The sequence below is a fragment of the Mustela lutreola genome, chromosome 13 (assembly GCF_030435805.1).
Source record: "Mustela lutreola isolate mMusLut2 chromosome 13, mMusLut2.pri, whole genome shotgun sequence".
NCBI classification, from domain to species: domain Eukaryota; kingdom Metazoa; phylum Chordata; class Mammalia; order Carnivora; family Mustelidae; genus Mustela; species Mustela lutreola.
In genome coordinates this window covers 53,245,895-53,374,178 of record NC_081302.1, presented here as the reverse complement: position 1 = coordinate 53,374,178, position 128,284 = coordinate 53,245,895, and the positions used below count along the sequence as shown (strand labels likewise).

The 128,284-nt window shown below is 39.6% G+C and overlaps 2 protein-coding genes and 1 pseudogene across 6 annotated transcripts; all 3 read left to right on the top strand.

Moving 5' to 3' along the window:
• Positions 1 to 19,153: 19,153 nt before the first annotated feature.
• Positions 19,154 to 69,502, top strand: MTRF1 (mitochondrial translation release factor 1). Of its 5 annotated transcripts, XR_009346879.1 has the most exons (11): positions 19,154 to 19,491; positions 21,777 to 22,199; positions 26,966 to 27,057; positions 28,479 to 28,560; positions 28,761 to 28,868; positions 38,708 to 38,880; positions 44,865 to 44,982; positions 59,319 to 59,455; positions 62,529 to 62,627; positions 66,533 to 66,661; positions 67,648 to 67,764. XR_009346879.1 is itself a non-coding variant. In XM_059143967.1 (10 exons), the coding sequence occupies exons 2-10, from the start codon at positions 21,785 to 21,787 to the stop codon at positions 67,756 to 67,758; spliced, it is 1,335 nt and encodes a 444-aa protein (XP_058999950.1). In that variant the 5' UTR covers positions 19,154 to 19,491; positions 21,756 to 21,784; the 3' UTR covers positions 67,759 to 69,502. The 5 variants fall into 5 exon arrangements, 4 of the variants coding, with proteins under 4 accessions (XP_058999950.1, XP_058999953.1, XP_058999952.1 ...); XM_059143967.1 differs by lacking the exon at positions 66,533 to 66,661 and having other exon boundaries at positions 21,756 to 22,199; positions 67,648 to 69,502; XM_059143970.1 differs by lacking the exon at positions 66,533 to 66,661 and having other exon boundaries at positions 19,155 to 19,491; positions 21,872 to 22,199; positions 67,648 to 69,502.
• Positions 69,503 to 69,651: 149 nt separating this feature from the next.
• On the top strand, positions 69,652 to 75,908 carry LOC131813578 (mortality factor 4-like protein 1; annotated as a pseudogene).
• Positions 75,909 to 79,492: 3,584 nt separating this feature from the next.
• KBTBD7 (kelch repeat and BTB domain containing 7) lies at positions 79,493 to 82,505 on the top strand. The gene has a single exon (XM_059143965.1). It carries the CDS (start codon positions 79,821 to 79,823, stop codon positions 81,858 to 81,860), a length of 2,040 nt encoding a protein of 679 aa, XP_058999948.1. The 5' UTR covers positions 79,493 to 79,820; the 3' UTR covers positions 81,861 to 82,505.
• The last annotated feature ends 45,779 nt before the right edge of the window (positions 82,506 to 128,284 follow it).

Here is a 128,284-nt window from a genome sequence, read left to right as displayed (position 1 = left end):
GATCTTCCAATTCTGGGACACTGTCATACCTAAAAAGCAGCCTGGTGATAGAAATGTGTGAGTCTCGAAAGACACGCATATACATCGATGGCAAGCATAGCCATGCATATGAGGTAGGCATATTATCAAGAAATATGTAAATATTTGATGCATAAACTTATTTATGCGTGTTCCGGATCTTCATTTGTGCCTGTTTGTGTGACTACTAAGCGGTTGATGCGCAATTGCACTGAACGGGCTGTAATCCTAGCTGGGGTGGGGCTTCCTTGAATTTCCCTCTAGCCTGAGTTTGGAGATGGAAGAAGGTATCACAAGGGTCTTTTTTTTAGTGAAGAGCTGGCTCAGTTGGTGGACCGTATAGCTCTTGATCTCCCGGTTGTGAGTTCGAGCCCCACATTGGATGCAGAGATTACATAATAATAAATATATATGTATATATATTTAAATTAGAAAAATAAAATAGAGACAGGACTGTTATTAAAAGAGGGTTAGGTTCAGAGGGACCTAAGTGTTCTGGACAGATCCTAGGCTCCTCAAATGACTAGAGAGGAATTGGCAAGGACAGCTTCATGGGAATTTAGCTGAGCTGTACCTGAACTGGTTGGGTAGTCTTCTAGACAGTGGGGCAGGACAGAGGGTGTTCTCAGCACCCTTATACCCAATCACTTCCATAGTCCTTACCCACTGTTTGCTCAGCATGCTTTACTGAATCCTGAAAATTCTTTGGCTCCCAATTTATCTACATTCTCAGGAGCAAAGGGTTAATTGTGGCAAGAGCTGAAGATCCAGTACTCTGCTCACGCCATCCTTTTACTCTCATCGGACATGGGCTTTTCTGGAATGTACCTCATTCAGCCGGCTCAAGCTGTTCGGCCACACCTCGAGGCCGATTTCAAAAGGCCAAGTTGAAAAGAAAAAAAAAAGTGGAAAAAAGCATCGTGCCAACTGTAAATATTTTGGAGGCACGTAATGTTTATCTTTTATGGAAGTTTCCATGGGCCTAGTACAGCCTGACTCATTACGAATCACTAACTGTCCCCATTCTCTGCGGTAGCTGCTGGATCTTCACCATGGCCTCACCCTTAAATCAGGCACCCCTCACTGGTTCTTCATTTGCACTCAGCAGCTTCCCACCCATTGCCAGCTTCTCCTCTTCCCATAGCCTCTCCAGCATCTCCCAGCAGTGCAAAGGAAACCTGCAATCTCAAACACAGAGAAGTGAGTAGTTATGAACCCTCATATTTAATATTTTCCTCATCTGCCTTATACGCACCATAGCATGTGATACATATATACCTATATTGTCTACATTTAGGGTGGGAGTGAGGGGAGAGGTGAATACTTGAAAAGAATGCCAATAGTGGGCCCCTGGGTGGTTCAGTCCATTAAGTGTCTGACTCTTGATTTTGGCTCAGGTTATGATCTCGGGGTGGTGAAATCGAGCCCTGCATCCGGCTCCATGCTCAACAGGGAGTCGGCTTGGGTATCTCTCTCCCTCTCCCTCTACCCTCCCTACTGTGCACTTACACTCTCTCTCAAATAAGGAAATCTTTAAAGAAAAAAAAAAAAAAAGAATGCCAATAGCGTTGCTGGTTGTTGTCAGCATAAGTCTTAGAGTGTGTAAAGGATATAATGCATGCACAGTCAGAAAGCCTGCATTAGCCAGTGGTTATAATTTTATTAGTAACTTCCTGTTTAGTCTGGAGCAAATCTTATTTCTACCTTTCAACAGAAAATGAGGTTATAATAACATTATTATAATCTTTCACAGCAAGGTTGTGTGAATATAATGCTTTATCATTTCTAAGCCCACAGAGGGGAAAAGAAAAAAAGCACACGCATTGTAAATCTGAGTTTGCTGACTCTCAGGAAGAATGCTGAAGCCCGGCTAGGGCCATCATTGGCCTCCACCAGATGTCGCTTCCTGGTGCTTCAGACAGGTTGTACCTTCTTCAGAATTATGCACACGGTACATTAATAGCAACAACATCTATGAAGACCTTTTTGCATATATGATACGTGCCAGTGATTCTCTTGCTAAGCTTAGTAGACCCAAGGGAAAAATAATCTAGAAAAGGATGTCCTCCACCCCATATGCAGAGCATGTCTTACAGAACTAGCTGACATGGTTAGCTGCTAGTCCTACAACCAACGGAACCATGTAATTAAAGGCTGATGGGAAAAGATTTCATCAGGTTGCGTAGTGCATTATACCCTCAATTCCCTAATGTGTCTACTCTTGTCTTCCTTCCTTGCTCTTGTTTTGGAGAAAGCAAGCATACTTCATTCCTCCCTGGAACTCTTTTTTTTTTTTTTTTAAGATTTTATTTGTTTATTTAACAGAGATCACAAGCAGGCAGAGAAGCAGGCAGGGGGTGGGGGTGAGAAGCAGGCTCCCCACCAAGCAGAGAGCCCAATGTGGGGCTCGATCCCAGGACCCTGAGATCATGACCCAAGTGGAAGGCAGAGGCTTTAACCCACCACCTGAGCCATCCGGGGCCCCTGGAACTCTTGATCCCCTTGCCCTTGGCATTTCCTAAACTTTTATTCATCAGTTGCTCCCACAATGTTTGCATATTCTCCCTCCATATACAGCCTGTATTCTAATGGGAGGAGACAGACAGAAAACACAACTATCAACAAGATCCTCCCAGACTGGGAAGTCCTAGGGAGGGAATAAAGCAAGGTCCTGTGAGGGCAGAGGGGATTGAGGGAAGGACTACTTTAAACCAAGTACTCAGGGATGATCTTTGGGATGGGGCAGTGATAACATGTGCACAGACCTAAAGAATGGGAAGTGAGTTAACAAGGAAAAAGCTGGGACGGCATATTCTAGCTGAAGGGAACCTCAGGCAAGTGCCCTAATACAGGTGCAAGATGAACATGGTCAAGGCCTAAAAGGGACAGGTAAGAACTTCAGTTTCAAGGAGGTGACTGGAGGGTGGTGTGTGAGATGAAAAGCAGTTCAGTTGAAAATGTAGACCAGCTTATAAGGATGGCCATCTCAGGCAGTGTGGTTTGGTTTGGTCCTAAGTTCAGCAGGAAGCCATTGAAGCACTTTAAGCAGGAAAGTGGCATGATCTGATTTTTTTAAAAGATCACTCTTTGGGCACCTGGGTGGCCCAGTCAGTTAAGTGTCTGACTCTTGGTTTCTGTTCATGTCATGATATCAGGGTCAGGAGATACAGCCCAATTTCCAGCTCTGTGCTCAGCATGGAGTCTTCTTGAGATTCTCTCTCTCCCTCTTTCTCTACCCCTTCCTCCCACCCCCAATGTTACTTTAAAAAATGTTATTTAAAAAAATAAAATAAATAAAAGGGTGACTCACCGGCTCAGTCCATACATGCAACTCTTGATCTTCAGGTCATGAGTTCAAGCCCCAAATTGGGCACAAAACCTACTTAAACCCACACACAATTAAAAAGTCATTCTGGAGGTAACTGGCTGGCTCAGTCATTAGGTGTCTGCCTTCAGCCCAGGTCATGATCCCAGGGTCCTGGGATCGAGCCCCACATCGGGCTGCCTGTTCAGCAGAGAGCCTGCTTCTCCCTCTCCAGTCCCCCTGCTTGTATTCCCTCTCTCACTGTGTCTCTCTGTCAAATAAATAAATAAAATATTAAAAACAAATAGAAGGTCATTCTGACTACTTATGGGAAATGGCCAAGAAAAAATAATGATGTTTGTTCTGGCTAAGTGGTAACTCTTATTTGCTCTTTAAGATTTGGTTTCTGGGGTGCCTGGGTGGCTCAGAGAAGAATCCTGGGTTTTCTCTTCCCAGTTACTCTGCTGGTCCTCCATCAACTCTTCTTCCTTCTCTTTAATGTTGGTTGTCTAGACAACACTGTTTTCTTTTTCAATATCAGCAATAAAATGGGTTCATTGAGCACCTGCTACTCACCAGGAAAACCAGCAGAATTAATAAATCCTCCCACTCCCATTGCTTCTATTATTAGCACCAAGCTGATCTGAAATCTGCCTCTAGCTTCAGGCCTTCTTTCGATGGCCTGGCCTTTATTCCCACTTGTTTGTGAAAGAGCTCCATCTAAGGCCTGCCAAGGATTTTCCATTTGGACGTAAAGAAAAAACTTAACCTTCCCATCAAACCAGTCCAAGTCCTGACTTCCCTATTTTTGTTGATGGTCATACTCTTGTAGTTAAAATTTTCTGATCCCCTCTGACTCTTCTTCATTAATCCCCACACCCAGTTGCCTTGTCATTAGGTGCTAGATCTGTCACGTTTCTTCCTTTCCTTCCCTGCTTTCCTGTCCCTCTCCACCTTAGAACTAAATACTGCAAAAACCTCGTAACCAGTGCCTCACTTTCAGTATCTTCTCTCCATTTCATTTTGCACGTTGCTTGTAGGTGTGTCACTATGTTGTTTCTACCCAAAAACCTAAATGAGTCTGTCAGTTTATCAAAACTTTCAGTGGCTCCTATGGTCTAGAACTAGTCTGTTCTAGATTTTTCTTTGCCCCTACAATTACCTTATGTAGGAGGGGAACCAATGGCTATAACTGGTCCAGTATTTTCTAAACTTCATACTCTTGCTCAACCTGATAACTAGATATTGTTTTTTCACTGCCTGATTTTTTTTTTTAAATCCTTCATCTCAAATGTCATGACTTTCATAAAATCTTTCCAAGTCTTTCCAGTGGATCTGATCTCGCTTTTCCATGAATTTACATAGCATTTTGTCCTTCTTTCATGCTTTTGTCTTACTATTTTATGTTTTATAAATTATAAGTTGTCTGAAGGCGATTGTCAACCTTGCTGCACTTTTGTATTGCATTAAGAAGTTTCAAAGGGGGTGCCTGGCTCAGTTGTTAAGCATCCGTGTTCAGCTCAAGGCCCCAGGGTTCTGGGATCTAGCTGAGCCCCGCATTGTGGGCTCCCTGCTAAGCAGGAAGTCTGCCTCTCCCTCTCTTACTCCCCCTGCTTGTGTTCCCTCTCTCACTGTGTCTCTCTCTGTCAAGTAAATAAATAAAGTCTTAAAAAAAGTTTTCACCTCTTAAAAAAAAAAAAAGACGTTTCAAAAGCTGATGCCTGAGTCCTACCTCCAGAAATAATGACTCAGTTAGAGTGGGGTGGCAGTTGGGTTTTTAAAAAATCTTTCCAGATGATCGTAATGTACAACCAGAGTTGAGAACCACTGCTTCAACGCATTCTGTCCTAACCCAGGTTTAAACATGCCTCCCATGCATCTTGAGGTTAAATTTAGGTAAGGCACAAAAACAAGCAAAAAACCCTCATCACAAATTCAATTTGGAACCCTAGGTAGAAGCCACAAATTGCTGATAGGCCCACAAATAGTAGATGTGGTCTAGATCTGGCATCATTTAAAGTCTCAGGGTCAACACAGAAACATTATGCTCAAAACCATCATCAGAGGCACCTGGGTGGCTCAGTGGGTTAAGCCTCTGCCTTCGGCTCAGGTCATGATCTCAGGGTCCTAGAATCGATTCCTGCATCGGGCTCTCTTCTTGGCAGGGAGCCTGCTTCCTCCCCTCTCTCTCTGCCTCCCTCTCTGCCTACTTGTGATCTCTCTCTATCAAATAAACAAATAAAAAAAATCTTTAAAAAAAAAATCATCAGATTTACACCCCACCAGGCATCTCCCTTCTGCTGTATGCATGTTTGTTTGGCTCTCTGCTTTATCTGCAAACTCCCTTTCCTCCTGTTCTCTGTGCCATACTTTCCACTGGGCTTCATCCTCAACCCCTTTGCTGAATACTCTCTTCCTCCTTGTTTGAACTGCTACCCAACCCTTCTCCTAGGACCTTGTCTCTCATTTTGAATCTTCCTGTCCTCACATACCGTAGGTGTTGGTGGGGGAGAATCAGCATTTTTTTCCCATCCCACTGCCTCTCCCAAATCATAAAACTTCATCTGTTTTTATTTTGAGTTATACCCACCAGCTCTATCATTCTCTTTTCCTTTTCATCTTGGTCACTTTCCTTCATTTGTTCATTTGCCAACTGAGAGTCCTTTCAACTTCACTCATAATACCCATTTACAATATCCATGTGGATGATTCAGAATGCTAGCCTTTGGGGGCACCTGGGTGGCTCAGTCGGTTAAACATCTGCCTTTGGCTTAGGTCATGATCCCAGGGTCCTGGGATCGAGCCCCACATCAGGCTCTTTGCTCAGCAGGAGAGTCTGCTTCTCTCTCTCCCTCTTCCTCTGCCCCTGCTCATGTTCTTACTCTCTCAAATAAATAAATAAAATATTTTTTTAAAAGATCTATTTATTTATTTGCCAGACGAGATCACAAGTAGGCAGAGAGAAAGAGGGAAGCAGGCTTCCTGCTGAGCAGAAAGCCCGGTGCAGGGCTCGATCCCAGGACCCTGAGACCATGACTTGAGCTGAAAGCAGAGGCTTAGCCCATTGAGCCACCCAGGTGCCCCTAAATAAAATCTTTTAGAAAATGATTTTTTTAATATTTTTATATTTTTATAAAATCTTTTTTTAAAAGATTTTATTTATTTATTTAGGAGAGAGAGTGTAGGGGAAGCAGGTTCCCTGCTGAGCGGAGAGCCCAATACGGGCCCCAATCCCAGGACCCTGAGATCATGACCTGAGCCGAAGCAGAGACTTTAACCCACTGAGCCACCCAGGCACCCCAAATAAATAAAATCTTTAAAAAATCCTACCCTTTGATAAACTATGGTACATCCAGACAATGGAATATTATTGTTTACTAAAAAAGAAATGAGGGCGCCTGAGTGGCTCAGTGGATTAAAGCCTCTGCCTTCAGCTCAGGTCATGATCCCAGGGTGCTGGGATCAAGCCCCACATTGGGCTCTCTGCTCAGCAGGGAGCCTGCTTCCCCGTCCTGTCTCTCTGCCTGCCTCTCTGGCTACTTGTGATCTCTGTCAAATAAATAAATAAAATTTTAAAAAGAAAATAAGAAATGAGCCATCAAGCCATGAAAGACATGGAAGAGTCTTAAACACATATTGCTAAGTGAAAGAAGCCAATCTGTAAAGGCCATCTACTACATTATTCCAACTATATGATGTTCCAGAAAAGATGAAACTATTGAAACAGTAAAAAGATCTGTGATTGCCAGGGGTTGGGGGAGGGAGGGATAAATAGAAAAAATCCTATATGGAGGATTTTCAGGACAGTGAAAATATTCTTTGTGATACTATAATGATAGATACATGTCATTACACATTTTTTAAAACCTAGAGGGTTTGGGCCAATTTTGAATCAGCAACACTTGCCCTACGTCTCAAATCAGAAATTCCAGGAACCAACTCTTACTTTTCTAATTATTTTTAAATTACAATAGATTTGTCAATGTTCGCTTAACTCTAAGGAGACCTCCTACAGTAGGCCTGACATTCCTGTTAATGGAGATGAGATCCCAGCTTGTGGGATTAGTAGTCTGTCAGTATGACACTGAAAAAAGTCTTCATTTACTTATTTACTTATTTGGGAGAGAGAGGAACAAGCAGACTTTGTGCTGAGTGGGGAGCCCAATGCAGGGCTCGATCCCAGGACCCTGAGATCATGAACTGAGCCGAAATCAAAAGGTGCTTAACCGACTGAGCCACCCAGGCGCCCCTTGAGAGAAGTCTTTCTGCCATTGCACTGAAACTCCAGCATCCTGCCTTCAGCATGAAACCAAGAGCCATACCCCTCAGACTGTTGTTCTATATACATCTATAATTTCTGATGATAGTGACTCAAAGCAGATTCTTTTTGGGACAGTCCATGTTCTGAGGACAATCTCCTATTGCTCTTTGAACAAACATTTGTTGGTTCCCTTGTCGGTGCCATCCATTCTTCAAGATGCGGGGGGTCTAGGCTCACTCACTCACTCACTCTTCTGTCCTCCATGCACCTGTTCTTCAGTGGCCTCTCCCTTACCAGTGTCTGGATTTTCGCCATTATCTCCCTGTCTGTTCATTCAATCAGCCCACAGTGGTTGAATACCCACCTGCACCCATTATTTTCTTCTCTCTTCTTTTCTCAGCAAAAACAGTGCCTTCTGGCCTATGCAGAATTAATTCCTCCATCTGTGCTTAGAAGAGAATACATTTTTACCTTCTTCAGAGATTTTACTGCTCCCTCCTTGTTCTCTCTTCTCTTCTCTTCTTAATGACTGTAATCATTTAGGGGCACCTGACTGGCTCAGTGGGTAGAGCATATGACTCTTGATTTGGAGTTGTGAGTTCAAGGCCCACGATGGGGGGGAGAGATTGCTTAAATAAATTACTGTAATCATTTCATAATAACTATTACTGAACGCTTACCCTGTGCCAGGCATTATATGTAACGGGCTGTTTTGTATTTCATCCTCATGGGAACCCTATGACAAAAATACTGTTATTGTACTTTCACAAATGAGAACTGAAGCTGTTGTTGTTGTTGTTTAAGTAAATTTGCACTAAATTACAAAATTGCAAAACAAGGGCCACCTTGCTGAAGCTCTTGCACTCAGCTACTATGCTAAACTGCCTCCCTTGACCAGCCTCCTTCAGTTCATTTTCTGCATAGCTGCCAAGGGAGTCTGTATTCAGGCCATATTGCTTCTATATGTGTAGAAATCACTACACATTTAGTGGCTTAAAGCAATACAGATTTATTCTCTTAAAGGTCTGGAGGTCAGATGTCTGAAATGTGTCTGCAGGACTATCTTCCTTCTGGAGGCTCTAGCAGAGAATTCCATTCCTTACCTTCGAAGCTTCTCAAGGCCACCTATACTCCAGGGCCTGTGGCCCTTTTTTTTTGTTTTCAAAGCCAGCACTGTAGGTTCTCTCTCCTCTGTCCTCTGCTTCCTTTGCATATCTTTCCGCTGACTCTTAACTCCACCGTCTCTGTCATAAGGACTCTTGGGATTATATCTGCCAAGATAAGGCAGGGAAGTCTCCCCATCTCGAGATCCTTAACTTAATCACAGAGGCAGAGTCCCTTTTGGCCAGGTAAAGTGACACATTCCCAGATTCCAGGGATTAGGATATGAACATTTTGCCAGGAAGTGGGGCTTCATTCAGCCTACCAGGTGATCTTGGTAAACGATAACTCTCACACTTATGGCTTAAAATCCTTCCACAGATTTTAGGAGAAAGTGGAACCTCTTTCCCTAGGTATATGAAGCCATTTATGATTTGGCACCTTCCTGATTTTATAACCTCATGTCTCACTCAGCCAGACTGCACTGGCCATTTCTCAAGTCCTCAATGTATATCTGTGTTGTCCTCCTTCTCTGTGCCTAGCTAACTCCAACCTGTCCGCCAAAACTCAGATTAAACATCATCTCCCAGAAGCCATCCCTGCCCCCCCCCCCCACTCCAGTGTGGCCGGGCCTCCTCCACATTCTCAGAACACTCATTACCCACCTCTGGTATAGCATTCTTCACACCATGTTGATTTGTTAACTTACTTGTCCATTTCCTCCGTTAGGCTAAAGTGCCTCTGGATTGGACACAATGTCTTATTTGACTGTGTTTCAGAGTTGGTCCTCAAAAGCTTCTTTGTTGAATAAATCATCTTCCTCTAGCACATAGCATCACATCTTACAGACAGCAGAGAGTCAAAAACATACCAGTTAAAATAAACTGCGGTTACTTTTACCTCCTTGAGAATAGAGAGATAATGTATTATCCTACACAAAAGATATTCAGAATTTGGGACCTGTGTCCTGTTCCCCGAGAACTATAACAGCGAACAGTACATTGCTAAGTATAATACAAGGAAAGATTTAGCAACATCGCAAGAGATGTAATTGAGATTATATAGGAGCTCAAAGGGAGACAGAACTAGCAGATTAGATTGGTGAGCCGATCTATAAAAGACAGTGATAGCAGGAAGGACATCTATTCTCATCACTGAACACGTAGCACTTAGCATGCCTGGCACGTAGTATGAATTGCGCACCCGACAGAGAAATATATGTGGTGAAGAAAAAGCATGAGGCTTTGAAATGGGCAGAAAGAATATGGGACAATCCTGCTGAGTGAACGGTTTTCCCTTGCCTTTGAGCTATTTTATAACTCTTTTAAGTTGTAGAAAACTGCTAATACAAATGGTTCTTATCCCTAGAGATGCAAATTCTGTATAATGGCAATGTGAATTATTATTGCCTCATATATATTGACCAGCTTTTCATCTTTTTTTTTTTAGATTTAGATTTTATATTTAGAGCCTGGGCTGCTCATTCGGTTAAGCACCTATCTTTGTCTCAGGTCACGAAATTAGGGTCCTGGGATCGAGCCCTGCATCGGGCTCTCTGCTTAGTGGGGAATCTGCCTCACTTTCTCTCACTCTTTCTTGCTCTCTATAGAATAAATTAATAAAATATTTTAAAAATTTTATTTTTAAGTAATCTCTACAGTCAATGTGGGGTTCGACCTTACAACCCCAAGATCAAGAGTCATAGGCTCTACTGACTGAGCCAGCCAGGTGCCCCAAGTTCTTCATCTTTTAAACAAATTCATGTTAGCACTCCTCATGGCATATTTATGTCTTCTCTTGGGATTTTTCTTTAGTTATAACATCCTTCACTCATTCATACCTAATTAAAATTCTTTTTTTTTTTTTAAAGATTTTATTTGTTTATTTGACAGAGAGAGACAGAGAGGTCACAAGTAGGCAGAGAGGCAGGCAGAGAGAGAGAGAGGGAGAAGCAGGCTCCCCGCCAAGGAGAGAGCCCGATGTGGGGCTCGATCCCAGGACCCCGGGATCATGACCGGGGCCGAAGGCAGAGGCCCAACCCTCTGAGCCACCCAGGCGCCCCCCTAATTAAAATTCTTAACAGGTGTACATCTCATATCTCTACAAGGATCATAGTCTTACCTTTAAAAAAAACATGAGGTTCTTGGAGGAGATCATGATGGAAGAAAGGCTAGATTGGGGCCAGATGATGCAGAGCTGGGGGGGATGATGCATGATTAAGTGAGACGGAAAATCGAGAGCAGAAGCAAGGTCACAGTGCAGCCCAGCCGATGTGGTTCAGCTCCCTTTGGCCAAGATACTGTCCCTTGGGCACAACTTAGAGCAAGTCATCTAACCATATGCTGTGCCTGTTTCCTAAACTGGGCTTTGCACCTCAATCTACTATCTAAGGGTGTTATGAAGATTGAGTGAGTTAGTTCAAGGAAAGACATTTAGAGCATTACCCAGTAAAGAATAAGTACTCAGAGAGTATTAACCACTGTACTATTGTTACAGTTCTCTGTCTGAAGTAATGGGTGCACATGTTTTCAAACTTGGGAGTATTTTGGATTTAGAAAGGAAAATGTGTACACCGTATGTGGCATAGGACTCTCAGTGGGATCTGGGGTAGCAACCTGTAATCCAGTACATAAATATTTCTTCAATAAAATATATGAATGTTTATTCCAAGTGAGATACACACAGATATAAATAGCCTCATAGCAGCCCAAGTCAGGATTGCTTGCCAAAGTGGTTCAGGTTACAGGAGATTTGCCCATCAAGTGATTTACCAAAACTGCAGTTTTCAGGAATTTTTGAATTGAAAATAAGGGTTTTCAGAGCTTTTGGGACTTGGGAATTGCGGACAACTGTTACATCATTGAAGCAAGAAAAGACCAAATTGAAATAGGATTTGGAAATCCTGGAAATTATTCAGAAAGCAAGCTTTTTTAAAAAAAATTATTTTTAAAGATTTTATTTATTAGACAGAGAGAGAGTGCTCGCATGCACAAGCAAGGGGATCAGCAGGCAGAGGAAGAGGGAGAAGCGGGCTCCCCCGCTGAGCAGGGAGCCTGATGCAGGGCTGGATCCCAGGACCCTGGAATCACGACCTGATTTGATCGCCTCTCCACTTTGGCAGTTTTCATTTTCCCTTTTAAAAATTTCAAAGCAAGGGAGACCAGTAGTTGAGAAGGGCAAGTTTTGTAACCAAACTCAAAGGAGTTCACCCTTGAGGAGCATTAAATTGACCACCGCCCAAACAAGTGTCAAAAGCAAAGAAGTTTTTATTACTTGTTACAAGTCAGGAGGCAGGGAGATAGTTCCCAAAGCCCTGTGTCCCCATGGGGTTAGTACAGGCAGCTTTGATTCAGTATATGGGGGGCGGGGGCAGGGGACTTGCTGGGCTACTCTAGTTTAGTCGCGCCATGTCAACACACTAGGCATATACTTTTTTGCTCAAAAAAGGGCAACAAACCCCCATGGGAGATCTTAGTATTATAATGAGCTGAATGTACCCTCAGGACAACTCAAGGTCATCTGCATAGGTCCTCAACCCTGGTCTAGCTCTAGCAAGCTCAGGTAAGGGGCTGTCAGCTGAAACAACTAACTGGGTATCTCCTTGGCTGAAACTGGTGGTCCTGCAAAATGAAATCCATTCCGTCCCTGCTTTTGTCCCATCCTCGTCCTCCCTTCTGCTTGTGGCTTTCTGCCTTCAGCTTTTAGTGACAGCCCACTGCCTCCTAGCCAATGTTTTCTCTTTATAATGAATGAAGAAGGGATGGTAAAATATCACCATTTTGCAACCTCAAGGGAAATAATGGATCTAGGCAATGAAGAGCTTCTAGTATCATTTTAAATACTCACAACTAAGTATTTTGCACCTCCCTTTGGAAGTTTCTAACCCACCTATAAAGTACTTTTGCCTCCAAAATTTGAATCTGAATCTGATCAAGCCAGGTTATAGGAAATACAGGTCACCAAGGAATAAACGTCTCAAACACAATACTAGGAAAATCCAGACTGTGTGACACTCCTCAAGGCAAAAGATCTGATTTCTTCAACAAATATGTTGCAAGGAGGATTAAAAGGGGGCAGGGTGAGACCTAGATTAAAACAAACCAAAAATATAGGAAGAAATTACAATATATGGGGGTCCTGGGTGGCTCAGTTAGGTATCTGCCTTCAGCTCAGGTCATGTTCCCAGGCTCCCTGCTGAGCAGGAGGTCTGCTTCTCTCTCTCTCTCTCCTTCTCCTTCTCTGTGTGCTCTTTCTCTAGCTCTCACTCTCTCTCAAATAAATAAGTAAAATCTTAAAAGAAAAAAAAAGAATTGATATATATAGACCTTATTTGAATATCAATATGTACAAACTGCCAAGGAGAAAAAGAAAAAAATCTGCTAAAGTGAGAGAAATTTGAAAATGAAGTAGGTATTTGATATTATTAGGAAGCTATTTTTAGTTTTGGGAGGTGATTATATTTCTCAGAAGTCTTTATCTTTTGGAGCTACCAGCTAAAATATTTACAGATGAAAAGATACGATGTTTTGTATTTGCTTCAAGGTAATCTGGTGAGGATGGGGAGATGGCAGAGGGAGGAGGGCTGGTGAAACCCAGCATCGATAACTTTTAAGGCTTTGTGACTGGTGTATGGGGGTCACTATATGGTTCTCTCTATTTTTGAACACGTTTGAAAATTGTAATAAGAAGGGGAGAAATGGAAAGATATGGGGTGCCTGGGTGGCTCAGTGGGTTAAGCCTCTGCCTTTGGCTCAGGTCATGATCTCAGAGTTCTGGGATCGAGCCCTGCATCTGGCTCTCTGCTCAGCTCAGCGGGGAGCCTGCTTCCTCCTCTCTATCTCTGCCTCCCTTTCTGCCTACTTGTGATCTCTGTCTGTCAAATAAATAAATAAAATCTTTTAAAAAAAGGAAAGATATATATCTACCTATACACACACCATATATAGATTTCCTCCATGCACATCACTTTGGATCTAAGTTGGAAAAGATTTTTGGGGCACCTGGGTGGCTGAGTCGGTAAAGTGTCTGCCTTCTGCTCACGTCATGATCCTGGAGTTTTGGGATTGAGCCCCACTTCAGGCTCTCTGCTTAGCAGGGAGTCTCTCCACCCCCCACCCCAACTCTTATTCCCTCTCCCTCACCTGCTCTCTTTCTCAAACAAATAAAAATTAAAAAAAAAATAGTTTGATGCTTATAAAGGCTGTTCGCATACTACTGTCAGGAGCAAAAGATGGGAAGATAAAATTTACTGAAACAAAGATCTGAAAATATGCAGTTTGAAACCAAAGTAAATAATCAAAGAAAAATATTTAGCCTGAAATTTAGGATGATCTATGGAAGAGATGAAATAGGAGAGCTTGTCAAAGCTGACTTCAGCCTAGGCTATGACCAGTTGGGGTCGAATAAAAGTTTTCAGGATCAGTTTGTCTTTGACCTGCCTTTGCTTTTTTTCTTTTTCTCTCTCTTTTTTTTAAATTTTGGCATAATATATTTTTTAAATTTATTTTTTATCTATTTTCAGCATAACAGTATTCATTATTTTTGCACCACACCCAGTGCTCCATGCAATCCGTGCCCTCTATAATACTCACCACCTGGTACCCCAACTTCCCACCCTCCACCGCTATCCCCCCACCCCCGCCCCTTTAAAATCCTCAGATTAAAAAAGTAAGTTGACTTCTCTCACACTCTCTCTGAAAATAATGAGTGCTCTAGTTTCCGTAATGCCAGCAGGTGGCGCATTTTTTGCATTTTTATTACCCCCTCTCCCAAGCTAAGAAAAATTTGAGAACCGGTATGAATATATGAAAAGAACAAACGCTGCCTATTCATACTTCCTACTCTGCTTCTCTCAGGGGAAATACTTTACAAGAATACAAGTAGAATCTGCTTCCCCCTCTCTCTGCCTGCCTTTTTGCCTACTTGTGATCTCTGTCTGTTCAATGAATAAATAAAATCTTAAAAGAAAAAAACAGGGGGGTGCCTGAGTGGCTCAGTGGGTTAAGCCTCTGCCTTCGGCTCAGGTTATGATCTCAGGGTCCTGGGATCGAGCCCCATATCGAACTCTCTGCTCAGCAGGGAGCCTGCTTCCTCCTCTCTCTTTGCCTGCCTCTCTGCCTACTTGTGATCTCTGTCAAATGAATAAATAAAATCTTAAAAAAAAAAAAAGAATACAAGTAGAATCATCTTTGTTTTGCTGTTTCTTTTCCACCTTAGCGAGGGCTTGAATTTTGTATTAAATTGTCAAATTCCTAGTTCCACGTTTTCCTGTGATAAAATATAGCTGATTGGAATCCCAAGTGGCCGCCAGCCTTCACACTGCGGGATGCCTCAGGATGTGACCAAGACCCTAAACTCCGGTGAACCGAAAGCCAAGGTGCATTGCACGGGGCGCTCTGCCCCATCCTGTTTTACGGCTTGCATCCTGGGTTTCATGCTGGTTTCAGTGCCTCCGAAAGTTTCCCGGGTGAGACCGAAGGTTTCAACGTAGCCTGGAACAATCTCTCCAGCCACCCGGGTGCAGCTAGCTCCCTGAAGAGCGTCCAGGGCTGAGGAAGACAGACAAAGATCACAAGTAGGCAGAGAAAGGTCACAAAGATCACAAGTAGGCAGAGAAGCAGGCTCCCTGCTGAGCAGAGAGCCCAATGCGGGGCTCGATCCCAGGACTGTGAGATCATGACCTGAGCCATGCTCTGCTTCTCTCAGGGTAAGCCCTAAGTGGGCGCTTTCTGATGGGGAATCCCCGCAGCAGGATGCAAGTCAGCCTTCAGGTCATGAGCACAAGGACACAAGGGTATCCTCAGCCTCTTTGAAGCGATCTGGAAGTCGCTGAGAAGAAGCGAAGTCAAAGTCCCCATTCTCCACCCACTTTGGACTTTGGGCTAAGTTTGCTGTAAATGAATCTGAAAAACAGCTGCAAGTATTTTGTTGTTAGCTCCAAGGCAGAGGAAAGGGACCCAGGTCATTTCGCTTCTCAAGGAATACCCAACTGTCGGTGCCCATTATGCATACTTTCATAATAGAAAGGTTTATGAGATCAACTTTATTGTGAGAAGTATCTCAGACAGAGAAGCTCTTGGCGCTAATTTGATCGAATGTTGTAACTTTCACGGAATCAACCTTTTTATTACCACCTCTAGAAGAATGTTTCCTGTAATGTATCAGACTCTTTGGAAGTAGAAGTTAGCTTCATAAAATGATTCAATGGTAAAAACTCACATAAGGCTTTTTTTTTTTTTTTAAAGATTTTATTTATTTATTTTACAGACAGAGAACACAAGTAGGCAGAGAGGCAGGCAGAGAGAGAGGGGAAGGTAGGGTCCCTGCTGAGCAGAGAGCCCAATGCAGGGCTCGATCCCAGGACCCTGGGATCATGACCTGAGCTGAAGGCAGAGGCTTTAACCCACTGAGCTACCTAGGCGTCCCACATAAGGCTTTTTCAAACAAACATTAAAGAATGTCCTTTTGGGGGTGCCTGGGTGGCTCAGTCCTTTGAGCATCTGACTCTTGATTTTGGCTCAGGTCATGATCTCAGGGTCAGTGAGATGAAGCCCTGTGTTGGGCTCATGCCCAGTGGGGAGTTTGCTTGTCTTTCTCCTTCTCCCCTCCCTCCACTCCCCTTGTGCTCTCTCGCTCTCTCTCTCAAATAAATAAATAAAATACATTTTTTCCTTTTATAACTGTCTTATTTACAATAATACTCATCATGAAACTTTAGGAAATCCAGACTACTACAAAGAAGAAAATAAGGATTACCTGTAATTCCACTGGACTTTTAAATATATATGCTTCGCATATATTTGTTTTTGTTTTTGTCTTTATATAGTCTCCACACCCAGCATGGAGCCCAGTATGAGGCTTCAACTCATGACCCTGAGGTCAAGACCTAGACTGAGAACAAGAATCAGATGCTTTGCCAACTCAGCCACCCAGGTGTCCCATGCATCACATGTTTCTAAATGGAACTCAGTTTGCTGAGTTGTTGTTGGTTTTTGTTTTTGTTTTTGTTTTGTACCCCCACCCCCACTGCCTCCCTTCTTATTTTTTTGTTTGTTTGCTGTGTTGTTGTTTTTTAAACAATGTCTTTCATTTAATGATGAATTGTGGACATCATTGCATATTCATAAATATAGGTATACCATATTATATTCTTTTTTAAAAGGCATGGAGGATGAAGGAGTATTTATAGTACCAAGCATAAATGTCTTTAGGGATTTTTTTTTTAAAGATTTTATTTATTTGTCAGAGAGAGCACAAACAGGGAAACCAGCAGGCAGAGGAAGAAGCAGGCTGCCTCCTGAGCAAGGAGCCCAGCACAGGACTCAATCCCAGGACACCGGGATCACCACCCGAGCCAAAGGCAGACCCTTAACCAACTGAGTCACCCAGGCAGGCAGACATCCCTTTAGGGACTTTTTTTTTTTTAATTGAGAAATAAAATACATAAAATATGTGAAGTTTCATGTATATCATAAAGTTTCATGTATATCCCCATAAATTTTTACATACATGTAACATTTACATAAATGTTAGGTGCTTGGGCTGCCATAATAAAATAACACTTTGGGAGGCTGGAGGACTGGGAAGTCCAAGATCAAGGTGTCAGCAAGGTAGGTTTCACCCTGGGGCCTGTCTTGGAGAAAAAGAGAGAAGAGAGAGCTTGCACTCACAAGCTCTCTGATATCTCTTATAAGGGCACAAGTATCACCAGATCAGGTCTTCTTCACCTTTATGACTCATTTAACCCTGTCCCCTGTGCAGTCACACTGGGGGTTACCTTCAACATCTTAAATTGGGGGGGGGGCACACAATTCAGTCCATAGCAGTAAGGTTATTTTTAAAGGAGAATAAAGCTTTATATACTATATTACTTAAGTTATATATCTGCATACACAAATAAAAATAAAGAATTAAATGATTTCATTGGATAATTCAGGAGAATGATTTTTATGGATCCTTTGGAATTTGTTCCTTACTGTGAGCAAATGTTTGTGTCTTTTCTTTTCATTGCTAAATTCTCATGTCCAGAGCACAGTGAGTAGCATGTAACTGGTGCTCATTGTTGAATGAACAATGGAATGTTTTCTTTATTTCTTTTCTTTTTTCTTTCTTTCTTTCTTCTTCTTTTTTTTTTTTTTTTTTTTTTTTGTGGGAGGGGCAGGAGAGAGGGAGTACAGAGCTTAGGAGCCACAGAACATTAGCACAGACTGCCTTGATTGAATCTCAGTTCTATTACTTACCAGTTCTTTTACCTGGACAAGTTACTTAAGCTCTCTGTGCCTCAGTTTTCTCTTCTGCAAAATGGGTATTTTAGGGTCGTTGTAGTAAGGATTAAAGTAATTAATAGGTTTAAACCATTTGATATAGGATTTAATATATACTAGGTAAAAGTAAATACCCTGAAGTAGGGTAATGTTAGGTATTTACATTGGGAGTTAATTGTTCCTTTTATATGCAGTCCCAACCCAACAAAACATCCTGTGAAGTCAGTTATATGGGATGATGTTTGCCTTGGCTTTTGATGAAGAAATATTGAGACACGGCAGTGATGTGACTTGTGGTATTCAAAGTAAGGCAGTATGTTTGCATTTTCCTGGAACTGTTTATTAGTTGGATTTTTATAATTATTTAATCAGTAGTTTACAACCTATGAACCTAGTTTGAGCCCCTACATTCAATATATGCATGCAACACCTATAAAGCCGTTAATTTGTGAATATATATAGTCTCCTATCTTTTGGATCCTGTTACGATTTTTAGAAATATAAGTTTATATCCTCCTTTAGTTATTAGGTATTTTCTCGAACCGTGGAAGCTGAAAGTACAACTACTAACGTGCAGAATCCCATAAAGAGTAAAAATAGAAAACGAAAAAGAAAATAACAACAACAACAAACCACGTAGAATCCCTAAATCTGGGGATGATGAAAAGGGAGTCCTCAAAAAATAAATAAATAAAAATCAAAGAACCACTGCTTTAAAAACAAAACAAAAATTAAAAAAAAAAAAAAAGAAAGAAAGAAACTCCACTGCTTTAGTGACACCGTTATATAACTTCTACATATAAAAAATTCTTGTAGGGGCGCCTGGGTGGGTCAGTGGGTTGGGGTCTCTGCCTTCGGCTCAGATCATGACCTCAGGGTCCTGGGATCGCGCCCTGCATCAGGCTCTCTGCTCAGCAGGGAGCCTGCTTCTTCCTCTCTCTCTCTGCCTGCCTCTCTGCCTACTTGTGATCTCTGCCTGTCAATAAATAAATAAGAAATCTTTTTAAAAAATTCTTGTAATTTCCTATTAATATATTGTAAATCTTGATCTCCTCATCAGAATCATAGAGCTCTCTCTCCTGTGTTTGCCTCTGTGAAACCAGAAGTCCGCTTTTGTCCCAGAGCTTGGCGGCCAGCCTGTGCACAAAATACAACTCCCAGGATTCCCGGGGAGGAGCTCCCGGAACTTGTAGTTCCTTCTACTTTCCGCTACCGCCCACCCTACCTAGCTAGTGGGAACCCGCGCCCTGGGCTCCGGCTCCGGATGAGTACCGCCCGTAGTCATCTCTTGGGATTTCCTTTATTGCCTTGTCTTTTTATTTATTTTTCTTTCTCGATTTGTCATTTTTTCTCTCGGGTTTCCCCTGTTCGCTGTTACGCACGCCCAAGGACGCCTGTTTAAGAGAAGCTGAGAGCAAGCGTTAACCCGGAAGGAGTGACCCGGATGTGAAAGGGAGTCAGTGTGTGTCGGGCTGAAATGTAGCAGGTCCCAGAAGGTTCCGGCTTCAGAAAGGAAAGCTGTCGTCCTTCCTTCTTTTTCTTAGGTACTCACAATTATTTTTTTCCTCTTTTTTTGATCCCCAAAAGTATTTTTTCCACCTCCTTTCCCCCCCATGTTGTCTCGATAGGATCACTCCTTATACTGAGTGACAAAGTGTGGCTTACACGTGTTGTTCTGGCGTGTAAGAACAGTGTCCCTTCTGACCTGCCGACCTGAGAATTGTTACTAGAGTACTCGAGTAATGCTGCTCCTGGGGTGGGTGATGGAGGGACGGGCCGTGCTCAGGTTTAGGGAACCCTAGCGAGTAAACGTCTTGGTTTAAGGGGAGGGGGGTGTGTTCTCTCAGAACATTGAGGTTCAAGACCTTAAGAGTTACTCATTCTGCTGTTTCGAGGGTGGACTTTTTAGCTAAAAGTATTGTAACATAAATTTGTCATCCTTTTGTCCATTTTTTTCTGATGGACACACTTCTCTGATCGGCTTGAGACTAGATGTAAAGACGCGGGAACTTCTGAAGGACAGTAACGTGTGGCTGCTGGGCATTGGCGCATTCTTCCACAGTCTTTTTCCAAATGTGCTTCAGATATTAAAGTTCATTAGCAGAATCCTGCAAAATCTGAATGTTTGGGAGACCACACTGAATATTTTAGTTTCTAGGACATTATGATATTCAAGTTAGCTGATTTAGAATGATCAAATGAGTTGCTACATGAATGCACCTCCTAGCATTGTAGGAACACTGGAGACAATAAAGGTTGATTATCATAAAATTTTGACCCTCACTTCAACTTGGAACCTCAGAATTTCAGGAGTCAAGTGTTTTTACTAAAATACTTTATCATCCCCCCCTTTCTTAATAAAGCTGCTTTTGTTAGCTTTTGATTATGTCTGTTAGAGAGGTGAAGAGCAGGAAATTAGTGTACACAGCCGGTTTCACCTAAGTTGTAATTTTTTTTTTAAGATTTTATTTATTTATTCGTCAGAAACAGACAGAGCGAGCGAGCGCACAGGCAGACAGAATGGAAGAGGGAGAAGCAGGCTCCCTGCGGAGCAAGGAGCCAGATGTGGGACTCAATCCCAGGACGCTGGGATCATGACCTGAGCTGAAGGCAGCCTCTTAACCAACTGAGCCATCCAGGCGTCCCTAAGTTGTCATTTTTTTTTTAAAGATTTTATTTATTTATTTGACAGAGAGAAATCACAAGTAGATAGAGAGGCAGGCAGAGAGAGAGAGAGAGAGAGAGAGAAGCAGGCTCCCTGCTGAGCAGAGAGCCCGATGCGGGACTCAATCCCAGGACTCTGAGATCATGACCCGAGCCGAAGGCAGCGGCTCAACCCACTGAGCCACCCAGGCGCCCTAAGTTGTCATTTTTTAAAGTAACTATTTTTTCCTGATTGTGACAGTAATGCATGCTGTGTGAGTAGAAAAATTAAAAACGCTAAAACATAGAAAAAACAGAAAGCAAGCAAAAGTTATCCACAACTAGAGATCATCTTTTTAACATTTTGGTATGTTTCTTTTTTAGGTCCCCCCCCCCCCCAAAATATTGTTTACTTACTTTCCTTGTATATCATATATCATAGAAAATTTTGAAAACCCAATTAAGATTAGGTTATATTGTTTTCCATTCTGCTTTTTTCACTTAATACAAATATTGCCACTGTCCCCTCTTAACCAGACCTACTTTCTTTATCGGTTAATATCTGAAGTTTTCCTCCTTGAGGATCTTAGCTGAAAGGGAAGCACCGGACTGCAGAATTGAAAATGGAAAACACTGAGCTCTGAACAGGCAGACCGCATTCTAGTCTAAACTCTGCCTCTGTCTGGCTAAGTAAATAATCATGATTAAGTTACTTGATTTCCTTGGACATCTGGATACTTAAAATTAAAGAATTAGACAAGAAAACAGTTAATATTTCCTTCGAGCTTTAGAAATCTATGTATATGTGAACCACCTAAAACTTGCACGATTATTTCATACCTCTCAAGTGCTTGTTCACATCCTTAATTCCAGATCCTGGATACCTCCTAGAAAGTAGCTCATTTAACCCAGCCTGTTGATGTATTTATTAATTATGCTCCTACTCATTTGCCATCGTTAATTATATACATTGAGTGAATAGAAAACTGTGTTATCTTCATTTATTTTAATATGTTATACTCAGAGGTACAAAGAATTATTTTCCTTTTATTGGTTACTTGAATTTTCAGATTGTGTTTAGAGCTGGCTGTGCCCATAAACTGAACAAGATTTCTTGAGCCTCCTTCCAGTTTTCGTATTTGTAGAGCTGATTTTTTTTTTTCAGATTGTGTTTATTATATTTCAGATGCTGAGATGAATCGTCACCTGTGTGCTTGGCTTTTTAGACATTCATCTCTTAATGGTCCCCACCAGTACCACCTCCATTCCCAATCTTATCAGTTTATGCAGATCCATCTTGATACAAGGCTGTGGATTTTTAGACAAAGCAGGAATCCCATTCTCCACCTTCTGTTAAATAAGAATTGTCCCAGGAGATACTGTCATCAGTCCAAGATGCTGTGGAAGCATAAAGGACTACAGAAATATATGGAGGACCTGAACGAGGAGTACAGGACGCTTGACGACTGTTTGCAGCGTGTGTCTGTGAATGAAGGGGACCGGAAGTCCCTGAATCGAAGGCATGCTGAGTTGGCGCCACTTACAGCCATTTACCGAGAAATTCAGGAGGCTGAGCAAGCAATTGAAGAATTAGATTCAATGTGTAAAAGTAGGTAAAAAATATGTGTGTGTAAACAATGTGATTGATTTTATAGGTTAAACCTTTATTGAACACAGTCTTTTAAAAAGGCTAGAATGGCTGCACTCTGTACTTGGAGAAGACAGAATTCTACTCAGTGTGTTTGATGTATTTTGGCTACTGAAAATCAACTATTAGGAGACTGAGCTCCTCATGGTGCTTGCCAAGAAGTTTTTAGGGTCTGGGCGACTGAATATTAACCTTTACAGAAGCTTTAATTTATTGAGCAGGACTTTCCTGAGCACGGTCCTGCGTATGTAGCAGAGACACAAAAATGCAGTTCCCACCCCAGCAAAGGGCATGTAGGGTCCAAGTATTATTTCATCATCCCAGAAAGAACCCTACACCTTGTGGCCACTTGTCCCAATTCCCCCTTCCCTGCCAACCCGAGGCAAGAGCTGATCTATTTTCTAGATTTCCTTATTTCAGGCATTGTATTGTAAGTGGAGTCATATAATATGTCATTTGTGATTGGCTTCTTTCATTTAGCATAATATTTTCAAGTTTCATCTATGTTGTAGTATGTATTTGTACTTAATGTCTTTTTATTGTGGAACTGCATTCCATTGTATGGATCTACCACATTTTATTTTTATTTTTATTCTATTTTATTTTATTTTTATTTTTATTTATCCATTCATCACTTACTGGATATTGAGTTGTTTCCACTTGTGGGTTGTAATGAACAGTGGCGCTACAATTGCCTATCATAACTCTGCATTCAACCTTTTGAGAAGTTATCAGACTGTTTTCCAAAGTGGCTCCACTATTTTTACCCCACACTTTTTTGATTCTAGCCATCCTAGTGGGTATAATGATACCTGATTGTGGCTTTGATTTGCATTTCCCTGATTAATGATGTTGAACATCTTCTCATATGCCTGTTGGCCTTTTGTATCTCATCTTTGGATAAATGACTGTTCAGATCCTTTGTTCATTTTTAAAATGAGTTATTTGTCCTGTTATTGAATTGTGAGACTTCTTTATATTATAGCCACAAATTCCTTATCAGATATATGATATGCAAAACTTTTCTTCAATTCTATGGGTTATCTTTTGAAGCAGCATATATTTTTTTTTTTTTTAAAGATCCTGTCCATTTATTTGACACAGAGAGAGGGAACACAAGCAGAGGGAGTGGGAGGGGGAGAGGCAAGACTTCCTGCCAAGCAGGGAGCCCGATGCAGGGCTCTGTCCTAGGACCCTGGGATCATGACCCGAGCCGAAGGCAGACACTTAACTGACTGAGCCACCCAGGCACCCCTAAGTGGCACAATTTTTAAATTTTGATGATGTCAAATTTATCTTTTTTTCTCTTGTTGCTCGTGGTTTTGGTGTCATAGCTAAGAAATTGTTGTGTAACCCAAGGTTACAAAGAGTACATCTGTGTTTTCTTCTGAGAGTTCAATTTTTTAACTTTACCTTTAATTTTTTGATCTATGTGAGAGATGTTTATTTTTAGTTTTGGTATTTTTTTTTTAAGATTATTTATTTATTTATTTGACAGACAGAGATCACAAGTAGGCAGAGAGGCAGGCAGAGAGAGAGGAGGAAGCAGGCTCCCCGCGGAGCAGAGAGCCTGATGTGGGACTCGATCCCAGGACCCTGACTTGAGCCAAAGGCAGAGGCGTTAACCCACTGAGCCACCCAGGTGCCCCTTTGGTATTCTTAATATTGCTTATTACCTTAACATTTTTTCTCATACAAAAATTATCAAAATGTACTGAAGTTGAGAGAAAGGCACAGTGGACTAAGCTGGGATTCAGCATTTATCCAGATAGTACTACAGGCACTTAGTTTCTAAACTTCTGTGCTCCATCCTGTTCCATTAAGTGTTAGAGATGTTAAACGATGTCAAGGCCAGTCACAGTTATAACTGTGAAGTCCTGGATTTTCTGCCATCTCTTCGTGGTACCATGAGTCTCTCACTATGTTTATGAGGATTTTTTTTTTTTTTCTCTTTGCATTATGCCACTCAAATTTGTAATCCATTAGTTTGGGGAAGGTTCTTTGCATATAATAGGAGTTTACTAAATGTTTTTAAATTAAATTGACATAATCTCTTTCAGCCTTGATTGTATCACCATTATACAGTGGTGTATACATTGTATCACCAGTATTATTGAGATTGGATTGGATTGTTTCCGAAGTCTCTCCTAGGTCTAAAGTCCTGCTATTCTGTAATAACAGTGATAAAAGTGACATTTACTGTCCTACCATGTGCCAGACACTAAGCTAAGTATTTAAAATATTATCTCATTTGAGTATTTACAATAATTTATGAGATAGGAATTATTATTAATGTCCCCATTTTATAGATGAAGAAACTGAGAGCTTAAAATGTCAGAAGTCACTCAGCCAATCAGGCAAGGAACAAGGATTTGGACTTAGTGAGATTCCACAGGCTGTCTTATGCACTGCATGAGTCCAGTTCCAATAGAGTCTGCCTCTGCCTCTGTAGTGTACCCTTCATGAGTTCCCTTCTATTCTTTCTGCTAATTTATATCTTTTTTTAAAAAGATTTTATTTATTTATTTGACAGAGAGAGATCACAGTAGACAGAGGCAGGCAGAGAGAGAGAGAGGGAAGCAGGCTCCCTGCTGAGCAGGGAGCCCGATGCTGGACTCGATCCCAGGACCCTGAGATCATGACCTGAGCCGAAGGCAGCGGCTTAACCCACTGAGCCACCCAGGTGCCCCTATATCTTTATTATAGCTCATCCTGGATAATTATGATACATTCCTAACTTTTTGTGCCACTTCCAGGCTTTCCCAGTCCAAGGACAACCTTAATCAGATTACTCCCCTGCTCAAAATTTTCAGTAGCTCCCGTTGCCTATAAATATAAATTTCTCGATTTGGTATTTAAGAGCCTTTGCAGAAAGGCCCCTGGGTGGCTTAGTCAGTTAAGCATCTGCCTTCAGATCAGGTCATGATCCCGGGGTCCTGGGATGGAGTCTGGTTCGCTCTCTCCCTGGTGCTCCTCTCCAAACCCCACTTGTGCTGTCTCTCTCTCTCTCTCTCATAAATAAAAAAAATATATTAAAAAAAAAGGAGTTTCTGAAAACTGACACCAGCCTCTCTGTATAATGTATTAATTCTCTTTGCATATGCAAACCTTTCAAGAAAAATAGATAACTTGCTGTTCCCTGAATATACACATCATCCCATTTCTGTCTTTAACAAATCGTTACCCACCAATTTTACCTTGTTAAAATTCATTTCACTTATAAAGTATGGCTTGGAAGTCATACTTTGGCTTCAGTCCCCTCTGTAAAACAAAAATGTTATCTTTTTCTGTTTTGAATTTTGAACCTTTATGTAATTGTCTTAATTTCTGCCACTTCCCTCATTATCTGTTTCTCAAAGACAGAGCCTGTGTCTTACTCATTTTTATATTTCCTGCAACACTGAACATAGGATATAATAGACTCTCAAATCTTTCTTGATATAATGAAACTGAATTAGGTTAGATTTCAGACATCAGAAAATAATAAGAGGCCACAAAAATAATTTTATGTGACTGCATATCAGGTTTTTCTGATATCTTTGACACAGTAGGTACCTATATGGAGTAATGTCTGCCTAGTGTCCATTTGTGGCATAAGTACATGATATGGGGCCACGAGTGATATTACAATTCTGCAACAGATGATCTGTAATTAGAATTTAGTTCAGAGGACATCTATCCAGGAAGCCTTCCTCAAGTGCTAAGGTCTGGGTTAGACCCCCTCCTTTGTGCCTCCATGGCACTGTCCTATCCCATACTGTACTCATGTGTACATGTCCTATTTCCCACCAGACTGAGTGACTTAAGGCCTGGAACCACATTTTATTCATCCCTATGTCTCCAACAACTAGCAGAGTATCTGGTGCATAATAAGTGTTAGATGTTGAAGGTATGAATGAGGAATAGAGTCCCACCAGGTGTTAATGACTTCCATGACCAGGGAAGAAGTTTCAGGAGCCTTCCCTGTTTTATAATTAGGACTTTTTATTTCTGTTTTCTTCTTTGCTATTAAGAATCAAACATTTCTACATCAGCTGGCAAGCATCACCACTAACAAATGAAGTCTAGGTATCCAGAGCAATGGAGTCAAAGGTCGTAAGATCTATTATCTCTCATTGTTAGCTTTTTTGTTGGGAGTTCCAGGATTTTAACTTTCTCTCTTGAAATGATGTGAAAAGGACAATTGTTTCCATAAAACAGAGGTTACAGAGTTGTTTCATTTGACTTACATGGTGCTTTTAAAAAGTGTTCACTAGGTATAAATATTTCAAGAGATTTCAAAATTCTAAGAGTTCTTATTTCTGACTTTGAGGGGAAGAAAATGGAGGCTTCAGCCCTCCCGGATTACACCACGGTGTGCTGAGTAATGGCTGCTACCTTTAAGACAAGATGTGGTCACTCCAGTTTACTCCAAAACTTACCTTATTTGGGTCTATATTTAATTAACCAGTCCTTTTTCAGACTTGTTTTATTAATCATTGATTTCTGTAATTAGTTTTAGATATTCAAATCATAAACTTTTGGGCAATGATCATACATACTTCCTTACACACTGAGTTTTTTTAGACATGCTTCACAAGTACTTATTAATTTAATATTCTCCAACTATTCTGACCTTTTGTATAATCCCTCCTTCACAACTGAAATAAAATTTATAAACAGAAATTAGCTAGCTATATAAGAGTTTTCCTGTATTTAAAAACATAATTTTTGTTGATGGTTTGTAGGTCTAAATAAACAAGATGAAAAGCAGTTACAAGAACTTGCATTGGAAGAGAGGGAAACTATCGCTCAAAAAATCCATGTGTTATACAGTGAGGTATGTTTTAGGAGGTAAACTGCTCAATCGTGTTACTATAAAAGAATACTGTTTTACGAGGCTATACTTTGGTGTTCAAAGTCCTTTCCAAACACCAGTTTATTAAACCTTTGTTAATGGTGAATGAGTTAGCTGGGTTTAGTACTGTAATTTGCTACAGAATGAGGTTGAACCGACTGGGATGACAGAAAATAAAACATCATCTCCCCCCTCACCTCCACGAGGAATTATGTTCCAAAGCTGTTAACTTGCCAGTCAAGGCGGCAGATGCTGGTAAAGAAATTTAGTTCACCTAAAGAATCACCTAACAAGAGGAAGAATTTAGTTTTTAAGCCTTAGAAAAGGGGAGTGGTACATAGTGATTGTGTTAATTAAGGATCGAAAATTGCTTTCTGTATAGAGTGGAGTGAATCCAAAGGTACAGACACAGTTGGTTCATACCAAGTCTTTAGCTCCTTGTAGTTCAATGGATGATTTGTCTAAAAGGCAGTGAAAACCACAGGGCTGTATAGCATCTGTAGTTTCTTCCCTTCTGTCCTGTTTGCCCTTGTCCTGCCTTCGGGCCCCCTACTCTGGGACTCCATACAGGGGCTCGTTGAGAGGAATGAGGTAGAGGTATCAGTTACTGTTATCACTGATATAACCAGCAAGTCAAAGGCAGAAAGACTGTCGCTCTTGGTCTGATATTCCCTCTCACAGATTACCATTTCTAACAGAGATAGAGTATTTCAAAAATTGGCAGTAGGGAGAGTCATGGCCGGTAGGTAGTTTGATTTGAAAAACGTTTCACTAATAAATAAAAAATAAAATTGCCTCCCTTTTCTTCTTTAGAAGGAAGCTAGTTACTTTATTAGGAAGCCCCTTGTTTTTTTGTCACAACTCGGAAACCATTTCAGCCTTATCCTGGGAGTCCTCAATATATTCTTTAAGCAGAACAGCTCTACTGAGAACAGAGGGCACGACCTGGGGCCAACTGTCATCTGTGGCAGGAGAAAATACGCAGTCATATGTGAAGAGGCCTCATTTTCTCTAAGTGAAGACTTTTCAAAGCTTCACATCGTCATTAGATGAAAGAAGCTGCTGTTTAGAGCTAATAAGAGGCAAAATCTGAAAAAAATTGAATGGAACGCTCTGGACTTTGATCTAAACTTGGGCATTTTAGAAAATTAAGATAATCTGATAGCATTGTGGAGAATACCCTGACAAGTAACTCCATTGTTAGCATGAATTGATCACTTATTTTAGTTCTAATGCAGTCTACTTATTGTAGCATTTAATGACTAGATCTCATTGGGATACTATATAATTTTGTTAATCACTGACTTTTTTTTTAATGTTTGGAGGTCTTTTGTCTAAAATCAAGCAATAGTATAATCATGGAAAATATACATACAAATGCTGATCTTTTTTTCCTTTTTCAGCTTTTCCAAAGTCTGGTGCCAAAGGAGAAATATGACAAAAATGATGTTATTTTAGAGGTGACATCTGGAAGAACTACTGGAGGTCAGTTAAATAATTTTATCTTAAATGATCTAAAAAAACACTTAAATTTTACCTTGGTTTGATACTGTATAACTTTAACAGTCCAGTAGTTATGTTTCACTGTGGAAGCAATTACTCCTTATTTCCCAGGGGGCCTGTACCTAAGAAGGGCTTTCTTTAAAACAATCTGTGCTGACTGAATATTTTTTGTATTTTTTTAGGTGATATCTGCCAACAGTTTACTCGGGAAATATTTGATATGTACCAGAATTATTCAAGCTATAAAAACTGGAAATTTGAACTCCTGAATTATACACCAGCTGATTATGGTAGGAATATTTGAGGGTTTAGCCCATAGATGATGCTGAGAATTATTTTATCTCTGATCTTGATTAGAACTATGTTGTCCTATTTTTTTTAAAAGATTCTATTTATCTGTTTTTGCAAGAGAGAGAGCACACATGAGTTGGGGGCGGGCAGAGGGAGAAGCAAACTCCCCGCTGAGCAGGCAGCCCAATGTGGGACGCAATCCCAGGAACTTGGTATCATGATATGAGCTGAAACCAAGAGTAGGACACTAAAGTGAGTCACCTACGCACCTGAAGTCCTTAAACTTCTAAATACTCAGTTATGTTAAATCAGAACATCTGATAGTATCTTTGTTCCTTATTCTTTTTTTTTTTTTTTTTTAAAGATTTTATTTATTTATTTGACAGAGAGAAATCACAAGTAGGCAGAGAGGCAGGCAGAGAGAGAGGAAGGGAAGCAGGCCCCCTGCTGAGCAGAGAACCCGATGTGGGACTCGATCCCAGGACCCTGGAATCATGACCTGAGCCGAAGGCAGCGGCTTAACCCACTGAGCCACCCAGGGGTCCCTGTTCCTTATTCTTTTAAGCCATATGAAAGTTTGTTTCTTCTTGCTTATACATTGAAACCCAATAATAAAGTAGGGAAAGGGGATTAAAGTAAGTTAAACAATAGAGAAAAATGAAAGCTACTATCTAGAATAAGTAAGTTGTGCTTGGTACAGGTTTTATTTTATTAGTCCCCCTGCAGGGGGAGCAGCAGGCAGAGGGAGAGGAAGAAGCAGGCTCCCCACTGAGCAGAGAGCCTGATGTAGGACTTGATCCCCGGACCCTGAGATTACAACCTGAGCCAAAGGCAGATGCTTAACCAATCGAGCCACCCAGGCATCCCTTGGTACAGGTTTTAAATACGGTCACTGGTCAAGGAGAGGGAATTGAGAGAAGAGGGAAGAAAAAACCAGAGCAACCACATGGTGGTGGGAGAGATCTTGGTGTGTATAGGGCAATGTTAGGAAGCCAGTCTACCCAGAGCATATCTGTGACAGGAAGACATAGTAAAAGGTGAAAGATACATATGATCAGAAGAGAAACGAGAGTATGTGATGGGAAGACATAGGAAATGAGTTCCAGGGGGTATAGTTTGAACAGCCTTAAAAGCAGAACAGGCTTTGATTGTTAGAGAGTAACGACCTATTGAAGATTTTATCAGTAAGCGTATGATCTGGGGGCACCTGGTTGCTGCCGTCCATTAAGCCTCCAGCTCTTGGTTTCAGCTCAGATCATGACCTCCGGGTTGTGAGCTGGAGCTCCATGTCCAGCTCTGTGCTCAGTGTGGAGTTCGCTTCAGACTCTCCCTCTGCTTTCCTACGCCCTGCTCCCTTGCTCTCTCTCAAATAAATAAATTAATTAATTTTTTAAAAAGGCACATGATTTGGTAAATACATATCTTAGGGAGATTATTAGATAGCATTGTGCGGGATGGACCAAGAGGTTCGATTTAAGGCGAAGTGCAGAGCGGTTGCTAGAGCAATCCAGGTGTGACTAAGACTTAGACCTGGCATAGACCTTGGCAGACCTTCACAGGAAGAGCAGACGAAAGACGGGCCCGCGCTTGCTCCTGTGTCCTGCATACAGTGTAGGTGATCTGATCCTCACGGCCCTATGAGATAGGTACTATCAGTCCCATTTTACAAATGAGGAGCTGGGTTTAGAGAATAAGTGACTGATCCAAGACCACACAGTACGTAATGGCAGTCCCGAGATTGAACTTAGATTTGTCAGATCCAGTACCACACTACATCCTAGTAGTCTGTTCTAACGCAAACAAGATGAGCCATGGGGATCCTGATCTTTCTAGCCAGAAAGACTGTGATATTCTTTCAAGTTGGAGAGAGAGCCCATACGGGAAGAAAAAATGATAAGTTGTTTTTGAATGACTAACTCTGTGGTTATTGTGAACACCCATTTAGAAATATCCAGTAAAGGCTGAAGTTGTGTCAGCAGAGCTTTGGTGAGAGAACAGAATGAAGGAGAGAGATTCAGTAGCCCTTACCCAAAGATGGTATCTGACACTGAGAGATTATGTGAGGGAGAGGCTAGGGAGAAGGAATATTCAGGGCGCCAAAACCTACATTGTAGGTTACCTACATGTAATTACCTACATGTGATGGCCACATTGAGAAAGATTGACTCTTGGCAAAAGAAAGAGAGGAGTGAGATAAGCAGGAAAAGGATGAGTAAGGTATAATATTATGGAAGCTAGAGATGAGAGAGTTTCAACTTTCAGGAAGCTTTCAGGAACAGCAGCATTTTGGGACATCTGGATGGCCCAGCTGGTGGAGAATGTGTCTCTTCATCTTGGGGTTGTAGGTTTGAGCCCCACTTTGGGTGTGGAGCTTACTTAAAAAAAAAAAAAAGTCTTTAGAAGTACAGCATTATGAAAGAGAGAATGGTGGCAAATGTCAGCAGTGACCTCTCTCAGATATTTTGAATCCAGCTTTTAAGAATGAAGGATGAGCTCAGTAATAACAGGAAGAGTTTCTGGTTCCAGGGATGCAGAGCAGCCTGAACAATCCCTAGACAGTGGTTGGGAAACCTTTCTTTTAGATAGACTGGCCTAGTGGCAAAATAAAATAAAGGCACTTTAAGAAGTGAAAAGAGCAGGAGACACACCAGATGGCTGGGTTGGTTGAGCATCCGATTCTCAGTCTCAGCTCAGGTCTTGATCTCAGGGTTGGGAGTTCAGGCCCTGCATTGGGCTATACAAACTGGGCATGGAGTCTACTTAAAAAATTAAAAAAACCTTTTTTAATAAAAAAAAAAATTTAAAGGACTATTTTTTTTAAAGAAGGGAAACTTTAAATATTTTACTCTAAAGACTAGGAGGGACACCTGGATGGCTGGGTCAGTTTAGCATCTGCCTTTGGCTCACGCCCTGAGCTCAGGACATGATCCCTGGGTCCTGGGATTGAGTCCCGTATCTGGTCCCTGCTCATCGGGGAGCCTGCTTCTCCTTCCACCTGTTGCTCCCCGTATTTGTGCTTATGCTTTCTCTCTCTCTCTCTGATAAATAAAGAAAGAAAGATAGGGAGTAAACCTCTACTCATTAAAAGTAGAAAATAATATATAAAAATTGATCTATTTGTAATCAGGAGAAGAAAAATATGTGAATAGAAGGTCTAACATAGAGAAGAGGTGAAAAACACCTATCTTATAAAATATGCTTACTAAATAATAGGTGTATATATTTTAATGTTTAATTGAAATGGAGAAGAACTCAGATTCATACAGCACTAAAAGCTAAGGTTGAAAAGAAACATACTTTCAGGCAAAAATTCACGCATCAGGTGACTTAGAGCCTTGTAGTTTTGCGGTTGGAGGTACAGATAGGGACAGTATTCAAGTATTCCATGAATAGTCCAAGCTAAATGATTACAGGATGGTTTTTGTGGCAGCAGGGGAGGGCGATAGCTCTGGGTATGTAACGTAGGTCTGACGCTTTGTTATTCTGTGTACCTGGCATCTGACAAATTGAAATCTCTTCCAAGTTAAAGGGATTCTATGAAATGCTCTGGTATCTCTTCCCTCCCAACAGATTGATGTTTATAATTGCATTTTGTTATCTTCTGCTTGCTAGTTAAATTCAGGGAAAGGTACTTCAGGTAACATGATGGTTAGTTCTATGTGTCCAGAAGACGTACTTCTTACCATGAGTGTGAGAAATAAATTTGTAAGGGGAACCCTGGCATCCTTGAAGGGCTCTGTGATGGCTCTTCTCTATGGGACAGACTCAACAGTAGGAGCTCTGGTAACTAAACTGGGAAACCTAAGTGTACTGGAAGTCATTGGATTTTAGGGTGGCAGGGATCAAGGGTAGCAGTCCACAGCCAAAGGCCAGATGAGTGTAGTTACTGTCACGGATGGCAGAACCAAGGCAGCAATCGGAGTTGTCTGACTTTTGCAGCCTGAGGCATTTGCTAGTTGATTGTGGTGCCCCTAGAAGTAAAAGAGGTAGGAAGACTAGTACATTCTCACTTACCTGTATGAGCAGAAAAGTTTTAGATCAAGTGAACAAAAATGTAACTTTAATCATAAAAATAAGCCATGGCCCCTCAGTCAGTTCTCAGACTTGAGCCAGTGGTTAGGCCCAAACCCCTTGAATAAAGAGGGGGTGGGGTCCCCTTGAGGAAGGACCCCCATATATTGCCAAGTATTTATGCTGTTGACCCTTTTCCCAGCCTCCTCCCAAAAGGGGTCTGTCACCTTTTCCCAGGGTAACTATGCCTTAGAGAAATGGAAATAACCAGACTTTGCGGGGACTACTGGACACTGGCTCTGAACTGATGCTAATTCCGGGAAACCCAGAGCATCTCTATGGCCATCAATTAGAGAAGGAGCTTGTAGAGTCACGTGATGAATAGACTTTTAGCTCAGGTCCTGCTCTCAGTGGGCCCAGCAGGCTCCCAAACCCATCCTGTGGTGTTTTTCCCAGTTCTGGGTACATAATTGGCAGATACACTGAGCAGCTAGCAGAATTCCCATCTTCTTTCCTGACCTGTGGAAGGAGAACTGTTAATGGTGGTAAAGGCCAAGTAGAAGCCACTAGAACTGCCTCTACCTGGGAAAATAGTAAACCAGAAGCAACATTGCCTTTCCAGAGAGGTTGCAGAGATAAATGCCACCATCAGGGACTTGGAAAATGCAAAGTTAGTGATTCCTGCCACATCCCCATTCAGCTTGTTTCTTTGGCCTAGAAAGACAGTAGATGGAGCTCAGTGAATGACAGTGGGTTACTATTAGCTCAGCCAACCGGTGATTCTCATTACAGCTGCTGTACCAGATGTGGTTTTATTGCTTGAGCTATTCATACCTCCTGGCACCCGGTGTGCAGCTGTTGATCTGACAAATGCTTTTTTCCTCCATACCCATCCATGAGGACCACCAAAGGCGGTTTTCTCTGAGCCGGCAAGGCCAGCAGTGCACCTCGCTGTCCTCTACCTCAGAGGTCTATCAACTTTCCTGCCCTACATCATAATTTCCATTTACAGGGATCTTGATTGTCATTCTCTCCCACATTGTCTTGAACTGGTCCAGGAGAGCCAATGATACAGTTCCAGTCACTACTGAAACTTACTGACGGTAAATATCAACACTGCTACGTATGCTGCGAGTGTTTATCTCAGTTATTCCTCACAACAGCCCCTTCGAGGGAGGGAGGTTGAGTTCAGGCTGTGTCATATGCTTACACAGGACTTTAAGTACGACTCACGTGATCTGCAGTATGAATGGCCTCTCATTCAGGTGTGCAGTACTGTTATGCGAACTGTAATTACCATTTACAGAAAAGGAAACTGAGGCATGAACAAATGAAGTAACTTGCCTGAGGACACACAACTAGGAGGAAGAGCTTAAATTTGAACCTAGGCGACCCAAGATTGGCTCTGGTGATCTGTACAGTAAAGCAGCCCTCTCCTTTCAGGTCATATAAATTTAAATATGTGCCCTGGACATGAAGTAGGTAAAGGAGGTGAGGGGAATAATTTTAAAAGTACAGAATGAGGGGTGCCTGGGTGGTTCAGTGGATTGGGCCTCTGCTTTTGGCTCAGGTCATGGTCTCATGGTCCCAGGGTCCTGGGATCGAGCCCTGTATCGGGCTCCCTGCTCAGTGGGGAGCCTGCTTCCCCCTCTCTGTCTACCTGCCTCTCTGCCTACTTGTGATCTATCTCTCTGTGTCAAATAGATAAATTTTTAAAATCTTTTTTTTTTTTTTAAGATTTTATTTATTTATTTGACAGGCAGAGATCACAAGTAGGCAGAGAGGCAGGCAGAGAAAGAGAGGGGGAAGCAAGCTTCCTGCTCAGCAGAGAGCCTGATGCGGGTCTCAATCCCGGGACCCTGGGATCATGACCTGAGCTGAAGACGGGTTTTTGCCCACTGAGCCACTCAGGTGCCCCTAAATAAAATCTTAAAAAAAAAAAAAAATACAGAATGATTTCGAGGTGGAAAATTTTTATTGTTGTGGCCTCACTCTGTCTCAGTGTTGAGGTATTTTTCAGAATTGACCATCTTGACTATACTGAGTGTGAATGGTAAACATTACATTTTTCCTATCACCTGACCCCTAAATGCTTGTCATCTTCTTTATCTGGTGTTCAAAAAGATAAACATTAACCTGTTTTACCGCTGGAGGACTGGCTATTTTGGACTTACTTTTTTTTTAAGATTTTATTATTTGACAGAGAGGGAGAAAGCACAAGCGGGGATGGGGGGAGGTGTAGAGATAGAGGGAGAATAAGGCTCTACTGAGCAGGGATCCTGGCATGGGGCTCGATCCCAGGACGCTGGGAACTTGACCTGAGCTGAAGGCAGATGCTTAACCAACTGAGCCACCCAGGCACCGCTGTGTGGGACTTACTAAGAGACAGGTCAGTCTCTGATAAGGTACCTTCCTTTGGCATTTTGTACAGTAATTTAAAACTATGCCTAATTTTGGGCGCCTGGGTGGCTCAGCGGGTTAAGCTGCTGCCTTCGGCTCAGGTCATGATCTCAGGGTCCTGGGATCGAGTCCCGCATCGGGCTCTCTGCTTGGCAGGGAGCCTGCTTCCTCGTCTCTCTCTGCCTGCCTTTCTACCTACTTGTGATGTCTATCTGTCAAATAAATAAAATAAAAAATCTTTAAAAAAAAAAAAAAAACTATGCCTAATTTTTATCCATCATGCTGACTTTATTTTTTTTTTCCTCAAAGATGGATTTATTGAGAGGGAGAGAGAACAAGTGTATGTGAGTGAGAGGCGGGGCAGGGAGAGAGAGAGAGAGAAGCAGACTCCCCGCTGAGCTCAGGGCCAGAGCTCATGATCCATGAGATCATAACCTGAGTAGAAACCAAGAGTCAGACACCCAACTGTCTGAGCCATCCTGGTGCCCCATCATGCTGACTTTAGAAACTGAGTGGGTTAAATCTGATGTTGTAGCACTGAGTCTTCATTAGAAGCATATTAGGAACGTGGCAGCAGCAGTAGTGGCATAGTTAAGGAAATTTGAGTTAAGGATTTTATAAGCAACGAAACTAACTTACAAGTATAAGGGTACAAACTTAACAATATGCAAGAACTCAAGAAACACTTTCCCCATGGTCCCTTTCTGAGGAATCTGTTAGAAAACAGGACTTTAGACAGCTAAAATATGAAGTTTTGGCATAGGGATGGGGTGAGCATCAAATATGTGGCTACCTGTAGAACTAAGTCTGTATGGGTGCATGGGTGGCTTAGGCAGTTAAGTGTCTGACTTTGGCTCAGGTCATGATCCCGGGGTCCTGCGATTAAATCCCACATTGGGCTCCTTGCTCAGCAGGGAGTTTCTTTTCCTTCTGCCTCACCCTTCCACCCATGCTTAGGTGCTCTCTCTCTCTCTAATGAACAAACAAAATCTTAAAAAAAAAAAAAAAGACCTAGGTCTATTTGAGGAGAAGCAGGGAAGAATACACTATATAACCACTGTAAGATCTGACAGTATTGAGTACACCCATTTGAAAAATGGGGGAAGAACACAAAGAGCATATTCAAAAAAGTTGTAATGTTTTTAGTAATCGTGTTGTGGCAGAACTTGCATTGTTACTCTGAGACTGTTGTATGTGTACTGCGGAATAAAGTAGATGAGTAGTTAGGAGATATTCTAATTGTAGTATCTTCTCTATCGTTGAGAACCAGATTCTTGGTATAGAAGACAGAGTGATAGAGAAGAGGCTGTCATCTTGAATTTACTCTGGAAATATCAGTAGTCAAGAACTCCAAATGGTCTGAGATTTTACCCCACTTGCAAGCTAACAAGTTAGCATGCCACACTTTCATGGGTCAGAGGTGGAGGATGGTTTATTACTCACAGAAACAGTAACCAGAATATCAACATTTTTGTGCTGATTCCATGAGCCCCAGGTCCTACAAGGTTACTTGAAGGCCAGATGATACCTGCCTGTGCAGTAGGTTTCATTATATGAGAGGAATTCCGAGCTAAGTGATCTCAAATTTTTTTTCTTCAAGAAAAATTAAAGAAAGAGAGCACATGAGCCGGGGAAGAGGCAAAAAAAAGAAAAAGAAATAAGTATTATTTCTGAAAGGAACCAAGACTTCTTGGGGAGATCACTGATTTCTGGTCTGGGGCAAGAATAGTTCAGGATAATCCTGGAATAATACCGTAATAAGAGGTGTATCAAAAAGAACTCAGAAATTAACTTGAAGAGGCTCCTGCAGGCCAAAGATGGATACGTTGAACTTTAATCATAATAATTGCAATTGGTTTAAGCATGCTAGATGTGTTCAGATCCTTGAATTCATAATGATATTTTAAAAATAGTCATCTGCAGATGATTAATCCTAACTCATATTGCAAAACACAGATACTGGTAAAATGGGTAAAGGAACAAAATCAAGCATTTATCCTGCCTTTCTTGTATAACTCTAGCACAGGGTAATCAACCAGTAGACAAGGGGAAATGTCCTTTATCAATGTATTTTAGCTACTAAAACCTGACAAACTACAGAATTAGACTATCACTATTTTATAACCCATGATACATTAAACATCAAAGGCTGCCAAGACCATAAAAAGAAAGAAAACAGTCATTATGTGCCTCCTGTAGTCCTGCCAAGGAGCTCAAGCTGGTGTCTGATCCGGTCTCTGGATCCATCTGCCAAATTGTAGCCAGAACAGAGGGCGGAAGATAGGTGAATTAATTGTACCAAGAGTATGCAGTGGGCAAATGCATTCTGTGGGAAATTTTACAGGTCAACGTCCAGGTTCCTCAGGAGATAAGTTGGAAAGAACAAAAGAAGTAGGTGATGAACATGTATAGATGAAGAGCTTTAAAAGGCATCAGACTAGGGGGCACCTGGTTGACTCTTGATATTGAGGTCATAAGTTAGAGCCCCACACTGGATATAGAGATTACTACACAAAAATAAATAAATAAATTTAAAGAGGACGTGAAACTTTTTTAAATGGACAAGACTAGACTGTAGCACATTTAGGTAATAAAATTGTAGCAGGAATAAGTCAGGTTCATAGTTACTTGTGAGAAAGGAAGGGATTGTAACTGGGAAGGGACACATGAGAGAGCTTTTGGGTGACTGACAAAGTTCTTTTTCTTGATCTTGTGGTCACTAAACCATTTGATTCATGTGATTTTTTTATGTCTGTATTTTATAATAAAAGAGTTATTTTATAATATTTATAATATATAATTTATATTAGAAATATATATAATATCTATATTATATATATTATAATATGATTTATAATATAATATTTATAATAAAAGTTATTTTATAATAAAAGAGTTTTTAAAAAATATATGTCCAATAAGAAACTAGCTTAGGCATTAAGATTTGGTGGGGGGAGGAGCTTATTGTCACACCACAGATGAGCAAGAGCTAAATTTCAATAGACTCTTGAGAACTTGGGAGGACCTATAGAGTTTTCCATCATTATTAAATTGTTATGTTTTTGAGCGTTCTTATATATAGATACCATATCAGCCTAAGGTTGCAGAGGGCAGTTCAATGCAGAAAATGTCCCAGTATTTTTTTTCTAGTAATACTTTTATTAAAAAAACTTGGCTGATTATAGAAAATTTAGAAACAAAGTATAAAAAGTAAAACAAAAAAATATATTGTTGTTCTGTTACCCAGAGGTAAGCATAAATAATGTTTTGGTATATTTCCTTTTCTATATGACTACATTGACATTGGGAAAATATCATTTTGTACCTATTTTATGTTCTCGTCTTTGGCTCTGTACTTGCATTCAGGCCTGAGTTTAAAGGTATTTAAGATCCAGATCCCTTTCATTTTTGGATTTTCTGTTCCTAGGTGGGCTGCATCACGCAGCTGCCCGAATTTCTGGTGAGAGTGTCTACAAGCATCTGAAGTATGAAGGTGGCATTCACCGAGTTCAGCGAATCCCTGAGGTGGGCCTGTCGTCAAGGATGCAGCGCATTCACACAGGAACCATGTCTGTTATCATCCTCCCTCAGCCAGATGAGGTAACTTCTTGCACACATTGAAAACTTACTCTCAAGTAGTAGGTATTGTGCTGAGGAAGCTTAACTTCTAGCAAACTGATTTTTGGGGTTTCACATTGAACTTTGCAGTCTCTACTGGGAAATCCTTAACTCTTCCCCACATAAAGTTGCCCTTCTTACGCCTGACCAAGATATTTTGTTTTCTTTAATTAGAAGCCGGTTCTCTTCATAAAATAGAATTCACAAACCTTTTCAGATCTTCTTGCTTAAGTATTATCTTAAGAAAAATATGATTTCGGGCACCTGGGTGGCTCAGTGGGTTAAGCCGCTGCCTTCGGCTCAGGTCATGATCTCAGGGTCCTGGGATCGAGTCCCATATCAGGCTCTCTGCTCAGCAGGGAGCCTGCTTCCTTCTCTCACTCTCTGTCTGCCTCTCTGCCTACTTGTGATCTCTGTCTGTCAAATAAATAAAAATCTTTAAAAAAAAATATATGATTTCCACAGGTAATATGTTGAAATCAGTGCTAGAATATCTGTATGGGGTCAGTGTCTTATTGAAGCCAGCCATATTGCCTCTATCTTTTTTCCTAACTTTTTAAAATTTAATTTTAAACATACATAAAATTGGAAAAATACCACTCTAAAAACTTATATAACCTTCACTTGGAGTCAACACCTGTTTATATTTTGCCACATTTGCTAGATTCCTATATGTGTGTGTATGTATCCTTTTTAAAAAATAACTATGAATAATATAGCAATCACTGTGAGACTTCATCCCTCAAATCTTCAACTTAACATCTCCTAAGAATAGGACATGTTCTTAGGAGAAGATGAACGGATGAAGTTGTGCATATACTCAATGGAATATTATTCAGCCATCAAAAAGAATGAAATCTTGCCATTTGTAGCAACGTGAATGGAGCTAGAGGGAATTATGATAAGTGAAATATGTCAGTCAGAGAAAGACAAATACCATGTGATTTCACTTATATGTGGAATTTAAGAAACAAAACATAAACATAGGAAGAAAGAAAGAGAGGGCAAACTGTAAAAGAGGCTATAGAGAACCAAACTGAGGGTTGTTGGAGGGGAAGTAGGTGGGCTACTTAGCGTGGGCTAAGTGGGTGATGAGCACTAGGGAGGGCACTTTTGTGATGAGCACTGGGTAACATATGTAAGTGATGAGTCCCAAAATTCTGAAACTAATACTACACTGTATGTTAACTGGAACTTAAAAATTTAAGAAATAAATAAATAAGTAAATTGGGTAAAATAGCTCAACCCCATAATTTTTCTTTTTTGGGGTGGGGGAAAGACAGAGGGAGAGAGAGAATCTTAAGCCGGTTCTATGCCCAGCACAGAACCCAACTCGAGGCTCAATCTCACGTTGCTGAGATCATGACCTGAGCCAAAATGAGGAGTTGGACACTTAACCAGCTAAGCCACCCAGGCGTCCCAACCCCATAATTCTTCTGTAGGGATTAAATGAGACACTAAGGATTATCCACTTGTCCCCAGGAACCAATAGATTGGAGACCTTTGTATAACATCAATAATAAAATTGGATCAGTTATTAGAAAAATACTATTAGCTATGAAAATCAAACACAAGTCTGTAATATTTCTATGAAAAACTCCTATGCATGTCTCCTCACAGAATACTTCTTTACTATAAATGTGTCAAGTTTTTTCTCTCACCAGGCAATTTCTTCAATTCTGTGTGGACACCAAGTTAGGTATCCTACAAGTCAGTTCAGTTCTGACAGCGTCTACTGGGGAATAGCTAAGAGTTCAGCCTCACAACACTTTCTTCCCTCCTACTTCAGAGGCTAGTCACAAGTCCAGCTTGTCACCTGTGCTTTCCTCCAAGTCACTATGAATTGAGAGGTTTCCACAACCTCTTCTTTGGGTTCAGTAATTTACTAGAGTGGCTTATAGAACTCAGACTTCCCACTGAGCATGGAGCCCTGTGTGGGGTTCACTCCCATGACCTTGAGATCATGACCTGAGCCAAAATCAAGAGTCGGACACTCAGCTGACAGAGCCATCCAATGCCCTCAACTTTTTTTTTTTTTTTAATGCCGTTATTTTTTTGAAGAGTCTGGAGCCTTCGTCTTGTAGGGTGTCCCACATTCTGGATCTGTTTGATTCCTCTTGGTCCTCGTCAACTTGTCCTTTTATCCCATTGCATTCAGGTCACAGGTTATGAGCAGGAATACTTTACAGGTGTATATTCATGTTGCGTCTTACCAGAAGGCACATAATCTGAAATTGTCCGATTTTCAGTGAAGATGACCACAAAATCAGCTCCATTGTAAAAGTGTATTTTTTTCTCTTTGCAGTTACTGAGTAATGCCTGCGATACATAATAGCCTATTTCCAACTTTTCTTCCACAATCGTAACATCCATTAGTGATCTTTTTTGCCTGAATCAGTTATTTCATTTGGGGTGGAAGATGGCGATTTTGTAACTCTGTCATTTCTTCTATATTTGTTACCTGGCATTCTTTTCTGTCAACAACTTTCCTCCCTACTACCTTCTCTCCTTCCTTCTTGCTTGCTTTCTCTTATTTTACTTCATCATAAACTCAGTATTATTTCATCTGTTGGCTTCATTGTAGACTTACATATTTGTTTTTTAAATTGTGTGAGTTATAATTACTATGGCTTTTGATGTTCAAACTTGTCCCTGATTTGGCCAGTAGTAGCCTTTTTAGGGGAGTCCCTTTTGCAGTGACCCCATCAATTTTTAAGCATACCCTTGTTTTCTGGTATAATTAGATATCCTAAGCCCACCTTCTGCCTTTCTGCCCTCAGACTTGGGAGTCAGATCTCATTTTTTTGGTGAGAAATGTACCCAAAAATCAAGGTCTAGGTACTAGGTATGCTCATTATTACTAAAGTCTGCTTATGTTTAGATTTCACAGTGGACAGAGCTAGGAGATACATAGGAGTTTAACACCAGTTCAAGTTATTATTACCAACTCAAATTTAACATTACAGGGAGTTTTCCCCCCTCACCATCTTGTATTTATATCTCTTCCCACTTAGAGTAAAAAGTTTTATTTCTTAATCACTTAATGTGTTTACTTTTTTCCTTATTATATAGCATATATAAAAACTTAAAAAATTACTTCATAAACTACTGAGCAATGTTTAAGATTTCTGTCCTTAGAATATAGTCCACCAAGAAAGCATAGTCAGAACGCAGTGTTCAAAGACCAACAGAAATAATGTGTTTCTGTTTGGTTATGATATCATTATGGTAATTATTTTGAATATTAGGATTTGATTTTTCCTTCCTCTTTTATCTAATTTAATTTTTGTTGTATGGAAGCGTTTATGTCTCTCAGAAATCAAAACTATTAAGTTGTCTTTCTTTTTTTTTAAAAGATTTTTTTTTTTTTAATTTATTTGACAGAGATCACAAGTAGGCAGAGAGGCAGGCAGATGGGGGCGGTGGGGGGGGGAAGCAGGCTCCCCGCTGAGCAGAGCACCTGATGCGGGGCTCAATCCCAGGACCCTGGGATCATGACCTGAGCCAAAGGCAGAGGCTTTAACCCACTGAGCCACCCAGGTGCCCCTTAAGTTGTCTTTCTTAACTCCTTATTCCTTCCACTGTTCTCACCCATCCCCTTATTCTTTTCATATTCTTTTTTTTTTTTTTCTTTTCATATTCTTGGAAATTAAATCCATGTGGTAGAGTTTGCTTTTCATAAAAGAGCAAAGTCTTATTCTCTTAATTGACATTTAAAATTCTTTGTATATTATTAAGTCACTGGCTCTTTGTTCAGAATTTCCCAACAGTCATTAGGTAGTTTCTGTAACACTTGGGAGAATATGACATATAATATATTTGCCATATAACTACTTAATATACTGTAACCACAAAAAATGGGAAATTGCTGTTCATCTCTTTAGTGTTTATTGAAATTTTAAGGTAGTCTTAAATACTGGCATATTTTTAAAAAGCTGAATACTTTTTTTTTTCCCCACAGTAGAGTATTAATTTTAGAGGAAACAAAAGAATAACCACGCTGTATAGTAGATTGTAAAATTGACCCCGTTACTACTGTGCTTTACAAAGAGTCACACTTGCTGTCATTCATACAAATGAATGGTAAATGTGAAATAAGATGTTAGTTCTCTCATGAAAAACAGCATATTTTGTACTGTTTTTCTGTGTGTGTGTGTGTGTGTGTGTGTGTGTGTGTGTGTGACAAATAGGGGCTTAAAACAATAAAAATTTATTGTCTAACAGTTCTAGAGGCCAGGAGTGTAAACTCAAGGTATCTCCAGGGCTGTGCTCCCTCCAAAGCTTCTGGGTGGGGGAGGGATGCTCCCTTGCCTCCCCCAGTTTCTGGTATCTCCAGGTGGCCATTGGCTTGAAGCTGTATAACTCTGAATGCACATGTTCCTCTCATCCTTTCTCCTTACCTGTCTGAGGGCACTTCTCATTGGATTTAGGATGTGTCTGAATAACCCAGGATGATCTCATTTGAACTCAATTACAGCTGCAAAAACTCTTTTTCCAAGTAAGGGTCTAGTGTTAGAATGTGAACGTATCTTTTTGGATGCCTCCATTCAGTCCACTAATCACTGCACACACACAGTTGGTTCTCATTGTTCACGGTGGTTATGTTCTGTAAAGTCTCAGCAAATGCTGATTTAGCAAATACTGAACCATCATTTCCCCTAGGGAAAATTGTGTGTGTGTGTGTGTGTGTGTGTGCGCACGCGCACGTGTGTGCACATGCAGGTGTACATATGTTTATATACCTATATATAGATTTCTATATCTATGAGTCTGCGTTGATTATAATCTTAAAAGTTACCCATCCAAATAAATACATAAATGAAATTTTTTTTAAAGATTTCATTTATTTATTGAACAGAGAGAGAGATCACAAGTAGGCAGAGAGGCAGGCAGAGAGAGAGGGGGAAGCAGGCTCCCCGCTGAGCAGAGAGCCCGATGTGGGGCTCCATCCCAGGACCCTGGGATCATGACCTGAGCCGAAGGCAAAGGCTTAACCCACTGAGCCACCCAGGTGCCCCAATACATAAATGAAATTTTAAAACCGAGGAAAGTAACCCACCTGGTTACTTAGAATAGATTCTATTTTCTTTATTTTAGAAAGAGAAAATGAGGTTCAGAAGTGTTAGGTGACTTGCCTGAGGCCACTACCAGATAGATGCCAGAATTGGGTTTCACACCCTGTCCAACTGACCCGAGAGCCAGAGCTTCTTGTATTATCTTCTCTGCCCCCTCCTGTCTTCATTCTCTGGTCAGACTGAAAAAAGAAAGCAAACTGTCACTTTGTTGGGCTTCAGTTGGGCATGTGCCTGTATAGGACAGCTTGGATTTTTTGCTGCCCTGCACAAGTTCTCTGGCAACTTTGAAAATGCTATAGTAATTGATTTGGGGAACAAATGAAGAAGGTGAATTTGCAAGTACAGAATCAGGGAATAATGAAGATCATAGTTACATACACACATATGTACATACATATATTTATATGTATGTATATAGGGAGAGAGAGTATGTTTTCTATCCTCTGGCTTTGTGGGATGATGGATGCTGAAACTTGAAAGTTTGCATAAACTCAGTGATCTCATGGCATCAAAAGTCAGTGTCAAATATAGGGAATTTATGGTTCTTTCATTGTTATACGCTATTTTTTAGTCTAATGGCTGTGACTTAGAACAACAACATAGTTTATTTGAAGAATCTTCAGATAAATTTAGTATTAAAGTATTTGTTGGTACGCCTGGGTGGTTCAGTTAAGTGTCTGCCTTTGGCTCAGGTCATGATCTTGACCTGGGATCGAACCCCACATTGGGTCCCCTGCTTGGCAGGGGGTCTGCTTCTCCCTCTACCTGCTGCACCCCTGCTTGTATGCCATCTCTCTCTCTCTCTCTGACAAATAAATTTTAAAAATCTTTTAAAAAAAGCTAAGTGTTTGTTGAGTGTAGAATTGACTTCCATATTCCCTTTTGTTCTAGGTAGATGTGAAGGTGGACCCGAAGGATTTGCGGATAGATACATTTCGAGCCAAAGGAGCAGGAGGACAGCATGTTAATACAACAGATAGTGCTGTCAGACTTGTCCATATCCCCACAGGTAATCAAGTCTGTTTGCTTTTGTACTTTTGATCTGTTTTTATGTCTTACAAAACTACTCAACATTGAGAAGAAAATAGTTTTGTGTTAGCGTCTTATTTCTTGCACAAACCCTTTAAAGGTGATACTGGGTCATGGGTTTTAGGTCCCCAGTGTTCATATCCCACTTCTGTTTGGAAAAGGCACCTCTTGTAAAGGATGCAGACACTGAGTGTTCCTATTCCAAGAAGCTGCCCAGGTGTACCAGATGGCGATAAGCAACCAGAGGTGTCCAGCCTAAAAAAACCCACAAAAGTGGTTCTGGACATGCCCCTGCAATGGAGCTTTTGTTATCCTCCTGTTCTAGACTGACCACTACCTCCGCTGGTCTGTGTTGCCTTAATGCTGTTATTTTGAATATTGGTAATTTTGGTATACTGTGAAGTAGTTTTGCAGCCCTTACTGTGATTTAAAATATTTCTGTCATTTTTCACTTCTGTCCACTTCTATCACTTTACTTCCTTCAATTTCAAGCTTTTAAAATTTCCTTTTTAAAATTAATTTTTATGTTAGATGTTAAATGGTTTTAAAGGCCACTGGGAAAATCCTTTAACAAAAACCAGCAGCTCCTAACATGTCTTTTTTCTCCCCCTCCCTCCTGCCTTGACCCTAACGTCCCATTAACCACAGGCAACCAGTTTAAAACTCTTAGTTATTTTTTCCTGGTAATTACCTCATTCTAAATAGTAGGCAGATCGTGCTCTTCTGATAGATTAAATGTAAGATTACGTACATATTGACTTCTTAATGTAGTAGATAAAGATTAGGCTCTCATAATAGCCTATTTTCCTCTTCCTAAAATATTTATATTTTGGCAAAATTAATCTTCACTACTTTCATGTAAAGAACAAGTATATAGTGTTCACTGCCGAGCCAGGAAGCATACAGGTATCTCCCTGCTTTTCAAAAATTCACATGAAGCTGCTTTACTTTTATGAAAGACCTACATTATACTTGTTCTTACCAACCAAAAGAAATCTATAAAAGATTTTCACTTTTATAAAAAGTGAAAAGCAGAAATAGTGTTCAGTATTTTTTTGCAGCTAACAGTTGTAGAAGATTTGCACACTCTGGGTGGTGAGAGCAGCCCCCGCCAGCTCCTTCCCCAGAACTATATTCAGCATCTCAGCATCAGGCTATCACAGCTATGAACTCTGTGAGCATCTGTGTATCTCAGTTTATTTTCTCAGTTTACTTTCTCAATTTATTTTGCATGTCCATGAGCAAGATGTGTTTTAATAACAGATTTTGCGGGGTGGGGGGGTCTTGGAATGCACAAAAAATTCTCTATATAACTTAATGGTAAGTGCTCTTCACTTTACAACATTTCGGCCTATGAAAGATATCATAGGATTGTTCTACTTTCTGTTAGCAGGGGAGACATACTGTGATTTCATTTCATAGAGTTAATGATTACTTCATTGCTTTTCTAGTTGCTTCTCTTTGACTCTGAGTCTTTGATCTTCTAAAAACTCTGTAGAATGAAATTAACCAGATTTTCTAGAGGGCTGACACATGGAAGAAACACCTCTGGCAGCGCTCTCTAGAACGGTTGCTCACCACGGCTACAACACAGAGGTGGTTCTGAACACCAACGGGGAATTCTCTTCAACCCTACTGTGTGTTGGATCCTCCTGTATCTTGGATCCTGTCTCATCTCTCTTAGTGTACTCCTTCATTTTAGTGAAGTCCTTTTTCAAGTGGTTTCCTGAGAAAAGATGCATGTGCATATTCTGAAAACAGCTTTATTCTAAGCTCATACTCCGCTGACCATGAATACTTGATTGGAAATCGTTTCCACTTAGAACATGTAAGATTTTCATCATTCATTATTTCTTCTTTTTTTGTTGTTGTTGTTTCATGTAAGTACGCTCGTGGAGCCTAACACAGGGCTTAAACTCATGACCCTGAGATCAAGACCTGAACTGAGGTCAAGAGTTGGACATTTAACTGACTGAGCCACCCATGTGTCCCTATCATTCATTGTATTTGTATCTGAAGTATTTTCTTCAATAATTTCTCATTTACTGTTTTCTTTTTCTTCCTGGAATTTCTGAGTCAGAAGTTAGACATCTTGGATTTATTGTTTGTCTTCTTTTTTTTTTTCCTTTCACATTGTCTACCACTTTGTGTTTTAGGTTTTTTCCCCAACCCTTTTACTGAATTTTAAAAATTTTTTGTTCTTTTTTAAAAATTTCACAAGCTCGGGACACCTGGGTGGCTCAGTTGGTTAAGCCGCTGCCTTTAGCTCAGGTCATGATCCCAGCGTCCTGGGATCGAGTCCCACATCGGGCTCCTTGCTCCACAGGGAGCCTGCTTCTCCCTCTGACTCTGCCTTCCACTCTGTCTGCCTGTGCTCGCTCTCGCTCGCTCTCTCTCTGACAAATAAATAAATAAAATCTTAAAAAAAAAAAAAAAGTGGCAATTGGAGCACCACTAGCGAAAAAAAAAAAATTCTCAAGCTCTTTTATTCTCAGAATTGTCCCATTTTTATAGCATCCTTTTATTATTATTGATGCATTTTTCCTTTTTTATTCAAATATATTAATTTTAATTTCCCTGAAAATTTTTTCTGCTACCTGCAATGTCTCTCTTTCCTTCAAGTTTATTTTTTCTGTTTCACTCTTACTTTCTGTTTAGAAAGGTCTGGGAATTCTTTGTTGTCTTCGTATATACATAAAAACTCTGAGTGTTTGGGTGCCACTTACCCACTAATAAGTTTCATTGTGGGACAGTTAGATTATTAATTAGCTTTTTTATTAGGGACTCCCAAATGTCAGTGTTTGTACAACTTTTTACTTGGGTAGTTTGTTTTCTCCTTAGTAGGATCCTCCAAGATACATTTAAGAGTAAGGTCAAGGTCTCACCATTCAATAAGCAAACTAAATCCTCTTACTTTCAGTACCATGTCTCATATTTATTCTTCTTTGTACCAAGTCCCAAGGCAGACTTCCCTTATTTAATTCTCTAAAGACTGTACCTTCCACCTCCTACAGATCAAGGAAGGGGACTTAAAGATCTACTTTAAGACTTTCTGTTTTTAGTCCCTAGCTTTTGAGGTACCTGATACCTCAATTCCTGAGCCCTTCTGGTACTCCGCACGGCAAAGAGGCTTGTTTCTTGCCAGCTCTCCCACTAGAGGGAGTTATGCTTCACCTTTCTCCCCACTGCTGAGTCACTTACCATTCTTCCATATCCTTTCTGCCTTTATATATTGTGCTTGTGGCTATGTGCATCACCTGTTTCTATTTTGTATTTCCATTTCTTGTTCTTGTTGTTTTAGTGGGATTTTTTAAAAGAAAGAGGAGGCCATCTTGAGATCAGATGTCACCTTTAAATTTTAAATTCATTTTCAGCCTATTGTTTTTGCTTGTACTTTTATAATAGCAAAAGTTAATATAACCTAAATATCCAGCAACAGCATAATTTTATAATCTCTCTCAAGTTGATTTTTATTCCATAAGAAACTGTAAAAACTGAGAATATATACATAAGCAAAAAACCAGAAAACATCTATAACCATTCCCAATAACCACTGTTTGGTATATTTCTTTGGTGTATATCCTTTTGAATTCTTTTTTATGTATATAGAAACATATCCTTTTTTTACCAAAAATGAGGTGATAATTTTTGTAACTTACCATAATTTACCTAAGAAATCCACAAACTTTTAGATACTCATTGTCTTTTACTTCAACCTTGTATTACGGGATAGTATTCTATATTATAAACTGTCCAGAATAATAATAATGAGCTGAAGCTGAAATAAAAATTAAAATGAGAAAAAGTCAGGTAAATGTAATAAAAATTCTGACAAAAATGAATCAGAATATTTTAAAACATATATCCTTGTGCAGCCAGAAATTACTGACTTGACAAAAAGTGACCAATGTTTTTGTTTCCAAGTTTAGCTTGGGCCAAATTAGTTTTTAGCTACTTAGATCTAGTTCTTTGATTTAAAAGAGGCCTTATGGCTTACCCTCGAGCCTCCCCTTTAGCAGTGTATCACAAGGCCTGCTGACTTTTTTGAGTTCATGTTGTTATGATCAAGTGATTTCTTGAGTCAATGGTATGCTTGGAAGCTTACCATGATTTCAGCATCTGTTGCAAAGAAAACTCAGTCTGTCTTCTATTCTGGCCACTCCACAACCCTTAGAATGGGAACTATGTCCGTGCTAGACTTGAAAGTGAGAGCTGTAGGTCATTCTTCTGTTTCCCTCTTGCACATGGGCTTTTGAAGACTCGTATTATTTTCTAACCTACTGCTTTTACAGAATTTCATTTTTCAGCCATTGGAAGAATGGTACCATAGGGGTATGGTTAAATGATTGTTCAGGGAAAAGTTAAAATTTTTTGGTAGAATTTATCAAATCAAGATGAAGACATTAATATTTTGTGCTTTAAAGCAAGCTTTTTAGTTTCTTACCAGTTAGTGAAAGTGGGCCTCTGTAATTCTTAACACTGTATCCCTTCATCATCATAGATTATGGCTAATACCTAGTTCTTCCAAATCAGATTTAATTTTTTACTTCATTTTGTATTTTTAAGATTATAGGATTTTTATTTAACCTTTGATTATGTATAATTTATTTCATCTAACCTAAGAACTCATCAACTGAAAGATATATCACTATTTTGTTACTATGAAGAAATATAAAAAACACTGCCAATTAAACTATCATATGCCAATGAGTGTGATGCATCTCAAGTTCAGAGATGTTCATTTTTTTAAGTGGGCTGTTTAGAATAAAATATGGTGTATTTGTTCTCACTTATAATTGAAAATATTTTAAATAATAAATGTAGTTATTTAACAAATATATATTAGATACCCACTTACAACTACTGCTGCCTGGAATTTTGGAATCTCCTGTAGAGTATTGAAACAACACAAGAGTTTTTTGGTGGTTTTTTTGTTTTTTTCAAAGGCATTTTACAGTTTTTTTAAACAACTCCAGCATCTTTAACAGCTCTTCTGTTATTCAGCTTACCTCCCTCTACTCTAATCCTCTATTCCTGAGGGAGAATTTAGGATTAGCTACTCTTCTACAGAAAGTGTAGTAAAATACATGATCAGGTGATTCCCTTGGGAATTACTGAGCTGGTAAGTAAGAGTTGTAGGCTAAAAATTCTGACCTGAGCCTCTGGATAGGAATAGTGCTGATGTGTAAGCAAAGCTTACTGCCGGTCAGCTGAGACGAGGAGGAATTTGAAGGAAAGCTTATGAATATCTTGAAATGACTATTTTCCTATCCTTTTGGGTGGTGAAAAAAGAAGAGCAGATCCCAGACAGCTGCAGGCGAATGCCTGAAGACGAAAGCAAGTCAGTGCCGCAGCCCAAACTCGTGACTGCAGTAAAGCAGTCAAGAGCAAACTAACAGGGGCACTTGGGTGGCTCAGTGGGTTAAAGCCTCTGCCTTTGGCTCAGGTCATGATCCCAAGGTCCTGGGATCGGGACCCACATCGTGCTCTCTGCTCAGCGGGGACCCTGCTTCCCCTCTCTTTCTGCCTGCCACTCCGCCTACTTGTGATCTCTCTCTCTGTCAGATAAATAAATAAAATCTTAAAAAAAAATTAAAAACTAACTAACAGACTCACGAATCACAGAACTGTACCCCTGAAACTAATAACATCTTATATGTTAATAATAATGATCTGTGTAAAACATCACTAATTATATCCTGGAGGGTTAAAATAAAAAGATACCAAAATTTAAAAAACAAAGAATAAACTAATAGAGGTGAAACCTGGGTGTTCCTACTGAAAGTGTTAGCAGGTGTATGTTGTAGCTTATTTAGATAGGGGAAAACGCACTTGGGAGAGGAGAATTTTGTCTTGTTTAGGGACAGTAGAATTTTATAGGAATTTTAAAAATCTCCACCCAAAGAATTGCCAGTCTTTCAGTTCAGCTGGCCTAGCTAATACGGTTTTTGGGTTCTGTGGTTCAGAAAGAAAAATAATTTCACCTCTAATGTACCAGAGAATGGGATTGGACACAGGCCTTCAGACTGGTAGCTGCAAAGTTAAGGACAGCACAGCCTGAAGTCTTAAGGGTCACTCTTCAGGTCGAGATTTGGGCTAGTAACTGGGCTACACTGGCAAAATCCACCCAAATCCAGAAGTTGGCTAATGAAAACATGTATGATTAGATGTGGGATTAGCTGAATTTAGAGCCAGGACAACTGAGAAATATTTGCTCTAAACTCTTCCTTGTAAAGAGTTTAGTTTCTTCTTTGGTTTCTATATATAACATCTATATATTGACCCTTGAACAACGTGGAAATTAGGGATACTAACCCACTCAACCCCTTGCAGTCCAAAATACACACACAACTTTTGATTACCTCAAAACTTAACTACTAGTAGCCTACTGTTGACCAGAAGGAAGACTTACCAGTATCATAAATAGTGATTAACATGGGTTTTGTGTTGTATGTATCATATATTACATTCTTTTTTTTTAAAGATTTTTTTTTAGTATTTTTTTTATTTATTAGAGAGAGAGAGATACAGGCAGAGAGAGAAGCAGGCTCCCCGCTGAGCAAGGAGCCCAATGCAGGACTTGATCCCAGGACACTGGGATCATGAACTGAGCCAAAGGCAGGCACTTAACCAACTGAGCCACCCAGGTGCCCCTATATACTGCATTCTTACAATAAATTAGGCTAGAGAAAAGAAAATGTTATTAAGAAAATCAAAAAGAAGGAAAAATACATTTATAATACTATATTTAAAAAGAAAGAAGGCATAAGTGAATTTGTGTGGTTCAAACCTATGTTGTTCAAGGGTAAACTATATAAAGTCGTTTTTATTTTTTTCCCTTTTTTAATTTTTTAATTCTTACAGTTAACTTACAGTGTTATGTTAGTTTCAAATATATAGCATATATATAATACGTATGCAACAATTTAACAATTTTATACATTATTCAGTGCTCGTCACAATAACTGTACTTTTTTTTTTTTTTGAAAGATTTTATTTATTTATTTGACAGGCAGAGATTACAAGTAGGCAGAGAGGCAGGCAGAGAGAGAGAGGAGGAAGCAGGCTCCTCGCAGAGCAGAGAGCCCGATGCGGGGCTCAATCCCAGGACTCTGGGACTATGACCCGAGCCGAAGGCAGAGGCTTTAACCCACTGAGCCTCCCAGGTGCCCCATATACTCTTAATTCCCATCATCTACCTCCCTTTGGTAACGGCCCATTTTGTTCTATATATAAGATCTGTTTTGTTGTCTCCATTTTTCTTTGTGTGTTTTGTTTCTTAAATTCCACATATGAATGAAATCATTGGTATTTGTCTTTCTTTAGCTGACATTTCACTACCATTATGTCCTCTATATCCATGTTGTTGCAAATGGCAAGATTTTGTTCTTTTTTAAAATTCTTTTTTATGTCTGAGTAATATGCCATTATGGATATATTATATATATAAATATCTTTTTTTCTTTTTTGAATATGTATTTAAATTCTAGTTAACATATAGTATAATATTGGTTTCAGGTGTAGAATTCAGTGATTTGTCACTTACATACAACACTCAGCACTCATCACAATTGCCTTCCTAAATGCCCATCATCCATTTGGACCATCCCCGACCCACCTTCCCTTCATCAACTCTCAGTTTGTTCTCTGTCATTAAGAGTCTCTTATGCTTTGTATCCCTCTCTTTTTTTTACCTTTCTGTATGTTCATCTCTTTTGTGTCTTAAATTCCACACGAGTGAAATCATCTGGTGTTTATTTTTCTCTGACTTATTTTGCTTAGCATAATACTCTAGTTCCATCCATATTGTTGCAAATGGCAAGATTTCATTCTTTTTGATGGCTGAATAATAATATTCCATTACATAGATCTATGGATATAGATATATAAAGATGTAGATATAGATAGATACATATATGCCACAAGGCCACATCTTTATCCATTCATCGGTCGATGGACATTTGGGTTCTTTCCATAGTTTGCCTATTGTGGATATTGCTGCTAAAGCATTGCGTGCATGTAACCCTTGCCACTCTGTATTTTTATATCCTGTGGATAAGTATCTAGTAGTGTAATTGCTGGCTGTTAGGATAGTTCCATTTTTAACTTTTTTGAAGAACCTTGGTACTGTTTTCCAGAGTGGCTGCACCAGCTTGCATTCCCAGTGGTGTCTTCACATCCTGTATTATTAGCCATTGTTGTTTCCTGTGTTTAATTTTAGCCATTCTCACAAGTGTGAGGTGGTATCTAATGGTTTTTATTAGTATTTTCCTGATGCTGAGTGATGTGGAGCATCTTCTCATGTGTCTGTTGGCCATCTGGATGTCTTTGGAGAAATGTCTGTTCACGTCCTTTGCCCATTTCTTAACTGGATTATTTGTTTTTTGGGTGTTGAGTTTGATAAGTTCTTTATAGATTTTGGGTGCTAACCTTTTATCAGATATGTCATTTGCAAATATCCTCTCCCATTCCATAGGCTGCCTTTTAGTTCTGCTGACTGTTTCTTTTGCCATACAGAAGCTTTTTATCCTTGATGAAGTCCCAGTAGTTCATTTAAGCTTTTGTTTCCCTTGCCTTTGGAGATGTGTCTTTAAGAAGTTGCTGTGGCTCAGTCCGTTGAGCCACTGCCTTTGGCTCAGGTCATGAACCAAGGGGCCTGGGATTGAGTCCTGCATTGGGCTCCTTCCTCAGTAGAGAGCCTGCTTCTCTCCGCTTCTGCCTGCCACTCTGCCTGCTTGTGTGCTCTCTTTCTCTCTCTCTCTCTGACAAATAAATAATCTTAAAAAAACAAAAAAAAGGTTGCTGTGGCTGAGGTCAAGGAGAATGCTGCCTATGTTCTTCTCTCGGATTTTGATGGTTTTCTGTCTCACATTGAGGTCTTTCATCCATTTTGAAGTTGTTTTTGTGTGTGGTGTAATAAAGTGGTCCAGTTTCATTCTTCTGCATGTTAGTATTCACAACACTGTTTTTGAAGAGATTGTCTTTTTTCCATTGGACGTTCTTTCCTGCTTTGTCGAAGATTAGTTGACCACAGAGTTGAGGGTCCATTTTTGGGTTACATATACTGTTCCACTGATCTTTATGTCAGATTTTGTGCCAGTACCATACTGTCTTCATGATGACAGCTTTGTAATATAGCTTGAAGTCTGGAATCATGATGCTTCCAGCTTTGCTTTTCTTTTTAGGATTGCTTTGGCTATTTAGGGTTTTTCTGGTTCCATACAAATTTTAAGATTGTTCTGGTTCTGTAAAAAATGTTGGTGTTATTTTGATAGAGATTGCATTGAATATGTGGGTTGCTTTGGGTAGCACAGACATTTTAACGATATTTGTTCTTCCAATTCATGAGCATGGAATGTTTTCCCATTTCTTTGTGTCCTTTTCAGTTACTTTCATAAGTGTTCTGTATTTTCAGAGTACAGATCTTTTACCTCTTTGGTTAGGTTTTGGGTGCAGTTGTGAATTTTTTTTATTTTTTTTGAAATCTTCCTTGATTTCTTTTTCTGATGCTTCATTATTGGTGTATAGAAATGAAGCAGACTCTGCATTGATTTTTATTGCTGTGACTTTGCTGAATTTTCCTGTATCAGTTCTAAATTTTTTGTAGTCTTTCAGGTTTTCTACGTAAAAGTATAACATTGTCTGCAAATAGTAAAAGTTTAACTTCTTTCTTGCTGTTTGGATACCTTTTATTTCTTTTTGTTGTCTGATTGTGGTGGCTAAGATTTCCAGTACTATGTTAAATAGTAATGGTGAGAGTGGACATCCTTGTCTTGTTTCTGACCATAGATGAAAACCTCTCAGTTTTTCCCCATTGAGGATGATACTAGCTGTGGGTCTTTCATATATGTTCCTTCTATACCTACTTTGTTGAGGGTTTTTTATCAAGAATGGATGCTGTATTTGTCACATACCTTTTTTCTGCATCTGTTGAAGGGATCATATGGTTCTTATCCTTTCTTTTATTAATGTGTATCACATTGATGATTTGTGGATATTTACCCACCCCTGCAGCCCAGGAATAAATCCCATTTGGTCATGGTGAATAAGCCTTTTAATGTACTGTTGGATTCAATTTGCTAGTATCTTGTTGAGAATTTTCATCCGTGTTCATCAGGGATATTGACCTGTAGTTGTCGTTTTTAGTGGGTACTCTGTCTGGTTTTGGGATTAAGGTAGTGCTGGTCTCATAAAATGAGTTTGAAAGTTTTCCTTCCATTTCTATTTTTTGGAACACTTTCAGAAGAATAGGTATTAATTCTTCTTTAAATGCCTAGTAGAAAGCCCCTGGGAAGCCATCTGTCCCTGGACTCCTGTTTGTTGGGAGATTTTTTTTTTTTTAAGATTTTTATTTGTTTGAGAGTGAGAGAGAGAGAGAGAAAGAGAGAGAGCATGAGTGAGGAGAAGGGCAGAAGGAGAGGGAGAGGCAGGCTCCCCACTGAGCAGGGACACCCCTTCGGGCTCGATCCCAGGATGCTGGGATCACAGCTGAGCTGAAGGCAGACGCTTGTACCCAGGCGCCCCTTGTTCTGATTACTGATTCAGTTTAGTTACTGGTTATAGATCTGTTCAAATTTCCTATTTCCTCTTATTTCAGTTTTGGTAGTTTGTATGTTCCTAGGAATTTGTCCATTTCTTCCAGATTGCCCAGTTCTTTGGCATATAATTTTTCATAATATTCTCCTATAATTGTTTGTGTTTCTGTGATGTTGTTTGTGATCTCTTTCATTCAAGATTTTATTTGGGATCATTCTCTTTTCTTTTTGTTAAGTCTAAGTGGGGGCTTATCAATTTTATTAACTCTTCAAAGAACCAGTTTCCTTCATCTATTCTGCAGGTTTTTTTTGTTTGTTTCTTTGTTTGCTTCAATATTGACTATTCTCTAATTTTATTATTTCCTTTCTTCTGTCGGCTTTAGGTTTTATTTGCTGTTCCTTTTGTAAGGTTAGGTTGTGTATTTGAGACTTCTCTTGCTTTTTGAAACAGGCCTGTATTGCAGTATATTTCCCTCTTAGAACCTCCCTTGCTGCATTTCAAAGGTTTTGGACTGTCATGTTTTCATTTTCATTTGCTTCCATGTATTTTTTTTTAAAGATTTCATTTATTTATTTGACAGAGAGAGACACAGCGAGAGAGGGAACACAGTCAGGGGGAGTGGGAGAGGGAGAAGCAGGCTTCCTACCGAGCAGGGAGCCCAATGCAGTGCTCGACCCCAGGACCCTGGGATCATGACCTGAGCCGAAGGCAGACGCTCGATGACCAAGCCACCGAGGCACCCCTGCTTCCATGTATTTTTTAAAATACCTTCTTTAATTTCCTAGTTAATCCATTCATTCTTTAGTAGGATGTTCTTTAACCTACATGTATTTGTGGTCGGTCCAAATTTTTTCTTGTGGTTGACTTCAAGTTTCATAACATTGTGGTCAGAAACGATGCATGGTATGATCTCAATCTTCTTGTACTGATTGAGGCCTGATTTATGACCCAGTGTGTGATCTGTCTTGGAGAATGTTCCATATGCACTCAAAAAGAATGTGTATTCTGCTGCTTTAGGATGGAATGTTCTGAATGTATCTGTTAAGTCCATCTGGTCCAGTGTGTCATTTGAATCATTCAAAGCCCTTGTTTCCTTGTTGATCTTCTGCTTAGATGATCTATCCATTCCTGTGAGTGGGGTGTTAAAATGTCTCTTACTATTACTTATTATTATCAATGAGTTTCTTTATGTTTGTTATTCACTGATTTATATTTGGGTACTCCCAAGTGGGGGGCATAAACATTTATAGTTGTTAGATCTTCTTGTTGGATAGACATCTTTGTTGATACAGTGCCTTCCTTCAACTTTTGTTACAGTCTTTGGTTTAAACTTTAGTTTGTACTCTGGCTTCCTTTTGATGTCCATTAACATGGTAGATAGTTCTCTATCCCCTCACTTTCAATGTGCGGGTGTCTTTAGATCTAAAATGAGTTTCTTCTCCCTCTCACTCATTCTCTCTCTCAAATAAGTAAATAAAATCATTTAAAAAGGGGGGGGGGGGCACCTGGATGGCTCAGTTGGTTAAGCATCTGCCTTCAGTTCAGGTCATTATCCCAGGGTCTTAGGATCACGTCCACACCAGGCTCAGCCGGGGAGTCTGCTTCTCCCTCTGCCCCTCCTCCCTGCTTGTGGTCTCTCACTCACTAACTGTCTCTCTTTTTTAAATAGATAAATAAAATCTTTTTAAAAATATATAAATAAATTAAACGATTCTCTTACAGGTAGCATATGGATGGGTCTTATTTTTTTATTCATATCTATTACTCCTGTTAAATAAATAAATCTTTTTTTATAAAAAGGTAGATCCTGTTTTCCCTAAAGCTGAAGCTTTGCAGCACTATGTGATGAGTAGACTTGGTGCCTGTAAGGGGTCCATGTTGGTCTTCTGGAGTGGGACCTGCTGTGCTGATTCTCAGTCCAACTTGCCCTAGTGGAGATGCACTGGCAGGGCCGTGAGGCGGTGGGGGAGCGTGGTGTAAGCTGCTTTAGTCGCCACTGGGTGGCACTGTGTTGCTCACTGAAGTGAGTCAGCGCTAATGGGCAGGAGAGAAAATCACTGTGCCAGGCTCTCTCTCCTGGAGCAGGGAGTTCGCACCAGCACTCTTGAGGAAGTGCTCATGAGCACATGATGAGCAAACCATCACCCCTCTTGTGTCCCCCGCTTCTGTCAGATCCCTGCCTTCACCCTATTTGTGTCTAAGCTGTCTGCATACTGGGCAGCACAGTACTCCTGTGTTTTATCTCAGGCACACGGCTCTGTTTCAGAACTCCAAATTTTAGGGATCCACATGGCACAGACCCACGCTGATCCTCTTGGGGAAGGTCTCACCTCGCTGGCTGGTGCTGGTTTGTCCCAGAAAAGTAGTCACACACCGCACGGTGGTTTATGGTAAAGTGCAGCTAAAAGCCAGCACCAAGGCTTGTTGCCCTCAGCCGGTGTCTCTGTTTCTATTAGGGAACATGGACACACATCGCTGACAGTACTTCTTCTGTCTCCAGAAAGGCTCTGCCACCATTCCCAGATGCAATCCAAAAAGAGGAGTTCTTTCTACCCACGTGACCCAGCGGATGCTCAGACCACTCTGCCCACTCCCAGGTCTCCACCCTCCTTTCCTACCAGAGCAGCACTAAACCCCCCCAGGCACAGCCCCATCCATGGCACAGTCTTCTAAAACTTCAGACTTGGTGCTCTGCTGATTATAAAAACTAGCAATAGTCATCCCCTCTCCTTTTCCCAATCACTGATTTTGGGCAATAGTATTTTTTGTGCAGTCCCCTGCCTGCTGCTTCTCTCACTCTCTCTTCTCACTCCTCTCCCCATGATCAGGACTCCCCCCTCCCCTCTGTAGCACCCCCAGCTTTTCTCTCTCCCAAATCAACTCTCCACAGCCCTTACCTTCTGTGAAGTGGCTGTTTTTCTACCTGTAGATGTGCATTTTGTGCTCTCAGTCCTCAGATCAATTTCTTGGGCACTCAGAATGATCGGATATTTTTCTAGCCGTGTTCGAGGGATGAGGCAAGCTCAGGGTCCCCCAATCCTCCACCATTTTAACTCCTAAATATATGCATTTATAAATATCTATACACACACACACCCCATATCTTCTTTATCCATTCATCTAGTTTTTAAAAGATTTTATTTATTTGAGATAGAACAGAGAGAGAGTGAGAGAAAGTGAGGCAGGCTCCCCTCTGTGTGGGGCACCCTGTGCGCCTGGGATCATGCCCTGAGCCATTTCACCGACTGAGCCACCACGCGCCCCTATCCATTCATCTGTTGACAGACGCTTGGGTTTTAGAAAGTCATCTTTAAAACATCAGCTCTGTGCGAATTTGTGGTTAAGGAACAAAGCTGAGTTCTCCTTGACTAAAACAGAGAATGGAGCAGCTCTGTGTGGGGGTGAGACTCTGTGTTGGGCTGTCTGTCCGAATGAGCTGAGAGGGAGAGGCAGAGCTGTGGAAATGAAAGTATGTGTAACCATCTGTAGATGCAGCTGCTTCCTGTCTTCTCATCTGAAATATCTCCTTCAGATCTCAGAATCAAAATAGCCATCTACTGCTTTTATCAGCATGGCTCAGGTATAGTTTCTAAAGTATGCTAAGTCTGAGTTGTTTTTAATCCTTTGTGATCTTTTCCTGATTAGCCTTTCCCCCTTTAAAATGTTCCTGAGGCTTATCTTTTTTTCCCCAGTTTTATTGAGATATCATTGACATCTCAGTTCTGTCTTAATCTGGCTTCTGGAAGCTTCAGTTTACCTCTGATCCTTGTTCTTTTTCAGGGCTTGTAGTAGAATGCCAACAAGAACGATCACAGATTAAAAATAAAGAAATAGCTTTGCGTGTGTTGAGAGCTAGACTCTACCAGCAGATTATTGAGAAAGACAAATGTCAGCAACAAAGTACTAGAAAACTGCAGGTAAGGCTTACACAGTGTGGTACCTCTGTGGGACACCTGGTTGGTTCAGTGAGAAGAGCATGTGACTCTTGATTCCAGGATTGGGAATTCGAGTCCCATGTTGGGTGTAGAGATTTCTTAAAATAAAAATAATAATACCTCTGCACAAAAGCCATCATTTTCTGTAGAAAATGTAGCATTTGTTCTTGATCAAATGGGACTATCTTATAGCATAGAGAAACACACTTATTTGTAAATAACCAGTAATTTCATGCAGGTAGACTGATTATAGCTAAATTTGGATGTGCCAGTTTGCAAATGAATCAATGAGATATGCATAAACTCAGGATTATCTCCCAGCTTTTCCCTTCAATGTTTATCATGCCTGTTTTGAGAGGAGGTTAGGTTAAAAGATAAAATAATTCCCTGGAAATTAAGGGACTTTGAGATTTTTTTATTTAAAAACCTATACTCTTTTATTAAAACCCTATGGGATCAAAAGTAAGTGGCACTGTAAAAAACTGGTAATCATGATCGTTACTGATAGGATGTGGGGACAGGAGTAGAAGAGAGATTTATGTCCGCTATATACTTTTATACTTTCTGAATTTTGTACTTCATAAATGTGTAGTATTATTTATTCAAATATGTAGGTACATGTTAAGCAAAATGAATAAATGTCACTGTTTTAAGTAAACAGATTATAGGATTTTAAATCCTAAAAAATGTAAAGTTGGTCTTTGAGAAAGGTTGGAAGAGAAAGTGGAATAACTGCTTTTGTGTTGTTCGCTGGTGGGTATGCTACACAAAATTTGCAAGACTTTGTGGCCTTTCAGGACAATGAATTATATAAACTTAACCATTAATTATTCTTTTAGGCAAGATGTCCTGCTCTCACACTTTTGCCCTTCAGGCTCTCCTTACCCACTTTCTAACTTCCAAGTAGCAAAAGTGATGGGATTAATGGACTATTAATCCTTTTGTAATCCTAGATTGTTGTCCTGCATCAGTATATACATTTGCAGAGAGGAATGCCCATTAACAAACCATTGCTTCTTAGCACATAAGTGGTAACATAAACACTAAGAATTCCCCATCAGTGACATTTGAATTAATAAAAGACATTGGGATTCACTTGCTATTTGGCATTTTAGTACCAGATGTTTCACACAGTAATTTTAAAAATAAGTAATTCAGGATTGGCCTGGTGTAAGTTGTGTGTGTTTCTGTGTCCTCTTCAGAAATTTCTGGTTTCAAGCACCAGAAAAGACCTCCATGTCTCCCAATTATCTTATCCATCTGTGTGAAACTTTTTAGTAGGTATTCCTAATGCTTAGAGAAGTTTTTGCTTCAACTAATATATATAGTAGCTTTTATAAGGAAGGCATTATGTCAGGTTCTCAACCCTGGTTCCATTTATCTCCTGAAGAGCTTTGATATCCCCTAGGCCCCAGTGCCCAAGAGTCTGACATAATTGATTTGGGTGGGAGCCTGGGCATTAATACGGTACTTTGGGGTAGTAGTTTCTATACCTGGCTGGTTGCAGAATGGATGGCCTGAAGAATGTTCTAAAAATCCATAATCCCTGCTTTGTTATATCTGAGATTAGACTTTAAAGTCTTTAATTTTAAAAAATTCTCCTGATGGTCAGCCATATTTAATTTAGTGTCATATCATTTGCCTGAGGAGCAAAGAAAGTTAAGTTACACAAATGTCTTTTTTTAGTCTTAAAAAGTGAAAGTGAGGGACGCCTCACTGTTGGTTAAGCATCTGCCTTTGGCTTAGGTCAGGATCCTAGGGTACCGGGATAGAGTCCCACATCAGGCTCCTTGCTCAGTGGGGAGCCTGCTTTTCTCCCTCTCCTGTTCCCCTTGCTTGTGTGCATGCTCTCTCTCTCTCTCTCTCTGACAAATTAATAAATCTTTTTTTTTCTTTTATGTGAAAGTGAGTGAGAGAAGGTGTGCTGGGGATGTAGTAGAGATGAGATTGAAATACAAATAACCATAGCCTAAGGCAGACTGTAGTGTGCTCTGAAGAAAATCAAGTGTAAGGGGTTTCAAAGGAGCACATTAATCTATCTCGGGTGTTGCTAGCTGGAAAGGGGGATGATAGAGTGTGTGGGAAGGACATCCCTTGAGATGATATTTTAGCTGAGTAAACAGGCATGCCCATAATTTTGATATGGTATAGTAAGTGGCATGATAGTGGTTCACATAATTTTCAGAAATAATGTTGGGAAAAGTTGGCTACATTGTGAAGTGCCTTGAATGCTGAGTTGAATTGTCTCTGCTTAGTAGACAGGAAGAAATGAAAGAAGAAAACTAATCAGAAAGCTGTTTTAGGCAGACTAAGCAGGGCAGTACTTGTAAGCAGAGACTTAGAAGATTCATCAGGTGATTTTTACAGGAAGGAAGGTGAAAAATCATGAGTCCTTGAATGATAGAAATGAAAAGGGCAGATTATAACAGGAGACTCTTAAAATCAGCGGGAATGGGCAGGTAGAGAATATGATGAATTGAAAATGGTTTCTCCCCCAAGCGTCTGTGTCAAAGCTTGGCATGTAGTAAGTGCCTGTGAAATGTTACGTAAGTTGAGGGATGTCAGAGTTTCCCACTGGGAACCAAGGACATGTGGTGGTGCCATTTATAGAAGCCAGGAGGAAGAACTGATTGGGGTGCAAAGATAATTTCGTTTTAAATATTTGGAGTTTAAAGTACTGAAGAAATACTCATTCTTATTCCATAACCTTACAAAGCTGTAGTCTTTAAGTTCTACCCATTCTTGTTCCTTGTCACTTTGTATAGATGACCTAAAAAAACAAACTGGGTGGCTCAGTCAGTTAAGGGTCTGCCTTCGACTCAGGTCGAAGGGTCCTGGGATCGAGCCCTGCATCAGCTCCCTGCTTAGCAAGATGTCTGTTTCTCCTTCTGTCTCTCTCCCCACCCAGGGCACTCTCACTGTCTCTAATAAAAAATAAAATCTTAAAAAAAAACTGAAGCTGTTATAATAGAAAAGGCATTTATAAGTATGTTTCCCATTGTAATAAAGGCAATTATAAAGTTAAAACATGAATTACTTTTTTGTTGTGGCACAGGTGGGAACAAGAGCCCAGTCAGAGAGAATTCGGACATATAATTTCACCCAGGATAGAGTAACTGACCACAGAATAGCATACGAAGTTCGTGATATTAAGGTAATACAACTTAATATGTTTTATGTACCTTTGCTTTTCAAAGAATGTGTACTCATATTCTAGAGAGTTCTATCTAAAATATTATCAAGTAACTTAAAATCATGAAGCCAGTTTAAGGTTGTATCCCCAAGTAGGCAAACATTCATATTAGTTTCTTGGTCAGAAATGGGGTCTTAGTGTCAGTTTGAAACAGGTCTCTTTGAACTCCAGATTCTTTGCTGTGCAATCACAGTGTATTAAGGTATATTCAGTATGCATATATTCATTGTATCAGATTCCTATTGCTGTGTTACAAATTACCACAAAGTTTTTGGCTTAAAGTAATATTTCTTATCTTATGGTTAGCAGGCAGAGCAGAGTTCTCTGCCCTCGGGCCCTAAAGACCACTAGCAGGTTGCTTGCTAAGTGGCCCCTCTGTACGCTTTCTCCCACTTTGAACCTCTTGCAGGAATGGCATAAGCCTTTTTAAGGGCTCACTTGTTTAGGTCAGGCCCACGCTGGTAATATGTTGAATGACTCAACATCAACTGATTAATATCCCTTGAGTGATATTCCATCATATTCACAGCTTCTGCTTCCATGTAAGGGAGGGAATTCTGCAAGGTGTGTACACCAGGGGGCATCTTAGAGTTCTGCCTAGCACGATGAATTGTTCATGAGTTTCAGGAGTTATGATTATGCTGTTGGGGAAAGACCCTGTTAACATGGTTTGAACATTAACCTAACTAAATCCCATTTAGCCAGACCATTGGCATTAATACATTAATGATGAAGTACAGGAAAATTCCCCTTTTGTTTCCCCTGAAGGGGAAAATGAACTGGTTCTCATAAAGGACTATGTACAAAAGGCAAGAGGTAGAAGGTTCTGATATTTTTTTTTCCTTGATGTCATGTGATACCTAGGGCTTCTTTCAGTTGATTCTGTCCCATTCTATACTCAAAAGTAAAGTCCTAATTTTATAAGAGCAATGTCTGTGTTTTTAAAATGTTTAGAAATTTCTGTGTATCTTACACCACTTCCTCTGTCTTTTTAGCAATTTAAGACTGTCTCAAATAGGAAAATAATAGCCTTGTCAAAAAGGAGAAAATATTTGTTAACTTCCCTTTCCTCAGGAAACACACAGTAATAACCAAACATGTTTGGCCATATTGTTCAGATTACACCATATTCTTTCAGTTGTTTTTTCTGGTAGTGGTGATGGTTTTCCCTGAGACGACTGCATTCTTATGACCGGTAATATTTTTTAGACTAGCCCTTAGGTCCTGAGTTAATATTCAGTCTTGAAACAGTGGCAGGTTAAGTGGCTTTTCTAGTTATAAAATATCTGACTTTGGCGTGCATGCTAACATATTATTACTAACTAAACTAACATGCCAGATTTAGAAATAATTAGGGAAATTATATTTGTGTGCTCTCATAATGACTAAGCAGCCCATTGAAAGGGGGAAAAAATCCCCTATTAGTGAAATGGAAAAGTTTGGTAATGTCATAAAAAAAAATGTAGTAAAACATTAAAATCTGTATGAAGGACAATAAAGAGACTCGTTGGAGTGAATAACTTTGGAACAGAATAGTTATAGATGAGGCAGGAAAAGGGATAAGGGCCTTAACCCCAGAGGCAACAGCCACAGGTCAGAGTGGAAGGAGTGGACAGGGAAGAAAGTGGATGTCTGTGGGACTCCGCTCAGCTCAGCTGAGGTCTTAGAGCCTGAGGTCTCCCTACTCCATTTACATAGTTCGTGATGAAGCTGCTCTGCTCTTACAGGATCATGATCCTGACTCAAGACAATAATTGGTTTGTTTGGGGAGGAAATCTGAAAGAGCCCCCACCAATGAGTTAGTTCCTTCCGAGCATTTTTAAACCGGAGACAAAGAGAGCCATTCTCGGCTGAAACTGAAATATGTAAAACGGATAAGAGGTTAGAAGCCACATTTCCAAGCCATGAGGAGAAGGCAGTGTTCAGGGGGAGATGAAGCTGATATTGAAAGGATCAAAAATAGAACTGAATGGAAAGAATCTTGTTGATATCAGTCCTCACATTCATTTATTCCTGTGGCCAGCTTCATTCCCAGGGCGGTGGCAGTAGCCTTTCCATTTCTATCCTTGGGTTCTATGAGATCACCTCATATTCTTAGTGTGGGTTCTGTTGTAGGTAATTTTATTTTTATTTTTACTCATCTAGATCGTAAGTGCAGACTACCCTGTAATCTGTTGTTTTATGTTTTTAGTCTGTTTTTTAAGTCTTTGTGCAGATTCCATAACATCAGCCTATCTGCCCTCTATCCCTCCCTGAACTGAAAATCTCCCCTTGCCCTTTATGCTTGCACATTGTCTCTGTGCCTTACTTCGTCCTCATTCTTTTGACTGAAATGCTCTGCTTATCTCTATTTGGAGAAAAAAAAACCTATTCTGTTTTTAAGATCTAATGCAAACTTGTTCTTCCTTCCTAAACTCTTTCCTGATGCTACCTTCTTAAAATTAACCTTGCAGCCCTCACTTGCTTCTTTTTTTTTTTTAAGATTTTGTAATTTATTTGACAGAGAGGTCACAAGTAGGCAGAGAGGCAGGCAGAGAGAGAGGGGGGGAAACAGGTTCCCCGCTGAGCAGAGAGCCGGATGCAGGCCTCCATCCCAGGACCCTGAAATCCTGACCCGAGCTGAAGGCAGAGGCTTAACCCACTGAGCCACCCAGGCTTCCACTTGCTTCTTTTTTAATTTCTTGTGCTGGTTGTGGTGCCTAGCTCTGTCACTAGAAAATGAGCTTCCCCAAGTCCTTCATCTTTGGTCTTTGTATCTCTGGCACTCTGATTATTCCAATCAAACTCTAAATGTGGTTTGATTGTCAGTTAAGAGTGATAATCCTTTTAACATAATTTCCAAATGATGAAATCACCTTGGCAACACCATGATAATTTGAGCTCTGGGCATACTGATTTTATAAGCAGTTCCCCATATTATGCTCAAAATGGTATAAATTTTAATTTTAAAACTTCATCATAGGGCTTTTGCTTTACTTTTAAAGTTTAGTTGAGGTTTTAATATATGCTGGTGTTTTGTAGGATACAAAGATAGTAAGGCATCTTTTCCCCTACAGTTGAACTTGAAAGCTGAATGTATATTCTTAACCTAAAATTCAACTGTAAGAGGGCGCCTCAGTGGCTCAGCCCATTAAGTGTCTACCTTCTGCTCCGGTCATGGTGCCAAGGTTTTGGAATTGAGCCCCGAGTCAAGCTTTTTGCTCAGTGGGAGTGTGCTTCTCCTTCTCCCTCTGCTGCTCCCCCTGCTTCTGTGCTCTGTTTCTTTCTCTCTCTGGCAAATGAATAAATAAAATCTTTCAAAAAATAAAATAAAATTCAACCTTAAGACCGTTCAAGAAAGACCATATATATGTTTAGTTCACACGAGGGCACCTGGGTGTTGCAGTCGGTTGTGCTCCTGGCTCTTGGTTTCCGTTTGGATTGGGATCCTAGGGTCCTGGGATGGAGCCTTGCATCAGGCTCCACACTGAGTACAGAGTCTGCTCAAGACTCTTTCTCCCTCTCACTCTGCCCCTCCTCCTTGCTTTCTCTCTAAAATAAAATCTTTAAAAAAAAAAAAAAAAAAAGTTCATGCCTATATCAAAATTTTAAATGTTCTGTGTTCCAGATGCTGACATGGAAATATTTCCATTAAGCCAATGTCTAGATTTTGAACATTTCTAAAATATGAGACTGTGCTAATTCACTGTTCCCAACAACTGTTACTCAGAACTTCCATGACACAGGAAAGGTACTCAATGTTATTTTAGTGACTTGCAGAGAAGAACTGTAGGGAAGACTAAGGGGAAGTCTAACAACACTTTTCACCCAGTGGACTTATTTGGGGTAAACATAAGAGCTTTTATTTTTCTGAACTTTCTATTTAGAAAATTTCAAGTATATATGTCTAAAGACTGGTTCAGTATACACCCTATGCGTAGATGCAGCCGCTGTGAACATTTGCCTTCTCTTCCTCTTCTATCTCCTGTGCTGTTGGTGAACCATTTGGGAGCAAGGTATACACTCAAAATGCTTGTCCCCTAAATATTTTGGCATGTGTCTTCTTTTGGTCACACAGGGCTTCTAGATTTTAAAACTGCCATATTTCCAATTTAAGAAGAAACACAACTAGTATAACCCACTTAGAGATTAAATAAAATCTAAATTTGAAGGTTGAGATGAGAAGTGTAACAGGAATGGTCCCAGGAATGGTGAGCAGAGATTAGCAGGGCTCAGGTGTGCGGGTTCAAGTGGCAGCAAGGTGCCTGGGGCTTTGAGTGAGGCATTGCAGGTTTTTTGCCCTTGGGAAATAATGTTTGAATGACAAGGGTGAAATTTTCAGGACAAAAGTGAAAAAGCCTTATCTTTTCTAGGGAACAAAAGGAGAAGGGATTCAGCAAACATATCATCCCAAAGATGGTTTGAGATCCTAGAACCCTGTTGTCAGGAACATCAAGCAAAGGAATTTTAAAGAGAGATTCAGATCTTTGTTTTGTTGTCTCCAGAGTTGTTGAAAAAATCCAACTCCCAGAAGATTGATTTTTAAACAAAATGATAATGTAAACAAAGAAAGAGTAGAATTCTATTTACTCTTTTGGATTCACTTTTTATGAGAAGCCAGTATAACTGGGGATCCTCCCAAGTTAGCAAAGTTGCCCATTATGTTACAGAGCCATTTTAGTAATCCGTTGTTGCTATTAAATAGTGACTGTAGGCGCGCCTAGGTGGCTCAGTGGGTTAAGCCTCTGCCTTCGGCTCAGGTCATGATCTCATGGTCCTGGGATCGAGCCCCACATCAGGAACTCTGCTCGGCGGGGAGCCTGCTTCCCCCTTTCTCTCCCTGCCTGCCTCTGCCTACTTGTGAGCTCTCTGTCAGATAAATAAATAAAATCCTAAAAAAAAAGTGACTGCAAAGAAACAAAAGTAAATACACATTTAATTCTTTGTTTTGTTTCTCCTTTATTTTCTAGTAATCAGGTTTTTATAATAACTCTTTTACCAGGAATTTTTATGTGGGGAGAAGTGTCTGGATCAGCTAATTCAGAGACTCCTTCATTCAGCAGATGAAGAAGCCATTATTGAATTTTTGGACAAAAACCTTAAATCAAAATAAGTGCAGATTTATTATTTATTATTATATAAAGGAAATGGACCTATATCAAGAAGCAGCTGTTTATAAAGTACAGCTAAAATTACAAGGACGTACAAATATATTTTTTAATGAGTAAGTCACATTTCTTGACTGAAGAGCTTATGAAGTACCGTCCAACTCCTCAAGCAGAAAACAAGGATGCACTGTTTAAAAGAGAAAGGAAATTTTGAAAATTGATTATAAATTGATTGTAAACCGTATTTCAAGAAAAGTATTGTAAATCATATTAAAATTAGGTTTTTAACTACTTCTTTTAAACAAACAAATACAAAAATTGTGAAGAATGGGATTCAATAACAGCATCTCCAGGATATAAATTGTAGAGCTCTCGGAGAGTGGAACTAATTCTGTACTGTATAAACTACAAGCCAATATTTAAAGTGAACTCACCGCTTGGCTTTTCTTTCTCGTTTTTCTTTGGCTTAACTTCAGAGCATCTACAGATGGAGTATAACGTGAGTAATTCCCTGTGCCTCGTTCTGTGCAGTGATGTCCATAGAGCCCAGTCCTGACCTCACAGAGCTTCCAGTTGAGTGACAGAGCCAAAATAGAAGCCACCAACTTTAATACCAAGTGATGTGATGTATTTAGTACTTGTTCTCTGGAAGTTTCTTGAGTCAAAAAGAAAGAGGTTATTTTTCTGGACATTCTTCAGAAGAAAATTATGTGCCCCGGAAAGATTAGCTAAAATAGAGTTCTAAGGCCAGTGGAATTAGGAGATAAACATTGAAGTCATATTTTTTCCCCCCAATTCTTTACTTTGAGAGTTTTCAAGCACCCAGAAGAAGTTTTTAAAATAATTTTTAAGAAACAGTGCAATGAACTGCTGGGTATTTACCCAGAGGATACAAAAATACAGATTCAAAAGGGTACATGCCCTCCAGTGTTTATAGTAACATTATCAACAATAGCCAAACTATGGAAAGAGTTCAAAGAATTGATAAAGAAGATGCGGTAATACTTACGATGGAATATCACTCAGCCATCAGCAAGGATGAAATCCTGCCATTTGCAGGGGCGTGGATGGAGCTAGAGTGTGTTATGCTAAGCGAAGTAAATCAGAGAAAGACAAATACCATGTGATCTCACTCACATGTGGGATTTAAGAAACAAAACAGACGAACATATGGGAGCAGGGGATAAGGAGTGAGAAGAGAGAGGGAAACAAACCATAAGCGTCTCCTAACAAAAGAAAACCTTCTGAGGGTTGATGGAGGGAGGTGGGTGAAGGATGCGCATTAAGGAAGGCACTTCTGATGTGCACTGGGTGCTGAATGTAAGTGATGAATCACTGAATTCTTTTCCCGGAACCAGTATCACATGGTGTGTTAACTAACTAGAATTTAAATAAAAATTTGAAAAGGCAAAAGCAAAAAAAAGGAAATAGAGCCCCCCCCCCAAAAAAAGAAGGAAGGAAATTGTTCAATGAACAGTATACATTCTAGAGTTCTACTATAACCATTTTGCTATAATTGTTTTTTGCTCTCTATGTACACACACACATACCTGTGGTGGTTATTGGACCATGTAAAAGTTAGTTGCAGACCTTGTAACACCACACCAAAATATTTCAGCATGTCCTAAGAATAAGGACATTGTCCTACGAAATAATAACTTTCATTATTATACTTAATTGTATAATAATAAATAATAATTATATAATATGATCTATCACATATTAAAATTTCTTCAGTTATCCCCAAAATGTCTTTTTAGCGTTTTTGCTTGTTAGTTTTGTACAATCCAGGATCTAGCCAAGAGTCACAGATTGTATCTGGTTGTATGTCTTCAGTGTTTGGATTAAACCCTCAACCTTTTTTCCACATGATGTTGACATTTTGAAGAGTCCCACAAAGTTGTTTTATAGAATGACCCACATTCAGTTTGTCTGACTGCTTCCTCAAGGTATTTATTCATCCATTCAACGTACTGAAAAGTAAAACTAAACCTAAAAATTAATTTCAGTTAACACATTTGTCAAGACTACTTCCTGGATAATGTGAAACTCACAGTGTATCGGATCAGGACGTTCCGCTCTCAGTAATGCTGAGTTTGGAAGCCGTCAAATCACTCCATTAAAATGGCACATGTTCTTTATAATAATTAGTAGGTAATCTGTGGGGTAACACTTTGGCATTATATCAACATGTGATTCCTAGTGGAGAAGCCGGGCAGCTTCTCAGATGACCGCAGTGATCTCATTCTTGGCATTCATGCACCTGTGTTAGCTGCTCCCCTTGAACAGGAGCTGGATTAGTGGACTGTCTTCTAATAGAATGTGATAGAAGGGGTAGGACTCTCACTTCCAATATCAGGTTATGAAAAGACTTGCCTCTGGCTCTGCCTCTCTTTCTGGCCACTCACACTGTTGCTGGGTAGACTGGGGAGACCCCCCAGGCCCTGAGACGTCCATCCAGCCTGTCTCCGAATTGTCAGAGGAGGCTCTTGGTCTCATCCCAAGAGAGAATTCAAAGACAGACCAGACACAACAGTTGAGCAGTGCAAGTAAGAAAGTTTATTAAAGTGAGAGTACACTCTCAAGATGTGAGAACAGGTGAGCTCAGAGGAAGCTGGTGGAATATTTGTTACTTGGGGAGGGGATTTAGGTGGTGGGGAGCAGGTTTTCATGCCTTTCTCCCTTACTTGGTCAGGGTTTCTGGCCTTTGTCTTGGGCCTGTCTGGTTTGATCCAGCTTCTTGTGGCTTTGTTTTGGAATGCTACCAGGTTTCTGATTTTTCCCCCCGCATCCCCTCCACCCCCACCAAGGCTAGCCTTGCCTCCCACTTTGCTGTCCTGCAGGCATCTTGTTAAAACTTAACTTCCTACTCTAACAACACTGGTGGAAGCTAGATGATGTGAGCAGCTCTGTGGAACAGCCCACATTGTGTGACTAAACTGGAACCCTTGTTCTGACGGTTCTCAAGGAACTAAGATCAGTCAACTAGCACAGGTGTGAGCTTGGAAGCAGATCATTCAACCCTAGTGGTGGCTTGACACGATGGCGGTTCTGGTCAACAGCTTAACTGTAATTGCACGAGAGAGCCCTTGAGCCAGAGGCGCATCACTAGCTGCTCTGGATACCTGACTCTAAGAAATTGAGTAAATTAATTATTTTTGCTGCAAATTTGAGGGTAATTTGTTACACCAAATTGTAATGAATGTACCCAGTGACCTTTCATCTCATTGATTTAACATCAATTAATGATTCTTGCTTTGCCCAAATCAGCTTGAGTTTAAAAAATGGCGATGTTCTTGTTCTTTCTACGTTAATAGGTGACATTATTTAAAGAAAGCTTTCCTTTGTTTTTCCTCTCACTTTCTCTAAGTGGAGAGATAATTTAATCCTATTTGGATCAATATCATTATTATTTCCCCAGGGGTAAGCATTGCCCTCTAAAGTAATCGATGTCTCTGGAGAATCTGATTTAATTTGAAAGAACATTCAATTAAATAGGGAGTTTTAGGGTAAACATTAGAAACTGATTTTTATTGTCAGGTGGTTTACGTCACAGAAACATCCTGGGGCACCTGGCTGGCTTAGTCAGAAGAACATGAGACTCTTGATCTAGGGGTCATGAGTTTCAGCCTCACATTGGGCATAGAGATGACTTTAAAAAAAAAAAAAAAAACTTTAAAAAAATTATAAAAGAAACATTTATCCAAGGAAATGTAAATTAAAACATTGCATGAATCAAGGCAAAATGAAGATAGTCTAATTTGCTATATGATGTCAAATGTGAAATCACATGTCATTTAAAAAATTTTCAGAAAAAAATCACTAAATACTATAAGCCTCAAAGCATGATGTCTGCAAAAAAAAAAAATCATTAATTTAAGGAAGTGAAAAATTCTAAGAGGGAAGCAAGAGAAAGAGGCATTAATTTGTTCTATTCATTCGATAATTGGTATTAATATTCTATACATGGCAAGGAAGGACTCTAAGAAGGCATGAAGACAAAAGGAAAAGTGCTTCCTCAACCAAAGGGAGGCTCCGCCTTTCCAGAAGGAAGTTCAGACCTTCGTATCACCACCAAGGTCTTTGTCCTTCCCTCATTCTCTAGCTCTGGCTTTTCCTTAAAGCACACACTTTTATGGAGGGGAAAAAAATTTCAAAACAAAAGTTGGAACTTATGAACCCAGAAAAATCTTGGGTGGTGTTTTTGCTCAAACCTCTGTCTATATACATGTCACTTGGGGGATCTTACCATAATGCAGATTTTAATTCAGAAGATCTGGGGCCTGTTGTTCTGTATTTCCACAATTCATTTCATTTCCACAAGCTCCCAGGTGATGGTGGTTACTTCTGACTCACAAACAACACTTAGAGTAGCAAAGATCTAGGATACCTATTATTCAATTGTTATACATATTATTTTTGTGCAATGAGTTTCAGTTAACCTTGTAATCCTACTTGATTCAGGTAGACCAATTTATCTTCCAAACTAGGAAGATAAAGTTGACATTTTTAAATATTTTTATAATTTTTTAAAGATTTTATTTATTTATTTGACAGAGATCACCAGTAGGCAGAGGATGGGGGTGGGGGGGCAGGGGAGGGCGGTGCAGAGCAGGCTCCCTGCCAAGCAGAGAGCCGGATGCTGGGCTCAATCCCAGGATCCTGGGATCATGACCTGAGCTGAAGGCAGAGGCTTTAACCACTGAGCCACCCAGGCGCCCCTAAAGTTGACATCTTTTAACTGTTAGTAGAAAAATGTTAGGAATCAACTTATAAGCCAGTGATAAATCCGGGTTCTTGTAAAAAATTTGAAAAGCCAAAGTTCATTGCCTCATATGCATAGCACCTTTAGAATATCAAAGAATAACAAACTTTATTTAGAAAACAAACTTAGAGGGACGCCTGGGTGGCTCAGTTGGTTAAGCAGCTGCCTTTGGCTCAGGTCGTGATCCTGGAGTCCTGGGATCGAGTCCCACATTGGGCTCCTTGCTTGGCAGGGAGCCTGCTTCTCCCTCTGCCTCTGCCTGCCACTCTGTCTGCCTGTGCTCACTCTCTCTGACAAATAAATAAATAAAGTCTTAAAAAAAGAAAAAAGAAAAAACAAACTTAGAGATATTTCTAATTAAGATTTAGTCAAGGGATTAAGATCAACAAACTACTACAGTCAAAAAACTAAAAGAAACTATCTTTAAAATTATCTGACTTTTGTGTCAGGGGTCAATAGTGATTAGGAGGCTGTTGAGGGGACTGCTTCTCAGATTCTGGTAGTGTCTTATTTCTTAACCTGAGTGATATTACACAGGTGTATTCATTTTGTGATCATTCATTACATTTACGGGGTGCCTGGGCAACTCAGTCAGCTGGGTGTCTTGCTTTCAGCTCAAATAAGTAAATCTTTTTTAAAAAATTCATTGCAGGGAGCCTGGGTGGCTCAGTGGGTTAAGGTCAGGTCATGATCTCAGGGTCCTGGGATCGAGTCCCACATCGGGCTCTCTGCTCAGCAGGGAGCCTGCTTCCTCCTCTCTCTCTCTCTCTCTGCGCCTGCCTCTCTGCCTACTTGTGATCTCTCTCTGTCAAATAAATAAATAAAATCTTTAAAAAAAAAATTCATTGCATTTACAATTTTTATTTGTTCCTCTTTTCTGTATGTGTGCTGTACGTCAAGTTGTTTCCTACTAAATAATGTGGAACACAAGTCATGTCCAAGGCTGCTCACTTACTAAGCCCTCTCTAATTGAACAAGAGTGGACCCATCAAAAGCTCTTCTAGTAGCCAATGATTAATGGCAGTGCAAGTTATTTTGGGTATGGAAATAAAAGAGTGAACAGTTTGTATACTCTATTTAAAAATGAGAGTGAAAAACAATACAGATGGGGCCCAGGATGACAAACTAGTGACCCCTGAGTGCACACAGGACCTGAATTAGAGGTTGTGGAGAGAAAGGGACCGAATGCTCACGAAGCAGGAGGTGGCACAGTGGAGACTTAACTTATAAATAGCATGAAGCCTAAATTCTGGGGAGCTGAGTGAGTGCTGTGTTTGCATGGGCTTCTTTTTTTGAAACCAAGTGAGTAAAAGTTGCCATAAAGAACAAACAAATGAAATATTATATACATTACAGTGGTTGGGACGAAGGGGTTCCCGAAAGCCGAGTACTCAAGATGCATGGAAACCAGTCTGCAGAAACAGAACTTCAGGAATCAGTAACACACACACACACTCACACACACACACACAAGGTCAATCAGGAGTGACATTCAGAGGGGAAGATTAGAGGGGCTGCCCCAGGAAGGAGGATGTCTGATCTATAAGAATGTTGAAGTCACCCCGAAATGGAATTGGTGGCCGTACCAGTGAGATGCCTCAGCCTCCTCAGAAGAAAAGGGCCAGAGTAGATCTGCTGTTGGAAACACTGATGAACAGAGTTGAAGTTAAAATATTTCTGAAGAACTAAAACCATGGATTGTTGGGGCACCTGGGTGGCACCGTAGGTTAAACATCTGCCTCCTGCTCAAGTCATGATCTCTGGGCCCTGGGATCAAGCCCCACATCGGGCTCCATGCTCAACAGCAAGTCTGTTTCTCCCTCTCCTCCTCTGATCTCTCTCGTTCTCACTCTCTCAAATAAATAAATAAAAATCTTAAAAATAAAAAAAATAAAAATAAATCCATGGATTATTAATGACTGAGGCATAATTACCAGGCAAAAACAGTTCTATATTACTGTGAAGAAGAATATGGATTCCATTGTAAAGGATTATGCAAATTCTAAGAAATCTTGAGGAAACACAGAAAATAAGGATTATGCTGTTAATGAAGTTCTGGCAGGAATTTTAAAAACCAGAATATAATGTTGGGAGCTCAGCTACTTGGCTACAAATTTGAAAGACCCCAGTATGTCAGTTCCTTAAAGATTGCCCTGAGTCACCTCACCTTTATCCCACGTACATGGAGTGCCACATCGGCTGAACTGGAGCAGTGTTGACTTATTCGCCTCAAGATAAAAAGATTCTTACTGAATGACGGAAGGATCTTCACAATTTCCTGGCAAAGAATTCTGCAACTTTATTTAGTGCCACCAATTATGAAGTGGCTTCTCCTCAGAGAGGGTATAATTTATAGTAAATTAAATGCAACTGCATACCCCGTGTAACCACCAGCCCAAGCAAAAAGAGGACATTTGCATCACGCCTGAAATTTCCCTTGCGTTCCTTTCCAGTTGACCCAGCAATCTGCCAAAATCCTTCCTCCAACAGTGGCAGCCTCTAATAAGATTTTTTTCTTCCGACATGATTTATATTCACCATAACTTATTTTCACTATTTCGGAACTTCACATACACTGTGTACTCCTGTATATCTGGCTTCTTTAGAGCAATATAAAAGTTTTGAAACCTCACATTATGGCATATATCAAAGGAGGTATCTTTTTATTTCCAAGTAGTATTACACTGTATGAATATACCATAATTTTTTTCATTCTCCTATTGATGCCCACGGGGATCATTTCCAGTTTTTGACTGTTACAGATAAAGATACTATGAACATTCTTACATAAGTCTTTTGTAGACATATGTTTTAATTTCCCTTGGGCAGGGGTGCCTGGGTGGCTCAGTCATTAAGCATCTGCCTTTGGCTCAGGTCATGATCCCAGGGGGTCCTGGGCTCAAGCCCTGCACCGCTCCCTGCTCTGCGGGAAGCCTGCTTCTCCCTCTCTCACTCCCCATGCTTGTGTTGCCTCTCTCGTTGTCTCTCTCTCTGTCAAAAAAATGGATAAAATCTTAAGAAAAAAAAATTTCCCTTGGGCAAATAAATGCTTAGGAGAAATTACTACTTAACATCCAAAGAAACTACCAGTTCTCTAAAATGAGTATACCAAATTATATTCCTATTATTAGTATGTGAAGGTTCCAAAGGCTACCTATCATCACCAACATTTAGCACTTTTGAACTTTTTAAATTTAGCCATTCTCATGGGTATGTAGGGTTTTCTCATGAATTTAATTTGCATTCATTTGAGGATGAATGACATGGAGCAGCTTCCTCATGTTTTTATTGACTATGGGGTTTATGTATCACAAACTTTTTAAAGTTTTATTTAAGTAATCTCCACACTGACTGTGGCACTTGAACTCACAACTCCCAAGATTAAGAGTCACATGCCCTGCTGACTAAGCCAGCAAGGCACCCTTACAAATAAAAATCTTATATATATATGTGTGTATATGTATATGTATATGTGTGTGTGTGTATATATACACACACACATATGTATATATATATATATATATATATATATATATATATCAGACTATGGCTTGTCTTTTTAATTTTTTCACTGCCTTCTGATAGGCAAAAGCTTGTAATTTTGTTGAAGTTCATCTTACCTTTTTTTTTTTTATGATTAGTGTTTTTGTGTATGTGTCCTAAAATGTCTGCCTACTTCAGAATCAGAAACAGCCTTCTATATTTTCTTTTAGAGGTGTCAGAGTTTTCATGTCTCTGTTTAATATTAAGATCCATTTAAAATTTTCTGTGTGTGGTATAAGCTCAGGGCCAAAGTTCTTATTTTTATTTATTTATTTTTTTTACATTGTGAACTGATTGTTCAACATTATTTGTTGAACAGACTTTACTCTTCCCATTGAATTGCAGTGATGCCAATGCTGGGTTTCTAAAATGTTAAATTCAATTCCTCAGTTGCACTAGCCCCATCTGAAGTACTAAAAAGCTGCCTGTGGCGTCCAGCTACCTTATCAGTCAGTGAAGGTATTAAACGTTTGCAGCGTCACAAAGTTTGGTGGCAGCACTCCTTCGGACCTTAGGGCACTGTGCCTGCTAAATACTTCGGTTTTTCTTTTTTTTTAAGACTTTATTTATTTGACAGACAGAGATCACAAGTAGGCAGAGAGGCAGGCAGAGAGAGAGGAGGAAGCAGACTCCCCGCTGAGCAAAGAGCCCAATGTGGGGCTCGATCCCAGAACCCTGGGATCATGACCCGAGCCGAACCCACTGAGCCACCCAGGCACCCCAATTTTTAATTTTTTAAATTTCTTTTCAGTGTACCAGAATTCATTGTTTATGCACCACACCCACTGCTCCATGCAATACATGCCCTCCATACTCAGCCAACCTCCTACCCCCGCCCCTCCCAGACCCCTCTCATGGTTCATCTCCCCCTCCAATTTCCCATCAAGTCCCTTCTCCTCTCCCTCTCCCCATGTCCTCTGTGTTATTTCTTATGCTCTACAAATAAGTGAAACCATATAATAATTGACTCTGCTTGACTTATTTCACTCAGCATAATCTCTTCCAGTCCCGTCCATGTTGATAGAAAAGTTGACTATTCATCCTTTCTCATGGAGGCATAATACTCCATAGTGTATATGAACCACATCTTCCTTATCCATTCAGCTGTTGAAGAGCATCTTGGTTCTTTCAACAGTTTGGCAACTGTGGCCATTGCTGCTATGAACATTGGGGTACAGATGGCCCTTTTTTTCACTACATCTGTATCTTCAGGGTAAATACCCAGTAGTGTAATTGCAGGGTCATAGGGAAGCTCTATTTTTAATTTCTTGAGGAATCTCCACACTGTTTTCCAAAGTGCCTGCACCAACTTGCATCCCCACCAACAGTGTAAGAGGGTTCCCCTTTCTCCACATCCTCTCCAACACATGTTGTTTACTGTCCTGCTAAATACTTTGGATTGTGTAAAAAGATAATCTAAACCAACTAACAAAGGGCAGATATAAGGAAGTTAAAAATCAGTTGCTGAATTGATATGCAGTACTTAAGGTAGTCAAATTCAGAGACAACATAGAATGGTGATTATTACTAGGGGGTTGGGGGAAGGGGGAAAGGAGAGTTACTGTAAATGGGTACAAAGCTTCAGTTCTGCAAGATGAAAAGAGCTCTGGACATGGGTGGTGGTGATTTTGCAAAACAATGTGAATGTAGTTAATGCCAGAGAAATGTACTCTTAAAGAATTAAAATGGTAACTACTGTATATTTTACCAGTATGAAAAAAATTGTAATTGCTTTTTCCCCAGCTCTTCTAGTGCAGGTGAGAAAGCAATCAATGTTACTAATGACCTAATTCTCTCAAGTGTATCTAAGGGATATACCCAACAGCCCTACAGAGGAGGTACTGGAGCCCACGATCTATTTCTAATAGAAGATCTCCAGCTAATAGGACAAAAGAGCAAAACAATTTGAGTTATTCTCCTGCCATGTGTTATCCACCTATCAATGTAATACCAAGATTTTGTTAAGTTACGGTAACGAGTGACAAACTAGTGGCAAGAGAAACTGCTTTTTAAGGTAAAAGCTCCCCAGGGTGCCTGGGTGGCTCAGCGGGTTAAGCCTCTAACTTCAGCTCAAGTCATGATCTCAGGGGTCCTCGGATGGAGCCCCACATTGGGCTCTCTGCTCAGCAGGGAGCCTGCTCCCCCCCCCCCCCGCCTGCCTCTCTGCCTACTTGTAATCTCTGTCAAAAAAATAAATAAATCTTTTTAAAAAGTTTCCTTTTAAAAAAAGATGACCCAGGGGTGCCTGGGTGGCTCAGTGGGTTAAAGCCTCTGCCTTCGGCTCAGGTCATGATCCCAGGGTTCTGGGATCGAGCCCCACATCGGGCTCTCTGCTCAGCGGGGAGCCTGCTTCCTCCTCTCTCTCGCTCTGCCTGCCTCTCTGCCTACTTGTGATCTCTGTCTGTCAAATAAATAAATAAAATCTTTAAAAAAAAAAAAAAAAAGATGACCCAAAACCCAGTCTCTAAGCACTTGATTTCGACCATTTAAGAATACTGATCAATACATACATAAACACGTTTGTAAAGCACAGATTGAACTATATCAATTCAAAATATTACGGCATGCATGAATATAGAGCTTTCAGGATCTTGTGCTTTTGTACAAGGCCTTGTGTTAAATATTTTAAAACTCCCGTTTAAACTCCTTGATAATCTTTGACTGATTTGCGGAAAGGAAGTCAAATGAGAAGTCTTAGATGACTCAAAAAACACTCATATTAAGAGTTTATGAAAATAATCTTGCTCCCCAGAGGAAGTGTTGATTTGGTGAGATGTTGAGACCCACCTGTTTAATACGCCTTATCTGCTTTTTTGAGGCCACCTATAAATGGTGTTCTCTGGGACCTCATCTTTGTCTAAGACATCCTAATGAACCTACGGATATCGTTTAGTATTGAAAATATTGTAATAACCTTCAGAACCCTTCAAAAGAAGCAACATTATAAACAAAGTTTTCTTGCAGAACTTGCTCATGGTTTCACATGTTCTGGGTATCTCATTTTTTTTAACACCCCCCCCCCCAAAATATGCTAACAAAGATCGAATCTTCCTATTCTAGGCATGGTGTAAGCATGTAATTATTCTAATCAACAAGTATTTATTGAAGCGCCCTCTGTCCTCTCCAATTTATCTCATTCCACTCTCACACAATCCCATGAAAATTATTATCCCCACTTCACAGAGAGAAAAGTTCTCAGAGGGATGCCACACAATTAACGAATACTAAAACGGAGATTTTACCCTGGAACTTCAAAGCCAATCCTACAAACCAACAAATCCAGGAGAATTAACGCTTTCAAATTCTGTTAGCCAAGCAGTTCGCCCCAAGAAACCTCGCGATATTACTCAAACTACTACTCCCAAGATGCACAGCGGCTTCTGTCCGTCCGCTTATCCCCTTGAGTCTGGAGGGCCCCGGCATGCCTCGAGGCGCTAAAGGCAGCCTGGGAGCTGTAGTTCTCTTGGACGCCTACCGGTATTGCCAGCGCGGCAGTGGCGGCTTTCTTGGTTCCGTCCAGCGGGTCCTGTAAACGAACTGAGGCGGAGAAAGGGCGCGGAACTGGAAGAGGGTGAGTCAGGCACTGTCTACGCGATAAAGGGAGGCGGCACCGCGGCTCAGGGCTGAGTTGAGTAAGTGCGGCCCCTGCAGTCTATTCAGGGACGCCGCGATCAAGCGCCTTCGAAAAGAAGGCGAGGAGGAGCCAGAGCCCGGTCCTTGCACCCATTCTCGCCCTCGTACCCCGCCGCCATCGCCACCATGCAGTCCCGGGAAGAAGCTCCGCGCTCTCGCCGCCTGGCCAGTCCCCGCGGCGGGAGGCGACCCAAGAGAATTTCCAAGCCTTCTGTTTCGGCTTTTTTCACGGGCCCGGAGGAGCTGAAGGACACGGCTCATTCTGCAGCCCTCCTGGCACAGCTGAAGTCCTTCTACGACGCGCGGCTGTTATGCGATGTGACCATCGAGGTGGTGACGCCTGGCAGCGGGCCTGGCACCGGCCGCCTTTTTTCCTGCAACCGTAACGTGCTGGCTGCCGCGTGTCCCTACTTCAAGAGCATGTTCACCGGCGGCATGTACGAGAGCCACCAGGCAAACGTGACCATGCATGATGTGGATGCCGAGTCCTTCGAGGTGCTGGTCGACTACTGCTACACGGGTCGCGTGTCGCTGAGTGAGGCCAACGTGCAACGTCTTTATGCGGCCTCTGACATGTTGCAGCTCGAATATGTGCGGGAAGCCTGTGCCTCCTTCCTAGCCCGCCGCCTTGACCTGGCCAACTGCACTGCTATCCTCAAGTTTGCCGACGCCTTCGACCATCACAAGCTGCGATCCCAGGCCCAGTCCTTTATAGCCCACAATTTTAAACAACTCAGCCGGATGGGTTCAGTAAGGGAGGAGAGTCTGGCAGATCTGAGCTTGGCCCAGCTGCTGGCTGTCCTGCGTCTGGATAGTCTGGACATCGAGAGTGAGCGGACTGTGTGTCATGTGGCCGTGCAGTGGTTGGAGGCGGCTCCCAAGGAGCGGGGCCCCAGCGCTGTGGAGGTCTTCAAGTGTGTCCGCTGGACACACTTCAGAGATGAAGATCAGGATTACTTGGAAGGGCTGCTGACCAAGCCCATAGTGAAGAAGTACTGTCTAGACCTTATTGAAGGGGCCCTGCAGATGCGCTATGGTGACAAGTTGTGCAAGTCTCTGGTCCCGAAGCCAGATAACAGCATCAGCTCTGTTGTACCCACAGCAGAAAATCCTCCCCAGAGACTGGGTATGTGTGCCAAGGAGATGGTGGTCTTCTTTGGACATCCTAGAGATCCCTTTCTCTGCTATGACCCATACTCAGGGGACATTTACACAATGCCATCTCCTTTAACCAGCTTGGCTCACACTAAGACTATCACCTCCTCAGCTGTCTGTGTCTCTCCAGACCATGACATCTACCTGGCCGCTCAGCCCAGGAAGGACCTCTGGGTGTACAAGCCAGCCCAGAATAGCTGGCAGCAGCTTGCCGACCGCCTGCTGTGCCGGGAGGGCATGGATGTGGCCTACCTCAATGGCTACATCTACATCTTGGGTGGGCGAGACCCAATTACTGGAGTCAAACTGAAGGAAGTGGAATGCTACAGTGTCCAGAGAAACCAGTGGGCGCTGGTGGCTCCTGTACCCCATTCCTTCTATTCCTTTGAACTAATAGTGGTTCAGAACTATCTTTATGCTGTGAACAGTAAGCGCATGCTCTACTACGATCCTAGCCACAATACGTGGCTGAACTGTGCTTCTCTTAAACGTAGTGACTTTCAGGAAGCCTGTGTCTTCAATGATGAGATCTACTGCATCTGTGACATACCAGTCATGAAGGTCTATAACCCAGCCAGGGGAGAATGGAGGCGGATTAGTAATATTCCCTTGGACTCAGAGACCCACAACTATCAGATTGTCAATCATGGCCAGAAGTTGCTTCTCATCACTTCCACCACCCCTCAGTGGAAAAAAAACCGGGTGACTGTTTATGAATATGATACTAGAGAAGACCAATGGATTAATATAGGTACCATGTTAGGCCTTTTGCAGTTTGACTCTGGCTTTATTTGCCTCTGTGCACGTGTTTATCCTTCCTGCCTCGAACCTGGACAGAGTTTCATCACTGAGGAAGATGATGCTCGAAGTGAGTCTAGCACTGAATGGGACTTAGATGGATTCAGTGAACTGGACTCAGAGTCAGGAAGTTCAAGTTCTTTTTCTGATGATGAAGTCTGGGTGCAGGTAGCACCTCAGCGAAATGCACAGGATCAGCAGGGTTCTTTGTAAATATTTTGAAGCACTAAAATGTTTCTACTACTATGGAATGTATCTTAAAAAGATTTCTTGAAAAGAAAAATCTTGAATAGGACTGCAGATTTGATTTAGAAAGGGTCATGTTTGAATTACTAATGTAATGTTACAGAATTTAAACAGTTCATGAAATCAACCTATATGATAATTTACTGTGCTAAAAGTTGAGATTAAAATATGCAAATATGAACTATTCTAATTGATTAGAATGCTTGGTGGTTTTTTCATTGTTCAAATATTTGTTGCACCAGTGGATTGTTTTGGTTAGTTGTACCCTTTATATTTTGATTTTCTACTTTAGCCTTCTGTTAACTTTTTAATTCTATTTAGTGCCACGAATTTAACTTTTTAATTTTGATAAGTAAAACATTGGACTAGAAGTTGTTGGTAGGGCTTTGAAGGTTTATATTTTCCTTCAGAATAATGAAAGTAGTAGATTTCCCAAATTTTGAACTAGCCAGTTTTTAGTATTATAAGTTAGTATAGTTAAATTTGGTTTGGTTTTCTCCCCTTCTGCAAAGAAAAAAATTTGGATATATGTTATAAAATGGGATTTCATTTTGATAATGTGCAGAATGGTCTTAAGAGCTCACAGAAAGTAAAAAAAAAAAAAAAAAAAAATCAGGATTCCACTGCTTTCAAAGAAATTTCACTTTTAATTTTGGAATATAATGTACGGTTGCTAAATGACCATTTTTCTATTTTAAAAAACATCCAATCTAGTAGAATAACCAATTATTTAAACACCCTTCTAAACCAAAAAAAGAGGTAACTTGCTTTGTAAGATCATATATTTCATCTATATCTGATACATGCTTCATTCAATCAAATAAACAATCCTTTTTTTCACTGGACATATGATTGAGTAATGTAAATTTTTATCTGTTCGTCATGCGTAGTTTTAAAAAGTTTATATGCTTTCCTAAAATATCTTGGCTGTATAGTTTTGGTGTTCATCTTAGAGGATTCTTCAGCAGGAAGTGATTTATTCTTTACTGTTTTTGTGAAGTAATACTGGTTTTGAAAATACATTTAAGCTAAAAGGGTGTTTTATGGAGATCAGTAGCTACTGCATCTATCAACCATGAGATCAAGTGCCCGCAGAGAACTTTAAAACAAAGCTGTGTATGGAACTGTTTTGTGTAGCATCGAAATGTTCTGTCAAGTTTTGTAAGTCACTGTATATGATTATCATCACAAAGTTATTTTTCTATTAAAAGTTGACAGTTAAAGAACGTAAGTGGGTGATGGCATTTGGGGCTGATAGTGAAAGTATATTTCATCTAAAATGTTTCCCTAGCAATGGTGTACATGGTTATTTTATTAGGGTATTTGTATCTGTTCTGTGTTTCTCTGTGAACCATGCTCCAGTCTTTGTTTTTTGTCTTTTTGTTTGTTTTTGTGTCACCATAAAATAAGGGTAAGTCCAGAACTATAAACTAAATCACACAAAATTGATACTTTTAAATACAGAGAGATAGAAGTGCTTACCTTTTGAGGGTCTGTTAATACATATGACTGTCACAACACATATCCATGATAGATGGTGTACATACACAGACGCCTATAGTCTATAAATTTTTCTATACAGACTTAGAATCCTCCTTTTGCCTCTTTTTTCAATATGTTAATTCCTCTTATGTGTTTATTCTGTAGTGACCGAATGCTAACATTTCTTACACCGCATCAGAGTACCGAGGAGTATGCCTGGGGTAGGGACCCGAATTCTGAATAAAAAAGAGGGAGAGAGAAAAGGATTAAAAAAACAAAACAAAAACAAAAAATAAAAAACCAGGCACACAAATGTTTTCTTGGCCATTTTGATTGGGCATCAGAAGAGTCCATAGGACATTCCTGTTTGACGCTATTTCTAGTGAAATAAGACTCTTGCTCTAGTAATGTGTTCTTAAGAAAGTGTGCCCTCAAAAAAAAAAAAAAAAAATGTGTTCCCTCAAAGCAGCAAACATTCTTTAGTGGCCTAAGGCTAACTTTCATTCCATTTGATATCAGGGATGTTAAAAGCACTGGTCTTAACTTAGTGATAGCTTTTGGTTTTGTAAGGTCGAAATAGGATAGTGCTGATCTCAACCAGATTATCCATTTGCAGAATTGAAGTCTGCAACTGATTGATAAAAGACAAATTCTACAATTTGTCTTTTTTTTTTTTTTTTTTTTTTTGACATACAGATCACAAGTAGGCAGAGAGGCAGGCAGAGAGAGAGAGGAGGAAGCAGGCTCTCCACTGAGCAGAGAGCCCGATGCGGGGCTCGATCCCAGGACCCTGGGATCATGACCTGAGCTGAAGGCAGAGGCTTTAACCCACTGAGCCACCCAAGTGCCCCTATAATTTGTCATTTTTATCCTTTAGTTAGGTATAAGCTAATTAACAGTAATGTCATGGTTTAAAAAGAAGTTCTGGGGGGCCCCTGGGTGGCTCAGTGGGTTAAGCCTCTGCTTTCACTCAAGTCATGACCTCAGGGTCCTGGGATCAAGCCCCCACGTCAGGCTCTCTGCTCAGCAGGGAGCCTGCTTCCCCCTTCTCTCTATGCCTGTCTCTCTACCTATCTATGATCTCTGTCTGTCAAATAAATAAATAAAATATTTTTTAAAAAAGTTCTGGGGGAAGACTTTGGTTTCATGATATATTTGTGAATTAGGGGATAGATGTTAACCATTATTTTATAGATAAGTGATTTGTATATGGTTAGTTACAAATAAAAATGGCACTGGAACCCAGGCCTTCTGACCTTTTAATTAGCATTTCTGCTAAGTGTATAAAACCTTTGCTTGTGCAGTGAGTGACACAACCAGCAGCGTTGAAACCCCTTCTTGACAGGAAAGCAACTTTGTCTCAGTTTTACAATTAATTGACACACCTTTTAGCAAATGCTCAGTATAATATTGTTTGTAAGGCTATTCTGTGTAGAATTTAGAAGGATCTTAATTTTCTTTTTTGTATCTTTATGCCAGTAGTCTGAAAAGCTCAGCAAACCCAAATTATTTTAAATACTTACACAATTCAAATGGTAAGCGTTGTTGGCATTTTTGGAAGGATAAAAGACTAAGTTAGCAAATACCTTGTTTAATTTGGGTTTAGGATTAAATTTAAATTATAGTTGACTTCTTCTGTAGGTACAATGTTTTCTTCTGTTTTGTACCTGGATCTTATCGAGAATCTGAGGAAAGCTATTGACTCATTCCCCAGAAAAATGTATATATTCATGTTTTTATAATTACAAGATATTCCACACACCCAGGAAAAGAACACTTGTGACAGAGTCCCAAGAACACTTCTACAAAAAGAAATTCACCTTTTTTTCGCAAGGCATATTGCTCAAATATTTGTTAGAGGGAGAAGAGCATTATTACATCTTTCCTAAAATAGAGCTAACGAAATAATATACATTTACCATCTAAAAGGAATTAACTATGAAGGGGTACCTCAGAACTGAGACAGAGTTGACATTTCTGCTGTTTAAATTTCTCCATTTAATAGTTAACATGAGTAGTTAAGTAACTAAATTTGAGTTCTGAATCAAAAGAAATTAATCAAATGAGTTAATCTATTTGAAAGCTTTGACTTGAAGAGTTATGCATATATGTTATGTATATGACTACTCTCTAGGAAGACTGTATAATGAGAATTCAAAGCAAAATATAGGTTCCAGATGTTTCAAACTGGCAACATATCAGCTGCTTATTAGCCATACACTTAAGTAGCCAGAGTTCTTTATCTCATAATGACCAGGTTAACAGGTGGTTGGAAAAGGGCATTTAACCATAAGGAGTCTATTTAAAATATAATCAATTTGCTACTCACTGCTCATTAAACTAGGAACCAGTGCTTTGCCTGATGTCATTTTTGTCAATTCGTGCTGACGTAAGGAAAATATATAAAACATGACAAATGAGTTGTAAACTAAAATCATTTAATTGAATTTGTTTGAATATTTGTAAGTTGGAAGTATAAATTTTGCAGCTCTGTATCAGTCCACTAAGAAAGTCCACTTTCTTTTTTTTTTAAAGAAAGTTTGTCCTTGAAATCCTAAACCGTGTAACCAGAATGTAGACATCCCTAGTCTGCTTACATTTGAACTATTGGGATCATTTTATGTCACGTGCTTCTTAGGTGTTTTACTTTGCCTCTGTCCTCTCTTCAGATCTCGCCTGCATCTTAACTTAAACACCGTATCATTACAATTAACTTTAAGAGAATATTCATTATAACAAATATGATAAAGCAAGAAAGTAGTAGGGAAAATTATTCTTAGAAAATGTGACTAGCAATCCCAAGAGAATTGATAAGCTATTTTTAGAACCATCAAGATGGTTAAATATGTGCAAACCAGTTTTTGTTGTTTTGTTTTTAATTTCATGAAGGAATTAAAAACAGTGTTCATAGAAGCTGCCAAGTCTTTGAAAACCAGAGAGGCAATAGTTTTCGTGCCCTTTCCCTGACTTGGGGCCACTATGTCACTCATATCTAGCTGCAGTTCCTTGCTTCTTTAACCTTATGGACTAACCATGGTCTAAGACACAGGGAGAGTAAGGGACAGACATTGTTGCATACCGTTTCCCCCATTTGAAGTGTATTTTCTTAGTAACCATTCCTACTCTGGACAGTCATCTCTCCAATAGAATCAAACTTTAGAGTCTCACCTCCAAAGCAATTACAGCTGCTTGAAACCACCATATATTAGGAATATTTGGAGTGGGGAGAGAAAACTATTCCTTAATTCTGGGGTAACTAACAAATAGTGATGGCTCTCACTTCAAGGCACGGTCTGGTCAGAGTCTCCAAGTCCTTATGGCTTTCTTTGTGTAGAGAAGATATCAGGGATTGATGTTTTCCTCTCATCTTATACATTATGATCTCTGTGTGCTTGTATGTATGTGGAGACCCTATAGTTGTTTTAATAAGATAGAAGATTATCAGATAAATCCATAATCTGCTATGTCTCCCCTCATCTAGAAAGTCACCTGAGAACAGGCTTTCTGGTTTCCCATTCTGCTAATCCTAGAGGGTTCTGGTCCACACAGTCCAAGCTGGTTCACACTTATGTTCATGACTATATAAAGAAGGAAGGGGAAGAAGCTATAAGGAAGAGGGTAAGAAGAGGACAAGACCTTTCCCTATAAGGGAAAGTGTGTACATCTTGTCCACACACTAGCCAAGTGTCCTGACACTAGCCAGGTCTTAACCACGTAGCCACACCTACTGCAAGAGTGCTTGGGAGAGGTAGTCTTTGCTCTGGGTCAACAAGTATAAACTTTAACTTTACAGATTCCTTCTTGTAGAATGCTGTGGAAAAATATTGTATAAATAGCAATCTCTACTATGCCATCAGTTGGGCTAGATTTTATGACATGGCAGACAAAATGATTACCAGGACATCCAAGACCGACATCCTACCAGGTTGGAAGCCCCAGTGGAAAAAGGCAATATTTTCTGATATCTCTGGCTAATAATTCCTGGAGGACCTGGGACTCTGGGTAGCCACTTGTAATCAATAAAGTTGGAGGATGGGAATGTTGAGGAAGACCGTTAAGGAAATAACTTCAATAAAGAGTCATAGTTCCCACAGAGACAGTAAGAGTTCCAATGATGGGAATGTTCAAGTTATGGAATGTATTTTGTTTTGACCAGATCTTAGGATAGGAGGGGAGGTTTGGAATGGGAACAAGCTGGCAATGGTGGTTAACATCAGATCTTGGAAACTTTATATTCCGTGCCAGGGAATTGACTATTTTTGCATATAGTGTGAATTCACTGAGAATGTTTAAGTAGGGACTTGACGCAATTGAATTTGTTTTCTCGAGATTCAGCTTCTGAATGTATTGACGCCCAAGATTGAGGGGCAAGAATGGTTAAAGGACGTTGTTGTGGCCCAGTGAGAGGGTGCAGTCCTCGGCAGGAACGGTAGCTGTGGGCTTAGTGAGTGAGGTAGGAGCGGACATGAGAGGTTGAAGAGATGGAGCTGGACCTCTAATTGTATGTTTGGTGATGAGAGAGCTGTAGATACATGAGAAAGGAAGGACTATAGGCTATTTCCCAAGATTCTTGCTTGAATATTGTGTTCATGTCTAAGCCAAACTTCTGTACCAAAGAGGCCCTAAGATAAAGGGTGGAAACTTGTTTCTCTCCACTGAGTCCAGAAGTGAGCAGTCACAGGCTGGCGGGGAGGGTCTGCCCAGTAAGATTCTTCATGAGCCCAGGTCCCTGCATCATTTTCCCCCCAACTCCAAGTGAGTCATCCTCACACACTCACCACAATTATATCTATGTTGCCAGCCCGCAAGAAAAGGGAAAGAGAAGAAGGGCAAAAAATTCCTTTTTTAATGGACTTTTACATAATTGTGCCACTTTTCCATTGGGGAGAATTTAATCCTACAACTATATCCAGCTGCAAAGTGGACTGGGAAATAGTCATTAGAGGGGTAGCTCTTTGCCCAGCTAAAACTCAGTGTTCTATTACTAAATAGACTAATAAACTAAAATATTTTAAGAGAGACATGTCCAGGCTTCCTGTATTCAGATGAAGACAGTTCACAACACCATGCAGGCTTTATCATCTTGATGGTCATCTCAAATCTCCCTAATCCTCCTTCCACAATAATTCACACCCAAAAGCGAAATTCCATGTAATCCCAAATAAAGATTTTTCTCAAGGCAGAAATTAAACCTTCATAGTGTCAGAGATCTTTCCACTCCCTTTTTTTCTGGGAACCCACTGCTGAGCCCCCTCATTCTTCCCACACCCCAACAGCTCTCACTAAGAGGAAAAAGAGGAGAATGAAGAGGCCAATTAGCGGAGGCTGTCAGGGTTGACCAAGGGGTTAGCGCTGTCAATGTGTTTAAGAGTCTTAGGTGTCATATCAGATCTGGAGACACGAGTAGACGCACGTGGTGTCCCACATCACAACAACCTCCAATTTCAGCTGCGGCGATGGCACACACTCCCAGACCGTGCTAACAGTCCACTTTACTTTGCTTTTCTGGCTAGAGGTTTCTCTGAAAGATCATGCTCTTGGGCAATGCTCTTGCAACAGCACAGGAGGAATTCAAGGGGAAGTTAAGGCCCCCAGGGCAGTCCTTAAGCAACAGAGGTTGGGAATTGGTAGGTGTATGTTGCAGGATCCCAGCTTTAAGAAAGAGACATCTCTGAAATGCATTTGGTATGGATCCTCAGAGGGTCCCTTGCTGGACTGTACCCCAGTCTCCCACCACAGTAATCAATTCAGTAACACCTCTTCCCTGTGTCATTTTCAGGGTATGGCCAACCAGATCACATCACAGAAAGGACTTGGCCCTTAGAAGGTCCGTGGGTGGTATTTGGCAAAGAAGTTTCAATCTGAAGATTTGCTTGGGGGCAGAAGCCTAGAAAGAATGAATCAGAATAAGTGAGATGAAGCTTTAATTAGCCATCTGCCAAATATGGGTTCACCCAGCCATGAAAGGGCGCAGGTGAGTTAAAGTCTCACAGCCCCCTTCTTATAAAATGACAACAAAAAACTTAATGTTTTTATAACAATTGTGTTGCCAACAATTTTTTCCCCCTAAGATTTTTTTTAAATTTTTTATTTCTTTTCAGCGTAACAGTATTCATTGTTTTTGCGCCACACCCAGTGCTCCATGTAATCCATGCCCTCTCTAATACCCACCATCTGGTTCCCCCAACCTCCCACCCCCTGTCCATTCAAAACCCTCGGATTATTTTTTAGAGTCCACAGTCTCTCATGGTTCACCTCCCTTCCAATTTCCCCCAACTCCCTTCTCCTCTCCATCTCCCCTTGACATTTTCCCTAAGATTTTATTTATTTGTTTGACAGCAAGAGACACAGCGAGAGAGGGGACACAGCAGGGGCAGTGGGAGAGGGAGAAGCAGGCTTCCCGTGGAGCAGGGAGCATGATGTGGGGCTCGAGGCTTGATCCCAGGAGCCTGGGATCATGACCTGAACCAAAGGCAGACCCTTAATGACTGAGCCACCCAGGTGCCTCTACCAATAATATTCAGCCTAAATCTAGTTAAGCCATTAGAACAAACTTCTAGTTTACAGGAGAGCCTGGCCAGAAGGACGAAGTAAAACCAGTATGAAGAAGCAATCAGCCAAATCCAGAACGTGAGTTATCCAGCAGGACAACTAACAAAATGTCAACAGGACTCTCTCTTCCCTTACATGGTAAGATGGGAAGAAGCGGAAGGGCAGGTGTGTCCTACTCAATGGAAAGGAAGAGACACTTCCCAGTGGAAGAGAGAATACCTCAGCTTGTGTTTTTGGTTGCTTTGAGTCTTTAACACCTTATGGGGCTCAGGCAAAAATCCATTAAGAGAATAATGAGGACCCTGGGCCCAGAAGCTCAAAGAAAGGGAGGAGATGGACCAAAGCCCAAGGGTCGGGGTCATACTGGAACGGGAGCCACGACCCTCCTTTCAAAGTTGGAGGGAGAGAGGCTCACAGAGATAGAGATGAATTTCTTAATTCTTTCATTGAATTAGGATGCCAGGTTTTCTGCTAAAAGAAAGGGAGTGGCTTGGAGCTGAGAGTTTACCTATTCACCGGTAAGCTTTGTGAGTTAAACTTTACAGGTTCCGGGGCGCCTGGGTGGCTCAGTGGATTAAGCCGCTGCCTTCGGCTCAGGTCATGATCTCAGGATCCTGGGATCGAGTCCCGCATCGGGCTCTCTGCTCAGCAGGGAGCCTGCTTCCCTCTCTCTCTCTCTCTGGCTGCCTCTCTGTCTACTTGTGATTTCTCTCTGTCAAATAAATAAATCTTTAAAAAAAAAAAACAACTTTACAGGTTCCTTCTTGCAGGGATAGGGCCTATTTCATCTTTATATCTCTCATAATACCAATCAAAGTGCTTCGAACAGGGTTTAAAGAAAAATCAAGACTGGAGGTGTTACTGTAAAATAGGACTGTGACTATGCTAGATCTTAACAATATATTACTAAAATTATTTTAAGAGTAATCCTTAAATAGTTTGAATTTCTGTATATTATTCTTGACCACTAAGTGATTCTTGATTTTTTTTTGTCAATTAAACTCACAGAATACTAAAGCCCACTTTTCTTATTTAAACCTAAAGAACTGTAGGGGTGCCTAGGTGGCCCAGTTGGTTCAATGTCTGCCTTCGGCTCAGGTTCCCTGCTCAGTGGGGAATCTGCTTCTCCCTCTGTCGCTCCCCCAGCCCCCTGCTAATTCTCAATCTCTCTCTCTCATGAATAAATAAATAAATAAATAATCTTTAAAAAATAAAATGCACAGTATTATTTCTTAGTGTTACGTTATGCTTTTATATTTATATTTACAGTTATATTTGGTATTTATACTACTTATATTTTTAGTATTATATTTTGACCATTTCAGTTCAGATATACCTCAGTAATCTCAAATCAGAGCATTGAGCTAACTTAATAAATTTCAAAGTTTTCTTATATTAAAATTCACAGTTATGATATTAAATATGTCAAGGTAATGATAAAGTATACTTTCTCAAATAGTACCTCTGTGTACTCACTGAATACCATTTGAATATAACTTTGAGAAGCAATAAAACCATCCAAATTTGAATCAATTTGCACAGTATCAAGGTTCAGACTTAAAGATATGATTATGTCACTTTTTATTTTAAAACGCAATAAATTTATATCAAAAAGTCTACACATTTCTAATCACAAAGTTTGGAATTACAGCCGGAGTCAAAATTAAAATAACCATGTGATTTAATGCTTGAGGTCTCTGAAATGTCAAGAACTTTTAATATGGTCAATTTCTGATTTTGTAGGAACTCAGATCCTTTCTTTTCCCATGTTGACTGTCTGCTGGCTCTGTGAGTGTTCGAGGGGAGAGACAGGATGGGGAGCTGGAATCAGCCAACTGAATTGCTTATTAGGAGACTCAGAACATTTGGAGAAAGGTGAGGCACAGCCAAGTGTTTCAAATAAGGTCTCCATAAGCTAAGGCTTCTGTTCATTTTTCTCTATGTGTCGTCCAGTTTTCTCAGCACCATTTGTTGGGGACTGTTCTTCCCTCATTGGCTGTTCTTGAGTCCCTTGTCAAATATTGACTGACCTTATATGCAGGAGTTTATTTCTGAGCTCTGTATTATGCTCTGTTGATCTATGCATCTCTATTTATGCCAGTGACATACTGTTATAATTATTATAGTTTTGTAATATAGACACACCTTTATTTATTGTGCTTTCTTTTATTGCACTTCATAGATATTATTAGTTTTCTTTTCTTTTCTTTTTTTTTTTCTTTTTTAACAAACTGAAAGCTCTTAGCCCTCCTGCATCGAGACAGTCTATTGGCATCATTTTTCCAGCGGCATTTGCTCACTTTGTGTTTCCGTGTCACATTTTGGTAGTTCTCACAATAATTCCAAATTTTCATGATTGTATTTGTTATGGTGGTCTGTAATCAGTGGTCTTTTGTATTACGATAGTAATTATTCTGGGTTACCTCAAACCATACCCATATAAGTTGACTTCACTCAATCAGTGAAGCACCAACTCTTGATTTTGGCTCAGGTCATGATCCCAGGGTCATGGAATCAAGCCCCATGTCAGACTCTACGCTGGGCGCGGAGCCAGCATAAGATTCTCTCTCTCCCTCACCTTCTGCCCCTCTTACCATGTGCTCTCTCTCTCTCAAAAAAAAAAAAAAAAAGTTGGCAGGCTTAATGAATAAATGTTTTGTGTGTTCCGACTGTTCCACTGATCTTCTCTTTCCCTGTCTCTCTTCCTCTCTTTGGGTTTCCCTATTCCCTGAGATAACAGCAATATTGAAATTTGGCCACTGAATAATCTTATGGTGTCCCCTAGGTATTAAATGTGAAAGGAAGAGTTGCATGTCTCTCCCTTTAAATGAAAAGCTGAAGCTCATTATCATTAAGTGCAGTGGGGAAGGCATGTCAAGACCCAAAACAGACCAAAAACTAGGCATTTTGCACCAAGTTTTGAATGCAAAGGAAAACTTCTTGAAGAAAATTAAAAAGTGCTACTCCAGGTAATACACAAATGGTAAGAAACTGAAACAGCCTTATTGCTGAGATGAAGAAAGTTCGAGTGGTCTGGATAGAGGATCAAGTCAGCCGCAACATTCCCTTAAGGCAAAGGCTAATCCAGAGCAAGGCCCTAACTCTCTTCAATCCTAGGAAGGCTGAGAGAGGTGGGGAAGCTGCAGATAAGTTGGAAGCTAGCAGAAGTTGGGTCATGAAGTAAGGAAAGAAACCTTCTCCATAACATGAGAGTGCAAGGTGAGGCAGCAAGTGCTCATAGAGAAGCTGCCGCAAGTTCTCCAAATCTGGCTAAGATCATTCATGAAGGTGGCTACATTGAACAACAGATTTTAAGTGTAGACTAAAAAGTCTTCTGTTGGAAGAAGATGTCATCCAGGACTTTCGTAACGGCTCTAACCACAGCCTTTTCCTTTCTTACTGCCCTAACCCTTGCCAACCCTAGTCTGTAAACCATATCTCTTGTTTTGTTTTATTTAAAAAATATCATATAAATGGAATCATATGGTATGTAACCTTTGGAGATTTTTTAAATTGAATATAATTCTCTTGAGATTTGTCCCAGTTTTCTGTGTATTAGGTAATTCAGTTCTAGATGTAGATAGATATTCCAAATGGTGTAGTAACAATCTTCCCCCAAAATCTTCCCCTTCATAAAAGCAATGAAAGCTCTAGAAAAAACTCTTAAAATAAATGTATCAGAACTATGGAAATTAACTAAAGGCCAAGAAGTGGTCATTCAAGGGAAATAGATGAATCTTGGTAAGAGCAATAAGCCCTGTGACATTTTGACATGCCCTAATCCCATCCTTCTCATCTAGCTTTATGGGAGCCTTAAAATTCAACAGCTTCACAACTACAGGGTCTGTAAAAAATAGCAGTTTGGCAGCCACTGGATGAGACATAATAGATTTGGAGATCCCTAAAAGCCCTATTTCCAGAGATTTGCTTCTCTCGTGGCTCACCTAAAAGCTCCATTATCAGGACTTGTCTTTATTTGACATTTTTCAGAGTACATTCTGTGAGAAAAGCTTGACATCCAGGGCTTTTGTAAAAAAAAAAAAAACAAAACAAAAAAAAACAGTGAGAAAACAATAGGAAAAAATAGATAAATTGGTTTTCATAAAAATTAAACTTTTGTGCCTCATCTGATGCCATCAATAAAATGAAAAGACAATGTAAAGGGAGAAAATATTGGCAAATTATATACCTGATATGATTCTTGCATCTACTATATGTAAAGAACTTGTACAATTTAATAATAAAAATACAAACAACCCAATTGAAAATAGAGAAAGAATGTGTATAGACATCTCTCCAAAGAAGCTATACAAGTGCCAACAAGCACAAGAAAAGATGCTCAACATCAGTAGTCATTAAAGGAAATGCAAATTAAAAACATTTCACACCCACATGGACTGCTAGAATCAAAAACAAAATGAAGGGCAGCTGGCTGGCTCAGTCTGTGGGATGTGGGACTTTTGATCTCAGGATTGTGGGTTCAGGCCCCACTTTGGGTGTGAAGATTACTTAAAAATAAGATCTTAAAAAAAAAAAAAGAACAAAATGAAATAAATAGCAACAACAAAAAACCTTGAATACAACAAGAGCTGGGAAGGACATGGGAAAAAGGAAGTCCTCATAACTGCTGGTGGGAATCTAAAATGGTGCAGTTGAGGGGGTGCCTGAGTGACTCAGTTAAGCATCCAAATCCCGATTCTGGTTCAGGTCATAATCTCAGGGTTGTGAGATCAAGCCCTATGTCCAGGCTCAGTGTGGAGTCTGCTTGAGATTCTCTCCTTCTCCCTCTGCCCCTCCCCCTGTTTGTGTTCTCTCTTTCCCTCTCTAAAACAAAGAAAAATTTTTAATTAAAATTAAAAAAAATTTTTTTTAAGATTTTTTTTTTAATTTGACAGATCACAAGTAGGCAGAGAGGCAGGCAGAGAGAGAGAGGAAGGGAAGCAGGCTCCCTGCTGAGCAGAGAACCCGATGTGGGGCTTGATCCTTGGACCCTGGGATCATGACCTGAGCCAAAGGCAGAAGCTGTAACCCACTGAACCACCCAAGAGCCCCCAAATTTTTAAATTTAAAAAAAAAAATAAAAAATAAAAAGGTGCAGTTGCTTTGGAAAACCATTTGAAGTTCTTCAAAAAGTTAAACATAGTTACCATATGACCCAGCAATATCACTTTTGGGTATATACTCAAGAAAATTGGGAACATACATCTAGAAAAAACTGGTACACAAATGTTCATAGAAGCATTATTCATAACTAACAAAAAGTAGGAAAAAAAACAAATGCCCATTAGGTGATAAATGGATGAAAAAATGCCAAAATCAACACCATGGAATATTATTTGACCACAAGTAGAAATAGAGTTCTGATACATGTTATGACATGGATGGACTGAAAGCAATATGTTCAGTGAAAGAAACCAAACACAGAGGACACATATTGTATGAGTCCATTTTTTTTTAATTTTACTTATTTATTTGAGAGAGAGAGAAAGAGATCACAAGCAGTGGGGAGGGGCAGAGGAAGACAGACAAGCAGACTCCCTGCTAAGCAGGGAGTCTGACATGGGGCTCAATCCCAGGACCCCAGGATCACGACCTAAGCCAAAGATAGATGTTTAATCAACTGAGTCACCCAGGTGTCCCGATGTGATTCCATTTAAACGAAATATCCAGAATAGGCAAAACCACAGAGACAGAAAGGAGATTAGTGGTTTCTGAGGACTTGGGGGCTGGGCATATGGAAGGTCAGGAAGAAATGGATATTCATTGCTAATAGGTATGGAGTTTTGGGGGAGCAATTAAAATATTTTGAAATTTGTGATGATTGTTGTACAATATCTAAATAGTTTAGATATCTAGTTGATTTTGTTTTTGTTTTAAGTAGACTCCATGGCCAGCACAGAGCCCTATGCAGGGACTAGACTCATGACCCTTAGATTAAGACCTCAGCTGAAATCAAGAGTCAAACAATTAGCCAACTGAGCCACACAGGTACCCTTAGATATCTAGTTTTTCTATTATGACTATAGTAAAAATGAGTGAATTGTAAACTTTAGAAGGATGAACTCTATGGAGACTTCTGAGTAGGAGGATGGAATGGAGGATCCTAGACTTACCTTGTCCCATGAATATACCTAAATAACACCCCCATCAGTGTAAATAACCCAGAAAATGACCCAAAGACTGGGTCAAGCTGGCAGAACAGTCTCTCCATAGTTAAATTGAGAGAAAGGGGCACATTGAAGAGGTAGGAAGGGAAGAGAGACATCATCATCATGACTCTGTCATCAGGAGCCACAGTCTCTGAGAAGGAGGGATGACTCTGGGTGAAAAGAGGGGAGAGGAGCAGACCCCCACTAGACCCCCAACCTCAGGCATGGGAGCTCATGTTGGAAAGACATTCCCAAAACCTTTGGCTCTGAAAACCAAAGGGACCTAACATCAGAAATTCTTATGATCAGTGTGGCTTAGCACCTGGAACTTTAAATATCAATGAGCTCAGCTCTAGAGAGCCAGAGGGTGATAGGAACATGAGTCCCTACCTTTAAAGAGAAAGCAAAACAAACAACCCTACTGACATACAACATAGAAGCAGCAATTTGAAAAATGTCTGGACTGTATGAGGGAGATTTATTTACCCATCTCGGAGTGTGTGCTGGAGGGGTAGGGATCTGTGGGAGACATCTCCAAAAACATCTGATTGGGGGACAGGTGCCATTTCTGCTCCTCCCTCCGCCCCAGCCTAGTTACATGGACACCTGTGGGAATCAGCACATCACCAACACTCTTCACCTAGCTTTGTAAAAGTGTACCCCCCACCACCACCCATGTTCTCCTACAGATAGGCACACTCCATCTCAGCTTTGGCAAGAGTTATCCCAGGTAGCTGCAAGGTCCCTCCCTCTAAGTACCAGCACTGACCTTGTTAACGTGTGGCTTGACCCTGTGTGCTCTTGCAGACTCGCCCCTTCTAACATCCCATTGGCAGGAGTCAATCCAAGGTTGTTGGCACTGTGCCAACAGCTTCTATGTGTTTAGGGCCAAGCACCATTCCAAAGAGACTCCTGCCTCAAGGAGAGGGGAAGATAATCATACGTACAAGTCTAACTGAGGCTCCACCAACTGGTCTGACTGCAGGTCACACCCATCAACAAAAGCTTCTTGGGGACAACACAGAGAGAGCACCCTGCAGTTCAGTGCTACTCCAGCTCTGGAAAATGTCTTATCTGACTCAACACAAGGCCAAGGCAGCCCCAGACTAGCCCACTAACAACACAGAGATGAAATCTTGCCCACAAAAGACAAAGAAAACCATTACAAATGACTGGACTTAAGACAAATGCTGCTCTACCACAACAGTATGATGCATGTAACACACACAAGAGAAACCCCTGAAGCATCAGGTTCTGGTGAACAGAGGACATTGCAGTGCAGGGGACTACAGAATCTCTTTTTCATAAAGCCACGACTTGCAAGAGGAGACATAGCTGACTTTCCTAATACTGAAGCAGATACAGATAATTTGACAAAATGAGGAGCCAGAGGAATGGGCCCCAAATTAAAGAACAGGATATAATCATAACAAGAGAGCTAAATGAATCATGCTCTCTGTCTCATGCTCTCTCTCTCTCTCAAATAAATAACTAAAATATTTTTTAGAAAATAGCAAAATGAATCCAACAGTACCTTTAAAATCATTCACCATGATCATGTGGGATTTATTTCTGATCTGCAAATATGGTTCAATATTCACAAATCAGTCAACACGAGACTTCACATCAACAAGGGTAAGGATAAAAAGCATATGACCGTTCCAATAGATACAGAGTAGCATTTGACAAAGTACAACATCCATTCATGATTTAAAAAAAACCCTCAACAAAGTAGATTTAGAGGGAACATACTGCAAACTAATAAAGACCATAATGAAAAACCTACAGCAAACATCATATTCAATGGTGAAAAACTGAGAGCTTGTCCCCTTTGATTAGGAATATGACAAAGATTCCCACTATCACCACTTTTATTCACCATAGCATTGGAAGTCCGAGGCACAGCAATCAGACAACCAATTGGTAAGAAAGTTACCAATGACATGAGATTAGATAGAGAAAACACTGACGACTCCAACAAAATACCACTAGAACTGATAAATGAATTCAGGAAGGTCTCAGGATACGTAACCAATATATAGAAATCATTGCATTTGTATACACTAATAATGAAGTGGCAGAAAGAGATATCAAGATAACAATCCTACTTACAATTGCACCTAAAATAATAAAATGCATAGGAGTAAACTTAACCAAGGACATGAAAAACTTGTGTTCTGAAAACTATAAAACACTGATGAAGAAAATTGAAGATGACACAAACAAATGGAAGGATATTCCACCAGCATGGATCAGGAGAAAAAATATCATTAAAATATCCATTTTACACAAATCAATCTACATACTTAATGCACTCACTATCAAAATACCAACAACATTTTTCACAGAACTAGAACAAATAATCTTAAAATTTGTATAACCACAAAGACCCTGAATACCAAAGCAAACTGAAAAAAAGAGAAGAAAAATGAAGACATCAGAATCCCATATTTCAAGATACACTACAAAGCTGTAGGAATCATAACAGTATGGTACTGTCATAAAAATCAACATAGATCAATGGAACAGAATACAGAGCTCAGAAATAAACCCACACTTTTATGGTCAATTAATCTTTCACCAAAGAGGCAAGAATATGCAAAGGGAAAAAATCTCTTTAATAAACAGTGAGGAAAACTGAACAGCTACATGCAAAAGAATGAAACTGGACTATTTTCTTAGAACACACAAAAATAAACTCAAAATCAATTAAAGACCTAAATGTGAGACCTGAAACTGTAAAAGTCTTAGAGGAGAGCACAGGCAGTAATTTCTCTGATGCAACCTTAGTAACATTTTTCTAGAAATGCCCACAGAGGCAAGGGGAAACAAAAGCAAAAATAAACCATTGGGGCTATATCAAAATAAAAAGCTTCTACACAGCAAAGGAAACAACCAACAAAATTAAAAGACAGCCTAGTGAATTTTCAATGGCATAGCCAATAAATGGTTAATATCCAAATAAGAAAGAACTTATACCACTCAACATCAAAGAAATATCCACCTGGGGAGGAGGTATTAAGATGGTAGAATAGTAGGAGGACCCTATGCCTACCTTTCCCCTCAAACAGCTAGATAAATACCAAATCATTCTGAACAGCCAAGAAATTTGATCTGAGGACAGGGAGAACAAACTGCACAACTAGAGGAAGAAAAGAGGCCACATTGTGCAAGATAGGAGGGACAGAGACATGATTTAGGGGACAAAAGAATCACATATGCTGCAGAGGGGAGGGAGCCATGATCACAGAGAGATGAGAGAGAGAAAGAGAGAGAGCAGTATGCAGGGGATTACACAAGAAAAGCACGTCCCCAAAATCCACTGATGGAGAAAATGAGGAGGGCTGATTATGGCAAGTTTTGCAATCAGTGAGTTAAAGACTGAAGTTATAGAAGTCAACGCTGGGCAGAGCCTAGAGGGCATAGCAGTCCTTCAGTGTAGAAGGAGGGCAGAGGCCTGGGAGTGGACACGGTGGTCTGAGGATGCCCTGGGTCACATGCGGAGAGATAGTTTACCTTCTTAGAGTGCATTTAGGAGAGGTGGCCCTCTTCTCAAGGGACAAAAGAGCCAGCGGGTGCCACTGCACTGCTGAACATTATGATGCATTCATTAGCATACAAGCAGAGACACCTACTGAGGGCAGCTAACCCAGATGCCAGCTTTATTTTTTTTCAAAGCCAAACAGCAAGGGTCATTTCTTATGAGTTCGAACCTACACCTCCGCGCACTCGTTGCCGGTGACGCTAAGAGGTCCCGAGCTCGGGATCACAACACCTTTTATACACTATTTTTGGGGAGGCAGGGACTTAGCATACATCATAGTATCTTGTAACAAATTGCCACATACCAGGAGAAAATAAAAAAAGAACTCTATAATATGACTGGTGCACTACAGAGCGAGAAAAGGCTGGGAACAGATTATTGGTTAGGTCAAAGGGCTGTCATTCTTCAAACTGCTGAGTTGGCGCCGCTAGGGTATGTGTCACCTCAGGATTGACTGGGCTCTTCCTGTCAAGCCGCAGGGTGCCAGATGGTTGTTATCTCTTGGCCCAGAGCCGGATTGGGGGTGGTGGTGGTCCAGGAGCAGTCATTCTGTCATGTCCAATTCCGGGTAGGGGTTTCCTCTTGGCCCAGAGCCAGGGGAGGGGTCCGGGAGCAGCCATTCTGTCAGGTTAAATTCTGGTGTGGGATGTGTGGCTACAGAGTATCCATAGAAAGTCTGCTGGTATTTTTCCATCTCCTCATGGGTTAGCAAGCGAAGGTACAGAAGCAGAAATAGCGGTAATGGTTATAATTTAGGCATCTCATGGTATTCCCCACATCAACCTTCTCAAAGGTTCAGGTTGGTTGAAGTGATGGTGGAGAAGGCGCTTAGAGAAGAACACCGGTTCACATTTCTCAGTCTGTCCTAAACTCCCTCCATGCATGGCTGGACCATCTGGTCGACCTGTTAGGGGTACTGGAAAGGCGAAGGCCCAGATGCCAGCTTTATGCTGCACTTCCCCATAAACTCAAAGCCCCCACAAGTTCATGGAATTGCCTTTCTTGGACAAACCATCACCAGTTACAGTGCAGGGAGACCCTCCCCCAGAGGATAAGTGTGGGTCCAGACCAAGCTGTGTGTCTGGAGTTTGGAGTTTTGAAACTCAACTTTTGCCCCAGAGGTAAAACAAAGGAGCACTGCACCACCAGGTGGGCAGACAGCTCGGACCCAGACAGGGATTTGAGGGATGCCTGGGACACTCGAATAGAGATTATTCATTCTTCTGTGGGGGCTTCCTGAAAAAATGGCAAGGGCAAACTCCTCTCTCTAGGGGGAGAAACCAGGCTGATGTCACTTTCCCCTTGCCCAGCAGCACAGAGGGACTTCAATGAGCAGAAGAGGACCCACAGTGGAGGCTTGAGTTGCTTACACCAAGCCCCACCCCTGCGCTCTGCAGGTGCTTTTTTTTCTAGGACATGTGTGCCTGACAGCCAGAGCAGCAGTGGGCCCCCTCCTCCAAGAAACCAACACAAACCCCCTACATGCACCAAGTCTACTAACTAAAGAGTGCTGCAAAGCTTCAGCTCTAGTGGAAATAGGATCTAGCCCTTTTAACAAGCAGACCAGAGCACACCTATTTAAAACTCACCAGACTGGACAAGGTCCAAACATTCCCCACTACAGGCAAGGAGAAGCTCTGCAGGGTGCTGACTTGAGGGAAAGAGCAGCCAAAATACAACAGAGTACACACAGGATATACCAGAAACACTTCCCAAAGTGCCAGGCCCTGGACAGTATATGACTTCTTCTTAATATAGCTATTGCTCTCAAAAGCAGGAAACATAACAGGATTTTCTTATGCACAGAAGACAGAGACCTAGACACAATGCCAAGACAGAGGGATTCATCCCAAAAGAAAGAACAAGAAAAGGTCATGCCCAGGAATCTAATTAAAACCGATATAATATTCCTGAACCAAAATTTAAAACAACAATCATAAAGATAAAAACCGGGCTTGAGAAAAGCATAGAAGACACGAGGGAGTACCTTACTGCAGAGATAAAGGACCTAAAAACTTGCCAGGCTGAAGTAAAAAATGCTATAGCCAAGATGCGAAACCAACTGGATGTAATGACGACAAGGATGGAAGAAGCAGAGGAATGAATAAGGGATAGAGAACACAAAATTATGGGCGGAAATGAAGCTGAAAAGAGAGAAAGAAAAGCACTCATCATGAAGATAGAGTTGGAGAACTCATCGACTTCATAAAGTATAATAACATTCATATTATAGGAGTCCCAGAAGAAGAAGAGAGAAAAAAGGGGACAAAAGGCTTATTTGAGCAAGTAACTGAAAACTTCCCTTTTCTGGAAAAAGAAAACAGACATGCAAATCCAGGAGGTCCAGAGAACTCCCATTAAATTCAGCAAAAAGACAGCCAACACCAAAGTCTGCAAAAATCTGTAGTAAAATCTGCAGAATACAGAGATAAGGAAAAGATCCTGGAAGCTGCAAAGGAAAAGAAGGGAAGACAAGTAAGTTTAGATCAATCTACAGGAATTTCGCAGGCCAGATGAGAGTGGCATGATAAAGTCAACCTGCTGAATGGGAAAAATATATAGTCAAGAATACTTTATCCAACAAAGCTATCATTCAGAACAGAAGGAGAGATAAAGAGTTTCTGAACAAAAACGAAACAAATTCATGAATACTAAAACGGACCTGCAAAAAATATTTAAGGGGACTCTGAGTGGGAAAGAAAGATGAAAAGCAACAAAGACTAGAAAGGAGCAGAGACAATCTACAGGAATACTGACTTTACAGGTAATACAATGGTACTAAATTCATATCTATCAATAATTACTCTGAGTGTAAATGGACTAAACATTCCAATCAAAAGACAGAGAGTATACGAATGTATTAAAAAAACAAAACTGGTCTAGGTGCTCCCCACAATAGACTCATTTTAGACCTAAAGACACCTGCAGATTGAAAGTGAGGGGGATGGAGAACCATCTATCATGCTGATGAACATCGAAAGAAAGCCAGAATACCAATTAAAGTTTAAACCAAAGACTGTAACTAGGGTTGAAGGAGGGCACTGTATCTATAAAGGGGTTTATCCAACAAGAAGATCTAACAACTATAAATATTTATGCCCCCAACTTGGGAGCACCCAAATATATAAATCAATAAATATCAAACATAAAGAAACTCATTGAAAATAATACAATAATAGTAGGAGACTTTAACACCCCACTCACAGCAATGGGCAGATCATCCAAGCAGAAGATCAACAAGGAAACAAGGGCTTTGAATGACACTGGACCAGAGGGACTTTTTTTCTTTTTTATGTTATGTTAGTTACCATACAGTAGATCATTAGTTTTTGATGTAGTGTTCCATGATTCATTGTTTGTGTATAACACTCAGTTCTCCATGCAATACGTGCCCTCCTTAATACCCATCACCAGACTGGAGGAGATTATGCTAAGTGGACCAGATGGGCTTAACAGATATATTCAGAACATTCTATCCTAAAGCAACAGAATACACATTCTTTTCGAGTGCACATGGAACATTCTCCAGGACAGATCACATACTGGGTCACAAATCAGGCCTCATCCAGTACAAAAAGATTGAGATCATATCATGTATCGTTTCTGACCACAGTGCTATGAAACTTGAAGTCAACCACAAGGAAAAATTTGGACAGATGACAAATACATATAGGTTAAAGAACATCGTATTAGAAAATGAATGGGTTAACCGGGGGATTTTAAAAAGAAATTAAAAAACAATACATGAAAGCAAATGAAAATGAAAACATGACAGTCCAAAACCTTTGGGATACAACAAAAGTGGTCCTAAGAGGGAAGTGTATAGCAATACAGGCCTACCCCAAGAAGCAAGAAAATCTCAAATATACAACCTAACCTTACCTGTAAAGGACATAGAAAAGGAAGAGTAAATAAAGCCTAAAGCTAGCAGAAGAAGGTAAATAATAAAGATTAGAGCAGAAATAAATGACACAGAAGCAAAAGATATCCAATTTAAAAATGGGCAGAAGATGGGTGCTTGGGTGGCTCAGTTGTTTAAGCGTCTGCATTCAGCTCAGGTCATGATCCCAGGGTCCTGGGATTGAGCCCAGTGCCGACACTGGGCTCCCTGCTCAGCAGAGACAGTTGGATTTGTTGCCAATTTTTGCCCATTACTAAAAATAGAATGATTCTTGATATGAAAAAATGCCCATTTTTGAAATACACAAACAACTCTTATTCTCATGTTGAATCCACCCAGTTTGATGGGAATTTGAGCCAAAATAATAACAATGTTTTAGTTAGATGTTTTGTTTTTTTCTTTTTTTAAAGATTTTTAAATTTATTTGACAGAGAGAGAGCACAAGTAGGGGAAGCAACTGAGGGAGCAGGGCTCGATCCCAGGACTCTGAGATGAAGGCTGGCACTTAACCAATTGAGCTACCCAGGTACCCCAGCAGTTTTGCTTCTTAAATAATTTTTATAAATAGCCTGTAAGACTCCATCCTCTGTTTCTTCACTTTACTAAATCTGTACTTAAAGTCGCTATTTATGATATCCATATTCTATACAAGAATATAGAGAAAACAGCAGTTCTCTGCTTTGTCCAGTATCAGGTTCCGTTGTTTTATTTCCTATAGGGCTTTTCTCACATGTAGGAAATATTTAGTGTATTGAGATATAGATATAGATATATTGTATTGAGATATATATATATAGATAGATAGATATAGATATAGATATAGATATAGATATATTCTTTGTTTTCTGTCTCCTCCACTAGAATGGGCACCCCATTATAAGCAAGGCCATGTCTGTTTTTTTCCACCTGTTCCTGGCATCACATTATGCATGGAGTTGTGCTCATTATGGAAGAAACAAACGAATGTGTTTGGTGCTTGTTTGCATTTATATAACAAATATCTGCATTTACAGATCTCATCCTTAGTAAATTACCTGTCTTTGAGGGAGAGAGCTATTACTGCACCATTTTTTTTTTTCTGGTTGTTATAGCAACCCACTGACCTCCGGAGCTACAAGTTAATTCTGATATATTTATTTTCCCAGAAGACCAAACAGCATTTTCAGTTTTGAAATAATGACGCTATTATAAATCACATTTGTCATACTATAAAAAGGCATCGAGAGGTTTTTCTCTTTATCTTTTATGAGATGGCAGAGAACTAGAAAGGGAAAAAAAATATTTGTTCAATCCAATACATGCAGGAAAGAAACAAATAACAGTATGACCCTCATCTCCATTCCTAACCTTTTCATATTTCCCCCAAGTTCTCCACCTTCCCACAAGCATCTGCAAATTTGGTTGTGTTTTTTTATCCACATTATTGAAGTTTCAGCAAAATTTATCTTCAGATATCTTAGTCTCATTAAATGAAATAATGGGGAGGGGTGCCTGGGTGCCTCAGTTGGTTAAACGTCTGCCTTCAGCTCAGGTCATGACCCCAGGTCCTGGGACTGAGCCCCACATAGGGCTCCTTGCTCAGTGGGGAGCCTGCTTCTCCCTCTGCCTGCCATTCCCCTTGCTTCTGCTTGTTCTCGCTTCAGTCATCAAATACACTGTATAAACATTATGATTTATAAAATATACCAGTGTATAATTAATAACATACTTTTGCATGTATTCATATTTCTGGTCTTTCTGCTGTTTCTTTTTCCTTCCTAATACTAAAAGATACTCTCCTTTATCATTTCCTTCCCAGCCTTTTTTTTTTGTAGATTTATTTATTTATTTATGAGCGCGGGGGCACAGGATGGAGAAGCAGGCTTCCCGTTGAGCAACGAACCCGATGGGGAACTCAATCGCAGGACCCCAGGATCATGACCCAAGCCCAAGGAAGACACTTAACTGACTGTGCCACCCAGGCTTCCCAACACATATGTATATTTTAATACCAGAGCAAATACTAAAAACCATACAAATATATGCGTTCAAAAATTCTACAAATAGATACAGATGAATCCCCAATAATGTTCAAATAACTCAAAGGAAGGCAAGAAAAGAGAAAAAGAGGAGCAAGAACCAGAGAAAATAAATAATAAAATGGGAGGCTTAAATGCTACCATAGCAATAATTACCTTAAATGTAAATGTTCTAAAATATACCAACCAAAAGAGACAGATAAGCAGAGTGAATAGAAAACATGACATAATCACAATATATTGTTTATAAGAAATTCATTTCATTTTTTCCTTTTTTTAAAAGATTTTATTTAAATTCAAGTAAGTTAACATGTAGTGTATTAATAGTTTCAGGGGTAGAATTTAGTGATTCCTCAGTTACATGTAAGACCCAGTGCTCATCACCAGTGTCCTCCCTAATGCCCATCACACATTTACCTCTTCCCCCAACCCACCTTCCTCCAGCAAACCTGTTTGTTCCCTATAGTTGAGTCTGTTATGGTTTGCCTAGCCCTCTGCTTTTATCTTTTCTTTTTTTAAAAGATTTTATTTATTTATTTGTCAGAGAGAGAGAGCACAGGCAGGCAGAGTGGCAGGCAGAGGCAGAGGGAGAAGCAGGCTCCCTACCGAGCAAGGAGCCCACCCTGGGACTCGATCCCAAGATGCTGGAATCATGACCCAAGCTGAAGACAGCCGCTTAACTGACTGAGCCACCCAGGTGTCCCACTCTCTGCTTTTTTTTTTTTTTTTAAGATTTTATTTATTTATTGACAGAGAGATAGAGAGCACAAGTAGGCAGAGCTGCAGGCAGAGGGAGAGGGAAAAGCAGGCTCTCTGGTGAGCAGGGAGCCTTATGTGGGACTCGATCCCAGGACCCTGGGATCATGACCTGAGCTGAAGGCGGCCATTTAACCAACTGAGGCACCCAGGCGCACCCCCACTCTCTGCTTTTATCTTACCTTTCCTTCCTTTCCCCTATGTTCATTGTTCATCTTCTTTGTTTCTTAAATTCCGCTTATTATTGAAACCATATAGAATTTGTCTTTCTCTGACTTGTTTAGCTTAGCATAGTACATTCTAGTTCCAACCACATCACTGCAAATGGCAAGACTTCATTCTTTTTGATGGCTGAGTAATGTGCTGTTGTGTGTGTCTGTTTCGCAGAGTGACTGCCCCAGTTTTGCATTCCCACCAAGAGTGTAAGAGAGTTCCCCTTCCTCCACATCCTCACCAACGTCTAATGTTTCCTGAGTTGTTAATTTTAGCCATTCTGACAGGTGTGAGGTGGTATCTCCCTGCAGTTTTGATTTGTATTTCCGTGATGCCAAGTGATGTTAGCCATTTTTCTGTCTTCTTTGGAAGAATATCTGTTCACATCTTCTGCCCATTTTGTGACTAAAGTTTGGCGGTGGTGGGGGGGTGTTGTTGACTTTGGTAAGTTCTTTATAGATTTTGGATTCTAGCCCTTTATCTAATATGTCATTTGCAAATATCTCTAGGTTGCCTTTTAGTTTTGTTTATTGTTTCCTTAGCTATAGGCTTTTTATCTTGATGAATTACAAATAGTTCATTTTTGCTTTTGTTTCCCTTGCCTCCGGAGACATATTTAGTAAGAACTTGCTTCAGGTGAGGTCAAAAAGGTTGTTGCTTGTGTTCTTCTCTAGGATTTTTCTGGATTCCTGTCTCACTTTTAGGTCGTTCATCCATTTTGAATTCATTTTTGTGTATGGTGTCAGAAAGTGGTCCAATTTCATTCTGCATGTGGCTGTCCAATTTTCCCAACACCATTTATTGAATAGATAGTTTTTTTCCTGCTTTGTTGGAGATTAGTTGCCATAGAGTTGAAGGTCCATTTCTGGGTTCTCTATTCTGTTCATTGATCTATGTGTATGTTTTTGTGCCAATACCATATTATCTTGATGATTACAGCTTTGTAATACAGCTTGAAGTCTGGAATTGTGATGCCTCCAGCTTTGGGTTTCTTCAACATTACTTTGTCTACTGGGGTGTTTTCTGGTACCATACAAATTTTAGAATTGTTTATTCCAGCTCTGTAAAAACTGTTGGTATTATTTTGATAAGGATCGCATTGAATGTGTAGAATGCTTTGGGTAGTATAGACATTTTAACAATATTTTTCCTTCCAATCCATGAGCATGAAATGTTTTTCTACTTCCTTGTGTCTTCCTTAATTTCTTTCATGAATGTTCTATAGTTTTCAGAGTACAGATTTTTTACCTGTGTGGTTAGGTTTATTCCTAGGTATCTTACAGTTTTTTTTTTTTTAAGATTTTATTTATTTATCAGAGAGAGAGAGGGGGAGAGAGTGAGCACAGGCAGATAGAATGGCAGGCAGAGGCAGAGGGAGAAGCAGGCTCCCTGCTGAGCAAGGAGCCTGATGTGGGACTCGATCCCAGGACGCTGGGATCATGACCTGAGCCGAAGGCAGCTGCTTAACCAACTGAGCCACCCAGGTGTCCCGGTATCTTACAGTTTTTCATGCAATTGTAAATGGTATCAATTCCTCTTTCTGCTGCTTCATTATTGGTGTATAGAAATGCAACAGACTTCTGTGCATTGATTTTATATCCTGTGACTTTTCTGGATTTCTGTATCTATTCTAGCAATTTTGGTAGGGGGTGAGGTCTTTCAAGTTTTCTACATAGACTATCATGTTGTCTGTGAAGAGTGAAAATTTGACTTCTTCCTTGCCAATTCAGATGCCTTTTATTTCTTTTTGTTGTCTGATTGCTGTGGCTAGGACTTAACAGTACTATGTTGAACAATAGTGGTGAGAATGGAAAACCCTGTCGTGTTTCTGACCTTAGGGAAAAAGCCCTCAGTTTTTCCCCACTGAGGATAATATTAGCTATGGACCTTTCATATGTGGCCTTTATGATGTTGAGGTATGTTCCTTCTATCCCTACTTTGTTGAGGGTTGTTATCAAGAAAGGATGCTGTAGTTTGTCTATTGCTTTTTCTGCATCTATTGAGAGAATCATATGGTTCATATCTTTTCTTTTATTAATATGGGGTATCATGTTGGTTGATTTGCCAGTATTGAACCACCCATGCAGCCCAGGCATAAATCCCACTTGGTCATGGTGAATAATCCTTTTAATGTACTGTTGGATTGGATTAGCTACTATCTTGTTGAGAATTGTTACATCCATGTTCCTCAGGGATATTGGTCTGCAATTCTCCTTTTTAGTGGGGTCTTTGGTTTAGAGATGAAGGTAATGCTGGCCTCATAGAATGAGTTTGGAAGTTTTTCTCCCATTTCTATTTTTTGGAACACTTTCAGAAGAATAGGTATTAATTCTTCTTTAAATATTTGGTAAACTTCCCCTGGGAAGTCATCTGGATCTGGACTCTATTGGGAGATTTTTGGTTTCTCATTCAATATATTTGCTGGTTATCAGTCTGTTCACATTTTCTATTTCTTGCTTCTTCAGTTTTGGTAGTTTATATGTTTCTAAGAATTTGTTCATTTCTTCCAGGTTGCCTTATTTGTTGACATACAATAGCTCATAATATTCTCTTATAACTGCTTGTATTTCTGCAGTGTTGGTTGTGATTTCTCCTCTTTCATTATTGAATTTATTTAGGTTCTTTCTCTTTTCTTTTTAATAAGTCTGGCTAGGAGTTTATCAATTTCGTTAATAGAGTCAATGAACCAACTCTTAGTTTTGTTGATCAGTTCTATTGGTTTTTTTATTTCTATATCATTTATTTCTGTTCTAGTCTTTATTATTTCCCTTATTCTACTGGCTTTAGGCTTTATTTGCTATTCTTTTTCCAGCTCCTTTAGGTGTAAGGTTAAGTTGTATATTTGAGACTTTTCTTGCTTTTTGGGGTAGATCTGTATTGCTATATACTTCCCTCTTAGGACCACTTTTGTTGTATCCCAAAGGTTTTGGACTGTCATATTTTCATTTTCATTTGCTTCCATGTATTGTTTTTTAATTTCTTTTTAAATTTCCTGGTTAACCCATTCATTCTTTAGTAGGATGTTCTTTAACCTACATGTATTTGCGGTCTGTCTAAAGTTTTCCTTGTGGTTGACTTCAAGTTTCTTAGCATTGTGGTCAGAAACAATGCATGGTATGATCTCAGTTTTTTGTACTGGTTGAGGCCTGATTTGTGACCCAGTAAGTGATCTATCCTAGAGAATGTTCCATGTGCACTCGAAAAGAATGTGTATTCTGTTGCTTTAGGATAGAATGTTCTGAATATATCTGTTAAGGCCAACTTGTCCAGTGTGTTATTCAAAGCCCTTGTTTCCTTGTTTATCTTCTGCTTAGATGATCTTCCCATTGCTTTTAGCAGGGTCTTAAAGTCGCTACTACTACTATATTATTATCAGTGAGTTTATGTTTGATATTTATTGATTTATATATTTGGGTGCTCCCAAGTTGGAGGCATAAATATTTATAGTTGTTAGATCTTCTTGTTAGATAGACCCCTTTATTGATATAGTGCCCTCCTTCAGCTCTTATTATAGTCTTTGGTTTAAAAATCTGGTGTGTTTGATATGATTTATGTATGATAAAGTACTCCAGCTTTCTTTTTTTGATGTTCATTAGCATAGTAAATGGTTCTCCACCTCCTCACTTTCAATCTGGTTGTTTGTTTGGGTCTAAAATGAGTCTCTTATAGGAAGCATTTCAGTGGGTCTTTTTTTTTTTAATGCATTCCTATACCCTATGTCTTTTAATTGGAACATTTAGTCCACTTACATTCAGATTATTTATTGAAAGATATTAATTTAGTGCCATTGTATTATCTGTAAAGTTGATATTCCTGTAGATTATCTCTGGTCTTTTCTAGTCTTTGTTACTTTTACTCTCTCTTTCCCACTCAAATTGTCCCCCTACCTATTTTTTCAGAGCTGATTTAGTGTTCATTAACTCATTTAGTTTTTGTTTGTCTGAGGAACACTTTTTTAAAAAAGATTTTATTTATTTATTTACTCCACAGAAAAAGTGAGAGAATACAAACAGAGGGAGCAGTAGAGGGAGAGGGAGAAGCAGGTTCCCCTCTGAGCAGGGAGCCCATGACCCTGGGATCATGACCCCAGCTGAAGGCAGATGCTTCACCATCTGAGCCACCCAGGCACACCTGAGAAAATCTTTACTTCTCTTTCTATTCCATATGATGGCCTTGCTGGATAAAGTATTCTTGTTTGTATATTTTTCCCATTTAGCATGTTGAATATTTCCTTCCACTCCTTTCTGGCCTGCCAATGGACAGGTCTGCTGCTAACCTTATGTATCTACCCTTTTAGGCTAAGGACCTTTTGTCACTAACTACTTTCAGAATTCTCTCTTTATCTGTGTATTTTGTAAGTTTTGCCATGATATGTCATGATAAGAAACTCATTTCAAATTCAGGGACATAGCTAGGCTAAAATAAAGGCATGTGGGGCGCCTGGGTGGCTCAGTGGGTTAAAGCCTCTGCCTTCGGCTCACTCAGGTCATGATCCCAGATCCTGGGATCGAGCCCCGCATCCGGCTCTTTGCTCAGCAGGGAGCCTGCTTCCTCCCCTCTCTCTCTGCCTGCCTCTCTGCCTACTTGTGATCTCTGTCTGTCAAATAAAATAAATAAAAATCTTAAAAAAAATAAAAAAAGGCATGTAAAAATTTATACTACACAAATATTAATTTTTAAAAAGCATAAGTGGCTACATTAACACCTGAAATAGTAGGTGGTAGAGCAAAGAAAATTACTAAAGTAGAATGGAGATGAAAAAGGGAAATATTACCTAATAAAGATATCTACAGACTAGGAAGAAATAATGATTTTAAATGTGTATTCACCAAAAACCAGAACTTTAAAATACCTGAAGCAAAAAATGATAGAAGTGAGTGGAAAAGTAGGCAACTCTCCAGTTACTAGTAGGAAATTCAACATGAGCTTTCAACAACTGATAGACTTACTAGGTAGAAAACCAAAAAGGGTAGAGAAAATTTGAACAACACAACCAGTCATGGAGTGACTTATGGACTAAACACATTGGATAATAACAACACATGCCTTGTTGTTTGCCCAAGGAACACTTATCAAGATATATATCTTGTACCATGAAACAAACCTTGACAAATGTAAAATTGAAATCACACAGGGTACATTTTCTGGCCATATTGAAATCACACTAAAAATCAATAATAGAATGATAATAAGACAATCTCTAATCACCCAGAAATTAAACAACACAATTTAAAATAACCATGCATCAGAGGAAATCTCAAAGAATATTTAAAAATAGAATTGACTGAAAATAAAAACACAGCATACCAAAATTTGTCGGAAGCAACTAAAGCATTGTTGAGAATGAAGTCAGTTGCACTAAATGCTTACATTAGACAGACAAAGGGACTCAACTCAATAATGTAAATTTTTACTAAAGGTGGAATGCCTGCCTTGCTCAGTTGTTAGAGCTTGTGACTCTTGATCTTGGGGTTGTTAGTCCAAGCCTGAGACTGGGTATAGAGATTACTTAAATACATAAAGTAAGGTTTTTACTTAAGGCACTAGCAATAGAAGAAGAAAAGAAATCTGAATAAGTATAAAGAAAGAACTAATGCAGAGATCAGAGCAGTATTTAATTACATTGAAAATAAAAAAACAGTAGCACATATCAATGAAATAAGAGACTGGCTTATTTTAAAATCAATAGAATTGGGGCGCCTGAGTGGCTCAGTGGGTTAAAGCCTCTGCCTTCGGCTCAGGTCATGATCCCAGGGTCCTGGGATCAAGCCCCGCGTTGGGCGGTCTGCTCTGCAGGGAGCCTGCTTCCTCCTCTCTCTCTGTCTGCCTCTCTGCCTACTTGTGATCTCTGTCAGATAAATAAATAAAATCTTTTAAAAAAAATCAAATCAAATCAATAGAATTGATAAACTTCAGTAAGACTGACAAAAACTAAAAGAAGAAAACACATATTACCAATATAAGTATTGAAATAAATGATGTCACTACATATGCTTCAGCCACTAAGAAATAAAGGAATATTACAGAATACATTCATAAATGTGACAACTTAGAAGTAATGGACTCCTTTTCAAAAACCACAGATGATCAAATTCAACTGAGATGAAATATTATATCAATAGCCTTATACCAACGTTAAAAATTGAATTTATTTAAATAGCTCCTCAAAAAAGAAATTTACAGTCCTATAGGGTTTCACTGGAGAATTCTATCAATCATTTAAAGAATTAACACCAATGTCACACAATCTCTTCCAGAAGAGGAAAGAACACTTTCCAATTCATTTTGTGAGAGCAATAACAAACACCCTGATATCAAAAGCAGACAAAACAAATACAAAAAAAGAAAATGACAAATATCTCTCATGAACTTAGATGCAAAAATTCTCAAGAAAATGTTACCTGAGTGAGCATAACAATGTATAGAACGAGCTATGCCCTATGACCAAGAAGGATTTATTCCAGGTTTGCAAGTCTGATTCAAAATTTGAAAAATCAGGGGCGCCTGGGTGGCTCAGTGGATTAAGCCACTGCCTTCGGCTCAGGTCATGATCTCAGTGTCCTGGGATCGAGCCCCGCATCGGGCTCTTTGCTCAGCGGGAGCCTGCTTCTCTCTCTCTCTGCCTGACTCTCTGCCTACTTGTGATTTCTCTCTCTCTGTCAAATAAATAATAAATAAAATCTTTAAAAAAAAAAAAAAAAAAAATTTGAAAAATCAATGTAATACACCAGATCAACAGGCTAAAAAGAAAAATTTGTATGATCATATCAATTGATGACAAATTCCAACACCCATTTATGATTAAAAAAAAAAAAACAATCTTGGGCGCCTGGGTGGCTCAGTGGGTTGAGCCGCTGCCTTCGGCTCAGGTCATGATCTCAGGGTCCTGGGATCGAGTCCCGCATCGGGCTCTCTGCTCAGCAGGGAGCCTGCTTCCTCCCCTCTCTCTCTCTCTGCCTGCCTCTCTGCCTACTTGTGATCTCTCTCTGTCAAATAAATAAATAAAATATAAAAAAAAAAAAACAATCTCAGGAGAGATATCATGGAAATGGCAGAGAAGGAAGATCTAAGAATCCATCTTTCCACTGAAGTAACCAATAAGCTGACAAAAACTGGCAGAATCAACTTCTTCGGAACTGTAGAATATAAGCAAAGTCTTAGAGCAACCAGGAAAATGCTTAAAAAGAGAGAGACTGATAAACTTCAATAAGAAAACATTATATTCTTGTTTACCTACCTATCATCCCTGTTCCCCAGCTAAGTGGTGGCTATGGGAATGGCAGCTTGAAATCCAAAGGGTTGCTTTGTGGTTGCTATGGGAACCTTGTTCTCAAAAAATTGCAGTAATGCATTTTGGTCTGCCTGATGATCAGCGTAGAGACTGACCTTTATTTTACCCCCACTGAGCTGGAACAACTGTCCAGGAGACTTATCATAAAAAAAAATTAAAAGTATATACCACTCATAGTCACCCAAGTCAAAAGAAAGCAGAGATAGAAGGCCTGGGAAGATACAGAGCTTGAAAAGGAAGATGCTGTGGAGGAAGATTTGGGGAAATAAGCATTTTGAAGGGCTACTGTGTATGCACCATGGAATACAAAGACCAACACATATGCCCAGGGCCAGCTGTTTGGTCAGAAAAGATTTGAGATGACCATTGGCTTGCACCTCTGGCTGATTTTTGAGCTCCCTGTGAACAAGAAGTAAAAGCTAAGGCAAGTTGGTATCTTGTTGAAGGGGTGCTCTAGCTTAGATTCAAACTACAAAGGTCAGGTGAGTATTGTTTTTCTTTTTCCTTTGGCATCAGGTGTTTAAGGAAATCTGTCAGCCTTCTCAGGTGACTGCTGAAATAACAGAAAAGAGACTTCAGTGACCACACATGACATCAGACAGTCTTTGCAAACACAGTTTAGAAAAATCAGTAAACAAGAAAGACAATGCTCACCTCAAGAGTCAACAACAGAGAACCACAGAGAAGAGGAGATTCTGATTTTCAGAGTTACCACATTGTAATATTCAAAATGTTTGGTGTTCAACAAAAAATTATAAGACATTAAAAGAGACGGGAAATATGGTCTATTTTCATGAAAAATAACTGACATAAACAATCCCTGATGAAACCCAAACACTGGCTATCATAGACAAAAACTTTAAGGAACTATCTTAAGTATGTTCAGGGAGTTAAAGGAAACCATAGACAAAGATATAAAGGAAGCCTCGAAAACAATATATGAATAAAGTGAAAATATCAATAAAGATGTAGAGATTATAAGACGAAACCAAAAAGAAATTCTGGAGCTGACAGGTAAAATAATTGAAATTATTAATTCACCAGGGTTTTTTAAAAATTTTTTATTTATTTATTTGACAGAGAGAGAGAGATCAGAAGGAGGCAGAGAGGCAGGCAGAGAGAGAGGGACAAGCAGACTGCCTGTCCGGCAGGAAGCCCAATGCGGGGCTCGATCCCAGGACCCCGAGATCATGACCCGAGCCAAAGGCAGAAGCTTAACCCACTGAGTCACCTCACCAGGGGTTTTTAACAGGAGATTTGAGAAGGCAGAAGAAAAAAATTTAGCAAACTTGAAGATAGGACTATAGAAATGATATATTCTGAAGAAATGAAAAAAGAAGAAAAATTAATATAACCTAAACGATCTCTGTAACACCATAAAGAATACCAACATTTTTGCGAGTCCCAGACAGAGATAAGAACAAGAGAGAAAGAAAAGAGGGCAGAAAGAATAATTGAGGAAATAATGGCCTAAAAGTTTCCAACTTTGATTAAAGATTGAATCTACACATCCAAGAAGATTAACAGACTTCACATAGGATACACTCAAAGAGACTGACACCGAGACACAGCCAAAATTTTGAAAGACAAAGACAAAGAGAAATTTGAAAGTAGCAATGGAGAAGCAAATTGTCATTTACAAGAGATTCTCAATATAATTATAATAAATATAATTATAATAAATGCAATTTATTAACAGAAACAATGGAGGTTGGAAGACAGTAGGATAACGCATTTTAAGTACTGAAAGGGAAAATAATTGTCACCTGATAATACTTTACCTGGCAAAACTTAATTTCAAAAATGAGAGAGAGGGGCACCTGGGGGGAGCATTCAGTTAAGCAACTGACTCTTGGTTTTGCTGGGGTGGTGATCTCCAATGGTGGGATTGAGCTCTGTGTCCAGCTCCTTGCTCAACGTGGAGTTTACTTACAGTTTCTCTCTCCCTCTGCCCCTCCCTCCCCTACTCTCTCTCTCTACAATAAATAAATCTTTTTAAAAATGAGAGATAGGGGTGCCTGGGTGGCTCAGTGGGTTAAAGCCTCTGCCTTCGGCTCAGGTCATGATCCCAGGGTCCCGAGATTGAGCTCCGCATCGGGCTCTCTGCTCGGTGGCGAGCCTGCTACCTCCTCTCTCTCTGCCTGTTTGTGATCTCTGTCTGTCAAATAAATAAATAAATAAATAAATAAATATATAAAATCTTTTAAAAAATGAGAGATGAATTAAGACAGTCACAGATCAACAAAAGCGGAAGGAGTTCATTGCTCGTATGCCTGCCCTCCAAGAGATGCTAACGGGAATCCTTCAGGCTGAACCGAGAGAGCAGTAGATGGTAACTTGAAGTCATACCCCAAAATAAAGAATTCTGGTAAAGATAGTTACAGAGGAAACTACAAAGCCAGTATTCTTGTATTCTGTTAGTGGTTTGTAACACTTTCTTCCCTCCTGTATTATTTATTTATGTATTTATTTATTATTTTTAAAAAGATTTTATTTATTTGAAAGAGAGACACAGTGAAAGAGGGAACACAAGTAGGAGGAGTGAGAGAGAGAGAAAGAAGCAAGCTTCCTGCTGAGCAGGGAGGCCCAAGCAGGGCTTGATCTCCCGACCCTGGGATCATGACCTGAGCTAAAAGCAGACGCTTAACAACTGAGCCACCCAGGGCACCCCTACTCCTATATTATTTAAAGCACATGAAAAAACAATAATTATAAACCAATGCTAAAAGGCATGCAATATGTAAAAATGTAATTTGAGACCGTAACAACACAGAGGAGAAAGCAATATGGGAACAGTTTCTGTATACTACTGAAACCAAATTTGTTGGGACACTTGGGTGGCTCAGTTGGTTAAGCACCTGCCTTTGGCTGGGGTCATGATCCCGGCAAACTGGGACAGAGTCCTGCATTGAGCACCCTGCTTATCAGGTAGTCTGCTTCTCCTTTGCCTGCCACTCCCCCTGCTTGTGTTCACTTGCTCTCTAGTATGCTCTCTCTCTCTGGCAAATAAATAAATAAAATCTTAAAAAAAAAAAAAGAAACCAAATTGGTATCGATTCAAACTTGATTGTTATAAATTTAACACATTAATTGTAAAGAAACCCTAAGCCCAGCAGGAGAAGAGAAATCATAAAGATCAGAGCAGAAATCAATGAAATAGAAACCAAAAAAACAATAGAACAAATCAATGAAACTAGGAGCTGGTTCTTTGAAAGAATTAATAAAATTGATAAACCCCTGGCCCGACTTATCAAAAAGAAAAGAGAAAGGACCCAAATAAATAAAATCATGAATGAAAGAGGAGAGATCACAACTAACACCAAAGAAATACAAACTATTATAAGAACATACTATGAGCAACTCTACGCCAATAAATTTGACAATCTGGAAGAAATGGATGCATTCCTAGAAACATATAAACTACCACAACTGAACCAGGAAGAAATAGAAAGCCTGAACAGACCCATAACCAGTAAGGAGATTGAAACAGTCATTAAAAATCTCCAAACAAACAAAAGTCTAGGGCTAGACGGCTTCCCAGGGGAATTCTACCAAACATTTAAAGAAGAACTAATTCCTATTCTCCTGAAACTGTTCCAAAAAATAGAAATGGAAGGAAAACTTCCAAACTCATTTTATGAGGCCAGCATCACCTTGATCCCAAAACCAGACAAGGATCCCATCAAAAAAGAGAGCTATAGACCAATATCCTTGATGAACACAGATGCGAAACTACTCAACAAAATACTAGCCAATAGGATTCAACAGTACATTAAAAGGATTATTCACCACGACCAAGCGGGATTTATTCCAGGGCTGCAAGGTTGGTTCAACATCCGCAAATCAGTCAATGTGATACAACACATCAATAAAAGAAAGAACAAGAACCATATGATACTCTCAATAGATGCTGAAAAAGCATTTGACAAAGTACAGCATCCCTTCCTGATCAAAACTCTTCAAAGTGTAGGGATAGAGGGCACATACCTCAATATCATCAAAGCCATCTATGAAAAACCCACCGCAAATATCATTCTCAATGGAGAAAAACTGAAAGCTTTTCCGCTAAGGTCAGGAACATGGCAGGGATGTCCATTATCACCACTGCTATTCAACATAGTACTAGAGGTCCTAGCCTCAGCAATCAGACAACAAAAGGAAATGAAAGGCATCCAAATCGGCAAAGAAGAAGTCAAATTATCACTCTTCGCAGATGATATGATACTATATGTGGAAAACCCAAAAGACTCCACTCCAAAACTGCTAGAACTTATACAGGAATTCAGTAAAGTGTCAGGATATAAAATCAATGCACAGAAATCAGTTGCATTTCTCTACACCAACAGCAAGACAGAAGAAAGAGAAATTAAGGAATCAATCCCATTTACAATTGCACCCAAAACCATAAGATACCTAGGAATAAACCTAACCAAAGAGGCACAGAATCTATACTCAGAAAACTATAAAGTACTCATGAAAGAAATTGAGGAAGACATTAGGATAAACATATGGAAAATAACTACAAAATAAAGAAAAAAGAAATTGAGGAAGAAAAAAATGTTATGCTATGCTAAAAAACTTAAACACAAAAGAAGGCTGTATTTAAATGAAGAACAAAAAAGCTCACAGAAAATAGCAAAATGGCAGAAGGAAGTACATCCTTACCAGTACTTTAAATGTAAAGAGACTGAACTCAACATTAAAAGACAGATTTGAAAACAGATTTTAAAAATTAATAATTCATTTATATGTCTATAAGAAACTCATTTTGGATACAAAGACACAAATACATTGAAAGTGAGAGAGTGGGAAAAAATATTCCATGCAAATAGTAACCAAAGTCAAGCAGAAGTGGCAATACTAATGTCAGACAAAATACATTTTAAGTCCAAAATTAATGCAGGAGGAAAAGAAGAATATTATATATTGAGGAAAGGGTTAATTCATTAGGATGATACAACAATTTAAAAAATATACACACCACTAGGAGAGCCCCATAATATATGAAGCAAACATTAAAAGGGAAACTTAAGGGGAGAAATAGTCAATTCTACAGAATCATTTGAAACTTCAAGGACTCATTTTTAATAATGGATAAAGCATCTAGATAAAAGGTCTAGAAATAAATATAGGTCTCGGAGCACCCGGGTGGGTCAGTTTCAGTGAAGGACTCGATTTTTGGCTCAAGTTATGATCTCATGGTGGTGGGATCAAGCCCAAGTTGGACTCAACACTCAGCAGGGAGTCTGCTTGAGATTCTCTCTCTCTCTCTTTTTCCTTTATCCCCCTCCCTGCTCATGCTCTTGCCCTCTCTAAAATAAATTAATAAATCTTAAGTAAATGAATAAGTAAATTAATAGAGGTCTTGAACAACACTAAAATCAATTAAACCTAACATACATATAAAACACTCTACTCACTATAGCAGAATATACATTGTTATCAGATATACATGGAACATTCTCCAGAATAGATATTTTAGGCCAAAATTATACAAAGCATTTTCTCTAAACACTATGGAATAAAGCTAGAAATCAAATACAGAGGAAAACTGGAAAATATGTAAATTTGTGGAAATTAAATAACACTCTTTTAAATAATCAATGTGGGTCAGAGAAGTCAACAAGGTTAATATGAAGATACTTGGATATGAGTTAAAACTAAAACACATGGGATACAGCAAAAGCAGTGCTCAGAGTGACATTTATAGTTACAACTGCCTACTTTAAGAAATAAGAAAGATCAGGGGCACCAGGGGGTCTCAGTCATTAAACATCTGACTTTGACTCGGGTCCCAATCCCAGGGTCCTGGAATCGAGCCCAGTGTTGGCCTCCCTGCTAAGCAGGGAGTCTACTTCTCCCTCTCCCACTCCCCCTGCTGTGTTCTTTCTCTCTGTCAAATAAATAAAGATCTTAAAAATTAAAAAGAAATAGGAAAGATCACAAAGCAATAACCCAACTCTACAATTTAGGGAAGTAGGAAGAAAAAAGAAAATATTAAGTAATGAAGAAAATAAAAAAGATTAGAGTGACGATAAATGAAATAGAGAATAGACAAACAATAGAGAGTATTAAAGAAAACAAACATTGGTTCTTAAAAAGATCAGGAAAATTGACAATCTTTTAGGTAGACCAACTAAGAAAAAAGGGAGAAGACACAAATAACTAAAACAAGCAATAAAAATAAGAACATCACTACTGACCTTACGAATTAAAAAGGATTATAAGGGAATACTATGAACAATTGCACAGCAACATATGAGATAATCTGGGTGAAATGGACAAACTGATCCAAGAAGAAACTGAAAACCTGAACAGACTTATAATAACTAAAGGGGTTGAATGTAATTTTTAAAAATCTCCAAAAAGAAAAATCTAGAACTAGATGGCTTCACTGATGAATTCTATCAAATGTTTAAAGAATCATCACCAATCCTTTTCAAATTCTTTCAAATAACAGAAGAGATAGAAACACTTCCTAACTCATTCTGTAAGGCAGGCATTACCCAATACTATAGCCAAAGACACCACAAGAGAAAACTGTAGATCAATTACCTTATGAATATAGGTAGGAAAAGCCTCAGAAAACATACTAATAAATCAAATCAAACAGCATGTTAAAAGGATTATACACCATGACCAGCTGGATTTATCTCAGGAATGCAAGGTGATTCATTTTAGGAAAGTCAGTGCAATGCATCACATTACTAGAACAAAGGAGAGAGAAAAACCCACACTATCATACTAATAGAAACAGAAGAAAAAAAAACTTGAGAAAATTCAACACCCTTTTATGTTATAAACACTCAGCAAACTAGTCATAGAAGAAGAATTTTCTCAATATGATAAAAAGCATTTATGAATATTCTGCAGTTTGTACTATGGACAGAATTGTGTCACCCGAAGTTTGTAAGATCAAGAACTAACTCTTAATGTGATGGTATTTGAATATGGGGCTTTGGAGAAGTAACTGAGGCTAAGTGAGGTCTTGAGTGTGGTTCTCTTAATAGAATTAGTAGCTTCATAAGAGGAAAAGAGAGAGATTGAGTGAGCGTTGTTTGGGCACAGCTATGGCCCTCACAAGCAAGAGGGCTCTCTGAATGAGCTGACTCCTTGATTTTGGACTTCCAAGCCTCTAAAATTGTGAGAAATAAATGTCTGCTCTTCCAACCACCCAGTCTATGGTGTTTTGTTATAGCAGTCAAATAGACTAATACAGCTATTATCATAGTCTTTGGTGAAAACTCAAAAGCTTCCGCTTTAAAAATCAGGAACAAAACAAAGATGTTGTCTTTTATCACTATACTTCAACACCCTACTAGAAGTTGTAGTTAGAACTGTTAGGCAGAAGGGGAAAAAATCTAAATTTGAATGGATAAGTAAATTAACTCTTTGCATTTTAAATGATTGTATATTTAAAAACCCCAGGGGTGCCTGGGTGGCTCAATGGGTTAAAGCCTCTGTTTCCGCTCAGGTCTTGATTCCAGGGTCCTGGGATAGAGCCCCACATCAGGCTGTCTGCTCAGCGGGGAGCCTGCTTTCCCCACACCCTCTCTGCCTGCCTCTCTGCCTACTTGTGATCTCTGTCAAATAAATAAATAAAATCTTAAAAAAAAAACCCAAAGAATCTAAAAACTACTAGCACAAATAAATAAACTTAGTAAAGTTGCAGGATAGGAAATCAACATACAAAAATCGATATACCAGGAATAAAAATCCAAAAAGGAAATTAAGAAAACAATTTCATTTACAATAGCATAAAAAATGAAATTTAATCAATGAAATAAAATACCTATACACTGAAAAACTGTAAGATATTACTGAAGGAATATAAAAAGACCTAAATAAATGGATAAATTTTATGTTCATGCATTAGAAGATACTGTTAAGGTGGTAATTATCTCAATATGACCTACACATTCAGTGTAATGCCTATCAAAAGTCCAGTTGCCATTTTCACAGAAATAAAAAGGTAAGTCTTTAAATTCATATGAAATTACAAGCAGCCTGAATAGGCAAGGAAATATTAAAAAAAAAAAAAAAAGATGGAGAACATTTGTGCATCAAAGGACATTACCAAGAATGTGAAAAGACAACGTACAGAATGGGAGAAAATATTTTTAATTATTCATACAATAAAAGTCTAGTATTTAGAATATATAAATAACTCAACTTCATAACAAAAAGACAACCACTTTGAAAATAGGCAAAGGAGGGGCCCCTGGGTGGCTCAGTTGTTGGGCATCTGCCTTCGACTCAGGTCATGATCCCAGTGTCCTGGGATTGAGCCCGACATTGGCACCAGGCTCCCTGCTCATTGGGAAACCTGCTTCTCCCTCTCCTGCTCCCCCATTCTTGTGTTCCCTCTTTTGCTACCTCTCTCTGTCAAATAAATAAATAAAATCTCTTTTTAAAAAATAGGCAAAGGGACTTGAATACTAATTTCTCCAAAAAAGATAAACAAATGGACAAAAAGGATATGAAAAGGTATCATTATCACATCAACAGGCAGTGGGAAAATGAAAATCAAAACTATAATGAGATACTACTTTACACTCATAAGTGACATTTTTTAAGAAAAGGAAATTAGCAATTGTTGGTGAAGATGTACAGTACTTGGGATCCTAATGCATTACTAGTAGGAATGTAAAATGGTCAGCCCTTGAGGAAAAGAATTTGGAAGTTTCTCAGTAAGTTACATATAGAATTTCCACATGACCCAGCAACTTCACCCCTAAGTATATAACCCAAAGAACTGACAACAGAAGTTCCAAGAAATACTTGTACACAAATGTTTACAGCACCCTAATTTGCAATAGCCAAAAATTGGAAATAACCAGAATGTCCATCAATGGACAAAAAATGGATAAACAAAATGTCACATACACATACCACAGAGTATTATGCAGCTAAAAAAGAGAGTGAAGCACTGATATATACCACAACATGGATGAATTTTTAATGCCACAAATTGTTCAATCTTATGTTATGTGACATTTGCCTCAGTTAAAAAAAAAAAGAAAAATGAAAACACGTAGCAAACTAGGAATAGAAGGGGATTCACTCAACTTAAACTTGATAAAAAGCCTCATCCAAAAAACCCTACAGCTAACATCATAATGATGAAAGATCAAATGCTCTTCCCCTAATATCAAGAAAAATTCAGGAATGTTTTCTTCACCATCTATACAATATAGTAATGTAATTTCTGGCCACTGAAATAAGTCTAGAAAAAGAAAGAAAAGGTATACAATTTGGATTGGAAAAAATAAAACTGTATATTTGTAAATAATGATTGAAAATCCCAAGGAATCTAAAAATATTTTCTAGAACAAATGAGTTCAACAATGTTGCACACAAAAGTCAATGACCTTTCTGCCTACCAAAATGAACATGCAGATCCAAAATTTAAAAACACAATATTGTTTTTTTACGTGGTCAATATGTGAGGTGATGGATGTGTTAATTAACTTGATTGTGGTGACATCTCACAATATATACATATATTCAGTCATCACATTGTACACCTTAAATATTTACAGTTTATCACTTATACATTTATAAAGCTGAGGGAGAGAATAATGCCATTCACCTTTACCCCAAAGAAAGTGAAATGCTTAGGTATAAACTACACAAAGCCTGTAAAGTATGTTGAAAATTACAAAGTGATGATGAAGAGAATTGAGGCTGATATAAATAGAAAGCCACACTGTATTCATGGATTGGAAGATTCAAAAGAGTAAAGGTGTCAGTTCTCTCTAATCAGTCTATCATTTTAATGTAATTCCTATCCAAGTCTTGGCAAGGGCTTTTGGTAGATGCAGATAATCTTATTCTAAAATTTATATGGAAAAATAAAATAAATTTTATTTGGAAAGTCACATGGCCTTAGAAAAATCTGTGACAAAGAAGAAAATGGGAGAAATTACTCTGATTTTAAGGCTTACTATGTAGCTATGGTGATTTGATGGTATTTGAGGGCACATACCCTCCCCAATGTCCATCATCCAGCCACTCCATCCTTCCTACCCTCCTCCCCTCCAGCAACCCTCAGTTTGTTTCCTGAGATTAAGAGTCTCTTATGGTTTGTCTCCCTCTCTGGTTTTGTCTTGTTTCATTTTTCCCTCCCTTCCCCTATGAGCTTCTGTCTTCTTTCCCAAATTCCTCATATCAGTGAGATCATATGATAATTGTCTATCTTTGATTGATTTATTTTGCTTAGCATTATGCCCTCTAGCTCCATCCATGTTGTTGCAAATGGCAAGATTTGGGGTTTTTTTTGATGGCTGTGTAGTATTACTATATATATATATACCACATCTTCTTCATCCATTCATCTGTTGATGGGTATCTAGGCTCTTTCCATAGTATGGCTATTGTGGACTGTTGCTATCCATTTTCCAACACAAATTATTGAAGAAAATATTCTTTACCCATTATGTATTCTGCACTTGTCAAAGATTAGTTGGCCATATATACAAGGGTTCATTTCTGGGCTCTCTGTTCTGTTCCCTTGATTTATCTGTCTTTATGCCAGTACGTACCATTTATAATATACAGTTGACCCTTGGACAACATAGGTCTGAGCTTCACAGGTCCACTTATACACAGAATTTTTAAATATAGTACTGTAAATATATTTTCTCATCCTTATAATTTTTAATAACATTTTCCTTACTCTAGCTTACCTATGGTAAGAATACAATATATAATATACATAACATATAAAATATGTGTTAAAATGACTATTTATGTTATTGGTAAGGCTTCCAGTGAACAGTAGACTATTAGTAGTCAAGTTTTTGGGGAGCCAAAAGTTATACTTGGATTTTGACTGCACAGGGCATGGGTACTCCTAACCTCAGTGTTGTACAAGGGCCAACTGTAGTTTAAGTCCAGAAATTTGACACCTGTGACTTTGTTTTTCTTTTTCAAGATTGCTTTGGCTATTTGGGATTTTTTGTAGTCCCATACAAGTTTTATGATTGTTTTTCTATTTCTGTGAAAAATGCCATTGGAATTTTTATATAGATTGCTTTGAATGTATAGATTGCTTTGGGTGGTGTAGACATTTTTAACAATATTAATGCTTCTAATCCCTGAAATTAGAATATCTTTCCATCTATTTATGCCTACTTGAACTTCTTTGATCTGTGTATTATCCCTTTCACCTTTCACACTTTCAGTGTACAAATCTTTTGCCACCTTGTTTAAATCTATTCCTAGGTATTTCATTGTTTTTGATACTACTTTATTTCATTTTATTTTATTTTTAAAGATTTTATTTATTTCAGAGAGAGAGTATACAAAAAAGGGGAGAGAGACCAAGGGGGAGGGAGAAGGAGTCTCCCCCTGAGCAGGGCGTCCAACGTGGGGCTCCATTCCAGGATGCTAAGGTCATGACCTGAACCAAAAGCAAATGCTTAACCAACTGAGCCACCCAGGTGTCCTATTTGATGCTAGTTTAAATGAGATTGTGTTCTTAATTGCATTTTAAAATGGCTTGCTGTTAGTATATAGAAATACAACCATTTTTTTTCCACAACTGATTTTTTATGTTGATTTTGTGTCTTGAAACTTTATTGAATTTGTTGGTTAGTTTTAACAGTTTTTGGTGGAATCTGTAGGGTTTTCTATATGTAAGATCATGTCATCCGAAGACAAAGACAGTTTTATATCTTTCTTTCTGACATGGATGCCTTTTACTTATCCGATGTGGATGCCTAATTGCTCTGGCTAGGACTTCCAGTACTGTTGAACAAAAGTGATAAATGTAGGCACTCTTGTCTTGTTTCAGATCTTAAATAAAAAGCATTCAGCTTTTCACAATTGAATATGATATTAGCTGTGTGCTTGTAATATATGGCTTTTATTATGTTCAGGAGCATTCCCTCTATCCAAATTTGTTGAAAATTTTTATCATGAAAGGATATTGTATTTTGTCAAATTCTTTTGTGTCAATTGAAATGATTATATCACTCTAATCCTTCATGTTGTTAATGTGTTCTATCACATTTATCGATTTGTATATAAGCTAACCTTAATTGGCATATATACAAAGCGTATTTCCCAGCTAACTATATTGTATCAACGATTTAATGTGCTTTGAACACAATGTGCTAGTATTTTTTAAAGTATAGTTGACATAATGTTACATTCATTTCAGGCATACAGCACAGTGATTTCACAATTCAGTATGTTATGCTATACTGTGCTAGCATTTCGTTGAGGATTTTTGAATCTATGTTTATCAGGGATATTGGTCTGTAATTTTCCTTTCTTATAGTATACTTATCTGGCTTTGGTGTGAGAGTAAAGCTGATCTCATAAAATGAGTTTGGAAATGTTCTGTCCTCTTCAATTCTTGGAAGAGTTTAAGAGGGATTAGCATCAATTCTTTAAATGTTTTGTAGAATTTACCAATGAAGCCATCTGGATGTGGGCTGTTTTGTTGTTGTTGGGAGGTTTTTGATTACTGTTTCAGCCTCCTTACCTGTTTTGATTCTGTTTAATTTTTCTTTTTCTTCCTGATTCAGTCATGGGTTCTATGTCATAGGTTCAGTCACAGGTCCTATGTTCTAGGAATCTGTACATTTCTTCTAGGTTCTCTAATTTGCTGACTTGTAATTGTTCATAGTAGTTTCTGATGATTCTTTTTTTCTATATTATTAACTGTATAGTCTCCCATAGTCTCCTTTTTAATTTCTGATTTTATTTTTTTAATATTTTATTTATTTATTTGACAGAGGGAGAGAGAGAGCCCAAGCAGGGGGAGCAGCAGGCAGAGGGAAAAGCAGGCTCCCTGTTGAACAAGGAGCCGATATGGGACTCGATCTTAGGACCCTGGGATCATGACCTGAGCTGAAGGCAGATGCTTAACAATCAGTTAAGCCACCCAGGTGCCCCTCATTTCTGATTTTATTTACCTGAATCTTTCTTTTTTTCCCTACTTAGTCTAGCTGAAAGTTCATCAATTCTGAAGTCTTATTTTTACTGAAGACTTTTTTAAAGCTGAAGTCTTATTTTTACTGATCTTTTCTATTGTTTTTCTCATCTCTATTTCATTTATTTCTTCTCTGATAGTTGTTGTTCCTTACTTTGTTACCTTGGGGGTGAGTTTGGTTTTTTCTAGTTTCTGAGATGTAAAGTCACATTGTTTATTTGCGATCTTTCCTTTTTTTTTTTTTTTTTTTTTGAAGATGTTATTTATTTATTTGACAGACAAAGATCACAAGTAGGCAGAGAGGCAGGCAGAGAGATAGGGGGAAGCAGGCTCCCCGCTAAGCAGAGAGCCTGATGCAGGGCTCGATCCCAGGACCCCGGGATTATGACCTGAGCCGAAGGCAGAGGCTTTAACCCACTGAGCAACCCAGGCACCTCTTTCATTTTTTTAATGTAGGCATTTATTTGTATAAATTTCCTGTGAGAATTTCTTGTGCTGCATCCCACAAATTTTGGTGTGTTTTCATTTTTGTTTGTTTCTAAATATTTTTGGATTTCCCTTTTGATGTATTCTTTGACCTATTAGTTTTTCAGAAGTGTGTTGTTTAATGTACACATATTTGTGAGTTCTCAAATTATCTTTCTATTACTGATTTCTTGTTTTATATTATTGTGGTCACTAACATTCTGCTTATCCTGGAAAAGGTTTCCTGTGCACTTGAGAAGAATGTATATTTTGCTGCTATTGGGTAGAATGCTCATACATGTCTGTTACATCTATTTGGTTTACGGTATTGTTCAAATTTGCTGATTTCTTTTTTACTTTCTGTCTGGACAATCTATCCATTGTTGACAGCGGGATATGAAAGACCTATGCAATTACTTTATCACTTTTTATTATTGAGTGCTTTTATTTCTTTGTCTTTTTAACCACTCTGTGACTTCCAGTATCTACTGTGTGGGGTAAGAATGTCAGAGTGGGCATTCTTGTGTTGTTCCTGATCTTGGAGGTAGAGCTTTTAATCTTCAACTACTGAGTCTGATATTAGCTATGGGTTTGTCATATGTGGCATTTATTATGTTGAGGTATGTTTCTTCTTCTTCTTCTTCTTCTTCTTTTTTAAGATTTTATTTATTTATTTATTTATTTATTTATTTATTTATTTATCAGAGGGAGAGAGACCACAAGCAGGGGAAACAGTAGGCAGAGGGAGAAGCAGGCTCACCACTGAGTAAGGAGCAGGTTGCAGGACTCAATCCCAGGACCCTGGGCTCAAAACCTGAGCTGAAAGCAGAGGCTTAACACACTGAGCCACCCAGGCATGCCAAGTAATGTTCCTTCTATACCCAATCTGTTAAGCATTTTTATCAAGAAAGGGTGTTGTATTTTGTCAAACACATTTTCTGCACCTATTGATAAGATCATACAATTTGTGTCCTTCATTCTATTAATGTAGTGTATCACATTTACTGACTTGCATATGTTGAACCATCCCTTGCATTTGGGGATGAATCCCACTTGATCATGGTGTATGATTCTTTT

What these genes read in the sequence shown, in the direction of transcription:
- MTRF1 (XM_059143967.1), top strand. Translation starts at nt 21,785, where the DNA reads ATGAATCGTCACCTGTGTGCTTGGCTTTTTAGACATTCATCTCTTAAT. An exon ending in TCCATGTGTTATACAGTGAG is followed by an intron (nt 27,058 to 28,478) that starts GTATGTTTTAGG and finishes TTCCTTTTTCAG; the next exon opens with CTTTTCCAAAGTCTGGTGCC. An exon ending in TCCTCCCTCAGCCAGATGAG is followed by an intron (nt 38,881 to 44,864) that starts GTAACTTCTTGC and finishes CTTTTGTTCTAG; the next exon opens with GTAGATGTGAAGGTGGACCC.
- KBTBD7 (XM_059143965.1), top strand. Translation starts at nt 79,821, where the DNA reads ATGCAGTCCCGGGAAGAAGCTCCGCGCTCTCGCCGCCTGGCCAGTCCC.